At 45.5% G+C, this 144,179-nt stretch overlaps 2 protein-coding genes across 3 annotated transcripts; one reads left to right on the plus strand and one right to left on the minus strand.

Annotated features, from left to right (window-relative positions):
* The first annotated feature begins 3,904 nt into the window (after positions 1-3,904).
* On the plus strand, positions 3,905-59,059 carry Scrn1 (secernin 1). 2 transcript variants are annotated; one of them, XM_051202951.1, is made up of 9 exons: positions 3,905-4,108; positions 22,432-22,591; positions 35,448-35,629; positions 42,017-42,219; positions 44,820-45,014; positions 47,689-47,854; positions 55,614-55,794; positions 56,921-57,080; positions 58,861-59,059. In XM_051202951.1, the coding sequence occupies exons 2-8, from the start codon at positions 22,433-22,435 to the stop codon at positions 57,077-57,079; spliced, it is 1,245 nt and encodes a 414-aa protein (XP_051058908.1). In that variant the 5' UTR covers positions 3,905-4,108; position 22,432; the 3' UTR covers position 57,080; positions 58,861-59,059. The 2 variants fall into 2 exon arrangements, with proteins under 2 accessions (XP_051058908.1, XP_051058907.1); XM_051202950.1 differs by lacking the exon at positions 58,861-59,059 and having other exon boundaries at positions 56,921-57,175.
* A 5,528-nt stretch (positions 59,060-64,587) lies between these two features.
* Positions 64,588-113,288, minus strand: Wipf3 (WAS/WASL interacting protein family member 3). Its single transcript, XM_051203064.1, has 8 exons — positions 113,147-113,288; positions 81,257-81,389; positions 79,629-79,763; positions 77,813-78,574; positions 76,602-76,724; positions 75,561-75,662; positions 67,596-67,672; positions 64,588-64,620 (listed from the first exon to the last, which is right to left on the minus strand). Exons 1-8 carry the CDS (start codon positions 113,237-113,239, stop codon positions 64,597-64,599), a joined length of 1,449 nt encoding a protein of 482 aa, XP_051059021.1. The 5' UTR covers positions 113,240-113,288; the 3' UTR covers positions 64,588-64,596.
* Positions 113,289-144,179: the final 30,891 nt, after the last annotated feature.

A 144,179-nucleotide genomic window follows, 5' to 3' on the forward strand; every position in this document is an offset into this window, starting at 1 on the left:
GATCTTGCTGTGTAGACCAAGCTGGTCTCAAACTGACAGAGATCTACCTGCCTCAGCTTTTCCAGTCCCGGGATTAAATCTTGACTTTACAGTGAAAGTGACATGCACTAATCAGACCACTCACTTCAAAGCTGAAGTCAGTTTTCCAAGCTATGATCCTCAGTATCAGCTCCTGGAAGACATCCTTCCAGGCTAGGCCGCCCACTGTAGGCCAGGTATAGTCAGATGTATTTCCTACTGTGACGTTTTGGGCATATAACAGCATGTTAAGTGGGAGAGCAGCTGTATACAAGAGTCAGTCCCTGGTCTGCAGAGGTGGCTCTGTTGATAGAATGCTTGTCTTAACAATGCAATGCGAGATCCTGCATCCAGATCTTCAGGACCCACATAGAAAGTTGTGTGTGTCAGTAGATACTTGTAATCTCAGCAACAGAGAGATAGGATGTAGATCCAGACAGATCCCTGATAGATCAAAGGCCAACCTAGTCTACATGGCCAGGTGGTAGGCCAAGGAGAGACCCTATCTCCAGAAAAAGACAGACAGAGAGAGAGAGAGAGAGAGAGAGAGAGAGAGAACCTGGGGACTGTCACCCAAGGTTGTTCTCTGACCTCCACATATATGCCATGCATGTATCCATCCTCACCCACACAACACACACATGAAAGACATTGATTGCTTTTATACATTAGTGACAATTAGTAAAGCAGAAAATTAGTAGTTATAATAATATCTACAGACATGGAATTCTTACTAAACAAAGTCTGTTGGGAAAATTTAAAGACAATTAAACGAATGGAGAAATATGCTCATGTATTAGGAACCTCAGCTTAAGAAGGTAATTTTCTCCAAACCCATCTGTATATTAAAGGTAAAGATTTTAATAATAGAAACTGATGAAAAGATTCTAAAATTTACTGGGAAGTACAAAGTGCCTAGTACACCCAAAACAGTTTTGAAAGAAACCACAGTTGGAAGACTTAAGCTCCCTGCCTCACTATAAAGCTAGAGTAACCAAGAGAATGCAGTATTGACATAAAAAGAAACACATGGAACAACATAGCCAAAATAGACTTGCATTTATACAACCAATTGATTTTTTTCTTACAACAGCAAAGACACTCAGTGGGAATAATCAAATGGTACTGAGCAACTGAATAGTCACATCTATAAAGTAAATAATCTTTTCTTCCCTTTCTCAGAAATGAAAGGGGAATGTATCAAGATCCTGGGCACAAATTTAATGTTGTCAATCTCTGCATGCAAAGACAGGAGAAAATTCTTGGAAGATCTATGCCTTCTTATCCTCAATGCAGCTGGAGAATGAATGCCAGCTCCAAAACCCTGTTCCTGTCTTAAATACCTCTCATGAGTCCTGGGATTAAAGGCGTGTGATACCAAGTTCTGAGATCACCTTTGTGTGAACTGTTTCTCTTTAGGACTGGATATATTTTAAGTAGCTCAGTGTGGCCTTGAACTAAGAGAGATCCAAATACCACTTAATCATGAGTCCTGCATTTAAGGTGTGTACCACCACTGCCTAGCTCTATGGCTGCTGAGATAAAAGATGTGTATCACCACTGCCTGATCTCTATAGTTTGAAGCTGGCTTTGCTTTCTGAATCTTCAGACAAGCTTTAATAAATCACAAATGATATATCACCACAGAACTCAGGTCATTAGGCTTTGCAGCAAGTGCCTTACCATTTAAGGCTACTCACTGGCCCCATACATAGAATGTTCTTAACAGTAATTTAAGTGGGGAGAGAGGTTGTATGCAGGGACAGTTACAAATAATCTTATTTCAATCTCCCCCTGCTTATAAATAACACTAGAAGCACACCAACAGGGGTTTCTGTAAAGGGATTTTAGGGGTGTCCCTTGTGACAATGCATGAAGAAAAAAATGTCACCACTGTACCCCTCCTACCTTTATGATTGTGAAGAAGAAAAAAAGCTTCGCTTACTTCGTGGATGAAAGCAGACTCCAATGCACTGTTATTTACTAGCTCTGGGCCTCTGACCTCTGAGCATGCTGGATAGACTATCATTGACTGTGTAACAATTGAATGTTATTTCAGAGATTTTTCCTTTGGAGGCTAGCTCACAGAGGGCTTGTAATTTACCCACAGCTAGACTTCACATGATTGGTAGAGGCCAATGATTAAATCCGTAACTGATATTTCTGGATGTTTTCTGTATCTGCTGGACTGTTCTGTTCCCTTATTTCTATTTGTGTGACTTAAATGGCAGCAGAGTCTGTCTCTCCCATACAAAGCCAAGGGGGGAAAAAAGGTCTTATTGCACTGTGGCACAGTGTCTCTGCAGACTCTGGAGATAAGGGAGACACTTCAAACAGCAGCTGTCCAAGTTTAATTCACAAGGAAAAATGCAAAGTTTGACAGACTGCAAGTTCCCTGGCCTCAGCTCTGGAGACCAACTTGGGTAGGTATGGGCGGGGTCCCAGGTTCAGCTCTTTAGGAGATTCTAATGTCGATTAACCACGTGCATTAGGCTACAGTTCCTTGTTTGGAGTACGGGACAATAAGGCGCCTTTGTGTTCCAAGTCTGTGAACCAATGGTTTATTCTACACTATCTACTTTGATTCCCTCCTCTTTTTCCCATGGTCTGTTCCCTGACCTGACAAGCTACAAGCACACACATTTAAGAGACATGGTAAAACATCTCCTTTCCTAGCAGCCAGTCACACAACTCTCCTCCAATGTGGAATCTCCTGTTAAAATTTCTCATGAATCCTTCCAAAGGTAGTGTATGCATTTGCAGAAGAAGTGCAAGCATATGTATTCTTTTCTGTGCACATGCGGGCACACACACATTCACACACTGTTCTATACCTAACTTTTCTCCATTTTAGCTTTTTATTTGGTTTAGGTTGAAAATCTTGTATCAGCACACAGACACTGACCTCATCTTTAAAATACGATGGATGGCATTCCCATATGTATAGGCTGAATTTGATTCAATTTTTAAATTTAGTTTTTGAGACTGGCGTTATTATGTAGCTCAGGCTAGCCTCCAGCTATCCCTGCTACCTCAGTCTCTCTAAAGATAGGCCCACAGGAGTGTGCCACCACACTGAGGTTTTTTTCTAGCCATTGCTGGTAACGGGTAATATGGCCACAGAGGACCTCCTGCTCATTTTACACCTGCGTCCTTCCCTCTGTAGAATAAATTCCTAAAGTGGAATCAGGTGAAAGTATACATGTTCTTATTTTGAGAGATATTTCCAAGTCCCCCCATACAGGCTATAAAACTTCGATTTATGTTCATCTGATAATCAGAAAATGCTTCTTCAACCAGCGGGTTTACTGCCTTTATTTCCCTGTGGACTTGTGTCTTATGGTTTGATATGGCCTTTATCGAGTCTCAACCCCAGATGTACTGTCAATAACCCTAAGGTGGGCATCACCTTACCACCACCCAAAAAAAGTTTATTAACCCTGGGGAGGACTTGGCTTTGCTACTTGTGTGACCCTTGGACCACAAAGTGTGAATATGCTGCACAGTCTGCTTATGAACACCATCGGTTAACATCAGGGGACGACACAGGAGTCAACCAGATGCAGAGGGAAGATCTCTGCAGCGAATTCTCCCCTAGGCGCCAAAGGCCCAGACAAACGACTAGACACCAGGGGCAGTAAAACGTTGGCAGGAGGAAGTTGGACCTGGCTCCATAAAGCTCCAGTTCATCCCTTGGAGAGAGCTGCAACCAAGAAATAAAAACCTAGAAAGGAGGAAGCCACTTTCTGATTGAGTCCCGCCCTCTCCGCTGCTCTCCGGGCTCCTGGTGCCCTCCCCTCCCCTCCCTGATGGGGCGGGTTCTGAGGCCTTGACAGTCAAACACTGTCCGGTCCTGGGGCCCTGAGCTCGGAGAAGCAGAGGGTGGGCCTGCGATCACGTGACCCAGCCAGCTGTTTGCAGGGGACTGGAGAGCCCGGAGTTGGGAGAGCTGGAAGCGCTGGCGGTCGCCCGCTCTCCTGCTGCTGCAGCCCCTGATGCAGACACAGTAACCCGACCTCCGCAGCTCTCTCCAACTCGGCAGTCTCAGCATCAGCACCACAGGACCCGGCCGGAGCCCGCTGCTTAGCAGGTGAGCCACAGGCCAGGCGGGGAGCGCCGGGCGCGGGCAACTGATCTTCCCCTGGACAGTCACCCCTATGGCCGCTCTAATGTCCGGGGTCTCCCCTCCCGATTGCGGGCCGGGGGAGGGGAGAGCCGATGAAAGATGCCCTGGATCGGGCGTGACTCAAGACCAGGACTGCGGGGACGAAGCTACTGCAGTCTACTCTCCACCGCGCATCCTTCCTGCACCTCCCTTTTATTCTTACAACCCCGCCGCTGATTTTCCTGGGTGCCGAGTTGTAAAGCCAGGTGAAGTGTCTCCGTGCTTCCCGGGGCGGCTCCCAGGAATTCGGGTTCGCGGGCTCGGCTAATCCAGAGAGCCTGGCCCCTTCCTTGAGAAATGCACCTGAGGAGCCTGATGGGGCTGCTGCCCTGGGCCGCCCCTGCAGAGTCCCGAGGTCTGCGGATGCCCCCAAAGGCCAATGCGCTTGGCGGGACATGTCCCTGCTTCGCCCAGGTCTCACCCCTGGATTGGAATTGGAGTAGGGTCATGGCAGGTGTCTAGACCCTTGCTAGCAGTCCACCTCAGTTTACCTCCTAGTTTTATCTCTGTCCCGGCATAATTATTTAACAACCACTGTGAGGTCTACTCTACAGTGCAAGGGATGCTTGAATTTAGAAAATCGGTTAGAATTTAGGAATAAAAACATCTATCACACCCATTTGTATTTAAGGCAACTTACTATTTTCTGTCTCCCAAGCTGACCTAGTAGGGTTCCGTTAAATAGTATGGTTTTCCTGTGTAATTGTAGCTTAACTGTTTCTTCCTGGGGCGGTGGTGGTGATGGTGTGTGTGTGTGTGTGTGTGTTCTGTGCTTCACGCCTGCCTGAAAGATGCATCTCTTGCTGAGGAAACCTATGCTAATTCAAAATGGCAGCATGAAAAATCAGGCCAGGCAGAACCCTAGCAGACCACAGCCAAGTGCAGCTGCCCCCTGATGTGAGCTGCTGAGAATCAGCAGGAGGAGAGGCTCTTCTGGGTATAGGCCGAGGTGTTCTTAGAGCTGGTTAAATTTGAGCGAGCTGCAGTGCCTAGGGGAGCAAGTGGGAAGTTTGGGGAGCTGCAGCTGTTTTCCCTAACTTGTCAAAAGCTGGGACAAAACCTAAGGGAAACTCTAATTTGATCTGATTTTCTTTAGGCTTAAAGTCTACAACTGTGCACAGCTTACATGCTTTGTACCTACAAGTGGCACTTACAAAGGACGGGTGTACAGTGTAAATACCATCAGAGAGCAGTGCACATAACAAATACAGTGCGTTTCACTGGGGGCGGGGGGGGGGGGGGGGGGTTGGTGACTTAGCATGGCAGTACTCAGGCACTAGGATTGCAAATTCTTGAAAGGTGACTCACTTCAGGTTTTTTTTTTTTTTTTTTCCTTCCATGAAGCAGCTTCTCTTTCCCTTTTCACTGCAGGGCTGCCAGCCATCTTGTCTTTTAGGAAAGAGGAAGTGCGTGAGGAAGCAGGTGCCTTGGGGATAAAGAACAGAGAGGGTTAGTGGTGGCAGAGCTGGAGGGAACAGAGCAAGCTTGCCATAGGCAGCAGGACAGTCTAAAATGCAGGATGAATGGACAACTGTGCTGGTGCCTGTGGCTGCAGCTGACTGGAGGACTCAGAACCAGGTCTTGCAGCTTTCCTGTGAAGGAGAGAGCACATTTGTCCTGACATCTGAGCAAAGGGAAGCAAACTGTACCACAGTTTAAAACTCCTACGGTCTCTTACCAGACCCATTTAACTTCGTGGAGGTGTTCACCTTCTGCTCAGCCCACCTTTTCTAGCCAAGACACTCGCTCTATATAAGAACCACAACTTTAGCTGTAACCGAATCTTTGAGGTAGGACAGACATCGTTTGAAAAACGGATAGGTAGCTTGTCTTGTGTTGGTAGACAACTATTAGATTTATTTTTGCAAAGAAACAGAAGTGGGCTAGGCGGCTACTTTTATTTCAAATTAATGACAAGCCTGTTTTGAAATAACCTTAGAGCTGCTCTGAAGCCGGGTGACCCCAGGTCCACGAGAGCAGAACTGGGGCCTGTGCATGGTTAGTGTCCTGTAGGGTGGTGAGGGGAGGGGAGTTCTGTTTTCACAGCCAGTTAGCAGAGACAGGAGGGTAGCAGGGGATGGGGATGGTGCAAGGACTTGTAGCAGTGGGTAGAACCAGGTCTGGAGAGAGCCACCACAGGGAAGACAGATGCAGCTGTGACAAGTGACACCTACAACGTTGCTTGCCTTAGAACATGAATGTGGAGACATGTTGAAGAAACTGAAAAAAAGAAAGTTTTATAAATGTGTAGCCTTAAGCCAGGTAAGGTTTTAATTCTAACATTCAGGAATCAGGTGGATTTCTGTGAGTTTGAGGCCAGCCTGGTCTACATCTTAAGTTTCAGGCTAGCCAAAGCGACCATGTTGAGATTAGGTCTCAAAACAAACAAACAAATAAACACTAACCTAAAAACAAGAGCAAAAGCACAACTTGGGAATGTAGTCCTGTAGCAGAGCCCTTTCTTGGACAGGCATGCATGAGGTTTGCATTTGTTGGGGAATCATGTGAGCAAATGATTTTTTTAAAAAACTCATGGAACTTCCACTCTGTCTAGTATGATGGACATTGGCCTGCGCCTTTTAAGCATTTAAAACATAACCAATGCAGAAGGAGATGCCTTGTGAGTGTAAAGTTTGCACCAGATCTAAAAAGTTTGATGTGAAAAATTAATTTTATTATGGATAGGATATTGACATAATGTGTTATATATGTATCAGATTAAGTAAAATATGCTGCTAAAATGCTCACCAGCTTCTCTTTACCTTTTAAAATGTGGTTACTGGACAATAATGTGCATATGGCTCAGATCTGTCTTGTATTACGTTGTTGGGCAGTGTTGGTCTGGGTCATTATCAGGAGTGGAGATTGACAAGGGGCTCCTGATACTGCTTGTAACATTGGGAGTAAAGAGACAGGAGGAGGATCAGGTAGGTGCAGACTAATGAGAGTGAGTGGTAGGTGACACTGAATGTGAGGGAAACATGTGGTGGGCATGAACAACTCAATTAGGAGATTCCTGTCTCTCTTTGTTTTTGTTTTGTTTTCCCTGGTGCTGGGGATCAAACCCAGAGCCTTGTGCCCGCTGGCTAGTTTCATTTATGTTTGATAAAAATACCCCAATGAAAAGCAACTTCAGGGAGAAATGGCATAGAGAGGTCAAAGCAGCGCAGCCTGGAAACAACTGGTCGTATCTCACCTGTGCTCCAAAGCAGAGAGAAATGGGTGTGTGCTCACCTGCTTGATTGCTCGTGCTCAGCCTGATTTTGTCATTCTTGGGAACCTTGTCTAGGGAAAGATGCCACCCACACTAGACCAGGTCTTCTCACATCGATTAACTTAATTAAGGCACTCTCCTACAGATCTGCCCATAGGCCAACCCAGGTCCTCACTGAGATGCTTTTCCAGGGTGATTTATATCAAGTTGACAAGTCAGCAACCCACCATAAACTTATCACTGAGCTATGCCCCAGCCCTATGAGGCCTTTTGAAATAGAATAAGCATAATATGCAGTGGCCCTTAACTTGGAGCCCCTGGAGTGGGTGCTGGCAGATGTTATATGCTAATGCTTCTGCGTGGTACTCAGTCCGACCTGCCAATCCCCACATGGCTGTGTTTACATGTCCATATGAAGGGAATGCAGCCCACTGCAGGAAGGTGCCTGGACTGAGGGTTGGGGTTCCTGGGTCCTAGTGCTGGCTCTGTTCTAATCAGGTGCATGTCCTTGAAGGAATGAGTCACAATTTTCCCCCCCTTTGGGGAAAAAGAATGAGAAATCTATCAATCTCACATGGACAGCTCTTACTGTTTGCATGGATGTCGACTATTTCATTCTTGTTCTTGCTGCATTCAATGGATCTCTGGGTAGAAGTCAGCAGTCTGACACACAGACTGAACATAAGGCCTAAGCATTTTAATTGTGAAGACCATTTCTCGCAATCTGCCATCTTGCCATTGCTCTGTACCTGGTGTCTTCTTGATTCCTTTCTGTTCTGGTGTCCCTCGTTGTACAAGCAGAAGGTAATGGCACAGTAAACAAGCTCACAGACATGAAGCTGCAAGCATAGCACTGAACGCTGGGCCTACTTTACTCCAGTAGACTGGATAGCAGTGGGAGTCAATAAAACTATAGTTAAATGAACAAAGTAATTTACAATGTAGTTCAGATTGGTGGGTATGTCCAAGGTGTGACTTTCAGTTTTAAATTTACAATTAAGCAAATTAGATTTTACCAAACCATTCAATAACTTCCCCACTCCCTAGTCAAGACTGAATATTATCAAATTTTAAAATTTTTGTTACCTTTTATATTGTATTTTAGTTTATAGTTCTTCAGTTATGGGTACAACTGAATATTTTTTAGAACATATTTTGACTCTTTGTATTTGTTGATCAGGTATCTAAACTTCGCATATTTTTGTTTTTTTTTGTTTTTTTTTTTTTTTTTAGAACTTGGTTTTTCTTTTTGATTGATAAGAATTCTTTACCTGTTAGGAAAATTAACTTCTTTCTTGGTGGATGTTCCAAATGTGTTTCCCTGTACTATATTTTTAAAGTTTTGTCATATGAATTTTAAGTTATGTTATAAATAAGTCTATAATATTTTCCTATTTCCTATTGACTTATTTATTTTTGCTTGCTTCCTGTGATGGTGATTTAATAGTCAACTTGACAAAACCTAGACTCACCTGGAAAGAGAGCCTCAATGAAGAATTGTCTGGATTAGGTTTGTTTGTAGGCAATTCTCTGGAAGATGGTCTTGATATCTTATTTAATTGGTGTGGGAAGACCCAGCCCATTGTGGGCAGCACCATTCCCTGAGCTTGGGTTAAAAGTAGAAAAATTAAGTTGAGTACTAAGCATTTATGCAGTCTACCGGTGACCACCTGCTTCAAGTTCCTGCCTTCTCTTCCCAGTCACGGTGAACTATAATCTAGAACTATAGGTAGAATGTAAATCCTTTCTCCTTAAAGTTGCTTTTGTCAAGAGTATTTTTTTTTAAAATAACTGCAACCGAGATGAAAATGAAACACTTAGTAGGCTTTTCTTCCTTTAATGTTATTTTAGAAATGCATCCAGACATTGTGTAATTTTATGATTAAAAGAATAAAAAACAGCTTATATGTAACTGGAGGTTTCTCTCCTGCTCCACAGTTCCCAAATAACCACTCTGAGGTTTCATATTTATTACAAAACTGTTTGGCTCAAGCATGTTATTAAATAGGTCTTTCAACTTAAATCAACCCATTTTTATTATTCTATATTTTACCACAAGGCTTGTGGTTACCTCACATCTTCCTACCCCGTGGCTGCTGGCTTCTCCCCAACGCTGCCTTCTCTCTCCCTCAATCTCTGTTTGGATTTCCTGCCTGGCTCTATTCTGCCTGACTATCGACCAAATCAGCTTCTTTATTAACCAATGATAATAAAACATATTCACAGCATACAGAGGGGCATCTCACATCACTTAAAAACTTGAACTTTCACAACTTACTTTAGATAGAAGTGAGTCTTTGTTTTCCAAGCCCACAGAATCAATGATGTCAGAATATCTAAAACATGTTTTTCCTCAGTTTCCAACAGATTTCATCACCAAGTACAGCTACATTTCAGGACCCTTCAGCCCCTTCTACTCTGTCATTGTCAAACCACCTTAATACCGAAACTTTGTAATATGCTTTAACATCACATAGGGCTAGACCTACTTTATCAGTTTTCACTTCTGAAACCTCTGCAACAGTCTCCCTTTCTTTTGTAGATTTTGGGGGGTGCTCTGAGAACTGGAACAAGGCTCTGAGCACTGAGCCTCAATCCTTCATTTTGGACACACTTTCTCTTAAAGCCCTATTTATATGTTGATTGCTGCTGTGTTGAATCCACAGATTCATTTAGGGAGGATTAACAGCCCTGAGTAACACTGGATGTCTACAGCAAAGAATTGGAACATTCCCTGCCCTTTAGATCCTCTCTGTCCACATAAAATCTTACAATGTTGTTCATCTCTGAGGTGGATCAGCCATGGCCTAGTACTTCATGCCTCTCTCAGAGTGCTGGGTATACTCCTCTTCCATCCTATACATCTCTTCCTCTCCAGCTCCCATTCCTATCCTCCAACTGAGCCGTATATGGGGCTTTCCTCTCAGCAGCTCTTAGACAAGGTCATGGCGTTCCTGTTGGTGGCATCACCAAGGCCGCATGCTCTCATTCCCTTTATAGCAGGTGAGATGCCTGAAGCCCAAGAAGGCAAGAATCCATAGGTGTGTGTTAATCATATCTGCCTGTCTCCACTCCCCAGCATCACTCCCCTGCATCACTCAGGTTGTTGGAATTTTTAGTCTTCCAGCCAGGATGACAAGATGATAGCTGAGCCCCATCCAAACCTGGGAGGAGTTTGCGGTAATTCTACTGTTCTGACTGATTGTGTGCTTTACCTGAGTCTCCCTGTCCCTCTGCTCCTGTGAGAGAGGACATGTTAGGAGAGCTCCCCAGGGAATTGATCATTGTTGAAATCAGGCTACTACGCTCCACTCTGGTTGTAAAGGCACATCCTCTGCTCTGGTCACACAAGTACCCTTCTTCTGAAGACGAAGACCTTGAGAACACCTCGGCTTCATTTTCTCTGAGCTGAACGTATGCCTGTGAGTGGTATGTGCTCAGAATACATGTTGGTAAGTTATCTGGCTGAAAATTCCTAATTAAAATGTAGCAATCAGGAGATGAACATGTTCTTGAGGCCCTTGTGTGTTTTTTGATTATATTCAGTAGTGACCCAGTGACCTGAAATATTTAGTGGAATGTGTTAAAGTGTCCTTCTTACTCACTGAAGTAATCAGATTAAAAAAAAAAAAAAAAAAAAGAAGTGCCAATAAAGGAATATGACCTCACTTAAAAAAGAAAAGTTAAGGCTGCATAATCAGATAAAGTAAAATTTAAAATTTCTGCTTCTGTATTACACATTTAAGCTCAACTCTGAGGTCCCTTTCTGCCTATGTATATATCTACCATCATATATACTTGTGCTTATATGCATATTTTTATATTTTTATGTATGTGTACACATGTATATTTGTGTGCATATATAATACTAATATATACACATGTAATATATAGGTTGCTTTTTGTTAATAAAATTGGAAAAAAATTGCTAATGGTAAAACCTAATAAATAACCTTAGCACTAATGGATATTTCCAAGAAGTTTGTTGGTTGTAAAATAATCTCATTTCACAACAGCAAGATTTGTATTTATTTATACAGTAATCCACATTTTTTTTATTTCTTCTGTAGAAAGGGGATATTTAAGCCACTTGCTTTATAGCAAGAGGTAAATTCTAAGCTCCCATTTTAAGAACAATGGGGAGGATTGTTTTTAAAACCCCAGTTTCAGAGTTACAGGTACGTTTCAAATCACACTAATGGAAAAGATTAGAATAGACAGCGCATTGTTTAGATGGCATGGAAGACAGATGGTGGGATGAGAAGGTCATGATTCAAAGCAACCTGCCAAATTAGTGGGCACAGTGGCAACAGTGTTGCAAATGAGATCAGAAGGGGATGAAAGGCCCTGGAGGTGGCTTTCATGCTTGCATGAGGTGTTTCCCACAGAGCATGGTCTAGGCAATGACCGAGAGCCTCTGCCCTCTCAAACACACTTTCCTCCTTTAGCTGCAGGACTGTGTTCTTAGGGATGTCTCTTTCTTAATGGACTTCTATTCCAAATGATCAGCATGCAACTGTACATGGTTGACCTCACGTTACCTATGAGGAACTTAGTGTGTGCAAGAACAGAATCCAGAAAGTGGGTCTGTCTGACTTTCTGAAGCAGCCTTCATATAACTATAAAAACAATTATCCTGACGCTGTATTTCTAACCCACGTCATTAATGCCTTGCATTCTTTCCTTCTCTTCTCTCCCTCCCCCATCCCATTTGAAAGACGGGAGATTACTTTCCAACCTGCCATGTATAAAAGAACATCTTCCTCACAATGAACTTGATTCGACCATATTTATATAATCTCCCTGGCCTGGGTTCCACTCCTTCCAGAGTTTAAAAAAAAAAAATGCATCAGTTTATATCTCCTCTTTATTTCAGAATCTTTTAAAGATAATTATTTATTTTTGTGTATGAGTGTTTGCCTACATGTCACAGGGTGCATGTGGGGCCAGCAGAGGCCAGAAAAGGGCATCGGGTCCCCTGGAGCTGGAGATACAGACAATGGTGAGCATGTGTGGGTGCCGGACACTACAGCTCAGTACTCTGGAAGAGCAGCCAGTGCCCTCTGTTGCCCACCAGTTACCATCAGAGTCTCTATTTTGTCACAGGGCCATAGTTATTAGCTGCAGGAAATTGAATGATACTGATTGGAGAAAATATCCATAGAGTGCTGTCTAGAACTGGGGACCACTGCACACCACTCTTCCCACTTCCCTTACATTTGCTTATGATTTTTCAGCATCTTCATGATTTAAATGATGTCATATTCACATTTGAACTCTTTATTTCAGTAACTTTCACACACACACATACACACACAGCCAATTTCATATTATAAAAGCGTTACTCAATTCTTACACAGGTGGCTGTATTTGAGGAAGAATAAGGCATGGGTACAGTGTTCCACTAAACTATCAGGAGTTATAGCTAGATCAAGTAGTTCCAGATCTCCTGGGGCCTTGAGTTTTTTGTTTTTTGTTTTTTTTTTTTGTTTTTTTGTTTTTGTTTTTGTTTTTTGTTTTTTTTAACTAGATGCTCTTTGCATTATCATATATAAGTATATCAATTCTTTTTTCATCATGTAGTCTGATTCCAGTGTTAAAGCCCCGAAGAGATGTGAAATTCCAGCTTCCTGCTGCCATATCTTACCAGAAGAGGGAGAGACCCCCCCCCCACCTCTTCCTGTCATCAGCCTGCATATCTCAGGCAGAGAATATTGCTACTAATGATGCTCCTGAATGCAGATAAAAATCAAACCATTTCTAAAGGATAATGATGATGACCCTTGAGTCTGTTTGCTGCTCCAAGGTGGAAAGGTTGTTGTAGTCTCTTTTGTTGTGCTGAAAATTTCCAAAGCAGAGAAAAATAAAGAAAAGAAACAGACAAAACAGGTAAAAGAGAAAAGAATACTGTGTTTTGAGACAAAAAGGGTTAAATAACCCCTACTTACTGCAGTTACACACCAGTTTGAACTGGCTGCATCAGCTTTATCTGGCTTGTGAAGATGGTTCTCCCTGTGGGTCAGAATCTCCCAGGACAGGTGTCCATCCATCCAGACCTTTCTGATTTCCTGCATCTTGCTCTCTGTGCATAGTAGGAAAGGAGTTGATGTGGGTTGTTGCCCTCATGGACTCACTATCTAGTGAGCAGAGGCAGATGTTTAAGACTTGAGTGAGGGAAAGAGGCTGGGAATGCAGCTTCAGAGGTAGGACACTAACTTAGAATGTGTGCTCTGACTTCCATCCCCAGTAACACACACACACACACACACACACACACACACACACACACACACACACACACAGAGTGGGGTATAGGAAAAGTAGAAGGACTTGGATCTCTACTCTCTCATAAAGCGTGACCATTCCAAACCAAATGAAAGTCCCTTCCCTGGCCTTCCTGTCACAAGATCCCTTCTTCAAGAAGGTATCCGAGACACCACCCAAGTTGTAAGCAGACACTGCAGGCAAGCATCCCTTCCAGTGGGTCAGCCCAGTGCTAGCCTCTAACCTTGTAAGAATTCTACACATGTGCTTTGCTTTTATGTTTTTATATTTTGGACTTTGGAGACAGGATCTCACTATGTAACTGCCAACCTGTGGTCTTCCTGTCTCAGCCTCCTGAGTGCTGGGATTATAGGCATGCACCACTGGCCTTACTTTTGAAAGGTTGCTTATTATGGGACAATTCTAGCATCCATAAATGGAAAGAGGGCAGGAGAACAGACCTCATATTCCTGCCCATCACCTAGCTCAGCTTTTATTTCAGCCATTCTAGTTTCCTCTGAGCACTCTCTCTGCATTCTGAATTATTCCCTCTACAGCATTTTGCATAGTATGTGTTTCTCTAAGACATGTGCTTTTTATATGAGGATTTTTTTCTCTCTCTCTTCTTTCTTGGAGTCTTATATTATCCAGTATGATCTCAAATTCCTGGGCCCAAATGAGTTATTCAGATCAACCTTCTTAGTAACTGCAGCTACTGGTATTGGCCAATATATCTATATAAGATATGGGCTTTTCAAGATCATTTGTTTCTAAATGGAGGTCATCACAGTATTGTGATGCTATATAGGACATTAGCAATCATCCCTTGATATCATCAAATATCTATTCATTGTTCGTGTTAGCCCAATTACCTTAGAAGATCTTTGTATGATTTATTTAAATTGGGATCCAAGTAAGTGCTAGTCATTGTAATTGCTGGGTGTGTATCTTAAGGAATTTTGTCCCTCCATTTGTAGGGTTTTTGTTTGTTTGTTTTGGGTATTTTGCATCTTTAAAAAAATTTTTTTTGATTATTGTTGCTGTTGAAGAAGCCAACTTTGTTCCACAGATTTGTTTCTAGAATGCTGATTTTGCTCACAGCATCCCATGATGCGCTTTTATTTCTTGTCAGTAGATCGTCACTATGCTTAAGTTGCATTTTGGAATAGGAGTATATCTGATGATCTAGGTGCCAACCACTGGTGAGAAAGGTGCCATGGGATCTGTACATCACCAGTGAATAGTGAGAGACAAGAAGTAAGCATTGAATGAATGTCCACTGTAAGCATCCACAGTGCTAGGTACATTCTATGACCTCTCTTATAAACCTGTGTGCTGTGCTGTGTATAGGGTTTATCTTCTAAATGACACTGTTTTAGAATTCATCGGTGGAGTCAGCATAGGAAACAAGCTCTATGTGTCTCTACAGCATGTCTGTCTCACGCCCTGGTACACATGTGGCCTCAGGGTTAGGCAGACCTTAGAAAAGAATACAGTTGCACAAACCACATCCAGCTGACCTGGATTGGGGATAGAGGAATGCAGGAAGAGTTTGGAGAACCCCAGCCTGTCTCTCCCACCCAGTCCAGTCTTGGAGCCATTCAGGATGTAAATAGGTTTTGCCAGACCTTTGAGTTGTTGGAAGAAGCCAAACAACTGAATGTCTGTCTTAAAATGTTAACTGCAAATTCAGGATTCTAAAGGGCAACACTTCAGCTCAAACCAGACATTGCCCTCTTGGGGTCCAAGCATGTGGGTCCAAGACCCAGCAGTTAACTGTCAGAGATAGATGTTCTCACAGGCCCTCTTTAAGCCCTGGCAAGTACCCTCTAGCTCTCACAAAAAGTCATGAGCCCTCATTATCTCCTAGAGAAGGGACAAACTGCCTATAACCTGCTGATGCTGATGCACTGAGTCGTTAGTGTCTGGTGTGTTTACTCCAGTACCCCGTGTTAAATGAAGGCCTGGTTCCCAGCCTGTGGTACTGCCAAGAGATGATGGAATTGTATGGGTGGGGTTACTGGGAAGTCATGGGTCACTGGGCAGGATGGGGGTGTCCTCCATGCAACAGCAGGCCCAGCCTCTTCTCTCTTCTTCATATCCAACCAGGAAGTGAGCAGCACTGCTCGCTGTAAGCCCAAGCAGGGCTCAGAAGCAGGGGGATCTGTAGACCATGAACTAGGGCCTCCCAAACTGGGAAACCATGAGCATAGCTCCTCTATTGTAAGTCGATTAGAGTTGTTTTGTTTTGCTTTTTCTGTTAGTGTAGGAGAGCTGGCTGCACACTTAGTTGCCCTCTGAGGTCTTTTTTTGGTAGTCCCTCCATCAAAGCCATGGCTACTAGTGAAGTTCTAATGCTCTAGCCTGCTGGACTCCAAAGGTACATGTAAAACCTGTCTTCTCTTAGGCAGAACTGGCTGAGTCTGAGGTAACTCACAGCCCAATTTTTAGGTAACTCCTTCACAAACACTTCATTAATCCTTCTTATTTCAAACAGCAAAGCTGTAACAGAAGACTCGGTTTATAAATGAGTATCACTTTTCTCATTTTTAGTTCAGCAGGAGTGTCCATAATTGTAAAGATGAATTTGTTCATCAATAAAATCATTTGTTTGCTTCTCTGAAAAGTGCTATTTCACAGACTTTGAATTCTGAGTTCCTCGGAAGGTGGGGAGTAGGGAAATCCGATAACCACTGGCTTTCATTCCTGTGTAAGGAAAGGCAGTTTGCACAGTTATTTGCATGACAGCTAACAAAGCATAGCTCATATAGACAGTCATTTTCTTCCTCTCCAGTAACTCAAGGCTTTCTTACTATTCTCTGAGGTGACTGATGAGGGTTACTCTAGCTTGATGGAGATAAAAGGCCAGGGCAGTTTGGCAGCCATACAAAGAGCCCCTGGCCAGGCTTAGGGCATTCACGTTTTCCATAATTCCTCCCTGAACTTGAGGACAAAGCCCCTTTCTCCCATGCAGCTTCCTCCCTCCTTGTCTAGACATTCTGCAGTGGTTTCCTAGTTACAGGAGTACAAGCCCAGTCACACAGACTGCAGGCCAGCCTCCTGCCACCAGGCACAGGGTGAGTATGGAGAGGCAGCCCTACTGAATGGGTCTTATCCCTAAGAGGAAGTCATGAATCCAGAGGAGGTCCCCTGGGGGGGTTAAGGGCTGTGCCCAGGGACTCTCTGCTTAGCAATGGCAACAGATACGAAGCTGTCCTGGGGATGGAAAAGCACCACATGCAGATATTTAACTTTAAAAACTTAATTGTAAAATATACACACAAGGTATTGATGTCATTTCTAATTGTGTAGATTGGCAACATTAAGTTCATCCAGTCTTGGGTAACTACTATCCAGGACTTTTTCCATCTTGCGGGTGTAAATTTTTTCTTTTCTTTCTTTCTTTCTTTCTTTTTTTTTTTTTTTTCTAGACAGGGTTTCTCTGTGTAACGACCCTGGCTGTCCTGGAACTCTCTGTAGACCCGGCTGGCCCCTAACTCAGAGATCTGCCTGCTTCTGTCTCCCAAATGATGGTATTAAAGGCATGTGCCACCACCACCTAGCATCAAATTAATTTAAAAATATAGTTCCTTAGTTTCACTAAACATATTCAAGCACTCATTAGCCACAACTGGCTAGCTAGTACTAATGTCCAAGAAAGAAACTTCCAGCTGCTCAGAAAAAGCTAATTGGAAGCAAAGCTGCTGGCTCTCACTGATAACTGACTGGGGTCTGGGAGTGGGAGAAAACATACGGGATATTTTTTCACACTGTGACAGCTAAGAAATAATCAGACTTCCTTTCTCTACCTGCCACAAGGCATTTGTGTGTTTCTGAATGGGGTACTTATCCCAGCTGCCTATCTTATTTCCATGTCCCCTCTCCTCCAGTGCATAGCCATTAAATAACTAATTATAGAATCTACTTAGAGAACCTAGAGAGCACAAATGCACTTTAAAACATTCCTGATGTGGACTTGGGAGATGCCTGTTAGCATCACCATTGATGGGAGTTAAATTGGAGTGTTTCATTAATTAGCACTGAATTGCCAACCTGGCAAGGATCCTAATTAGCTTTTGCCACAAAGCAGCCATAATCAGTAGGCCTACCCCTCAGCCAGCTGCTTTTAAGGCTTTTTTCCTTGAGACCTACAGTAATGTGGAATGCTGTGCCAATCCAGTGTCTACACATATGTGTCTGTGCAGAGATATACAGCCCATCTTTGAACTGCCTACGACCTTGCCTACGACCTTGCCTATGACCTACGTGAGATGCACGTATTCCATTTTACACCCACAGAATTCAACAGCATAGGTTCTGGGAAGTGCTGGTTTGGTGGCACAGAGATGCCACTCTTACCACCATTGAGTCTCCTCCTACACATCACACACACACACACACACACACACACACACACACACAGAGAGAGAGAGAGAGAGAGAGCGAGAGAGCTTTTTTCTTTTAAAGATTGTAATGACAGCATCTCTCCCTTACCCCACCCCCAATATCTCCCATATAGTCTTTTCTGCTCTCCTTCAAATATATGACCTGTCTTCACTAATTCTTATTGCATTCATATGTGTATTTGTATTTACATATATATTCCTAAATATAAACTGATGAGTCCCTATAATGTTACTTGTGTGTCTGTTTAGGGCTGACCATTTGGCATTAGATAACCAGTTGGTATGCTCTTCCCTGGAGGGCTACCTCTCCTGCTCCAAGCTTTGCTCAGTTGCTATAGTTCTTTGTGTAAGGTTGAGGCCTCGTGGGCTTTTCCCTGCACACTAAGCATTCTTTTGTGGGCTAGGAAGTCATGCCTGCTTAAAACAAATGGGAGGAATTTGAAGGGGGAGGGGGAGAAACAAAGGCATCAAAAATCACTTATATACCAAGGAGAGGAAGTAAACAAAATATTGCAGGTTAAAATGAGGTCGTCTTCCTGGTGGATTCTGCCTTAGCTCCATGATAATCATATCACAATTAAAAGAATTTCCATTCAGAATGTCTAATGCATTCCACAGAGCCACTATAACCAGATAGTGACTGCTTCCTGATGTTTTCTCCAGTCTCTAGAAGGATCCCATTCTTTTTTCCAAATTTTAGGGGGTTTTGTTGTTGTTTGTTTTGTTTTGGATTAGGGTCTCACTATGTAATCTGGGCTGGAATTTGTTATATAGACCACGCTCACCTTCGACTCACAGACTTCCTCTTTCCTTCAGAATGCTAGAATTAAAGGTCTGCTACCATGCCCTACAACTGGTGATAATTCAGTTTTGGTGGCTGATCACCGAATATTTAGTCAATGGGCAAAATGGGAGTGTTTCCAAAGTACTTAGGGATTAGCAGAAACATTGATGTGGAAGTCTTCATTTCTGGGTTTCTTTTGGAAACAGGATGGCCGATCAACCTAGTAGAGTTCTTAGATGTCACATGTGACAGCTGAAATATAAATTTCTAAGTATTTTTTTCTAAAGCTGACAGTTCAGTTCTGTAGCCAAACTGAATGTACTCCAGTAACTGCATAAAGCTAGTGGTCACCATGCTAGAGTGAGGACATATGACATTTTCATCATCAGCTGTCCAGGAGTCTTGCTAAGTCATCTCATCTCTAAGGCTAGTAGATGGGACACAGGCAAATTAAATTTTTGACAGTTTTCTCAGCTGATGTTTGTGAGGTAATTTGCTGTTTTTATAGCAACACACACACACACACACACACACACACACACACACACACGGATTTGGGAGAGAGACTGAGATTGGTTGATTGATTCTTCTAGCATTCCTGGTTACCCACAAAACCCAATGAAAAAGCCAGCCTCCCTGATCCCTACCTTCTTCAGCTTCTGTTGTTGGTGTCGTCATGATCACTTGACCCAATGACTCTGCTGACTTGCTGAGCAAGCAGAGTAGGTAATTATGGGAAAACCTCTTCGGTTTTGTGTATTCTGTAAATACCTCTTATAAATGAAAGACCTGGGCTTGGCATGGCCTGGGCATAGAACTAGGAAGGTAGCTTCTAAACATTGCTGACTCTGAGACTTGATAGCTGCTCTCGGCGTAAATGAAGCTAGTCAGTTTTGATTGGCTTCCTTGGGGGAAATTTGGTGGGCTGTCCTATTTTAAAAGTCAACCCCCATGGTATCTTAGACATACACAGCCTTTAACATTTACAAAGTATGTCTTATGGGTCATTTAACTTGATATTTGTAATAAGCATGTTAGGTGAGACGAAAAACCTTTGCAGAAAAGGAACCAAGGCTCAGAGAGGTAGAGTGTCTTGGTCATGGTCACACAGCTGCAGCTGGCAGAGTTAAGCTTCAAGTCTCAGTCTAGAACAGTGGTTCCCAGTCTGCCTAACGCTGTGACCCCTAAATACAATTCCTCATGTTATAGTGCTCTGAACCATAAAAGTATTTTTACTGCTACATCATAGCTGTAATTTTGTTACTGTTATGAATAGAATAGTAATGTAAATATCTGTTGACTCTCAAAGGGTTGAGACCCACAGGTTCAGAACTGCTGTTTAGAGCCTTTGAGAGGCTGTGGCTTTACTTCTGTTGAATCTGAACACATGAATGGAGGGTGGAGGGGTGTTTAGTTAGGCAACTGATGACACAGTCTGAAAGTGGGCACAGCGAGTGTCTTTAATGCTGGACTTGGAGAAGGGGTCACTGTATTGGGTGGCATGGGCCCTGCCCTTAGGGGCTTTTTAAAAAAGCAAATGAATAAATATATTCACTGAATGTATTAGTGCTCATGAATGCTGAGTAACTGGCCAAGCTCTTTCTAGAACTCTCCCGGAGGCAACTTTGAATCACATCCTGATCTGTGAAAAGACTAAGGGAACGGCCCTCAGACCAGGTGCAGAGGTTTGATGGCAAAGCAGACACTTGTAGACAGGTGTCAGTTTGCAGAATGCTAGAAAACAAGAAAGGGGCACTTGTTTATTGAAAACCTACTCCACACAAGACATCTGGGGATCTGGGTTTGTAGCAATGTGTTAAGAGACTTGGGTCTCACTTTCATTTTGTGTGTGGTCTTTGAAGGGAGACACTATCAATTGTTGATAATGAGATGGTTACAGAGTAGTTCAGATTGTGGTTGTTACTTCAAAAGTAAAGGGCAGCCTTTGATGAGAGGTGTAACGTGATCACGTGGGCTAGAATACTGTTTGAACTTGGATGGAAGCTGTGAGAATTACTCCGCTGCATAGGGACCATGGAATGAACAGGGTTGGAGGTGGTTCTGGACAGTAGCCCTGGGATGTTGGAGAACTGGAAAGAGGCCTGTGAGCTACAGAGGGTGGAGGGGTGAGTAGGGTGAGGTGAAACCGAGGCAGGGAACACAGGCCAATCAGAGCTTATTCACCAGGCTTCTGTTTTAAGCGCTGGCATCGGCTTTCAAAGTATTTAAGGCAGAGATTACATGATTGAAGGCATTCTTTAAAAAAAAAAAAAGTTTCTTTGGCAGCAGTGTGGAGAATGTTTTAAAGTGGGAAACAGGTTTTTCAGAAATTCCTGAGGGACTCCTATGTGATCCTGGCTAGAGGTGATGGTGCAGGGTTGTGGGAGCTGGGTGAAAGGGAATGGCAAATTCCTAGAGGGCTGTAGGAGATGGTAAAGCAGATGCAGATGGTAAGGATGGCTTCTGAGTGCCTGGTGCTCTAGTGGGATGCATGATGGAGTTGGCCCCAAGATCTGGGAGAAGGGACCCAGTTTGAGAAAGGTCAGCCTTTGACATCAGAGAGGTAGCTGGGTAGAGGGATTGGAAACTCAAGTTGAAAACTGCGCAGGGCTTGGCTGGCGAAGTTGTTGGTGCAAAGAATCTCTGTGCATGTTTACATCCTACCCTCACACAGGAGAAATGAGAACAAGCCAGCCCAGGAGCCAATAGAGAGGTGGAGGAAAACCCAAAGTACTTGTATGTTATGCCATTGAGGCAGAGTAAAAGTTATTTCAAAAGAGTGGTCATATCTTTCATATTTCCAAATCATTTTCCTCATAATGCCCAAATCTGTTAAGTGATGGCCACCATGCATCTCTGGTCCAAGGCACAAATACAAGGGAAAGTTGGCTCTCTGCATCCTTGCCAATTCTATATGTGTGTGTGTTCAGACACCTGAGGGTCAGAAATACAGCATGGGGGAATTGCATCTGAACTAAACATGCACAGTTTACTTCGTCTTATTATTCTCCAAGCAATCTAGTATTTGAATTATTTATGTAGCCCTTACATTGTTTTAGGTATTCTAAACAATCTAGAGATGACTTAAAGTTTTCAGGAAGTGTGCATAGATTGTAAGCAAATACTGCACCATTTTAAATGAGAGACCTGGGCATCTCTGCAGGGACCTGACATCAGTCTCCTGTGAATACCAAAAGACAAGTGTATATCATTTATTCTGTAACGGATTGCTCTGTGTGTGTGTGTGTGTGTGTGTGTGTGTGTGTGTGTGCGCGCGCACGCGTGTGTGTGTGTGCATGCATGCGTGCATGCATGTGTGATGCTGGAAACAATAACCTCTTTTCCTTTCTCCTACATCACTGCTCTTTTTTGGCTGCCATTATGGCCTATGGTGTTGCCCCATGAAGGACGAAGCACCTGTGGTTTCTGCAGCTTTGCAATTCTACTTCCGATTCCGGATTAGTGCTAGCCGGAATCCTGATCTGAGTTAGCCCACATTAGCTGCGGATATATGAGTCAAGCATGGGCAGTTGGAGTGTCCCCTGTCCAGCCGTATTCCTCACTGCTCTTGTCATTGCAGGATGTCTGGCGCTCCTCCGAGTTACTGTTTTGTGGCTTTGCCGCCTCGAGCCAAGGATGGTTTGGTGGTGTTTGGGAAGAACTCAGCCCGGCCTAGAGATGAAGTGCAGGAGGTTGTGTATTTCCCGGCCGTTGATCACGAAGCAGAGAGCAAAGTTGAGGTAAGCGAGAAGGTGCAGCCCCTCTGCTCCTCCAAATGTCTTCTGGCTTTGCCTCTGACTACCCACTTCTGCCCTGGAAGCCTGCTTACGCAGACAGTCATGTCAGCGACCCCTGCCTTCACTGTGGGTCTTGTTTTATGGTTAAGGAAAATGTGTAATTCCAAAGACAAATTGATAAAATAAGATAGATTCCTTGAAGTGGAGTTTGCCTCCCTACTCGGTTCTCTCCCCTTCCATAGGTAACCTCATTTGGAAGTGCTTTTGTTCTTTTGTTTTGGTTTCTTTAGCCCTTCTGCAGTGGTCTAAGGAGAAATGTCCCCCAGTGGTTCATATATGAACAGCTGGTCACCAGCTGTTTTGGGATTTATGGAACCTTTACAAGGAGCAGCTTGCTGGAGGAAGTGCGTCACTGGGGGCGGGATTTTAGTGTTTATAGCCTCGCTTCACTTCTCCTTCACTCCTTCACTTCCCGTGTGAGACTGAGGTGTGGTCTCTAGCTTCCTGCTCTAGTCATCTGCTGCCATGCATCCCCTGCCATTATGGACATCTATTCCTCTGGAACTGTCACTCAACATAAAGTCTGGAAGTTGTCATGTGTGTAATGTCACACACAGGGCATGCTTATTCACGTTCCTTTCCTATTAGAGGAACAGTAGCTTACTGTGCATAGCCTGTCTCTCTCTCCTTTTCTTTTCTCCCCCCTTTTAAGGCAGAGCCTTGCTGCATAGCCACACTGGCCTTGAACTCACAGTTGTCTTGTCTCGTGCCCTGAGTACTGGGGTTGTATGTGTACACCACTACAGTTGGTCTACTTCTCTCTACTTTGCTTTTTCTTCCCCTCAACAAAATATATATTGTGGTGTATTTATTATTTTTCTGTTGCTGCGATAAAACACCATGATCAAACCAACTATAGAAGGAAGGGAATATGATTCCAGAAGGGTAAGAGTTCATCACCATTACAGTGGGAAAGCCTGGCAGCAGGCAGCAGGCAGCTGCAGCATCTGAGAGCTCATGTGTTGAGCTGAAAGCAGGAAGCAAAGAGCACACTGGGAATTGCACATGGCTTTTAAAACCTCAAAGGGACAAAACCCACCCTCAGTAACATATTTCCCCTAGTGAGGCCATACCTTCTAAACTTACCCAAACAGTGCCACTGACTAGGGACCTAGTTCCCAAACATCTGAGTCTGTGGGGACATTCTCACTGAAACCATTTGACTCGGAGATGAGAAAATATAGTATCCACTACATACACTCAGCGTTCTCCATTGTGTAGTGTTGCATTCAATGACTATGCCAACTGACTAGTTTAATCAGCTCCACATTGCTGCTAGATACTGGGTGTTACAAGAGTTTTCCCACCAGCCTGGACCTACAGCCACATCAGCACCAAATAACACACAGAGAAGATGTATTAGATATAAAGCTGTTGGCCTGTTACTAGCATTTCTTATTGGCTAGCTCTGTCTTAAATATTAACCCATTTCTATCAATCTAAGTGTTTCCATGTGGCCTTATTTTACTGGTGAGAGGGTCTGGACCTCTTACTCCTCTTGATCCTACATTTCAAACTCTCTTCTCCTACATCTCCCAGAATCCTCCTTGTCTCCTAGTCCTGCCTATCTTGCCTTCCTATTTGCCAACAGTGCTTTATTCATTAACCAATAAGAGAAACATATTTACAGAATGACATCTCCCATCATACTGGGAGTGTTTTCTACTTCTTTGCTGCTACCAGCAGTTCTAGATGAGTAGTAGTCTTTTTATGTGCTACATTGTCTTGCCTTTTGTATGTCTATCATGCTAAAGATTGCTCATCACTTCCTATTTTGAATGCTTTAAAAGTTCATTTTGTTTATTTGGGATACTTGACTAGGAATGAGATTCTGGGTCACAAAGTAAGTAAACATATAATTTTGGTAAGTATAATCATACTTCTTCTCATAGGTGGTTTACTATTTTGCATGCCCACCAGTCACGCGTGACAATGTATGTCTCTCTGTATTCCTAGAGTGTGTTATTGGACTTTCATGATAGTTATCTTATGTTAACTTTAAATTTTGCTATTTCACCAGATTCCTTTTCAGTTGTATCAGCTTTTGCAGTGAATTCTTTTAGAATTTCCAAGTATTCTATGATAGCCTCCAAGTAAATGATTCTTCTTATGTCTGATTATTTTCTTGTCTGATTGTGTTGGCTTCTATCTTGAATGTGATGGAGACAGTGGTGTCCCCATTGGGCCTGATTAAGTGGGGATGCTGGTAGACATCCTCATCAGGATGCTGGTGCCAGAACTGAGACTTGTGTAGCTTTATTATAATAATCCTACTTTAAAAATACCTCATAGGCATTGCTAAATTCTGTTGAATATTTCTTTTAACAAGTTACGGGGAAGATTGCTATATACCTTCCTTTCTATTTCTTTGTCAAATTGAACCATGTTTGTATTCATGGGTTATGGTTCTTAGTTATGGTATATTTATTTATATGTTTAAATGGTAGATGTTAAATGACTACGGATTTGTAGAGAGAAGCTAGGCTAGTGAAGAACAAGCCCTCTCTACAGCTATAGCCTTTAGTGTGTTATGGTAGAAAAAAATAAAAGACTTTCCTCATGTCCTTCTTGGTTTTAAAGGCACAGTTACCAAAATGTCTAATGTTTTCTTCTCTGAACTCTGTTTCTACTTCACTCTTTTTCTGTTGTTGTTGTTGCTTGTTTTTTTTTTGTTGTTGTTGTTTTGTTTTGTTTTGTTTTTTTGAGACAGGGTTTTTCTGTGTAGCTTTGTACACCAGGCTGGCCTCCAATTCACGGAAATCCACCTGCCTTTGCCTCCTGAGTACTGAGATTAAAGGCATGTGCCACCACCACCCAGCTCTGCTTCATACTTCTAATGTAGCACCAAAAGGCAAGAGACCCCAATGAGGACTTGCTGTTTTGTGGAAGGCTGAGTTGGATGTGCCTTGGTGTAGCTGTCTGTGTATAGGATGGTGGGAGACTGTGTCCTATGGGGCTTTCACAGGACCACTTGGGATGCTTATGTAGGTGAAGAGAAGTGTGAGTTTCACTAGTGAGCACGTCAGATTTCAGTGTCTATTCCTCGGTGAGTGAATATCTGTGTCATTTGGGTGTGAAACTTGTCCAGGAACAGGGCAGGCTACACAGATGAAGTTTGCTGGCTTGAGTTGTTGTTGACCTCTCCTGTCTGCTTTCATAGATATTTAACTCCCTAAACTGACTGCAGAGACATATGAACTGAAATGGTTTCTATAGGATGCAGTCAACCCCCCAAAGACAGGGTGCCACTTTCCATCCCATGTGTACTTCTTATTCTTCTGGGACAGAGAGATGGTTGGGTCTGCATCATTCACTCTGACCATTAGCATGAATGAGCTTTCCTGAAAGCTGGAGATTGCTCTGACCAGTGGTTCATGCAGAAGTGATATGGAGTGAAGTCTAGCAGATCAGACTCGGGTCTTCAGGCTTGGCTACAAGTCCTTTCCCACATTGAGCCATCTTGCTGGCCCACAATCTGAATCTTAAATGACCTCCAAAGTCTCATGTGTTGGAGGCTTTGTCCACAGCTGGTGCTGATGTTGGAGGAAGTAGGACTCTGCCCAGTTCCCTCTTTTTCTCTGCTTCCTGGTCACCATGATGTGAGCATATGTACTCGATCATCAAATGCTCCCTGCCCTGATGCTCTGCTACCCCACAGGCTAGGAGACAAGCAGAGTGACCACTCACGGAATCCACAGAAACCAGGAGCCAAAGCAAACATATCCTCCTCTAAGTTGATTTCCTCGGGCATTTTATCAAGGTCACTGGCACAAGGTCTTAGTGCCAGAGTTGTCGTTGGCATTGTCTTGGCCTGTTTTTCAGCCTTGCTCTTACCCCCTTTAACTCCCTATAGTTACCTCAGTCTCCATTTTGTCCTTGTCACAAATACAGAGCGACAACTTCTTTTATATATTTGCCCCATGAACCACACTCACTATCATGAGACGTCCTTAGAAACACTCTTCACTATACAGACTTACAACAAAACAAAACAAAAAGATTTCTGAGAGCATCTCATAAAAAAAAAAAAAAATCAGGGCTGGAGAGATGGCCCAAGGGTTAAGAGCACTGTTGCTCTTGCAGAAGACTGGAGTTCAGTTCCCAGCACTCATGTAGTGCTTCCCAATTACCCATAACTTCTGTTCCAGGGCATCTGAGCCTTCCTCTGACCTCAGGCACCAGGCCCACATGAAGGCAAAACACTCATGCACATAAAATATAGGGAATGAATCTAAAACAATACCCATCTGGTTCTATTTCAAACACACAGAACCCAAGGTTTACTTATAGAACATACACAAGCACGTAAACATGGCTTCCTCACAGGTAGTTTGTCTTTCCATGCGGGGTTCCTTCCACTCTGTCTGCCCACCCTTCATCTTCCTATTAGGGTTCCCACCTACCTGTCATGTTGCTGAGATGCTAAGAACAATAAGCGAGGCTCCCCAGCACAAGATTCTCAGTTCTAAAATTATACCAAATGCTTTTGTTCCTTTTGCACAGCTGGAGGATTGAAACATCTGGGTTTGATATTCTTTAGTTTTTCCATGTGATTCCCAGTTTAAGATATCTCTTCAGATTGAAGAATGGTGTGGGTAAGACCTTTTTTCTTTTTGCTATCATGTGCCAGGACCATGCTCATCTCCATGTGATTCTAATTTTAGTGTATGTGCCTCTGAAGCAAGCACCTGTATTTATCTCTGAAAGCTCCTCTGTGCTGCCTGGGGATGCTGTGTTGCTGAGCATCCCATGATTTGTCTCAGTCTTAGGACAAGTCTGTGCAACTCTTCTGGATGTGGAGAGAAGGCAGATGAACAACTTCCTGGATAATGTCCTGTTTGTGTGTCTGTATGCAACTATGTCTATGGACATATGTTTGTTCATGTAAGGCTGGATCTTTACAAGGGTGTGTGTGTGTGTGTGTGTGTGTGTATATGTGTGTGTGTGTGTGTAGAAGTCTGAATTTTAACTCTGCAGGTCATTTCTCACAACGGGTAAACACAAATCACTGTGGCATCAGGACAACTGAGCAGAGTTTCATGGCCACTGGGCTGACTAGATGCTATCCCTTACATCAGTCTGCTTCCTTCTCTGAATCTCTAAGGCCACGGTCTGTCCTGAGTGAGAAATGCAATGTTCATGGCTTTGGGAGTGTGGCTTAGCAGAGGGCTTCCTTCTGGAATGCAGCCCTTCCTAAACCCACTCCTCAAGCCAGGCCTCCATCTTGACCATCCCCAGAGGTCTGGCAGTCTCAGGGAAATGCCAGGCAGTTCTGAGAAGCATTTGAGGGTGGAGTCTCTGCCCTCAGCACCCTCTCTAGAATTCACTGGTAAGTCAAATAGCAGGTGTGACCCTGGCTAAACCAAGCCCTGTGCTAAGTCCCAGATCAGGACATTGCTGCTTTAACTGCTTTAGAGATGCAAGCTTCTTACAGTTCTTTCCAAACAGCCCTGCCTCCCAGCCTTTTCTCTTCTGCCCCTGAAGTCTGCCTGACTCATCAGCTGTCTCCCCCCAACATCCTCACTGATGGTGTCAGGGCCGTGGTCCCCATCTGAGTACAGTAGGGATGACACAATGGCTGTATTTCACAAACTGAAATGCCTATTGTGTGAGTCTCTGTTCGCCTCTCACTGGGTGAAGCCCAGAAATAGTGTGCTCTGGAATGTGAGTGATGTGGGAACCCCGGAAGCTGAGCTCCCACAAGACAGCAAAGGACTTGGTCTGCACAGTGGTTCTGTCTGTCACTGTATATGGCCCTTTGAAGGCCCATCTTCCCTGTCCCTTCCTCCAGGTACCCCCTGAAGCCACCTGAAAGAGTGAGCACTCAGGATAGGAAGGGCTGAGATGCAAAGTGCCCCTCCTGCTCAGGCAGCCTTCTGCTGTGGTGGCTTTGGTGCCCCAAGTCACACTTACTGACAGACTGTTCCATGGAAGGGGCTGTGGATCTGTGGCACAAATTGTTCATCCTTTTCCTTAGCTCCCAACCACATCTGTCAAGACCCTTTTAAGTGGTGAAGACTTTTCTTTTGTGTGTGCATGTGTTTGTGTATGTTCATGGTGTGTGCGTGTGTGTGTGTGTGCATGCATGTGTGAGTGTATGAACATACATGGACATGTGGAGACCTAGTGTTGGAGTCAGGTGTTTTCTACAATTGTTTCCACTTGGGTTTCTGAGAAACTTCCTCACTGGACATGTAGCCCCTGGTTTGGGAAGACTAGCAGGCATCCCCCTGTCTCTGTCTCACAGGTGTCAGTGTTACAGTATGCTCCGTTGCAGCGAGTTTTTCTCGGGTGCTGAAAACGCACTCCAGACCTCATGCTTAGGTGGCAGGCACTTACCATTTTGAGGCGTTGCCCTGCTCTCCTAGAGGAATTTTGTCATGAGAGATTCCCAGTGCTTTCTGGACCTCAATTCCTGCTTCTCCTCCTCCTTTCCCTTGTTAATTAGAGAGCAATTGCCAAAGTCCATTATTTAAAAAAATGACTTCCTTCAGAGCCATGTTCTACATGGTTGGGTCTACAAAGTCTAGCTAACCAATCTGGCGTAAATGGCCCTTGTTTTGTGAATAGCCGATCTGTGTGAGTGTGCTGTGCTTACTCCTCCCCAGCCCAGTCCGACCCTCAGAGGTGGCTGTGATTAGCTGGGTTTAACTGCCAATGGAGCAGAGACAGCTTAAGAGCTGTCACAGAAGGGCCCTTGGTAGGCCAGGGTTCCTAAGGCCTGTGACAAAGAGGCCTCTGGGGGTGATGCTACAGGCTCCCCTATGGGGTAGATTTGGAGCACTGACTCTCAGGCTCTGAAGGGGCTGACTTGGCTCATCTGGCTACTTGGGGATCCCCTTCCTTCCTCATCATCCAAATCTAGCCTGAAAAGTGTCGGGTTGGCTGCATGGATTTTAACTCCCACATCACCATCTGGTCTTTCTGATTCAGTGTGGGACAGCTTTATCATTCAGCCCTTTCTGAGCCATTGTGATTCTGTGCTGCAGTGTGGTGCAGTAGCTAGCTCCCCTCGGTGCCATTGAGGGGACTTGCTTGAACTGCAAACGCGCAGTGGACCCTTAGTTCTGCATGGGATCTGTCTTTAGACCATTTTAAGATCTTTCAAGCATCCCCTACTTGACAGTATCTGGCCAACCAGATGTATTCTCTCTTACACTCTTTGAGACCTTGGTAATTTATCCATTCATCTCTCCACTGTTCATCCATCCATCCATACATCCATCCAAGTTCATTGACAGGTCTGGAGAGATGGTTCAGATGGTTAAGCACCTACTGCTTTAGTAGAGGCCTGGGTTCAGTTCCCAGCACCCACATGGTGGTTTACAACTATCTATAACTCCACCTCTAGGGAATCCTATACCTTCTGCTGGCTGTAATAGGCACTGAATATACATGATACATATACATGCAGACAAAATAGTCATATGCACTAAATAAAAACAAATCTTTTAAAAAGCCTATTGGTGCTTACTAAGTTCAATCTTGGGATATGTTTATAAACTATGCAACAAAAGAAAACTTTACTCATGGAACTGACATTCTAGCTGAAGGAGACAACAGATATGTAAACATATAATCAAAACACCAATTATATGGAATAGAATAGGAAGCATGCTGAGGTTGACAGCAGGAGGTCACAAGATGCCATGTGTATGACGAAATGGCCAGGCCCCTGTGACATACCCCAAGTCATCCTGATGATAGTCACCATTTGTGCATGCTCCTTCTGCTTCCCGGGCAAAAAGCAGGGACTGGCCTCCATGATGTCTGCCAACAGCACATGGGATAAATGCTCTTTAGGCATGGCAGATATGAAAAACTAAAGGGGCCTGGGAAAAGAGTCTGATTGAAGCCTCTTGCCAGGTGAAAAGTCAGAAATTCCAACATAATTTACAGCATTATGCTGAGAAGGTGGCCAACATGGTGACAATATGTGGAATTATACATTGGTTTAGCCTCTGACCATGCCTGGGAGGGAGTATCCAGGTTGGGTTAGCCTCTGACCATGCCTGGGAGGGAGTATCCAGGTTGGGTTAGCCTCTGACCATGCCTGGGAGAGAGTATATTAATTAGGTAAGTAGACAGCACTCCCTGGACTCTGGTCCTGAACTGCATGAAAATGAGAGAGGGAGCTGGTGCCAGCATCCCTGGTTCTCTGATTTCCAACTGTGGATACAGTGTGAGCAGTTGCCTCCAGCTCCTGCCTCCAGGACTTTCCAGTCACGACTGTCATGACAGACTGTAGCTTATCACTATGCACCCAAATAAACCCTCTGCCTCCAAAGTTGCTTTTGTTGTCAGGATATTTTGTCACAGCGATGAAAAATAACCGAGGCAAAGCCCAAGCATATCAGGCCTTTGAGCAAAGCCTTTCTGCTTCCTCCAGCTGTGATCTCCAGCAGCTTTCAAGGACCTTGGTACAGATGTGTGTAGACCTCCTTGTGCTGCTCTTGTGATGCAGGGTTTAGCTTCCCAGACTGAAGTCCTAACCAAGACACTCCAAGAGCCACTTTATTAAAGGGAAAAGAGGAAACAGGATGAAAGAAAATGCTCCTTAGCAACCTTTTGAGATGCAACTTGGCAGCAACCAAGACATTGCTTCTAAGACACTAACGTATGAGTCTCTTGAGAATCTAAACCTCATCCTTGAGTATGTCTTATGTTTTCCTTGAGTACCTCTCTAAGCCCTGTGCTTAAGACTCTGCTGAAATCTCTAAGTAAACTCCAGCCCTGCTTCAACCTGACTTGTCCTGAAATTCTTATTTTTGTGACAAACATCACAAATCCCATCTTCCCTGGAGTAGAGATCACTGGAAAGAACCACTTGGGTCTCTGGCCCATGCCCCAACTGCTGCTGGCTCTGTCTGAGTTTAGTGGATGTTCTGTACATAATTGATAAAGTAGATGTAAGTGCATAAAAATGAACTTGAGGACATATTAATAAGACCATTTCCAATTTTAACATTTTCCTGTCTCAAAAAAAATAATGTAATGACGAATCTCCATATTCAAGAGGCCACAATTCCTTCCCTACTCACTCATTCTTTTCAAGATAAAATTTGTCACTTGTGCTCTTTGGGGACAGAGTTTTGGAAAGTCTCCAGTGCCTGTGTTAGTTGCCATCTTGGATACTCCAGCCAGCTAAGCAACGCAGGGAAGTTTGGCTTACAGTTGGGGCTTCCGGCTGGGATTGTTTATCCCTATTGCCTTGGGTCTGTGGGGAAGGCACATCAAGGCAGGAGCATGTGGGTGAGAGCTGCTTAAAGTAAGACTCAAGCCATCAAGGTAGGTAGAGGCCAGAGTTCTGTAGTCCCTTTGAGAACACCTGTGAGGACCCAAGGCTGTCACTTGGCTGTACCTCCAAATGGCTCCTTGACAGGCACTTTGAGGCAGCTGCTACAAAGCATCAGTTCCTCATTTGGGCCCATAGGTAACTGAACACAGGAAGAAAGCCTTTACTTTTCTTTTTCTTTTTCCTTTGTGTCAGACTCCTGCTTACCCCTGCAGTAGGCATGTCAATCTCTTAAGGTGTGTCTGTCATGTCGGGTGGGAGTGGGGGGGGGGTGGTTCAAGAAAACCATCCTAACACAGCCACCATCAGCCGGAGAAATTCCCTTCTCCTTAGGGACTTAGGCTCAGGTAAAGCTGGACCCTTGACTTGGCCACAGAAAGTCATTTTGGGATGAGCCAGAGTGGAGTGAAGTTAGTGAGTTTAATAGGCATTTAGGCAGGGATTCTTACAGGAAACCAGCAGTGAGTAACCTCAGAACAAAGATGTTGGTGTGTCTAGGGAGTAGGGATTTATGTGGCTGTATGTTTGATCTAAGGTTTTTTCAAGTTACATCATACAAAGGATGTAATTTTCAAGATGTAAAGATTAAGCAATGCTTAAAATGAAAGATTTTAAATTAATAGGAAAATGTGAGATAATATAGTTATTTTTTGTATCAATAATTTCTCTTTGCAAATGTAATTGTGAGGTATTTTTAAAGGTGCAGTGCTAGGATTTAGGGATAGATAAGAGAAGAGTATAATACAGTGGAACTCAAGGGCACAGACATTCTGGGCTTCAGTAAGTGTCATTCTCTTTTAATTATTTGATTTTTATTTTATGTGTATAGGAGTTGTGTTTTGTCTGCATATATGTCTGTGTGCTGTGTGCATGACTGGTGACCATGGATAGCAGAAGGCATCAGATCCTCTGGAACTGGAGTTACAGACAGTTGTGGGTTGGTTGTGAGCTACTATGTGGAAGGTGGGGGTGGGAATTGAACCCGGGTCTTCTGAAAGAGCAGCCAGATCTCTTAACCACCGAGCCGTCCTCATTTGTTGTTTTAAATATTCTTGTTTGAGATGCCTAAAGGCATTTTGACTTCACAAGTCCTGTTGAAGTTTCTGGGCTCTCGATAGGCAAGCTAGATCTTAGAGTGAGGACCTTTCTTCCTTTCTCGTGTCCATTTAACTTTTCCTGTCTTTCTATTTGCCTTGTGTTATTAGCCTATCTTACTCCCTTCAAGGATGAAAAGGCACAGAGACTCTTTATCGTCTTAAACCTGCAATCACTTTGAATTGCAGGAACAGCAGCGCCTCACGGGGCAGACCACCTCGCGGATGAAGGCTAGGCTGAAGCCTTGAACAAAAGTGATTGTTTCCTGAGATCTAGCTTGTCTCCATAAGCCATATGTCTTTCTTAGGCCACCCTGCAGAATCAGCCGAGACAGTGATCAACAGACTGTACCTCAACTTTGTGCATACCCTGTGCCCTTGTACCCCGATTCTCTCTCTGTTAAAACCTAGAGCTCATCACCAGTTCCCCGAAGGTGAAGTTGAAGAACCCCAGGTCTCTTCCTGGCATTCACTAGCTCTCTTTCCTCTGTCTTTTAGCGTCGCTGCTCTTTTTAATTGGCGCCTTGCAACTGCCCCTGAATGTGGGCAACGGCCCATCATCTAACAGTAGTACTACCCTGGGGACAAAGCCTTTAGCGCATGGGCATCAGGGGACATTCCTCATGAAGCCATGGTGATGTGGAGCTCTTGCTTTGTACAAGCAGTGGATATGTTTGGAAGATGAAAACTTCCATTCCATTTAGAAAAGCGTGAGGAATATAGTTGTGAGCACCTGCTGGGCTAGCTTTTTTTTGTTGTCCTGCAAGAGTTATTTTTTACAATTAACTATTTTCAGCAAGTAAATCAGGGAAAACATTTCATGAGTGTGCTTTAGTGACAATTACACACACACACACACACACACACACACACACCTACCTCAAGGGTTTCTTGGCAACCTCTGGGATTAATTAACTTTCAGTTTCTAAAAATGTATTGGGAGAAATAATGTAACTCCAGTGCTGAGAAACACTGCCCTGAGCTGTGCAGAGGCTGAAGCCAGGAAGCCTGTGTACGGCCTGTGTTTCCACTCTGAACAGAGCTAGCGATGGATTACAGGGAACCGATGCGGAGCGACTGCCTGGGCTGCAGTCAGCTCACAGACAGCAGTCTTGAACTGAGAAAAGGAAAGCTATCCCAGGCTGCCTGGGACCCAGTGCTTTTAGCCTCCCATTTTGAAATGTAGCCTCCAGCTACCACACAAAGAGCAGTCACAGGTTTACAAAAGGCAGTCATGAGGCCCCACGGATAACTGCGTGTCCCAGCATAGTCCCCTGGGTGGAGGTCGGGGATAGAGTGAGGCATGATGCGTGAGGAGGGAAGGAAGCAGAGTAGGCAATGATCTGAGTGGCTTTTCCACCCAGTGGCTGTCTCCACCATGCCCTGTCTTGTTTTTGCTGGGCCAGCTTTGTTGTTCTTTTCCTGCTCTGCATCAATTTGTGTGAAGGGAAGGCACGTGGTTTTTGTTGCTGATTTACTTACTGAAACAAGATCTCAAATAGACCTTGCTGGCTTTGAAGTTATTATGTTGCCAAGACTGGCTTTGAACTTCTGATCCTTCACCTCCCGAGTGTCGTGAGTACAGATATTTGCCACCGTGCCTGATTTAGGGGATCACACTCAGGGCTTCCTGGATGATAGGAAAGCCCTGTCTACTGAGCCTCATCCCCAGCCCCTGGCAGAAGGATCTAAGCTTTGATCTAAATAAGCGTGGATTCTTCAGGGTTAGGCTCAGGTTCTTGGAGTAGTGCCTTCTGTGGCTCTGTTAGAGTTGAGAACTATACCTCTGCAAAGTTGTTGGTGGCTCCACTAACTTAGCATGAGAATCCAGTAGTTAGGCAGGGGAGTGAGTGTGTGTGAGGACTGCTTGTCATGTGAAAGTACAATGGTAGCATTGTGTTTGGGTCCTCTGTTCTGCACTGCTGAGATGATAGGTTGTCAAATATTCTACAGACTCCAGGGATCGCCTCGAGGGGCTCAGAAGTCCTGAGTCTGTTTGCTTTAGACGATGCATCTTCTTATCTACTATCTGGGAAAAGTTTCATTTGAAGCTAGAGATCCATGACTTCTAGTGAGGCTGGGGGCCACTGATACAGCTGGAGTTAGTTTTGCCGGTGAGGATGAAGGACTTGGAGCAGACAAGCATGGTGGTACAGTGGTCAGCTCCACACTGCTGAGGGTGATGGAGTGAGAGGAAACACTGGGAACAGACTGGCTTGAACTAAGCAGAATGGCGCTCACCACAGCCCCCCCCCGCCCCCCGAGGCTGCCCCAGGTGTCTGTCTGGAGCCTGAGGATTTTGGGTCTTTTTCGTCTCAGCTCTGTAACTCATGTGATGGTATAGCCTAGGTACCAGAGTGGAAAGGTTTCTGACGGATGATGGAAGCTTCTTACTTGTCTTCCTTTTCAGTGCACTTACATCTCAATCGACCAAGTTCCCAGGACCCACGCCATCGTGATAAGCAGACCTGCCTGGCTCTGGGGGGCAGAAATGGGAGCCAATGAACATGGAGTATGCATAGCTAATGAAGCCATCAATGCCAGAGAACCAGCTGCTGAGACAGAAGCCTTACTGGGGATGGACCTGGTCAGGTATGGAATAATGATTCTTTGAAATGACTGTCAATAGGAGTGGGAATTACTTTCTCCTGTACTTACTGTACCGTAAGAAGTTCTATTCAATAGAAATCCTAAGATGATGGGAAAAAATGGAATAGATGATAATGAATATTACTAATCAATAAAAATAATTAAGTATTGCTATGTGTTATGAATGGGATTTTGAGAACATGATATACACTAAGTGAAAGGCATCAGATACAAATGTCACATACTTGAGTCACAGAAGTGACCACATGGATGAGTACGTAAACCATAAATAATACCGAAAGTGTAAAATAATGTGAAGTTTCACAGCTTACATTTTGAATGTCAATTTTAACTGAACAGCACAATTCCAAGGGTGACTGAAGGTGACAGAGAGGGGAACGGGGAATTCTGAGATGTGATGTTACCCAAGTGGTACAAAATACCAGGGCTATCCCTTCACAGACATTTCCGGTATGAATTCCAGGGTTAGCCCTCCATAGACTAGGGTGTTTGGAGACTCTGTGTCTGGTACCTTTGGGATGTTAATGGTGGATGGGCTCCATGTGGATCTGTAGGACTGAAGGATGGAGATATAGGAGCTATATTTGGTGGATAATTGGTGCTGTGAGAGTTATCAAGGTCTGGGGTAATAAAAAATGTAGGAGTTGATTGATAGCTGAGCAATAGCCATTTAAATTGACGTCTCCCCCTGGCCAGCACATATGTGTTACAATAAGAACAGTGTGACCAATACTCTGAGCCTGGTGGCAGCTGCTTGGAGGGAGTGCACAGTCTGTATCTGGAGTAGATTTCTAAATTCAGGGTCTGGTCCCAGCTTTAAACCGGCGAAGCCAAGTCTTTCATACTAAGCAAGTCCCGTGAGTGACTCCTGAGCCCAGAGTCCTCCAGGGAAGCTGTAGAGATGTAGATGCTGCAGACAGTGGTTCTCAGCCTTCCTAATGCTGTGACTCTTTAGCACAGTTCCTCATGTCGTGGTGACCCCAGCTATAAAATTATTGCCATTGCTCCTTCATAACTGTATTTGCTACTGTTATGAATGTAATGTAAATATCTGTGTTTTCTGATGGTCTTAGGCAACCCCTGTGAAAAGGTCCTTGATCCCTTCCCCAGTGGTGTCATGACTCACAGGGTGAGGCCACTGATGTAGGTCACAACCACAGCACTGTGAGGGGCAAAATTCTAGGGCAGCTGTTCTAAAAGCACGGCCTGCTAGGAGACACATTCACAACACCCCCCCCCATGCCCACGTGACTGCACTGGGGTTGGCCCACAGTCTACCTCAGCAGGCAGATGGAGCATAAGGTAAAGAATATACTGTTGCACAGCTGGAGATTGCCTTCCAGCTGGGCTGTCAGCACCATCTTTTCTTGCACTGTCCTTGTTTGTCCTCTGTGCTACGCTGCCAGCTTCTTGGGCAGCTCCCGGAAGCGCAGACAGACTATTTATATTTCACACCCTACTTAAGTGTCTGTGAGACGGTCTGAGTATTCAAAGACTATAGCTGCTCCCACCCGCATACTCCGGTCCTTTGTGCCTTCCATCCCTATGTTAAGGCTAAGCTCAGCTCTAAGAGATGTAACTGAGTGACAGCCTCCATTTAATAGGCACTGTCTTCAGGGTAAAGGTATAATTTGTATGTGTTTCTTAAAGGCATGTAGGAATGCAAGCATTAAGCAACACGTTATAATTCATTATTAGTGCTAAAGCCAAGCTGTGTCTGTCTGGTTTCACTGGTCCCCCCCCCCACCTTCCCTTCTTTTGTCCCTGACTCACCCCTTCCTCTCTCCCTCCCTCCCCCCCATTTCTTCCTTCCTTCTCCCTCCCTGTCTGGATCTTCATCCCTCCCTCCATCTTTCTTATTTATGGATGTCTGGCTAGCCCTCCCGCAGCAACAGCACCTCACCTCCTGCACATATGAACACATATACTTGCTTTGCTTGTTTATTGGCTGGGGGTCCAGCTTGTTGAAGCTAACATAAGATAGGAAGTTAGCAGCTGGCAGGAGCTAACTTTAAGATAGGGGATTAGCAGCTGGTGGCAGCTAACATTAAGATGGGGGGTATTTTCTGGGAGTCAAGGTGTCTCTTACACCCGAGGTCCATAACATCTGAGGTCTGCCTTTCCCCATGATGCCTCCTGGCCTCAATCCAGATAAGGATCAGGAGGCATTTGGATCCCATTAGACAGTGGTATTCTGGGAAATACCTAATAATCAGCTAGAAGTGAGTGGCAGCCTTAAACTGTGGCCTTTCCAACACCTGTGGTGTAAAAACTCCAACCATGATAGATTTGAGGATGATGAAGGATTAGCAACTAGCTCAGAAATCCCTCAAATTTAACCCTCTGTTCTCCAAGCAGGCAGGTTCTGGCCAGCTGCACAGAACACTGCATTCTGTCCATCCCCTGTGTCTGTCCCTTACACAACAGCTTCATCCTTTTATTTTTCTACAGAGCAATCCTCCCTTCATTCCCGCCCCCCTCTCTGTGTATGTGTGTGGTGTGTGTGTGTGTATGTGTGTGGTGTGTATGCATATGGAGGTCCAAGGTTGATGTTTGGAACCTTCCCATAACCCTCTGCTACCTCATACCATTAGGGCAGGTCTCTCAGTAAGACCCAGAGCTTTCCAGCATGGCTAGCCTCACAGCCAGCTTGCTCTGGGTATTCCTCTGTCTTTGAATTCCTGGGGGGTAGTGGTGGTGCTGAAATTACAGGTGATCAGCCAGTACTACATGATATCTGAACTCCGGTCCTCTGAGCCATCCCCATGTAGACTGATTTGTCCTGCTTCTGACTGGGTTTAATGTTGGCACTAAACCCGGTCACTCTCAGTGTTTCAGAGCATCAAGTGCTCCCCATAGCAGAAAAAAATTGGAAAAGCTTTTGGTTTTATAGCAGGTTGTAAGTGAATATAGGAGCCCACAGGTGACGGAAAGGAGGCTCAGTCAATACCTGCACGAAAGCACCTGTGTAATTAAAGCTACAGTTTCCTGAACTCTCTTGGGAAACTGGCTTTATATATGTGTTATCTCATTTAAAAATCACAGCGCTCCAATTAGATCTTCCAATTCCTTATGGTAGATGAGGAAACTGGAAATTAGGGAAGTTAAGTTGCTTGCCCAGTGTCCCGGGGCTAAAAGGGGCTGAGCTAGGAATACCAGGGTACCGCTTCTCTCTAATTAGATCATGCTTTACCTCTCCCAGTGAGGCAGAACACTGAAATGGAAAGGAGTCAAAAGGTCTCCAACACCCCCTCCCCTGTCAGAAGATGAGATGGCAACAGATTTAGTTTTAGACCGAGTTGGCGTTTGTTCGTGATGCATGAATCAGGGCAGCCTTCATTCTGGAAAGCAGAATAAGCTTCCAGCAGGCCAGAGTGGAACATTAGCTTTTACAGAGTGGAAAAGGGGAAACACAGCAACATGGGGAAGAAAAAGGAACCCACTAACATTAGGTGGCTTCAGGTTACTTTCCTGTAAGAGTCGCAGTTACAGGGACTTTCTTATGCTGACTCACACAGAATAGAATCTATTGTTCGTTAAAGAGAGGCAAGAGTGGGTATCTCTGCCTTCAAAAGCTCCAGTTCTGGGCCATCTAGCACAGGAAGCTCCAGTTTGGGCTGGTCAGCTGAGGCCTGTTGCAGCAGCTCAATCCAAAACAACTCCATACATTTTAAAGGTCAAGCTCACACAGCACATAGCATCCACTTAACACATTTCTTAGTCTGTTCAGAGCGTCATAACAAATTCATAACAGACTGGGAGATTTAAATGACAGATATTTATATCTTAGTTTTGGAGGCTGGAAAGTTCAAGAACACAATGCCACCAGGTCCCATTCGAGGTACAACTGACCACAGCAGAGAGAGGACAGCCTTTTCTGTCTCTTTGCCATGGGTCCTGATATCACCACAAAGACTCCATCCTCATGGCCACTTCCAACAAGCTTCAATCGCCACCACACAGGGCAAGTGGCTTTAGCATTTGAAAATGGGCACAAACTTTCTATTCATAGCATCATTCTATGCCCATCCCTTTCTGAGAATCTTCTTAATGTCCAAAAGGCCACAAACTAGAGGGATGAGGATGCCTTGGAAGGAAGTGGAGAGGCTAACTTGTTACAGAGCCCTCTAAGAACAGTGTTCTTTAGGAACAGGACCCTCTAGCATGTGCTATCAATTCTTTTCATTATTTGAAAAGCAGTGGTTTACCAAACTCAATCCAGTTTTTAACTAGTTTCTCTTACTTGGAGCACAGAGAGGAGCCCTTTGAGGGAGGAAGGGAGGTCTCAGACAACAGTTTGAAACCTGGCTGCCCTATTTATGAAACCCAAGGTTCAGCATTCTCTTTTATTATTCTCACAAGGCCCTAGGGTTCAACTCTGTAAATTATGGCTCTGTAATCAAGTCTTCCTGAATAAACTTAAAAGGAGACCTGTCAAGCAAATTGGTATATGATGCTCTGACTATGGAATAATCCCATTACAGGGTTCAGTCCACAGCTGGAAGTTGCATTATCCTTTCTTCTCCATGACAGCACAGTGGGGCATCCCTTAGGAAGGATTCAATTGGGAGAATTTAAACAGTCATCACTTCTCAAGTCATGAATTTGTCAAGGCTTATGTCACCACCTAAGTAGCTCTGTTGCCTTCTTCTAAGATGTGAGCTCCTACAAGCAGAGCAATAGTCCAACTGAATGGACGAATAAATGAATTAGATGCCTCTCATGTGCTCTTTTCTGTCATCTCAGAGGGAGGTATTAGTGTGAGCACATTGCCAGCATGAACCTAAGAAGCTGGAAAGGTCACACGACTAAGGCATATTGCCATCTGGGTCCTTGCTCTCTGAGTGTGCCACAGCCTTCTACCTGCTGGAGTTGTTTACTAGTTTGGCTCCAGCCACTAGTGCTATATGTTTTCATCTTTATTATCTTATAACACCTTGACAACCTTGACACTTTTCATAGATGGCACAAGACTGAAGTTCAAATCTATTATGTAAGCTGCCCAAAGTCACGCAAAAGGCAGTGTCTGTATTCTCCTTAACAGAATTACTCATTGATAGGGTTGGGGAAGGAAGATAGATGGCTCATGTTAGAAGGAGTCTATGTTCTTTTGATAGTTGATGCTGTAAGCAGCATCAGGTAATATAGGAGCAAAGTATGTAGAAAAAGAATCTGTTTCTAATGAGATCTCTGAGCAAATTATATCTACAGAGGATAATGGATGGCAAACAAACCTTAGAACTAGTTTTACCCATCCACTATAGAATGCTATAACAAAAAAAAAAAAAAAAAAAAAAAAAAAAAACTTAAACAGGGTAGTTATAAACAATAGCAGTGAATTGCTCATAGTTTTTGAAACAAGGAGATCAAGATCAAGTTGCCAGTATTTAATGTCTAGTGTTGATGCATTCTGATTCATACACAGTACCCACTTACGGTGTCCTCCAATGGTGGAATGAAGTCAAACAGCAATCTGAGCAGTCCCCCCCCCCCTTTTTTGTAAAGGATACTAGTGGCACTCATGAGGATACCACCCCCATGACTTCATCATCTCCCAGAAGACCCACTTCCTAATACCATCTCATGGGTGTTAGAATTTCAACATGAATGTTAAGGAAACAAACAGGCTAAAGCAGTATCTAAAGCACTCACTGTAGGATAAAAGTTGACCCAAGCTGTGGAGATCTCCTTTTCCTTAGGCAGTAGTCAGGAGGAAATCCAGGCTGGAGCTGAGCTTGGCAGGTGATATGGTCAGCCAAGAGTAAGGGGGGGCTGACTTTCCAGTCCAGGGAGTGCAGCCACTGGCCCCTCATATGTCTATTCTTATGGAGGGGGGTTGAATAAAGACAACACATTCCTATAGTTTGTATTGGATATGGGAGATAGGCATTCTGAGTTAAAGTACTATTAATTAGTTCATATATTGATCTGAATATTTAAAATGTTTCTTGACATGATCTTGTCCCAACCTTTGGTTGCTATGGTAATGATCATCTTGTTACGTGCAGTTTTTCCACCAACCTGGTCCCACAGCTGCATTAGCGCCAAATAACATGCAGAGACACTGTATTAGATATAAAGCTATTGGCCTGTTACTAGTGTTTCTTAATGGCTAGCTCTGTCTTAAATATTAACCCATTTCTATTAATCTAAGTATTCCCATGTGGTCTGCTCCCTCAAGTCTCTACATCATGAAACTCCTACTACATCTTCCAGAATCCTCTTTGTCTCCTAGTCCTACCTATCTTGTTTTCCTATTTGCCAACAGTGCTTTATTCATTAACCAATAAGAGAAACATATTTACTGAATGACATCTCCTATCATCACCTGGTCTGAAATGACAGAGGTATACTTCTGATCTTCTTCAGGCTTGGTTTAGAACGAGGGACAACAGCTAAAGAAGCCTTAAATGTCATTGTCTCCTTGTTGGATGAGCATGGACAAGGTGGGAATTATTATGAAGATGCCCACTCCTGCCACAGCTTCCAAAGTGCATACCTGCTGGTGGACCGTGACGAAGCCTGGGTGCTGGAGACTGTAGGGAAGTATTGGGCCGCCGAGAGGATTACAGGTGAGGGGGTTGCAGGATAGAGTTTTAACACTACGACAGGCTGAGGTGATGCTGGTTGGACATGCTGAGCTGGCTCAGATGAGCTAGGATGCTGTGGTACATTCTCTGATCTTCAGGCTTAGGCATGCCTCTCACGTCCAGGCATCTGTTTCCAGAGATGTATCTGGGGTCTACTGAATCCTGTGAAGGAATATCAAGACTCAGGAAGTACACACCTAACTTTTTGTAGCCCCTGTTTGCTTTTTGGATATATCTAGCTTTGACTACAAACCATGACTATGAGTTAGGCAAGGGAATGGGGAGTCTTCATTCATAACAGGTCAACAAATCCCTTGTCACTCTCAGCTCCATAGCTACTTAAGACTGTCCCTCTGAAACGGGAACTTGGCTCTGTGAGGACTATTGAGATTCCATCCCTAGAAGAGCATGGACTTGGCCATCTACATGAAAAGTGCCACTCTAGCTTATGTAGCTTCTTGCTTCCCGGGCAGGGCTGAGACTCCAGCACCCTCCCTCAGAATCCCAATGGCATAGGGTGCTAGAATTGGTTAAAGGATGTCTAAAGAAATACTCCAAAGAAAGCTGGTCAATGGCAGTTTCCTTTCAAGCCTTGGGACAGGTTGAAAACTGCACACCATGTGCACTGCCCAGGTCGCCCCAGCTAGAATACAATCCCACTAGTATCTTGTTGAACCTCTACATGGCTGCATGTTTTTTTCAGCATACTTTTTACCATGAAGTCTTTAGCAGTTAATTATGGAAGATATTAGATATGCAACCTGTTTGCTACCCTAGTTTTTAGGTAATCAGAACCAAATCCGACCTGAGCCAGTCTCCTACGATCACTGGGAGTCAAGCCTGATTTTGTGTACAGGTTCCAGTGACCAAAGCTCCCTCAAGACCAGTGTGTGCTCCCTGTCTAAAGTTGCCCTGCTGAGACCAAGAAATCTAGACCAGATTCCTGTGTGTGTGAAGACTGTCTGCTCATTCTAACAGGAAGTGGAATGGGCTAGCAAAGCCACCAGCAGCACAGGGAGCTCTTCTATGTCCTTGTGCCCAGCACAAGTCTCTCAGGCCTGTGCATGCTCCCTTTCCAGGCCTTAGAGTGTTTGCAAATCAAAAGCCCCTCCTCCAGACCTCAGCTCTCCTTCCCTGCAGGAACTTAAAACTCCTTTACAGAAGCTCTCCTAATATACACTGATGTTATCAGATGGCTCTCCCAGGAAGGCCTGTGGACTGTGCTTCAAAGCAGTCCAATTGCTTTTAAGTAGAATCGAAGACTTTTTGATCTGTAGTTACATTTCAGAAGCTGAACTCCCTTCAAAGCATCACTTATAAAAGTCCATCTCTACAAAACGAGTGTTGTTTTTCACTAACAATTTTTTTTCAGCAGCCATTTTTTTTTACTCATTGATTTCCTGCTCTCTGATCCCAGCAGCACTGTGATTGATGTTGATAGGAGTTAACACACTGTCCTCAAAGTTCTGATTCTTAAAAACAGATGTCTACTGTAAATCAGCCCTCTAGGAAAATAACATCTGTGGAATACACAAGAACTCTCCTTTGAATAGCTTAGCATGAATGGCATCAAATTCACTTGTTTGCACCATAACTGTTTTCTGTTGCTTAATTAAATTTGGTATTAGTGATACCCTCTGAAAAAAATGGATGGCCAATGGCCAGTGCCTCTCAGTCAGGGACGCATATTTTGGAGGTGTAAGTGGTCAAAGCAAGGCATCCTGGGAAAACTCAGTCCAGCTGATTTTGCTTCTAGGGACCCAGAGTCGGACAGCAAGGGCTCTACTGTAGTGGGTTTCAGGCAGTAAGAGGTCCGGTGTACCTTCTTCTTTCATTCTCTAAGAATTTGGAAGCTCATTGTGCTCCCCAGGAGCAGCCTCTGTGAACAGCCCTTTTGAGCTAGCAGTGCTAACCTGGCCTCGATAATCTAGACAGCCCCTTGAAGCTTAGGGACCAAGTCGCCCTTCATCTGTGTGGGTGTGTAATGGTGGGGTGACATGAGTGCTCCTCGAGGAGGAGCCTGCGGATGTAGTGGAGTAGCCCTGTATAGCAGCAGTTCTCAACCTTCCTAATGCTGTGATCCTTCAGTACAGTTCCTCAGTTGTAGAACCCCCCGAACCATAAAATTATTTTCATTGCTACTTCATAACTGTAATTTTACTAATGTTCTGAATCGTAATGCAAGCATATGCTATTCGGGGTACCTAATATGCAACCCTCAATGGGACTACGGCCCACAGGTGGAGAACCATTGCTGTAGCAGGGTCACATATGGATTCCCCAAGTGTCCTGAGCACAGCAAGACACTCAAAGAACCACACAATTCTCCTGTAAACATGAACGCTTAGGGCTTATTTGGTTCAAAAAGGGCCTTGAGGGTTTTATTTTGTTTGTGAATTTAAGCCTAGCAAGGCTGATGTCCATCTAAGCTGTGATAATGTCTGATGGAGACAGGGTAAACCTTTTAGGATGCCTCCTGAAGAAAGGACCAAGGATTTCACGTGTCTCTCTTCAGAGATAGAACTGATTCTCCCTGTAGTCTTGGGGTTCCTCCCGCTAACCACACATCAAACTCTTTGCAGAGGGAGTGAGGTGCATCTGTAATCAGCTTTCACTCACCACTAAGATGGATGAGGAACACCCAGAACTCAGGACTTACGCTCAGAGTCAAGGCTGGTGGACGGGAGAGGATGAATTCAACTTTGCCCAGGTTTTTTCTCCAGCCGATGACCATTTGGACTGCTGCGCAGGCAAAGACAGCTTAGAAAAGCAAGAGGGTAAGTTGACCTGTCCCTTATGCTCTTTGGTTCTCTATCAAACTTTAGAGGGTCAACAAAGGGGAGGAGTAGAGAGTAAGCTTTGCATGTTAAAGACCGGCTTATGCGTTCTGTCCTTGGTGTGCAGCAAGGAGACAGCATGTATGTCTCCTACAGGAGACACCTGTAGGAACCTGGGGGGGGGGTTTATGCCCATTGATGTGAGCACTGCTGTCATGTGAGCCTTTGTGGGACTCACTGCAGCCTTCCTTATAGCTCCAGAAACTTAGGAGTGCCCCTCTTCCCCAGGCCACTTAGCCTGCAGGAGAAGCCTTCTGCTGATTTTGAGGCCCTCCCATGGTGTGTGGGTACTGCTTCTATGCATGACCTTCTGCAGTGGACTGCAAACTGGATTCTCTTTATAGCCCATTTAGTAATGCCGTACATCACTAAATTCTTATTAAAAAGCCATATTTAGGTAAATGTGTTGAACAAATAGCTCCTTGTTTATATGTGTGAATAGAAACTGCCCCCAGGCCTATAATGGTCTCATTTTGTATTTGCTAATTCTCATGCATATGTGTCAACCAACAAATCATTTAGAACTAATGGCTGCAAAGTATATCTTCAAGCAGCCATTTCTTTTGTGAATAAAGTCTTATTGGAAAACGTCCATATTATGCTAGTAGGTTTTCTTATCATTGTAGCAAAATTACAGAGATTAAAAAAAAAAAAAAAAAAAAAAAAAAAGACTTACCAGGAGAAAAGCTTTACTTTGAGTTGTAGATTCAGATATTTTGGTGCATGATCAGTTGCTCTGTTGCTTTTGGGTCTGAGGTGGGAGCATGTGTCATGGCAGCAGAATCATGTTGAATGAGATGCTTACCTCATGATGGCCAGGAAGCAACTAAAGTGTGTGGGGGGTGGGGCAGGCAGAGTCCTAATATCTCTCTTCAAGACCACACCCACAACAAACCCATCTTTCTTATATTAGGTCCTCTAATGTCACAATAGCATCATAGCCTGAGGACCAGGCCTTCAGCACTTGGGCCTTTGGGGGACATTCCAAGTCAAACTGCAACACAAACTCACTTTGTTATGTATTGTCTATGACCACCTTCGTCCTTTACCACTGGAGTTGAATTGCTACGGGGACAGTGTGATGGAGTACAAATGGTCCAGAGGCTTAAAATATTTTCTGTCTGGCTCTTTAAAAAAATGTTTTCTGATCCTTGATGTAGAATATTGCTTTGGCATTTTGCTGTAGAAATTATTACATGTAAAGGCAGAGAAGTATTCATTTGTAAGTGGGAATTCTTGAAAAAGTTCTAAAGATTTTAAGCTAAAACAAAACTAGTGATGATATTATTTATCCTGGTCAAACATCAGCCCTGAATTGGCCCTAGTTAACCAGAAGCAGAGGGAGAAGGAGCATGTTATAACTCCAGGGGGCACCACCTGCCCAGCCCAGAAACCATGGAGAAACATGGCAGGGACTAAGCAAAGCGAAGAAATAAAAGGCAGAAAATGTCAAAGATGTACCAACCTATCAGAGACAGATTCAATTAATACAACAGTTATTTGTGAGGCAGGAAATCCAGACATCAAGTAGGTAATGAAATCAAAGCCATTGCTGATATTTTGTGTAAAATGTAAATGGAGATTTACAAAGAGTGCCTGCATCATACAGGGAACCCATCTTTGTGCGCACAGGTGAAAAGTGGGGTTGCTGGTTTACATGCTTGTTTTTGGTTCTTTGGGGAGGGTTTTGAGGAAGACTGAATTTATCACAGGTTCTGACCTGGAGCCCCAGGCTGGTCAGCTGCTTCCCCGCACAGCCACCAAGTTTTGGTTTGGGTATCTTTTGGTTTTGTCTTTTAAGAAAGGTTTCCCTGTTTAGCCCAGGCTGTCCTGGAACTAACTATGTAGGCCAGGCTGGTCTCAAATGAGTGCTCCTCCTGCTTCAGCCATGAATGCTGAGGTTACAGGCATGAGCCACCACATCCAGCCGAAAGGCTGCTTTATAGCCACAGGAGGACATGATGGAAGGGGGTCATGCGTGGCCAGGGACTTAATCCACTCACCTGAATTGCAGCCAGTTGTCCTGAAGACTGAGAGCGCTACAAGCTCCTCTGTGTGTTTCACACTGCCGAGTGGCCATCCTTCAAATAGTATCCGTACCCAGAACAGCAAACAGGCATGAGATGAGGGTGTGAGGTGCCACACAGTTTCCTGTGTGTGTTCAATCTTTGCACTGGTTGAGGTAGAGGTAAGGCTACAACACAGAGATCTGAATTGTTATGGAATTGTTAAAGGAAATGGAAGCTATTTCTTTCCCACATTAGCATCAATGTGGATAGAGACAATCCGGGACCGGGGAATTTTCTGTTCAACTCTGGGCTGCAGCGTGTGAACTGCTCGTTGACCTCTCGCACTGGCAGGAAAGCTGAAGGAAAAAGCGAAGGGCAAAACATGGGTGTGACCGGAGATGTGGTGCGCAAACATCACTTCTGCTCCTCTCCCCTTGGCCAGAGCATGTCAGGGCAAGTGGGCTTACGTTCAGTAGTTGAAGAGAGAAGAAGGAGAGTCAGTTTTGGTTGCCAGCCATCCTTCACAGTTATTCTCCCTCTCTCTCTCCCTCTCCCTCACCCTCTTCCTCTCCCTTGTCCTCCCCCTCTCCCTCTCCCTCTCTCAGAAAGCATCACTGTGCAGACGATGATTAACATCTTACGAGACAAAGCCAGTGGAGTCTGCATAGACTCCGAGTCTTTCCTCACTACCGCCAGTATCGTGTCTGTCCTGCCTCAGAACAGAAGTTCACCGTGCATCCACTACTTCACTGGGACCCCGGATCCATCCAGGTTAGTCTAAGGCACATCAGAAGGCGTGAGCTCCTGGCCACGTCCTTCCCTTGGGTGGTGGGGTGCTTGACTGCAGCCGCAGTGTTCACTCTAGTCACTGGACCTGGTTATTGTTGTAGAGTACAGATCATGGGCCAAGCATTGTGTTACAGATGAAGATGCAAAGGTGCGCGTAACACAGCAAGGCCCAGATGCAGGGATGCCCGAGGTTTACAACGACAACTAGTTCTTGTGAGATACTGGACAAAATGGTCCAGGGATGATACATAGGGAAGTACCTGCCATTTTTTTTTTTTTTTTGACATGTTTAGAGAGCTGCTTTCTGCCACTTACTTCAGCAGAGAGTCAGTACTGCAGGGTGCTGAAGCACATCCTCTAGGAGGAAGAGTCAGGGTTTTGGGTTCCCTCTACCTCAGTAACCTTCAGCTTTTGTAATTATGGTGGGATAGTCCTAGCCCCTACCTTTGTGTTTCTGACAGGACTAAACAAGACAAACGGATAATTCATAGTAGATTGATCAATTATTTATAAAGACCATCTTTGTTTTACCAGGCAGACGGTAGCCCTGGTAGCATTCAGTTGTGCAGTCCCAGATCGTGTGACCAGTAGCTTAGACCCAATCAGCCAGAGGCTTCTAACCCTGGGGCACATGAGGACAGTCTGAAACGTACAGATGCCTTGACCCAAACCTACCTCACCAGAATGTGAGCAGTAGGCCCTAGAACCTGTCAGCTAGCTGATCCCCAGCAGGGAAACTTCCAGGAGATGCTGATGCTCTCAGGTGTCACGCGGGTGGGCACCCTGAGCATTGTTTAAATGTCAGTTGTTAAGCTGCCGAAGAACCCACTGCTGCTACAATCCAGTCCTTTTGCAATGGAAATATTTTCAATGCCGGTCTTCTGCCTTTCAGATGGCATGAGTACCTCTTGACCGTTTAGCTTTATTCTTATCAACACCGGAAGATACTTCTGGCAATACACAGCTCTTTCATATCCCGTTACCAATCGTCAGGTGCTTGCTACATACCAAATATTGTACTTGGGGATGGAGTGCGTATAAGGGAAGAGGTAGTAAGGATGTGGTGATGAAGGGCAGAACCTTGTAGAGGAAAGAATTTTAAGCCCTAGACAAGATGGGATTCAGTAGACACAAGAAGCAGAATAACATTCTGCATAGGCATGGCCTCCCCTCCCCTCCCCTATCCCCCCTCTACTTCCCTTCTCTCCTTTCCTCCCACTCCCCTCTCTTCCCTTCCATTTCATTCCCTTTTCTCTTCTCCATTTCTCTCCTCTTTATTTCCCTTCCCCTCCTCTCCTTTTCTCTGTCCCTTCCTCTCCCTTCCCTCTTCTCTCCTTTCCTAACCCCTCTTCCCTCTCCTCCCCACCAGTCTCCCACATCTAGCATCACAGGTCTGCACCATCAGAACTGGCTGGGTGTGCACCTTCTTGTTTACGAGGCTGGTGATTAGGTTAGTCCCTTCCCTACCTTCTGCTCACCAGGCTCAGCCGTGTTCATGGTTCTGCTGCTGGACCATTCCTGCCCTCTGTCTGGGTCATCCCCCATCCCTGACTCCGCCTGCTCAATCTTGATCTTATCCCCACCTTCCTCTATGTTTTGGCCCAGCAGATCCTGTTTTCACATCTCTTTGTGTCCAGGTCCCTCCTAATAGGCTAAAACTTGTCTCCCAAGGACTCTGTGGGCCTATGGGGTCCTTCAGGGACAGTGAGAATTTTGTTTCTAAGTCTGGAGTATTCTGCCAAGGTGTTCAAGGTGTACTCCTCTTTAGGAAGCAGGAGTCTTTCAAGTAGTGGGGCTGGCTGGACCATGCTCCAGGGCCTTGCTATGTAGAGGCCCTGCTCTGACTTTGCATAGGATGTGAGACTTTTCATCTCCAGCGCACTCAGAGAAAGGAAGTCTATTGCCCAGGCTGAAGCAGGCTGCTTAATCCAATTATAGAAATGGGTTGTGAAATCACCTTCTGGTCCTAAATGGAAACCTTAAAGTAGATTTAAAAGAAAATTATTCATGGCTAAATTAATTGGAAAGACCTTGCAGAAGATTGCAGTCCTTTGAGAAGACAGCTCAGCGTTGTCTTCCATGGTGAAATGAGCCGTGGCACCCACTGTGACTCCTCAGGACTGCTGTTAGTTCTCATCCTGTTTGGCGTCTCCATGCTTCTTTGTAATTGCGGATGCTGAACACTTGTCTTTTGTCATCCGGTACTGTAGTTAAGGCAATCGCAGCTGACTTCTGCTAGAATTAACATGTAGAGATGTTTTGAGAAAATGAATTGCTCCTCCCAGTTGATATCAGGACCAGTGGAAAGGCTCTGCCTGGGCTCCGTCTGCTTGTTTCTTTTCTGTCATGTCCACACATTAATCCACAGTTCATAGCTGGTTTTCACAAATGACTTTTCCCTTCATCCCTCCATCTCCCATGCCATTTCCTCTCATGTGCTAGGCTCGGTGTAAATTTGAGAGTGAATCAGAACCAGCATTTGAGTGCTTGAGGGAGAGGCAACGACCCGATAATCAAGTTTACCAAGGAGACTAATTCTAGCATGTTACTTCTCTGCTGAGTCAGGAGTCTCTTCACCTACTGACAGAGCGATGCTGGCTGGCTTTGGGGGAACCAGCTCTGACCCATAAGAGCCATTTCCTGAGAAACCAGTACTTGTTGACACTCCACTAATGTGACAGGTTGGGAGGAAAAGAATATTTAAAAAGGTACCTTGGCTCTGTAAGACTGTCAAGTGTAGACTTTTGAGGTATGTGGCAGCCAGAGAGAGTACTTGTGCTTGTCAATGACATCCCATGCACTGTGACGTCTTTGGTGGCTCTAAATGGGCCACAGAGAGAACATTTACACCTCGGAAGTCAGCAAACACCACAAATCTGAGTTTATTTCTTTTGAGAGATGTAGTTGTTAGACTGGGACGGCACTGAGAGGCCATGGATGTAGGCAAGCCCAGACAGCCTCAAGGATGGGGAAACCAAAGGGGAGAAGATACAGTCACCTCAACAGCAGAGACGATGCTGAGAGATGGAAGGAACAGCACCCCCCCCAAAGGACTGGCCCAAATTGTACCATTGGGGTAATTGTCAGCCTTAGGTGGTACCTGTTTGTTCCTAGAGGAAGTACAGAAGGCCTTGGAGTCCACAGGGCACAACCAGCACAATATATATGGAGTGGAGGGCCCTGGACCAAATGGCACCCACATCCTGTTCAGTCCCGTTCTGAATCCCTCCGATACTATCCCTCTCCTCTTTACCTATTCTACTTCTGACCTTCCAAAATGCCTCCAAGCTCTGGCTCTAGCCCACTGTCCACAGGGCTGTCCTGTGCTCCCCAAATTCAGCTCTCCTTCTCAGTGCTCCTATGCAATGCTCCTTCCCAGTGCTCCTGAACAAATCTCCTCCACAGTACTCCCAGGCAATGTCCCTTCCCAGTGTTCCTGTACAATGTCCCCAGTGACCCTGCACAATGTCCCTTCCCAGTGCTCCTACACAATGACCCTTCCCAGTGTCCCTGTACAATGTCCCAGTGCCCCTACACAATGTCCCTTCCCAGTGCCCCTACACAATGTCCCTTCCCAGTGTCCCTGTACAATGTCCCAGTGCCCCTACACAATGTCCCTTCCCAGTGCCCCTACACAATGTCCCTTCCCAGTGTTCCTGTACCATGTCCCCAGTGCTCCTACACAATGTCCCTTCCCAGTGTCCCTGTACAATGTCCCCAGTGCTCCTACACAATGTCCTTTTTCAGTGTTCCCATGCTCCTTCTTAGTGCTCCTGTACAATGTTCCCAATGCTCCTGCACAGTGCAAGCTCCTTTACTGAGTGGTTCTGATCTCAGCCGACAGTAAGATTAGAGTCATATGCCCGCAGATGAGCCATTTAGAAAGATGGCTACCCTTTTGAGAGAAACTGGTCAGTCTAGGCAGGTTTTCCTCACAGTGGGGTCAGGGTTGAATAGATTCATTTGAGCTAGGGCCTGTGCATTGTCCCTTTCTGTGTCTCCTGTCCCTCAGGGACTTTGGTCACAAGATGAGTCCAGCATAGCCACTTGGGGAGTGTCTCTTTCTTCAGCAAGAACAAAGATGTGTCTGAGGTCAGACCGTTTTCTGGCCAGAGCTATTGCTTTTTTGTAGTAGTGCCTGTGTTTCAAGCCAAATGGAGGATTAAGAGTGAGAAATGATGGGAAAAGCTTACTTCACATATAGGAGACCTGAATTTAGCCAGTTTTGAACAAAGCACTGAACCCTGTGAGCCCCAGTCATCTCATGTGTAAAATGGAGCAGTGTGGCCTGGTCTGGTGTCTGGAAGGTACAGCCATGACTCAGAGAGGCAGATTCAGCTTTGATGCCACCTTATTGGTTGTGTGAACTTGGTCAAGTCGTATCATCTCTGTGGGCATTAAATAGCACTCATTCAAGTGCACTGAAGCAGTTGCCTCCTGGTTCAAGTGCGGAAAGATGCCTGGCTGTGCCCTTATCTATTTAGAATCGTAAGTGTGCTTTGCATTAAAGATTGGCAAAACATTAGAGTGTTTGCAGGCTGCTGAGTGCACCACACTTTCTTTGTAGAATGTGGGCCAGAGGTACAGATGATCAAACACGAATGACAGCTATTCCTTCAGTCAGTTATTAGCAATTCTTGCCATTTTTATAACTAGAAGTATATAGTTTTGTTATTTACATAATTTATCCATACTCAAGTGTACCATCAACCACAAAGTCATGCCTGCTACATTTAGCAGTTGAGGATGCTGACTTTTTTTTTTTTTTACAGACTGAAAAAGATCTGGGGAAGCCTTGGCAGTTCCAAATATTATGGGTACCTGCTCATATTTAGTGTTTAGTTTTCAAATAGAAAGCATAGTTGAGGAGGCTAAACATATGGTACCCTTTGCCTTAGAAAAGCTACCTGGCACTTGGCATCATCGTTAAGTAAATTAACTTGACAGGTGGTGAGGGAGACTGACATTCTACTGAGTTCCTACGTTTCACTCCATTTTTTCCCCTATATATTGGATGCAGAAGATAAACTGTGGGTGGCATGAACTTACTGAAGTTGGAATGACAAGTGTGCATGCCTCACACAAATGGGCATGGAAAAGCACAGAGCCAGCAGAGCAGTTTCAGGCACTGGAAGAAACCATAGCCACCACTTCAGTGCACTTGAGAAGCAGAGAAAACCACTGGCATTACATCTGGCCAGATGCAGAGAGGCTACTCACTCCCATACCCGGCCTCTGTCCAGTTGTCTGCCCCCCCCCACTCAGTTTAGAGCTGTTGGGCTGCCGTGCCTGGTCCTTGGCAGGGTTTCCCCTGAGATCAGCGTGTCAGAGAACAGTAAGCAGGGCAGGGCTCTCTGGAGGAGCTCGCTTGCAGTTTGGGTGGTAGAGGGCAGAGGTGGGTGGCCTGAGGAAACAGCATGTCACAGATGGATATCCCATGCCCTGGGGGCAGTGAGGATGGGACAGCTCCTTCCAAGGAGCCTCCACTCAGTGCCTGGCACTGGCTCCTTTTGGTACAGCCCTGAGCTGAGGTTAGGACTGTGTGGGCAGAAGGGTCCCTGTGCCGGCTGTAGTACATGAACTGACTACACATCTAAGAGCTGCTTGCCCTATGGATAAGGAGGGCGCTTGCTGCGATGACAACTGTATGGTCAGAGATGGAACAAGATGGCAGCAGTCTGCACGCCTGTGGGTGCTGGGCACACGCTTCTTTCTTCCTCTCCCTCTCCTCTCCCTTGTGAGGTAATCACAATCGGTTCAGGCAGTTTGAAACTTTGCACTAACTCCCCCATCACACCCAGCAGTTGGGAGAAGAGAAAGCAAAGGTCTATTTCCAAGAGGCTGCAGGAAGTGGAAGTGTATTCCTCTGTCCATGGGCAGCATCCCTCTATTCTGGGATTTCATTTAGTAATGACTGAGTAACAGGGGCTCTGGGACAACCTAGCCCGGCATGTTGTGCTGTCTGGAAGATATGGCTGAGGGGTGGGTCAGGCATATATATATATATACATATATATATATATGTATATATATATATGTTCTTTTAGAATTTGTCCCCTTCCCCACTAAAAAATATTATTTTAAAAATGTGTATGAGCATATATCTCTATGCACCACATGCATGCAGTTCCTGCAGAGGCCAGAAGAGGGCATCTGATCCCTGGAACCGGACTTTGAGAAGGGGGTGAACTGCATGTGGGCTCTGGGAATTAAATCCAGGTCCTCTGCAAGCTACAATCGCTTTGGTGATCCTCTACTGAGCCATCTCTCCAGCCCACCTGTTCCCTCATTGTTCATTAACTCTTGGGGAATTTCAGGTGGACTCATTTTTAATGAATACGAGCATCACCTGAGAAGACAGGAGAGTCCCCGATACCTGATACCTGTCCTTAACCTGCACCACTCTCTCCCAGTTCAGGTGCAGAGGTCTAACTGCCTTTGGCTTTCAGGTGAAATGAACCTGGGCCTTACTTTTGTGCACGTGTTGATAAGTCTCTGCCTCTTGAGCCTTCTTTAGCACTACTGCCTGGGGAAAAGAAATCTAGAGGTCACTGATCAGCATGTTGCCCGTGGCAGTGTCCCTGAATCTTAGATAATATGAATCCCCTCAGGCTTTGCTAGATGCAGATTCTGATTCAGCAGAACAGGGCTGGAGGTCCAGGCCTCTGAGGGATGTTGATGCTGCAAGTCTAGGGACATATCTAGGACGGATTTGTGGTCCTTTCCAGGTCATCGTGTCCATGACAATAGCAAGGGAGCTCTGGCTGCCTCAAGCCTCAAGCATGCCAGAGCTGAGAAAGTCAACATCCCAGCTCACTTTTAACCTCTTCATGCCTGCCGGAAGTGGGCCCACATGTACCATTGAGAGGAGAAGAAAGTGTAAACCACACAAATCCATCACAGCCCACAGAGTGTGGAAGGTTCATTTGCTCATTTTCTCCTGTTATTATTACAAGTGGTCCCAGGGTATCTGCCAGAATCGTACCTCTGTCCCAGCAGTGTTTTATCTGGGGGGGGGGGACGAATAAGGCTTTCTTCCAGCTGTTAGTTAGCTGTGGTGTCTCGCATCCTGCACAGCTCTTTCTATGTGTGACTGCTTTGGGGTGTGTATATGTATTTGTGTGACATGTACCCAGGTATGTACAAGCACATGTGCACATGGACCCGGACTCAGCCATTTCCTCTAAGGCCTCATCCTGCCAGGAGAATAAGAGTCAGACGGAGCAGGGTGGGGGGCACAACCACTTTTCCTGCTCAGCCTCTCTCTCAGACAACCAGCCTTCTGTTTACCTGGTCATGTGTCTCCATCCCCGCCCCACCAGGGGGGGCAGTTGGCTTAGCTGACATCACCTTAATCTGAACTCCTCTAGTCTGTGAGATACTTCAAAGATTTTTCAAGAAAGTAGACCCTTAAGATCAAAACTGAAGCCCACTGCCTTCCCAGAGGAGAAAGGGGCAGCCCTCTGTTCCATTCAGATGCATGGCTTATTTTGGCCCGTCCTGGAGCACCATGTCTACTTGCTGTTCTTTTCCAACAAAAAGGGTCTTTCCAATCACTTTCCCAGGGCAGCAAAAGTCTCAACATCAGCCATTGTAAATGGCTCTTAGTTTCCTAGAAATAATGACTAAAACGTACAGCAGTGTGTCTCTTGGCCTGCGGCTGCCTGTCTCAGTTGGCTCACGACTGCATACTCCAGGTACCACACTCAGTCTGGCTGAAGCAGCTCTCCTTTCTCTCCAGGTCCATATTCAAGCCATTCATCTTTGTTGATGATGTAAAACTTGTCCCCAAAGCACAGTCACCCTGTTTTGGTGACGATGACCCAGCCAAAAAGGAACCCCGGTTCCAGGAGAAGCCAGATCGCCGGCATGAGCTGTACAAGGCTCATGAGTGGGCACGTGCTGTCATCGAGAGTGACCAGGTGAGCCTGGAGGAGGTCGAGGGACAATGGCAGAGGTCAATGGGAAAGGAGGCAGAGAGGTAGCTTGCACACACATCCCTATCCTCTCCCTCTCCTTGCTAGCCCGATGGGTGTCTCTCAGAAAGAGAAGGCAGGTGTTAACTTTCCTACCAACTCTCCTGAAACCAAAGAAAAGGAAGCCTCTGCTTTTGTTTTTACTCTGGATCCAGCAGGCTGAGGATCCCTTCCTCAGGTGCCATTAACCCCAGAGTAGCTTGTCACAGGCTCAGGCCAGCTCCATCCTGCATCTGCTGGGGTCCTTCGTGGTCCTACGTTTGGCTTAGTGCCTCTGATTTGCTGGGGTCTCCACTGCAATTGAGGTTCCACCTTCACCCAGTGCCAGCCTCAGCTCTCCATGGACCCTGCAGTTTCCATGCTGCCCAAGCCAGTATCACATGGGAGGTCTTACATATTACCAAGTTAGACTGCCAGCTTGAGATGCAGCTTGGCTCCCTGGAAACCACCATCATAGAAAAAAAATGACATAGGGTTATACATAGCATGTTTATTAATTGAGTCATTTATCCCTTCAATAGACAATCTTTTTTGAGAACACCTATTGCGCTCCAGTCATTGGAAGGCAGATACAAGCCTAGCTCTCCCTCTCCAGGAGGTCAGGGTATAATGGGAGACATAGCCATGCAGGCCAGTCATCCCAACACAGATGATGGTGATCATGTAGGGAGAAGGTATTGAATTCTGGAGGAAGGGCCTTCCATAGCAGTCTGAAGATGGGCTCAGACTGACCTAGTGTTGAGGGCGGGGAGGGCCTCCATATGAGCAATGGGGAGAGATTATCATGGGTGTAGCAATGCACGTGGCTGAAGGGGATGGATATACAAGGCAAGCGGCCACAGTGTCCTGACTACTGCTCAGAGGTCAGAACTTTAAACCAGACATCTGTGGATGTGTTCTGAGCGGGCTGCTGATGTAACTGCATTCTAGAGCAGCCCCGGTGGTGGTTTGGGTACAGAGGAGGGAGTAGATAGATGGTCCTGTAGCCAGGAAGCCATGACAGCCAGACCCTGGGCTGTCAGTGTCCACTGCCATGACGCATGCTGTCCCGCATGGCTGTATCCCTCCTCAGGAGCAAGGCCGTACACTGAGGAAGACCATGCTGGAGTTGGAGAAGCAAGGCTTGGAAGCCATGGAAGAGATCCTAAGCAGCCCCGAGCCCCCGGACCCTGCCGAGGTGGGGGACCTTTTCTACGACTGTGTGGACACCGAGATGAAGTTTTTTAAGTGATGTAAGCATCCTCGCCCTTACTTAAAGCTTCCCACCCAACTAAATTACCAGCAGAGAAACACTCTTCTGTCTGAGTAAAATGAGATTTACCATGTGGCCGCCTTGTGTCTAAATGTTCCCTCTGTTCAGCTTAGCAACCCCCCTTTCGCTATGTAACTCGATCCCACATGCCTCTTGCTCCATTGTGTGATAAGCTGTGGGCCTGAAGATGTTCTTGTGTTTCAGTGACAATGGGCACCTTAGGAGAACTAGAGTTCCTTCAGCCTTGGACAGGGCTGCAGGGCCAGGCTGGTGGGAAAGACAAGAGCTGTGAAGGCCCTGGTCCCTCTCTAGATAGTGATTTCTTCACGGCTAACAAAAGGGTTTTGTTCATACTGAAGGCTCTTGTGTGTGCGTAGATGGGGGAGAATCCCTCAGCTTTCCTGTACAAAGCACAGGCTTATGGGTAGCCCACAGTCCCCACAGGTATGCCTTGGGAAACAAAGCTAATGGGAAGGAACAGAGGATCCCTGGAGACAGTCCTAGCTCTGTCCCAATGATGGTGACTCTGAAAGACCCGTTCTCTGTGAGCGGTGCCCATGCACAGTAGAGCAGACCTGCTTCCACAGGCAGGAGAGCTGGGCATCCATGTTCGCTGGACCTCCCCATCCAGCACCTCCTCCACCCGAGGACGCAGCTCTGTGTAGAAATGACTTGCAGTTTGATTGTCAGCAACATGTATAAGATTCATGAAATGGCCTTGGCGGAGTTCACAACTGCAGATCTCAGGCAACGAGGGAAAGAAAAGGGACTCGACTGCTGAAAGCACCTGGGATCCAGGCTCATTTGTCTCCAACACCATTGTGTTGCAAAAAGGACTGGACTCCTCTGGAGGGTGTGAGGAAGACAGGGCAGGCTGAGGACAGATGGCTGTGCCCACTGGTTAACTAGATTCCCACAAGTCAGTGCGCTGAGCACCTGACCTCCAGGGTCTCCCCACATAGTGCTCATGCCCCAGTGCCCAGCAGCTGCCTTCGGACTGGTGTCAAGAATGAGAGAGAGGATGTGGGAGCTTATCCATCGCCACTCTCCAGAACTCCCGAAAGAGTAAAGGGATAGAGATGACTGGCAGAAGTGTAGGTTAGAGGAACAGCTAGTGTGTGTGTGTGTGTGTGGGGGGGTGAACAAACAGGAACTGTCCATCAGTGATCTCGGGCGTGGCTTAGGGGCCTCAGATCCTTCCTAGTGGTACCAAGGGCTGTGAGAGCTGGCAGGGACCTGAGCCCTCATTTCACAATGTGATACAGGCCAGAGGTTTTATGGGGACAAATCTTGCTTTTCTTTCAGCCCTCCTTTAAGAGGGTGTGTGTGCTGTGAGCCCCTTCCCAGCTGTTTCGTGAGTGCCATGTATAAACAAATGGCAAACCGTGAGAGGTGGGACAAGTTCACGACAACCAAATGGTGGCTTGCGGTTGCTAGGAGCTTTGGGCAGGCTGGCCGTGGCATCAAACGCAGATGAACAGAGGGTACAGGTAGAGCGAAGCTGAAAGTGTCCGCAGGTGCAAAGGGAAGAAGGGTGATGTTTGAGGAGAAAGTTGCCTGTCCAACCCCACCTGCTGCATTAAGTCAGGCGATGCAGAAGGCCATCCTGCGATTTCCCTGTATGGTCTCTCGTCCACCTCACCTGTGAGGCCAACTCATCAGATCTGACTTGTCTGAGACAGCCCAGGCCATTCAGGGTTTGATCAAAAGTCTAGTGAAAATAAAGGTCACAACATCCTTCTCTCTTTACTTTGGCCAAGGTTGCATAAGGCTGTGCTGACTTGATGTCATCACTCAGGTGCCTGGAAAACACAGTGGCTACTTCTATTATTGGATATTAGCCTTAGTCCAGCATCACAGAGAAAGGCTTGGAGCATTGTACATCTCAACCATGTTGTCCTCTTACCACTAGAGGGCGCAGGAGCCCCTGTGGGCAACCTGGCCTATGTTAAGGGGCCTGATTTTTCCCTTTTTTAGGCAATGGTTAAGAACTGGGAACAGAAGCTTTTCTCACTGGGATGGGTGGGAACAGATACGAGGACAGTAAGGAATCTGGCTAGGTGCCTGCATGTACTTTAGTGACTTTATCTGACAACAGAAACGATGCTGAATTTTGAGTAGGCAGATGTAGAAGAACATTTGTTTTAAAATCCTCCTAATGGATTTCCCTGTGAAGAAATGCTTCATTCATGGGTAATTTCTTCATCAGGGGTTGGTTTTCTGAACAGCATTGAGAAAATGGATATTCAGGATGAAATGCATATGGAATGTTTAAGATCACCCTGAAAATAACTTCCCAGAAGACCACCATGTATCTATTAACCCTCCAGGGTGGGAGAGCCTGGGCATACTTTGTGTTGAAATAAGTCATGACCATTAAGGACAGACTGGCTGCCCCCACCTGCCCATAGAACCTTATGTAAGCTAGCTAGTCTTTTGTGGATGAGATTTCCACTAGGTGAAAACAGGCATCATAGCTGCGCGCAGACACTCGCGTGGACGTTGCGTTAGTAAATAGGACATAGTCTTTTTATTATTCTTGGAGGTGTCTGGAAGCTGTGGTAGAAAACGGACCCGGTAAAAGCTGTGGAGACTAGCCCAACACAAGATCAGTGTTTGTAGGCGTCAGCCTCACAAGCTCCTGCAGCGGGTATCTGCCCACTAGAACTCAGTGGTGACACCCTCTTACTATCAGGTGAACCAGCAGCAATAAAAATAATTGTCAGCCACAAAAAATAATGTCATCCCACATCGGTAAAGGTGACGCCACTTCTGGCAGGTCCACAGGACAGCCAGGTGTGCATGCCTGAAAGTCACTGGCTACGTTCTTTTATTGCAAAGAGAAAACACAAGGAAGCTAGGTGAAGGCCCACGGAGCGGGAGCAGGGCAGGTGCAGGGCAAGCATCCCAACTCTTCTATGCCTCCCTTAGCTGTGGGCTTTCAGTCCACATGGCTCTGTGTCCTGGCTCCTGTTCTGTGGTGTGTGTCAAAATGTGTTTTATCTGACTGAAGCCAACCATCCTGAAATATATCACACAGAATTCTTGCAGGAATCAATAAGTACATGTCTTTAATCATGTGAGAACTGAAATGCCATAGAACCTTTGTTTCCTGTTGGGGTGGAACTGACTGTGTGGTCTTAACAGCCTTTTGTACAAATGCCTACAAGTCAAATAATGTCCCTACCCAGTGCTTGCCCTCGAGAGTGTCTCTAACTGCACCGAATGTACAATAAAAGCATCAAAGTCAATGTCCAGGAGCATCCTCTTGTTTGTGTTTCACGAACACAGCCGGCACCAGTCACAAGACAAATGTGTGGAAGAACTGAGCTTTTCTGACTGGAACCCTTAGAAAACTCAGCCACTTGAGCAGGGCCTCACATGGTGTGCCACCGTGAAGACAAATTCACTATTTAAAGATAAACCCAAAACTATAACCATATACCACTCAGCTGGGTCAGACCAGCAGCAGCAAGAATTGATTACCCTGCAGACCCAATTTGCAGGATATCGTGCTTTAATAAGGATCAGGAGAAACAAATAGGGCGAATAGATGTTTATTCAGGGAGAACTAACTTAAACAGCATAGACAGATGAACACCAGCAGGTTCCTGGTCCCAAGGATGTCTCTGGATGCTCTCCTGTCCCCATGCTGCAAGAGAGCACTCAGGGCCCTTCCTCAGACCTAGTTCCCCCTGTCTCCACCCCACAATGGGCGTGGTCAGTGCCTCAGATTCAGACAAAGTGAATATCTCACTACAGCAGGATCTCCACAACACAGGGCAACAGAGGATATCCAGGAGGAGTCTCAATGAGGGCCCAGCATGGATAGTGGAACAGAAACCAGGGGCCTCGCACCAGACCAGTGACTCTGCAATGAACACTTGGCAGTAAAGATTATGGACAAAAGGGTTTACTGCGTGACTCACTGTGTTACATTGCAGTTTCCATGATGAGATTCCCCCACCCCGTTTTTTTTTTTCTTAAATTTTATTTGGGGGGGGGGTGCAAGGGAAGAGGGACAGGAAATGAATGGGATGGAGAAACACGATGTGAAAGACACAGAGAATAAATTTAAAAATTATTCAAAAAAGAGTCAACTACCATGTGGGGAGCTGGAAACATCATGCATGGCTGGCAGAAACGAAAATGGTTGCCCACCGTAGACTATGGAGATTTGTCAGCAAATTCCATTTGACCCAGCAATTCTACTTCCTAGTGTGTACCAAAGGAATGAAAGCAAGGCTGGGAAAGATGCTTGTTCGGCCACCTTCCTAGCCTATTAAATTACCTGTAGGTGAGTGGATGGATGGTTACACAATGTGGTATGTCTGTGCAATGGAGTACTGTTCAGCCTTAAGGGGAGAAGGCAATTCTGATACATGCCACATTATGTATGGACATTCTGGACATTATGTTGGGCAAAACAAATTAGTCACAAGGGGACATATGTAACTCTGTTTACGTGATATACCTAGAGGAGTCAAATACACAGACTGCTTGTTTTCCAGAACATGGGGTGTGCCCTTACTTAGCTCTGGGACCCAAGTGTTCAGGGCTTGACAGTGTGTCTTCATCCCTGTATGTCCACATACACATTTACACCCCGATTTGGATGGTGAGGAAACTGAACCTAAGTAGTTTAATCCCCAGACTTAAGAGACTTATATCCTTGCTTGCCTTTCACTCATGAGATGAGCAACCTCATCTCTCCTGTTCCAGGCTCCCATGTCCCAGAACCACGCCTGTGGACAGGAGAGGACTCTGCTCATCAGGAAAGGCTCCTTTGAAGTTGAAGGCCTGGCTGAGTTAAGGGCAGAGCCTAAGTGCTTTGGGTTGAAGGTTTCCTTAGTGTTGCATGCATAAGGTCCTGGATTTGATCCCTAGTAAGGAAAACCCTTCCCATTTAAACACATTGGCAGAATTTACAAGCAACACACTTGGCCCATACTGTAGTAATAACACTGCTAAGTATATTGTTATCTGTTTTTAAAATGCATATGGTAAAATCCCCACCCCACCCCTCACAACAAACAAGATTTCCCTAGGGGGCTAGAGGGATGGCGCAGAGGTTAGGTGACAGTTGCTTAAAGCTTTGGGGAAAAGTTTGGCATCATCCACAGGGATGGGAGAGAGAAAGGAAGGCTGTCTCCTAGACCGAGGCCAGTGTCGGGTACTGGTGATGAGCCAACTGAGGCAGGCAAGAGCAGGCCAAGAGCCACACAGCTATGTCTTTTTAGTCACTATTTCAGTAAAACTAACAAAGGTTGATGCTGAAGCAGACTTTTGATGTTCTGGCAAGGTGGCTGGAAAGGACCCTTTTCATTGGCAAAGAGAGGCAAGTAGACACAGTGCTCTGGGGCAGGACAGAATAGGACCCAGAGGACTCAAATTCAATTCCCAGCAAGCACACAACCAACTGCCACTCTAGTTCCAGGGGATCTAACACATTTTCTAGCCTCTTTGGGTACCTATACACATGACATGCACATCTAGACACATACACATAAATAAAAATAAATACATTTTCAAAGGCGCTATTTCTGGTGTTCCAGAAATCACTGGCCTTTGTTTAAGCCCTACGGACCCTTAAAGATGTGTCTTAGTACTGAAGTCTGACTGCTACACATTGCATTTCTGCACCACAGTGTCGTATCATATTCCAGAAACATGGGTAATCATCACATGTCAATCAAAGAGGCTTAGATCAGTACTGGTGATCACAGATGGGCTTTGCAGGGAAACAACCACCGACATTGTTGCTTATTAAAGTTTATTGGGTACAAAGGAATGCATCTGCAGTGGGAGACACCGATAAATATAAAATACAGGTGACACACGGGGAGGGCACAGTCTGCAATGTGAGGGTAGGTAAGGCTGGCAGGGACGCCTTCGCATATGAGTTCATGGTCAAGGGCACAACCTGTACACTGCTGGTGGGAACTGGACGCACCCACTTGAACTGGGAGGGTTGTAGTTGCAGTGATAGGTCTGGAGGCGAGCTGCTAGGCCAGATTCCTGAGATTGCTCCCTGCTTGCTGTTTTTGGTTTCTGCTTGTTCTTTCCCTCTGTCTTTAAATGGTTTAAAAAATTATCTGTATTGTATGTACCTGTGCGTGCGTGCGTACGTGTGTGTGTGTGTGTGTGAGTGTGTGTGTGTGTGTGTGCGTGCACATGCGCACATGTGAACAAAGGCACATCTGTGCACATGCATTTGGAGGCCAAAGGCCAACAACAGGTGTCTTTTTCCATCTCTCTCTCTCTCTAGCGTTTCTTACTAAACCTGCAGCTCCATAATTTGGTGAGGTTGGGTGGTACTGACCTTCCTGGGGTCAGCTGACTCGACTTAACTCCCAGGACCTGGGTTACAGACATGCACTCCCATGCCTGGCTTTTATGTAGGTCCTGGGGATGTGAACACAGGTCCTCGTGCTTGGCCAGCAGGCAGTCTACTGAAACTCAGATCCTTAGGCTTTCGAGGCAAGCATCTAATCAATGGAGTTATTGCCCCAGGCTTGTTTTGTTCTTCTTTTAATGTATGTTGTATTTTCCGTGTAAATCTTACACTCGGGGTGGGACTTGGGGGAGGGAGACCTCTGAGGTTAAAAATAAGCTTATCATAATAACCATGTGCTATGTACATTTGTAATCAGCAGGGGTGGCAAGATATCAAAATCTCATAAAGCTGACTTTACCCTGGCTACCAGGATGGAGCTGGGAACTTGGAGGGGTAGAAGGAAATGGACACCGGGCACTAGGGATGCTGTAAACAGTAAAAGCATTGGCTACTTGTAAAAGAATCCAGTTACAAAAGGGGCCCCTGTGGAAGGCATGTGAGGGGCCAAGCCCACTCCAATCTTTGCATTGGGATATATTTACATTAGGCAGCAAAATGACATCCCTGTACTGATAAAAGGAAGCGAGACATGGCATCCCACTCACTGGAGGCTGTGTGGCACTGAAGGGACCTGGGGACACGCTGCTTTCTTTGAGCTGCATTGTTTATAAGGCATTATCTGGTTTGATTTTGAAGTTGATGTGATGAGAGTCATGCCAATAAGAAGCTGTTGTGGATATTTATGACTTTGGGACTACTTGAAAACTAAGGATGCTCTAAAAAATGTGGATGTGGATATTTATGACTTTGGGACTACTTGAAAACTAAGGATGCTCTAAAAAATGTTTCAGAATCTAGGAAGGACCAGCCTACAAGCATATTTTATAGTCACAGTGGACACTACAGGGTGGGGTAGGGCTCCATCTGTACAAACAAAGAAAGGCTAAGATGCATATTTAAAAATATTAAAATATTACTCAAATGGAAGTTGACTAAAGTGGTGTTTTAAAGTTCGTGCAAATCATTATTTACAATAAATGATGCTCCATTCAGAGCCTGCCTGTCAAATGAATAGATCTGGAGCATGGGTAGAGTCTTGATGAGCTTTCCTGGCATCCATCCAATCAAGAACCCAAGGGCCTTGGCTTCGCCGTTCATCTTACCGGAGTGCCTTCAGAGATAACTGCAGAAACATGACAGAACATTACTGAAAAGGGGTCCAAAGACTCGTTGCCCACAAAAGACCTGCCTTGCCTGGGTCACAACTTTTCTTGTAGGCAAAGTGGCCCCATCGTGTACAAGGAGATTTTGTTTTGTTTTATGCCCCTCCCCCAGGGGTTGAGAATGGGAAGTGGTACATGGAGGCCCGATACTGTCTATGAACAATGATAGAAGAAAGCGCACACAATTCACTTGGCAGGAAGCTCAGGAAAAGCAAAGAGCATGATGAAGCAACCATATGCAGGCAACAGAAAGGAGGGGAAGGGCCAGAGGCCTCGGACTTTCAGCCCAGGACCACTGGACCCATACCAGCACCGTCTCCAGACCAGTGGTTTTCCTGTGCACTGCTCTGTGTCCTCATGACGTGAAAATTAATTAGGATGATGTCCAATGACACATAAAATAATCTCAACTTTGGGATGCCTAAAGACAACTGTATAACCTCTCCTTGACAGAATGAGGGTCTTCTTTACAGGCATCATGGCCGAACCATAACTGGTAGCCCTCAGCTAGGAGCCTAAATATATAGGTCCAGAAAGATGCAAACCATCATCATGGTTGCATCATGGGATGCAACCCCATGGGTTGATTTAGGTGTGTGCTTGTCCTGGGGCTGGAGACTAGGTCCTGTCCAGCGGGCCACGCAGCCTTGCTGAATTGATGAATTCTCAAGATTCTTGCCTGGGAACATCAGGCAGAGGTCAGATAGTCACCCTGGGTAACTCCTTGACCTTCTGCAACAAGTTTCCCTTTGTGGAGATAGATGAGCATCTCTCTCCAGCTTGACCACAGGCTATTATGGAGAGTCAAATGAGAGAACACAGACAAGCTAACTGAAAAATGGAAAAAGTTTTGTAAATGTAGGGACTGGGGGGGGTATGTTGATTATTTTGTTTTTCTGATTACAAAAATTACCTCTGCAGTTTAGAAAATAGAGGACTGGAGAGATGGCGTATCAGGTAAGAGCCCCGACTGCTCTTCCAGAGAACCCAGGTTCTATTCCCAGCACCCACATGACAGCTGTCTGCTTCCCACTATAGGTGCAAGATGCCCGGTTACCTCAAGTGCCTGCGTCCACCATGTGTAAAGCCTCCCTCACTACATTTTCTCTTGTAAGGTATTTTATCGGTGTAACAGAAAAGGTGACTAATGTAGACCTAGCCTTTGGTGTCTGAATGCCCAAAGAGGAAAGAGAAAATTGGAAGGGAAGAAGGGAATCTCCCAGAGAGCATTTCAACCTGAAGGGGGAGGCTTGCAACAACTTGGCGGGGGTTGGGGGTGGGGAATTGGGGGTTGGGGGTGAGAAAACAATGGACGCCAACATCAGTATCTGAACCTCTGTGATCTGGAGTAGTGAGGAGGGACTGGAGCATGGATCCCCAGTTGTCTGGAGGAGTGGGTAGTTTTCTTCTCCAGGTGTGTATAGGTTGTGCCATAAGGCCTTTCACCTGGGTACGGGTGGGAGGGAAATGGCTAGCTGCTGATGTCTTATGAGTTGAAACTGAGCAAAATCTAGACATTGTAAGTCTTCAGTTGATGCCAGAATTCCAAGACGACTGCAACAGAAACAGTGCCAGAGACATCACAGTCCAGGCAGAGTGGCAGACTCTGGTGCTTCCTACCTTACCGTCTTCCTCGAATCCATTTTTACACCTGTCGATAATCTCGCACCAATCTGTCCTCCCTTCCCTGCTTTATGAACTTCTTATCATTGCACACTCACTTTTGAACCTGTGATTATCTGAGAGTGGTTACTATGAGTCTTGAATTACCTGTGTTTAGGAAACAGGGTGTGGCCTGAATGGGAGGAAGTACCCTCTGCAGTGGGGTAGGGGAGGATCACAGCTTTCAGGATTCTAGTACATTCCCAGCCAGGCTACTTCTTAATAGTGTGACATAGTTGCTGAATAACCCAGTTCATCAACAGCCAGCCTGCTGTCTGATACACAGAACTTGAAAACAGGTGTAGCCAAGGCAGAATAAATTCACATGTTTGGATAAACAAAGGATTTTATCTTTTTGTTTGTTTTTCGGGACAAGGTTTCTCTGTGTAGCAGCCCTGGCTGTCCTGGAACTCACTTTATGGATCAGGCTGGCCTTGAACTCTCAGAGATCTGCCTGCCTCTACCTCCTTAGTGCTGGGATTAAAGGCATACACCACCACACCCAGCAACAAAGAATTTTAAAAGAGGAGACCATATCACATGCAGTGAGAGATGTTGCCTCTGTCCCGGTTAGAAAACTGTATAAGTTATTTTGGCTGAGAACAAGGGCATTTATGTGGTTTTTTTTTTTGTTTTTTCTCCCAGCTTTGACAATTACATGGAGCTAAGGGCACTTAAATTGTGATTAAATTTTGGTCAGAATCAAATTAATATTGATGCAAGAAAAAGCCCCCCAAAAAACTATCTAGTCTATAGGTGAGTGAGAATCCTGAATCATATGTTACAGATCTTATGGGTTTTTCTCCTGGGGTTAGGGAAGGTCAGACTCAGGAGGAGTGAAATTTCGGGGTTCTGAGTGAGTCAATCACTTCTGTATGGGGTGGTAACTTAAGGAAAGTCCCTTCCACCTGGTTGACTTTGCAACTGTAGGTCATTCATTCTGGCCTTTAATAAAGGTGAAACACATGGCATTCTCAAGGAAGAGGAAGTCAGAAGAGGAAGATTTCTTCTCTAAGAAATCCCTGTAGAGCAGTGGTTTTCAACTTTCCTAATGCTTTGGCCCTAAATACAGTTCCTCATATTGTGATGACCTCCAGCCACAAAACTATATTGTTGCTACTTCATGACAGTAATTTTGCTGCTGTTATGAATTTTGATGTAAATATCCGACACGCAGGGTATCTGATATGCTATCCCAAAGGGCTTGCGACCCCTGAGGTTGAGAACCACTACTGTAAGAGGGGCTTCCGGGCTTTACATTGGGAGGTGTTACCTGAGAATTTCTGCTTTTGATGTCATCCGAGCTCTGCCCAGCCGTCTCAGCTTGGAGCCAGGAACCAGGTGTGCGGCCTGAGAGAAACAAGAGTAGCCTCACCCACCATCTTTTGCCCAGGGCCTCTGTACCCTGTGGAGACACTCCTGCTAAACCAGCACCTAACATTCCTGCAGAGGGTCCCCAGGCAACATGTGCTCAATCCAAAACCTTCTGCCTTCTGGCCCCTGACTATGTGTTTCCACCCATCTTCTGTGTCACAGACTACGGGCTCAGGGAGTCTGCTGTATGAGGAAGCCTCCCTGACTGGCATGTACCCAGCCTCTGGGCACCTTCTCCACCTACCATTGTGACATGCCAAGTACTGTGCAGGTACTATTGGCTGACACAATTCAGGCCTCCATTTAGTGAAGCTCCAGCAATGTATCTTTATCTCCAAGATGTACTGGGCTTCAGTATTACACAAGTTGCACAGGATATAATGCCATAGTTAAAAATTGGAAGAATGTAGAAGATAATGGGGGGGGGACCCCAATGCCTCTTAGCCTGCATGTCCCACACCCAAGTCCAATTTCTTTTGCTAGTGTCACCACAGCAAAAGTCTCCATTCTTTTAAAAGATGATTTACTCAAGTTTTAAATCCACATCTCTAGGTTGTTGTTGTTTTGTTTTTTGTTTTTGTTTTTCAAGATAGGGTTTCTCTGTGGCTTTGGAGGCTGTCCTGGAACTAGCTCTTGTAGACCAGGTCTTGAACTCAGGGGAGGTGAAATTGTACAGAAGGAAAAATCTAGGTTTTTCAAATCCATCAAAAAAAAAAAAAAAAAACCCAAAACCCAAAAACCAAAAACCAAAAACCAAAACAAAACAAAAACACAATAACCAATTTTCCCTCTTCGGTGGTAGAATTACTTTTGAAACACTCTCTGTCACTTTAGAAGTTTTCTACAGTGTGCACATTTGGCTCTGTAACAGTCCTACAGGATAAGGCATAGCTTTCAATGAACCATCACATCAGAGCTCAAAGGGCTCTGAAACACACACACACACACACACACACACACACACACACACACACACACGAAAAAACACTAATCAAGGTTTAAACTGGGAACAGTACTTGTTCGAAGTACTTGAACTAAGATGTTTTGGTTGGAGCAAATAACAGAGAGAATGTTAGCTTTTCAGCTAGTTTGAGTAAAAAGTACCAAGACACTGACAGCCATGAGGTACTTCCAGACTGGGGTCCTTAGTTTTACAAACGGCCAGTCTGCAATAGAAGACCCTCTCACTGGACGGACATTTCCCAGTCCAGCCTTTACAAACATTGGGTAGCTTTGTCTCCCTTGTGACTCTGTCCTTGCACTGTGGGACACTTACCACACCTTTCTGTACTTACCCAGTACCTGTGGCAGCCTTACCCAAACCCAGGCCTACTGGTAAGCACCACACGGGACTCTAGGTATCACCCATTGCCTCCAGGCACATTTGCCCCCATCTGAAAACCACTGACTAGTAACATAGGTGTCATGGGTAGACAGTTCCCATCAGCGCCCACAAGCTGACCAGAGTGGGGAGGCTGGAGCAAAATCAGCTTCTCCATGAAAATGGAGGGCAAACTTCCCATTTGGCTGCAAGAAAAACTTCACTGCTAACTGGGACTTCTTCGGGGGGAGTCAGGATGCTCTGAATTGACAGAGCACCTTAAAGGGATTTTCCCTTGTGAGGTACCACCAGCCTCTCTGTAAACAGTACTTCCCACCTGATGTTTCTGCGCGATGCGCGTTTCAGATCCAGTGGAATGGTCATGTTCTCATTTTTGCTTCTGTAATATGTAGCGCAAAATGTATTTCTCCCCTCTTCCCCAGCTCATGTCCCTGCTATACTGAGAGCCAATATACAGCCATCTCCTGATTCACTCACCAACACTGCTGTGGATACAAAGGCTTAAAGGTTATCTGTGCCTGGACTAAGAGCCTCTGATGGCGTCTAGCCTTTCTATCGCGTGCAAACCAAGTTCGAATTGTTGTCCTTTTCTAAGCACAGCCATACTTTCATATTAAGAGTAAAATCCATTTACAGGCAGCAGGAATATGGCTAGGTGGGACTTGGGCAGGGAGCAGAAAGAGTTTAAAACTTGGATGGCCATGAAGGCAGAGTCCCTTAGATGTGTCAGCACCAGCCAGGGAGAACAATTCCCGTGAAGTGTTTTGGGAAAGGCGGGTCTAACAAAGGCCAGACCTGTCAGTCAAGGCCAACACTGGCTAAGCCTTACGGGAAAGTCTAGGTGGCACCATGAGGGGCAAAGAGCACTGGATGTGGCGCACAGAACCTGGGCACTGGCCTATCTTTGTCACCATGGGGACATGGACCAGCTATTTGATTCACTACTGCCTTAAACTCTTAGCTTTATGTGGAGAAATTGAGCCGGGTGGCCTTAAGCAGTCTTCCTAAGTGGAAGATTCTAGACTTGCAACATTGCACTCCTGGCTTTCCCCGCCTTCCCCAGTTGCCACTGGCACAGCATCAGCTGGTATAAAAGGGACCAGATCCCCCAAATAGAGGCCAGCCCGCTTGGCCCCTTACTGGGTTAGTCTAAATTCACTGGTGCCCATTTCCTCCTGTACATGTACATGGACCAGAAATGGGCCAATCCTTTCCTCTCTTCTTATCATTCCCAACTTAAAATTAGTTTTCAAGGTCAGACAGCAATAAGCAATTTATTTATAAAAATCTGGACAGAATAGTGTGTTTCTCATCTCGAGTCCTCATAACACATAAATCAATACATTCTTATAAAATATTTTCTGTTCTTTTTGTACAGTCTTGCTTGGGCTGTTTTTACTGACATGGTGGCATCACCATTCCGGTGTCACCAAATATCCAATACTGTTTTAATGGTTATAAGAGTTACGGCGTGTAACTGTTGTTAATTTAATCCCATTGACGGAACTTGGTGCTACTTCCAAATTTTTCACTCGATAGGCCGTTCAGCAATGTATATGTGATGGGCTACCTTTTATTTTTCAATCCAACCATTATTTCTTGAGTGTGTGGTTGCCCCCATTCTGAGAGTAGAAGAGACAGAAGACAGGAGATAACTGGCGCCTTTGATGGGACCACAGAACATGGAGGAGCAGCCTGGGTACAGGGAAAGGGTGCTGGTAAAAGGAGGGGGTGTGGGCTACTCTTAGCACTACTATGAGATGCGGTCCATGAAGGAGTTTCTGCCATGACTGAGGGCTCAGGAAGCCCATGAGGAGAGAACAGGAGAGGAACTCAGATGGAGTTGGGGGAACAAAGGGGCTGGAGGCAGGCTAGACAATTGCAAAGGCAGAGCAGCATCTTTGTGGTCTCACAGAAGTAAGGCGCACCCAGAAGAGAGCATCATGGGAAAGCAGGGGACAGCTAGAAGTCAGATGAGTGAGAGTGTGGTCGGCAGCATTATCAAGAGTGGTAAAGGGTCCTACCCCATTGTCACCACAAAGGTGGAACTAGATATGACCAGAGGCCTTGTGCTTTTTCTACTGAGTATCAAACTCTTGGGGCATTCAATCCTTTGATTTTTGTAAAATGAACCCATGGGGATGTTAAAGTTATGGCAATCTGGCGAGGAAATTCTGTATCTTGTGGGAATAATTGGTTAGTATATCATGAGTAGCCTCTAAAATAAGTGTTGGACAACAGTGAGCCATCATACTGTACTCACTGGAGTGGGTATGAAAAACCAGAAAAATTCAATTTAAAACTGATGACAGTATTGGCAAGGATGTGGAAAACTTGAAACCACTGTGTCCAGATGATAGAGATGGGAAATAATTTAGCTGCTATGGACAATATGGTGGTTCCTTAAACAATTCAAAGCAGAATTTCCATATGACCTGAAATTCTTCTTTGGGATATATATATATGGAAAGCAATCGAAAGCAGAGTCTTGAAGAGACCTCTGAAGACTCATGGGCATTGTAGCATCAATTGTTAAAATGTGGAAGCAATTCAAATATCTATAACAATGGACAAATGGATAAATGAAATGTGGTATATAACATATGCATACATGTATATAATATATGCCTACACATATATGTCTATCTGCAAAACTATTGAAGGACATTCTGACTAACGTGGGTGAACCTTAGGACATTCTGCTAAGTGAAACAAGCCAGCATCAAAAATCAAATAGCATATACTTCTATCTATATCAGCTATTTACAGTTCAACATCACAGAGATAATAAATTGAAGGGTGGTTGCCAGGAGCATGTAAGAAGCAGCCCAGAGTTGTTGAATGTCTGTGGAGTTTTGGTTCTGCAAGGTGAGAATCATTCTGAAGTTTGGTTGCATAGCAATGTGGTCACACTTAAAGGCCAACACTGAAACTTGGTTTAGACCGGGTCTTTCAGGCTTTATTTTTCTCGCAATTGAAAATTCTTTTAAAAACTACAAGTTGGGATTCAAAACAGTCCCATTTGAAATCGGCCACTTTCCCACCGAACTGACTGTGATGGACATGATTACGGGCGGGGAACGTGGGAAGAAGATGTCACCCTCCCTCATAGGTGGCTCTCATGGGTATGTGGGGTACTCACTGGGTGAGAACCTCAGCAAGTATTTGCTAATGTAAAGGCGACTTTTCTTCCTGCTGTAATGACACTTAGCATTTGTGACCTAAGTATTTTTTTTTCTAAAAAATTAGGTTGTTTTCTCTCACTTGAAAACATGTTACTAAAATAAAACTCAGTGACACTGCCTGTGTGGGGACCTGGCAGTCAATCCTAAGCTGATAACACTCTTTTTGCCTGCCCAGAAATGAACTACTCTGTCCCAGTCATAGAGCGCTTAGACCGGAGTAATTTTTACACAGGTCCCCTGTGATGACTCAAGAGAGTAATATGGAGCCAGGCATCCCTTAAGGGCTGTTGACCTTTTGCTCTGGAATGCCTGGAAGATCCTATTGGCCCGCAGGTGAGATAAGAACAGGATCAAGGGCTGTGAGGTCTTGACAGCTGCCTTTGCTTCTGTAAAAACCTGCTATTGCTATGGATGGATGGAATGGTCTTCTGATTGCTACATAGCAGGAAGGTAAGAAACAACTGAGGGAAATAGAACAATTTTCTTAACCAGCTGTGGATTCCATGGCTAGCTGTAATGCATACCTTTCTGACAACTGCCTTCAAAACCCCACCTTCATGGGGTGGCGTGCTATTTGGCTCTAAGGCTACTGTCCTTCTGCTAGTAGTAAGAATAAATTCATTAATCTAAATCTGAATTGAGTCTAAGTCTTTGGCTTCTCCCAGTAGCCACAACACGTACCTTCATAAATGTAATGAGTGACCATCACCACTGGCTAGCTGCAAACTATTTTCATCACCCTAAAAGGAAACCCTAGACCAATCAGCTATCCCTCCTCATTTCCCACACTCTGCTCACTGGCAGCCACTGTTCTAACCATGTCTGTGGTCTTGCTCATTCCTGACAATTCATAGAAGTGGAATGTGGTCTTGGGACGATTCACTGAGCACACGTTTTCAAGTGCATCGGGTTATGTCTCTGCACTAACTCCTTTTTATAGTTGAACTGTATCCTGTTGTGTGGCTTATACCAAATTCTGTTGATCAGTTCACTCACTGTTTACAACTCTTGATTATTATCAGTTATTTGGCTATAGATGTTTACATTCATGTTTTTATTTGAACATTAGCTTAAAATCCTTTGGAGTCTAACTGATGAGAGGAATTGACGGGTCATGCTGTAGTTTGGATTTGAAATGTCTCCAAAGGTCCATATGTTAATGGCTTTGGGGTTCTATTGGGAGGTGGGGAGACTTTAACAGGTAAGTCTTAAGTCCCTGGAAGACTTGCCTTTGAAAGACTGACACCTGAGCCCTAACCTGTGTTTCTCTAAGAATAAGAACTTATGTCTTCATCCATCTGGTACCTATGCACACTTCCCAAGATTGCTGTGCAGGACAAACTCACAGCCGCCATTTACTGGCATCCACCAGCTTGAGTTCTGTGCCACCTGAGCCAGATACATTGAGCCCTGACACGCCATGGGATGCTAATGATTGTGAAACACACCTAGACTGTCCTACTCTCTCCTGGTCTGTGCTGTCCCTAGCATGGATACTCTCCTGCCCGCATGGAAACATGATTTTCTCTCTATTGGACTTTGGATCTCTATCTTCTGCCACTATATGCCTGCCTGTGCCCTACATGGCTCTCTCACCGGCAAAATCCCAGACCTCATGCCAGTTAACAGAGGTGTTCTATAAACAGCCACCAGCACTCTTACGCATTAAGAACATTTTCGCTCATCTGTCCTGTCTACTTTTATGTCAACTTGATACCAGCTAGAGTCCTCTGAGGTGAGGGAACCTTGATTGAGAAAATGCCTCCATAAGATTGAGATGTAGGCAAGCCTGTAAGGCATTTTCTTCATTATTAATTGGTGAGGGAGGGCCCAGCCCTGCATGTGGTCCTATCCCTAGATTGGTGGTCCTGTTATAACAAAGCAGGCTGAGCAAAGTGTGAGAACAAGCTAGTAAGCAGCTTCCTCTGTGACTGAATCAGAGCCTGCCTCCCGGTTCCTGCCCTGACTTCTTCAATGATGGACAGCTTTCTGGAAGTGTAGGTGAAATTAACCCTTTCTTCCCAGGTTGATTTTGGCCATGGGCTTCCATCACAGCAATACAATCCTTAACTAAGACACCCATCCACTTCAGAGTGTTGGGTGGGCCTGGGCACCTGGCTCTCACCGCGGCCTCTGATGCTCACAGTGCGCCCGCTGCCACTTGCCAGTCCTTGTACATGCCGTCTGAGAAGAAACGCTAGGCAGGCACGACACTCACTTTCACCCACAGCTGGTTTTCACTGCCCATCAGAACCTTGAGAAGGCTTTGCTTGAGGTGGGGGGCGCTTTACATTCCTCTTTAATTACTCTTATTCAGAGAGCACACCAGGCCCCTCTGTCTAGAGCGAGGCCCCTCAGCCAGCAGAGAGAGTTGTTACCATGCGGATGCTGAGATGCCAACAGCTTCTCTGTATTGAGCAGAGTAGATTTTCCCGCTCAGCTCCCAAGGAGCTGAGCCCCATAGATGGGGCTTTGCTAGGCCCTCTGAAGGTACAGGTCCACTGAGTCTGCCGTTCCTGGACTCTGGTTTGGGGCCAGCCTCAAACATGTGATTTTCCTTTTGACTGCACAGACAAGTGACTCTGACCCACTTTGGTGATGGGATAAGGACGCATCCAACTTCATGTTGCTGCTTCTGCCCTCTTCTCCCTTCTACCATACTGGATGACCTAGCACTTCCAAGAATGGCACTAAGTAGCTGCAGAATTCCTATGCGTCACCTCTCTAATCCTCATCACCCGCACTGCCCCATCTTCCTGCTGTTTTGGCCCTCAGAGGCTTCCATCCAGCCTCCCTTTGGGACCTGACTATACAATGAAATTAGGATAGAGAGTCCCTGGGCTTTGTATGAGGTTCTGCACTGGTGATGGCTGGCAGCTCGCAGAAAACCTGACATCTGGGTGTCACTCTTGAGTATGTGCAACCAGGCCTCCAGGGGTTTAAAAAGCTGCTGGTCATGTGTCAGCAAGGTTGGGAACCATTGGCCTTTGGACATTTTCCATTTCATGGTTTGCCAGAATCTGATGGGGTTCTTCTCCAGTTGTTAATGCAAAGAGCCTATGTCCCATTTCTCTGTTGTTTGGCTATCAAGTCTCCCAGCCAAAGGCCCTGGGGAGGGAAGGATGTTTCCCTCATTCTAGCAACTCCAAAGGGATGCCAGTTAACTCTGGTGCTCTATAGAAACCTCTAAGTGAACCATTATGTAGCAGGACCAGTATGTCCCCTTAAGCTTGTAGAAGCCTGTACAGCACAGTATCCTTGCTAAGGGACAGTAAAGTCACAGGGCTCTCTGCAGGTGCTTTGTTATTGTGGAGGGTCTTGTTAAAGTGGTACTTACTTCTGGGGACCTTGCTGGGGTATATCTTCTGACATGGTTTGAATTCATCTGGAGGGGGAAAGTCTTCCATGGAGTGGAACGTGAATTTAGACTCGAAGTCATCTGTACATGTGAGAAATACGGGAATTGGAGTTTACTCAGATTGCTACTGTGACCCAAGTGTGATTGCTTCCAGAGGCACACAGGTTGCACTGACAGAATACCCTGCTTGCTGCTTGTCTGCTCTGTGCAAGGGTTTCAGTGGCAGGGTTATGTCTCCAAGAGTCCACCTGCTTTCCCAGTATTCCTGGCTGGACAAGAGGATGCACCAGGGCTAAAGTATAGTCATTGCCCATCACCATGCCTGAGATCCTCTGCCCACCTAAAGGAGCCGCCGAAGGAACAGAAAAAGGCTCCAGCCCGGAGGGAAGACCTAGCAAAGGACCTGGTATTGCGTTCCAACAAGAGTACCTGCTGAATTCCCTAAGGAAGGCTTTGAGGAGGAGGAGACATGTCAGCTCGGCTGTGTCCAGTGTCAGGCCTGGCTTCCCAAGCAAATGGGTTCTGTCCCAGAGCTCTGATGAGGAGGGAAGGGACCCTGGCCCCTCTCTGACCTGACAGTAGCTGAGCACACAGAAGGAACAGAGTTTTTGAGGACCCCAATCTCTCTTGTTTTAGTTTTCCTCCTGCCTGGCAAGATGTCCACTTATTCCCTCCCTTTATCAAGCCACTCTGGTCTTTTAGGCTTATGCTCCTACTCTCCATGGAGATGTGCACATATCTGCATGTACGGGTTTAGTGTCGGATGTCTTCCCTTCCTCTAATCTGAGTCACATGGCTGGAGAGTGGGTCCTACACCCGTCCAGAAGACGTAGAGGAAAAGTCACTATTTCACGGATCCTGGAGGCTATTCTGTGTTCCTCTGTTCATTGCTCACTGAGAAGCAGATATCACAATGACAGCATGGGAAGCTGGTCAATGCTCTGCCCCCTTGCGTGGTCAGGGGAACTTTTGTCCTGTCTTAGAGGGCCGGGAAGCCTGCCCTGCAAGTGGAGTTCTTACCAATCACGGGCTGGCTTCCATTCCGCAGCTGGCCTCCAGGCTGCTGGCTCTTGCTGGAAAGCTCTGTGGTGGGCGATCTTGCAGGTGGGGCTGGAGGTGGGTTTAGCTTCCCCCCACTGGTTCCTTAACAGAGAAGAGTGTAGCCATTCACACACAGAAGTGAGATGCTAGATTTTTAGTTCTGGGAGAGGTTAGGTGGTTAACCCTCCAATGCTATGTGATAAGGGAGAGGGCAACAATCAGGGCCAACCTGGTTGGGAATAAATCAGTTTGCTTAACTGGCACAAGTCACCTACCCTCTTTGTACCTTTACTCATCTGTACAATGGGAGTAATACCAATCGCGTATCTTTGTAGCTCAGCTTCTCCCATCCATACAATTGGAATAATGCCAGCAAACGTTTTTTTTATGGAGTGGTTGAAAGGATTAAACAAGTTAAAAATGTGTGATTAATTAAGTTGCCCCAGCCTTAGCTGTCACTATACGATCAATGATGGGATAAGCCCGATGACAGGCAGGGACCCACTGCGGAGCAATAGGAGCTGGAAGGCAACAGGAGCTGGAAAGGGAGTCCCTCAGGCGAGGGCCCAGTGTGATGAGAAGGATTTTCAGAGGGCCTGCCTGCCCTGGGCCCTGCCTCCACCAGTTCTCTCTCAGCTACAAACCTGTGAAGGAGTTATTTTTACTTTGGCTCAATACACAAGCCTTGAGTCTGCTGGAGAATCTAGTAGAATACAGACTGTGTTCCAGTGGGACGGGCTGTCACTGCAGCTGGAAGCCAGACATGGGTCACTCAGGCAGCTGAACTAGATACCTGGTTCTGGAAACTGGCTGCACCCAACCCAGGGAGGCTGTCAAGAGCCAGGCTGACTGAAGAAGAAACACTACTCCAGCCCTCATTGTTGCTAGATCCACACCAGTGTCAAGTACCCTACATACCGTGAGAGAGGGAAGAAACGTCTGTGTGCCACTACTTTCCAGACAAGAAAGCACAGAGAGGCTAAGTGGTTGGCTCAGGACCGACAACTAGTAACCATGAGGATCAAGGCCAGAATCTCTCTGGTACCTCCCTCATCAGTGGCTTCCATCGCTAAACAAACAGTACAGTCCCGCAGAGGGGCCAAGTTTGAGTGTTCTGATGGAAACTGCCTGAGCCCTGCCAAGGAGCCCATGTGGGGAGTCCCCTCCCCCTCCCCCCAAGGCTGTTTTACCTGGGCCTCGCCGCTTCTTCTGCAGCATGGCCTGAGGGCCAGGCACACCCGGAGGAGTGGGCAAGGGCTTTTGCACCTGGAAGCTTGGGGACTTGGGCGGCAGTGGAGGAGGAGTCTCATGGCCGCTGTTGTTGGAGCCTGGCAAGAGGGGTGGGGGCACCGCGGCCCTGGGGGAGCAGGAGGCATAGATCGGGAGTGGTGGTGGCGGCGGCGGCGGCGGCGGCGGCGGCGGCGGTGGAGGGGCTGGAGGCTCCCGAAGCTCCTGTGCAGGGCTGCTGGGCTCTGTGTTCAGCCCTGGGTACCCGTAGGGTGGGAGGAGAGGGAGTGGGGGCGGGATGGGCGGCAGGTGCAGTGGAGCTAGTTGGGGCCTCACAGCTTTGTCACTAAGTACTGCAGCTGGGGGTAGCGGGGGTGGGGGCGGGATCGGGGGCGGAGGGGGAGGGGGAGGGGGTGTGCCAGGTACAGGGGGTGGCACCACAGGGGGATTCCCCTTGGTTGGAGGGACAGGTGGGGATACCAATGGGACTTTGTTGGGGGAGGCTGGGGGCAAGGGTGGAGGGGGCGGGGGCGGGGGCGGGGGCGGGGTAGGAGGTGGTGGGGCAGGCACACTGGGGCGAGGAGGGACCGGTCTGGAAGTGCTGTGCACCTCTGGGGCATTGCCCAGCCTGGGAGATGCAGGGGCAGGAAGGGGGCTGCTGATGGCTTTGGTGGGGAGTCGGGGAGAAGGCGCTCGGGAGCCAGGGCCCTGCCCTGTCTTGCCACCTGGAAGTGAAACACATTCTAGGTTAGACCAGCAAGATGGAAAGGGAATTCCAGGTAAGTGGACAGCACGCAGGCTGCACAGGCTGCATGCCCCTGCAGGTGTGTAGAATTATGCATGTCCCTAGTGAGGCTGCATGCAACAGCCACAAGGTGCTTCTCGGGAGCTGGCCTCCAAGGCCAAACACCCTTTCTACCCCTTACAGCAACAGTGTATCTGCCCAATATTTAATTCAATGATATTAAAATACTGAATGTCCACCGAAGCATAAATTATTGCTCTAGGCTATGGCCTCCAATGGCCTCAGTGACTGGATCAGGCCCTCCTATGCCATTTTAGAGTCACTGTGCAGGTGTTCTGTCAAGAGGTGAAGTCTACTTCCTGTCCCAGCTGGACTTGTCCCTTGCCGTGACCTAGAGGACTGAGTAGGAAGTAACACTTGGGAGACTTCTCAGTTAGGACAGTCTCAAGAGACCATGCAGGTCTTGCTTCTCTCTTGAGATCCAGCAAGGTGACAGGCTGTTGACAGCCTGCTGCGGATTTCAGATGACGTGGCTGTGAGGACAGTCTGTCCAGCTGTACCAGCTGAGGCCCCAGAGATAGGGGAGTAAGCCGCCTCTCCAACTTGCAGCTGTTTACAGATGCTAGGGAGTCTAGCTAAGGCTGCCGTACATTACTAATGGGCAGAATTATGGGCGAAATAAGCAGTTTTTACATTTGAGTAGCCAGCAGTGTTAACCGATACAGTGATGGAGAGTCCTTTACACCTCCACACAAAGCTAGTGTGGGCCCACAGCGCTGGCCTGTCTGTTGTGAATGGCATTCTGTCTAACGTGACACCTTCGCAAAACAAGTCGTTCTTGAGTTATGATGAAGTCATTTAAATGGATGAGATTTTAAAAGATTCCCAGAGTACAGTTCTGGGTTTTGGGAACTTCCAGAATTAAGTTCTCAAATACACAAATTTATACTATATAGCCATTTATGAGCCATGTGTCCTACCTGTTGAGAGCATAAAGGAAGACCACCAGGCCACCATGCTGGACCCTTCCTTACCTGCCACATCCCTCTGGCCTGCTGGTCTTAACACAGGAAAGCCACCAGCAAAGAGATCTCCCAGAGCAGGCGGTGTGTTTCCTCCCCGGGCATTGCTGCCAGCACTCCCTCCATCTTTGTTGGTTCCCTTTGAATCTGAAGAGAAGAGGCAGGAAGATGAGAGCCCAGCGGGCCACTCTCACTGTAGGTCAGTGTCACCTCACTCGGCTTGTTCCCCCTGCCCAAGCCTGGCAGCTGCCCTCTCTAGTCCTACCAAAGTGCTGACCATTTGTGGCTCAAATTAGAAAACTCACCGTGGCATTGAGAGGTCTAGGCTCCCTTCACCTCCCAAGAGCCCAGGCTTAATCCACTCAGACATTTTAACTTCTTAGCCAAAGAATTGGCCAGGGCCTCAAACAGGAAGTAAAGGCTTGCAATGGTTTCCTCTTTGGAACTTTCCTTTGTGGCTGCTCAGCTTTCAGGCCCCAAGCAGCTCATGCTTCCCTGCACAGATCTTTCTTCCTGCGTATTTTTTTATTTATGGATCAGAATGTCCCGTGTGGATGTCCATGTCACTAACTCTTGCCTTCCAGATGTGGTGGCTGCCAACCATAGACACTCAGAGGACACCGGACCTAGATGCTGCCCATAGTCTCGGTATCTGAACACTTTGTCCCCAAGTGGTGGCATGGTTTGGAGGGGTTTATGAGGGGTGGCCCTGTTGGAGGAAGTAGGGACACTAGAGATGGACTCTGAGAGTTTAAAAATTCCAGCCATTTCCAGTTTGCTCTCTTGTTTCCTCTTTATTATAACCAGTGTTGGAAAGGTTTCTTTTAAAATGTGTCTATCTTTGGGACTCGAGAGAGATGGCTCAGCTGTTAAAAGTGTGCACTGCTCTTTTAGAAGACGTGAATTTAGTTTCCAGCACCCACACCGAGCGTCTCACAGCCTGCTGTAAGTCCAGCCACAGAGGATCTGGTGCCTCTGGCCTCTGCAGGCACCTGTACTCATATGGGCATATCCACAGGCATGTGCACACACACATACACACGATTAAAAACAATTCTTTATGCATTAACACTTCACTGAGGTTCAATAATTGTTACAGGGCTATTTTTGAGAATTGCCATCATTTTGAAATATATGATATCATAATAATGCCTAACATTACAAATAATTCTTCATGTAACATGTTAACTTCTTACCATCTCGACCAAAGGAAAAAGAGAGATGATTGCAACAGCATTGTGAATGCTGACATTCTGATGACACGCAATGAGACATCTAAAAATGGTGAAATTCATTATATGTATTTTATCAGTTTAGAAATACTACTTATTATGAAGGGTTTTGGTTTTTGGTTTTTTTGTTTGTTTGTTTGTTTTTTGTTTTTTTTTTTTGGTTATTTTGCTGTTGTTTTGTTATTGAAAAGTACTGAAAGACACTCCAGCCTCTATCAACTGTGGACTTTTGGAAAGGAAGGTCTGACTTTCTTGCCCAGTGGCACGGCTTGTCCCTTAAGCATGTCTGAGGTGGTTTGAGAATGCATGGGTCACAAATGCAGAGCAGCCAGTGTTGTGTTCGGCTGTGCTCTCTCCATCCTCCTCCCTTCCCGGGCTCCCAGAGGCTCCATTGAGCTGCTCCCTTACTCTCGATTTGCGGGGCACTGCGGTCATTGATCTGGGTGACTTTTCGCAGGCGTGTTCCTTGCTGGATATCAGCCAACAGTGCACTCCGACCTTTCAGATCTGTCTTCCTTAAGCTGGGTGTGTCTGTACTGATCTGCAAGAGAATTGGGATTTGACTGTAATCAGACACAGCATTTGCAGAGAAACAAAATGCTCCATCAGCCGCATGTCTCTCCTACAGGAGTTCTGCCTTTTCAGCTCCAATCCCAAGGCCAAGCACACCATTATTTACAACCTCAGGTCATGCCCACATCTCTCTCCCTGGGATATCAAATGGACTCTCTTTTAGATGGTCTATACCACTGCCCATCTTGAGCATAAGGTCCTGGTGACCCACATCAGATCCCTTCACACACCTGGGCTTTCATTTTTTGCATCCCTGACCAGTTCACCAATTCTGAATGGGGCCTATTGGGGGCCAGCAGAAGCAGATTCAGGCTCTGAGAGCTGGGTTTGTGGGAGGTATGGTGACCTTTATACGATCTTGCAGCACAGAGGAGAACTAAGAAGCTCAAAAGAAATGGAGCTCCCAAGGGTCGGAGAATTGGGAAGGTAAGGAGTCGGGCTCCCAGCATATCTTAGTGACTATAACTCTACTCACTGGGCAGGTGAATGATTGAGTGACTGACTGACTAAATTTATCCAGTAAGTTTAAGACACTGTGTGAACTTCAGTGAGCATGCATACATCTGTGCTAGGGACACACACAAACACTGCAAGGAGTTAATTCCCTACATCTCAGTGCATGGCCTAGAATCCACTGACCACCACAGAGAGGAGGAGCACAGAGTGTCCAGAGAGGACCATGTGGACCAAATGAAGCTTCACACAGATCCTGATCGGGGAATGGGCTTTGGAAATCCTCGCTCTGGTCAGAAAAGTGAGTCAACATAACATTATGAAACTGTCTCTTACATTCTAGGAGTCGGGAGCTTTTGCTGGACCTCACACCTGAGTTAATAGCACATCCCGAGATCACTGCTATCCTTCTGGGTACTCAGCCTGTTTGTTTAATCCTCCCATAAGAGAACAACCTAACAAGCAACCTCACCTGCCTTAAGTTTTCCCATGTAATCAATGTTGACAGCTTAAATTCAGGCATAGCTTTAATCTTAAGTTAACATGTATGCAAACATATATTACTCCCGACCTGTGAGTAATGCATGAATGTATTATGTATATATGTTATGGTAATAAATGCTGAAAACAACAAATAGGATGAAAGGAACTTTTTACACTAAACATCTGCTGTAAGCAGTGGGCACAACATGTGGACATTTCTTGATGGCCTTTGCTTGTTAGCTGTGTCAGCTGCTGGAGTAAGTAAAGTTTCATCCTTGTAAAACCCTGTTAATGATTTCCACAGGGTATCTCCAATTCTTTCCTGTGTGATAACGCATCTGATCTGACACAGAAAAGGAGAGATTAGATCCCCTGATAGAAACTCCTGGGCTGTGTCAGAGGCTAAAACAAAGGCCACTGTGTTCTGGGCTAAACCTAAGGAGTCCACTAGAGGGCTCTCCTGCACCTGCCATTCATAAGGTAGGTGCCAACCTTCTCTCTGTGAGGAATTGCTAACTTCTGAAAAAAAAAGCCACATATATATATAGCTTAGTGGGTTTTAGACAAAAAGGCATATTCACATGTCAAAGATCATATATTAATTTCTACTCACTCTACAATATTTGTCAACCTTCCAACTATAGTGGTTTATAACAAACAAACAAAAAAATTCTACAGCCCTAAGTATCCTTGTTACCATGGTTACAGGATAATAAAGCAGGAGGAAAGATTCCTAAATATCCCCTGGGCATTTAACTCAGTGCCAATCCATGCTATTGGTAACTTTACTAAAATCATAAATAAGTATGGGAGAGGAAGCAACTCTGGACACTTTCCCAGCTCCCACATTGCCTGGGACCCCTACAATGACATCCCTGCAAAGACTGCTCTTGTTCCTTCCTATTCACAACGTGATTGAGAGCAAAACTCTGTCAGAGCCCACACAGAGCCTTGGTCCACTCGCTTTGCTGCTGTTAGGGTCAAAAGAAGCAGTCTAGGAACCTAGGAGACGTGAAATCATAGGAAAGACAGACAGACGCATGAGCCTGACTCTTTAGATAAAGAGGCTGAAAGCCAGAGACTGACCAATAAGAAGATTAGAAATACAAAAATCAAATAACAGCAACACAGAGTCAAGATGAAGAGAGTAAGATTGGAAAGGTGGTTGCTCTGGTTTGGATATATTATGAAGACCTTCTGTGTCCCCTTATTATTCCAATAAATGAACCAGCAGAGCCTCAGCTGTTATTTGGGGAAGGGAGCAACAGCCCATATCAAACCTTTAAGCATGTGTCCTCTGCTGCACTTCCTTTGCCATCTGGGAGCAAGGTGACACAAATGCTGCTGGTTCTCTCATCAGAGAAGCCGCTTTTCAAAAAACGAATTTATGTTTTTATGTGTATGCCTGCAAGTCTGTGCACCAAGTCTATGCCCGAGGGAGCCAGAAGAGGGTGTCAGATCCTCTGGACCTGGAGTTGCAGAGGGATGTGAGTGGTTATGTAGGTGCTGGGAATTGAATCCAGATCTTCTGGGGAACTAGCCAGTATTCTTAACCATTGAGCCATCTATCTGTTCAGCCTCGAGAGCTTTTAGCAGTGGAGGGAGGTTACCAGAAGGGACAAGAGATTGAAGTAGAGAGAATCAACATCAGCAGAGTCCTCCTTCCTAAACGGGGCGTCCATATCACATACTTTCCTCCCAAGGCTCAGGGAATGTCTCCCTGAGTGGAAAGACCAGAAGAGCCAGAGCTCCCGGGGGACTGCCACCAGACCATCTTTCAGGCATGATGGAAAGTTGTACTCATGAGCTCTCAACAGCTGTGGGTGCTACCCAAGACTCTCAAGATCAATCTGGTCAATATCCTGGCATGCCTGGGGGGCAGGGCAGTGCTCACAAGGTCCCACTCCTTGTTGAGATGCTACAGGTCAGTGGCTACCTGAGGAAAGAAGTCAGGTTGCTCAGCAGTGGGGGTAGGTCCCAAGCTATAATAGACAGCCCCACACTCACTTGCATTTGGGGTACACAAATTAGACTTGATAGATCCGCCCATCATCCATCCATCCATCCATCCATCCAATCATCCATGCATCTGTTTATATCTATCCATCTGTCATCTATCCATTTATACCTATCTATCATCATTTATATCTATCTATCATCTGTTTATATCTATCTATTCATCCATCTGTTTATATCTATCTATCCATCTCTCCATCCATCCATCCATCATCACTTATCTATTTATGGGGGGGGGTGGAGGGACATAAACTGGGAGGAAGATGGGGTAGAACAAACCTGGGAAAAGCTGCAGGTGGGGAGTGAGGAATGAATTTGATATAAATAAAATGTATTCATGTATGAAGGAGAAAAATAATCAGTTTGACCCAGATCAAGCAAAGTATTTCTTTCAAAGGCTATGTAAACCCAACCATTTTATAATTTTAAGCTAGCATATAAAGTAATAGGTTTAATTGTGGCATGCTCATACATATTTTGTTCTTATTCAGCCCCCTCTGTTTCTCTTCCCTGCCCTCTTGATCCTCTCTTTCTGGTTCCCCCATACCCATAGCCTTCTTTCTGCCTTCAGGCCATGGGTATTTCATTAACATCTTCCTTTTTCCTCTTCCCCCTCCCTTAAAGTCTCTACCTACTTCTAATGAAGTCCTCTGTAGTTTCATGACCCATACTCACACACACATGCAGACTTAAGGCTAGGTTCTGCTCTAAAAGAAAGCATGCAGTAATTGTGTTTCTGAGTCTGCTCCCCTCCCCTTAACTCAATGATTCCAATTCCATTCATTTCCTGCAGACCTTTTCCTTACAGCTGTTAAACTGAAAGGAGTGCACAGGTTCCCAAGCATCCTCAGCTTCCCCAGCATCCTCAGACTTGTGGGCAGACAGATCTCAGCAGCCTCAGTAGGTCATTGCCAAGGTTGGATCACTAGGACAGCTAGAATAGCACTGCCTCGCACCTGCTGCCATCCTTTTTGTGTTGAAGAACATAGGGAACTTTGTATCCAGGAGAGAGACTGAAATATCCTTGGGGGGGGAGCCTACTCTCCCCCACCAGGCCTGACACAATGTTCTCTGCACTCCAAATGGTACATAAGTCACGCTGTTCAAGAACGAGGCATTTTGCCATCACACAGTTTTATGTTTCATTTTTAGAATTCCAAATTGCAATTCAAATTCATGAGCAGAATCAATGGACTGTCTAACCCCATATAAGCCTGATGTCCACACCAAGCATGGGCACATGCGCACCAGCGTACTTGCGTGCTTCTCACTCCGAGATACAGGCTGAGCAGCCCCTTTGCTGGTGCTGAGGGATACAGGTTATCTCATGCAATGGTACAACTCTGCTGACTAGATGGGGATTCTTTCCCTGCCCCATTCCAGGCAACCACTCCTTCACAAAGCTCCTGCTTTGTCCTCTTCAGGCTGTGTCATAAAGCAAGCTCTCATGCTTGCCACCCTGCCCTCCTCCACATAGCAGCCAGAGTGACCTTTCCCAGGGAAATGCAGTTCACCATGCTGCTCTCCTCCATAAACCTGTTTTCCTGGGGATTCTGCTCAAATCCGCTGTAGCACAAGGCCCTCGGGGACCAGCCCAAAAGTCCCATCCCACCAAGGAGCTCACCTCCAGACCCTGACTTGAGCTGTCCTTTTGATCTTTTTATACTTGCCTTTTGGCACTCTTCCAAGGATCCCCGGAATCCTGGAAGGCAGAAGCAGAGCTCTGTGTCTTAACAGGGCACCTGCCTCCAGATCATGTCACTCCACTCACACCTTTGCATGGCTTTCCATATCACGCAGAATAAAACATTCATGCCCCTGCCTGGGCTCCCATGTTTACCCCTAAGCAGCAGCAGCAGCATTCCTAGATGAGGTCATAAGACACAATAGTTTACACATTACATTAGTAACCGAGGGGTTTTCTCTTACCCTCAAGTCCTGTGAACTATTAGTGAGTTCATTCATTAGTGAAAATAGCCCTATATATGTTTTTGTCTGAAATCCAATCTCTTTACATGTCTAGTATCCCTTTGAACTTGTGTTTCTGGAGTATTTGGACTGCTGGCACTGTCTGTACAATTTTTTTCTCTCTCCATAGTTACTTATTACTACTCTTTCTATCCCCAACATGTGTCTTCCTCCTTTTTCAAATAATTTCCTACTGAAGGCATTTAGAATTCTTTTTGGAATTAAGAGTCTCAAGACCTTTCATTACTAAGTTCAGAAACTATGTCCCTCTCTCCTGCTACCAGAGAATGCAGGCGTGTGTGTGTGTGTGTGTGTGTGTGTGTGTGTGTGTGTGTGTGATTAGCTGTAGGCATTTTGTAGTGATCTCTGCATAACCCAGCCCCTGATCCTGATTCCACAGATCCCTACCTGCCTGTTTACAGAGAGCATGCAGGTGTGGGAGAAAGCTGCTGGCCTCCACGATTATCTCAAACCCCCTGATTCCCCACAGAGTCCTCTCACATACACTCTGTGGTCATTTGACTAATGGCCCTGGTAGGCATGAATCTGAATGCTCAGTCACCAGGGAGCGGCACTATTTGAAAGGGCTGGAAGAATGAAAAGGTGTAACCTTGTTGGAAGAAGTGTGTCACTTGGGGCGGGCTTTGAGGTTTCAAAAGCCCATGCCCCCCTGGCTTTCTCTGCCTCCGGATCAGGATGTAGCTCTGAGCAACTGCTCCAGTGCCTGCCTGCATGAATGCCATCACACTCCCCACCACGACGATAACCTCTGCAACTGTAAGCAAGCCCCAATTAAATGCTTTCTTTCATAAGAGTTGCCTTGGTCATGGTTTCTCTTCCCAGAATCGAACAGTGGCTAAGACATATCTCTACACTGTTCAGCTCCTAGAAGTGTAAATTCAACTTGAAATAACTGTCTTTTTCAATGATACCAATATTTATTCCTGAGATTTAAGAGTAAATTTTAAATTATGTAAAAATTTGATTTAAAAACCAATGTTGGATCTGAATGAATAATTTAATGAGTATTAAGAGAACTACGTTTCCCTGGGCTAAGATTTGAAAGCAAGTGAGGAGTAGCTAATGAACAATCTGTGCTTTGAATAGCACCTCTAAAGTGGGCAATGTTTCTTATCTCATCTTCTTTTAAGACAAAAAGTATGCCAGTGCAAAACCAGCTCTTGCCTCAAAGAGAGTAACAGTTTATTCTGGAGCCAAATATGAGTGGCCATGGAACTAGAACACAGACCAGGTCACCTCGAATACCACATCCCAAAGTGGCAACAGTTCCATGATGTTCTTAAAACAGCAGAACAAAGAAAACTATAAGTCAGGGCATCTTTCAAAAAGCATGGATAGTGACATCAATGGGTTACGGCAGAGCGGGGAGTCTCAGCTGTAGGCTTCCGGTGCTGATGCTGTCTGATGACAGTCGAAGCCTTTGAGTTGGTGGAAACTAGGGATCTGCTGTCCATACCCCAAAGGCTCTTGCCTGACAGCCACAAGAATGCTAGGCCAAACAGAAAGGTGGAGAACAAATGGCCTTCGGGAGACTAAAGGTGGCCCTAGATGATTTGCTTTCCCTTCTAGAAGTGACACCGCAGCTCTGCACAATCATAGCTATCTCAACCCCACATCAGCCTGGCGGAATGCATAGGTGTGGATTCGTTTTCTTGGAAACTTCATGTCACAAGTACTGCTGAAGAGAAGCACGCCCTGCTCCCAGCTGATTTGCAAACTGTATGGTCCTCCACCCTGGCTCACCACTCCAGAGTTTCTCCGTCTGGTAGGGGTGTTACCCACTCATCCTAACTGAAGTGCAAGACTATTTGTGGCTCCTTCTCTTTCATGTGAAATAGTCAAGCTTCTACAGAGACCTGGTTCCCCCTCTCTGTTCATGTGCTCCAGGCATCATCTCAAAGGGCTCTGTGTGTCTCAATTCATTTCAGGGGTCTTTGAGCAACTTGTGATGGTAATATAGTATGTGATTGTGGGTGCAAAGCTCAGTTTATGGGTGTGCCCAGACATGAAATAGGCTCTGCTTCCTAGAAGCACAGAACCAAGAGAGATATAAGCCCAGGGAAGCCTGCTTCCCGTAATACCAAGCTACTCAGCCCTTTCATAATGGCATCACCCAAGAAATGCAAAGCAGACCTGTAGCTGGGACAATTGCCCTCTGGCCTGGGACCAGGGGATGCTGTTTCACAAGCAATCTGAGAACCAGAGCAGGAAGGAGCAGGCAGGTACGAGGCATCCGAAAGAACGGGGAAGGCCTAGGGAGGGTGAGTAAAGCTTTAGATAAGGCTGGGGCTATAGGGACTAAGTGCTAGGGTTCTGCCAGTGTCAGATATGACAGTCAATGCTTTGTGACTGGCTCTGAGAGTGTGTCAAATGCCTCAGCCGGGAGGGGTGTGAGCACTGGATGGAAAGTGCATAGTAACCCTAGGCTGTGCAGCTGGCTGATGGCTGATATGCTGTGCTGTAAGTTACCTGCACCTGACACTCCCTTGTCAGGTGACCCACGGTTCTCAAGTGCCAGCCTTGCTGGCCTGCGTCTTTCCAGTTCTCCTCTCATGCCTCCTTACTGGCTGCAGGCAAGCTGCAGCATTTACATGGCTTCTAGACTAGGAAGGGATGAGGTTCATGAATATCACTCACACGGCAAGAGTCAAAAGGGGAACAAAATAACTAAGGGTTGGGGATGACAAAATTTCTAAGAAGTTCAAGAAGTATTATGATAACATAGGTAGATTTAGACCCCACCTACTACAATCATGCCTTCTCTGCATGGACACCCAAAAGAAGCTTCTAGAGCCGGGCATGGTCTGGATCCTTGAGAAACAATGACTCCCAGATATGCCAAACAGAGACCATAAGCTTCTCCCCCATTTCCAGAACCTTCTCCAGGCCCCTTTGGCGATCACAAGGCTCCATAACTTGGCTGACACCTTTACTTGGCTCTCACTCCAGTCCCGTGGCCCTGCCAATGAAGCATGCAGGCCCTCCTTCCTGACTTGGCACCCAAAGCAACCTCTTTTGGTTTTAATTAACCACCAACCTGCCCTTTTCCCTACAACCTTTTCCTACATTCTGGTCTTTTTGTTTTGTTTTGTAACCACTGAGTTACAGTTCTAGCATCTCGAGTGGGATCCAGATCTATGGTGTATTAGTGGTATGACTTCGGCAACTTATCTAATGGCTTCAAGTCTCCATTTTCTTACCTGAAAACTTGGGAAGAGAATAATAACAACCACCACATGCACCGTGGAGAGGATGTAACACGGTAATCCAGGCAATGATTTTAAAACAGTGCATGACACTTGGTAGTTACTCAATAGATGTTGGCTATTAATAGCAGCACCCTCTAATAGTTTCCAACAGACTCCCACCTTTTCCTCTTTCAAAGCTTGTGATTCCTGGAAGAAAGCCAGAGATCAAAACACAAGGTCCCAGATGACAGCTGGGTTAGTTTCTGGAACAACCAATTCAAGCCAGAAAAGAATGGGTTCCCATCCTGAGCAAGGGAGCATGTGCCCAGCAACAAGACAAAGAAAGAGTTTATCTGCTCTTTTCTCTTCCTCTGGGAAAACAAACAAACAAACAAACAAACAACACAAACAAACAAAGAGAACCTCACACCCCCAAAAGACAGAGAAACTGTCTGGGACAGGCACTAACTTTGAGCAATTTAATAGAGAAAGGAAGGAGATACTTGGTAAGTTATAGGTGAATCAGATGTTGGTCTTAAACCGAGACAAATGCAGTCATATAATCCCACCTGACTCCCTAAGAATCCTGTTTATAGCTCATAATCCTGAAAATAATGGTTTTCACAAATTCTCAGAGACAGTTTTAGAGTCAAAGCAGGAAACACTCAAATATGACCACATGACAGAAGGCAGGTATTTTTGAAATCTTTAAGTCTGAAGAAGCTGATAGAGCCCAGCAGTGTGTGTGTGTGTGTGTGTGTGTGTGTGTGTGTGTGTGTGTGTGTGTGTGTATTGCCAATTAATCAAATAAACCCATTATATTAACAGTGTAAAGATGAAGAAAAAAAATCACATCAATTGATTTTTAAGGAAGACAACAAAATTCAACATTCTTTCCTAATAAGTGCTCTGCAAACAGAATGGAAGGGAGCTTCATTCCTGCTGGTTAACAACAGGCTCAGTGGGGAAGTAGCTTCCTGCTGTCAGGAACCAAGTAAGACTCTTCTCTCTCATCCATTTCATATCACACTGATAACCCTAGCACTTGAAATAAGGCAAGAGAGAGCAATGAGCAAATGACAGGGGAGGAAAGAGATGAAAGTCCCTGTTCCCAGGCTGCATGGCTGTCTGCAGAAAACACCTAGAGCTAGGTGAGCAGGCAGGCAAGATCATCGTTTACCAGGTCAGCACACAGACACTAAGCACAACTGTAAACTGGGGACAACAACTGGAAACCAAATATTTAAATCACTTTAAAGAATACCTCTAAGTAATAAAGAAATGCACAGGGTACGGGTTCTAAAAACCAGAGAGTTCTGATAAAAGGAAGAAGATCTAAATCAATAAAGATGTACACGGTGTCCACAGGAAGACACAATGTAGCAAAGAGAACAGGTCAATGTATGGATTCAGTGCAATTCCAGTCAAAAGTCCAGGAAAATTTAAAAATAGACACTGACATGGTGGGTCTTAAATTTCTATAAAGGAGCAAAGGTACTAGAGCAGCAGAAATAGCTGGAAACTGCCTGAACACCCTTCCGCAGGGCTGGGTTAACCATTGTGGGACAACGCCCAGTGACTGGGTAAGAATGGGCAAGTAAACAGGAGGGTCAGGGCTGCCAGCAACTTTGGTGAAAGGGATAGTAAGGGGGAGCTCTGGAAGGGTTAGAACTGCTGTGGCCTGAGGGTGCTGATGGCACAAATCAGTATGTATGTGTGCTGTCATCACAGAGTTGTCACCAGCTCCTGCCAATCATATATATATCTTAATATATATATGTATATATGTATATATATATATGAAATACTCTATTTCATAAATATGCATATGAAATAAAAATGTGGCGGAGGAATGGCAAATAAAAGATAAGAGAGAGAAGGCTCCAGCGACTGCTCTCTGTACAGTAGAGTCAAGGCATATTGCCACATTCTGATAGGGGACAGCACAGGCGTGTCATTACGGAAAGCTGGGTCCCCGATGCTAACAACATTCCCTGGCAAGAAGTTTGGGGCATGACTGGGGCATGAGGGCTCTGATCTTATGAATCGGTTAATCCGTTGATGGATTCTATATTTGATAGTGTCTTTGGGAAGTGATTGGAAATGTTGGGAGTTCAGTCCTGATTGGAGGAAGTAGGGCATTGGGAGATTTTCTTTTGAAGAGTGCTTTGTCTCTGGCCCCTTCCTGTCTCTGCCTCTGCTTCCTGGCCATCATGGTGTGAGTGGCTTTGCTTTGCCAAACTCTCTTTCGACCACGATGCTCTTCCTCACCTCAGGCTCCAGCTGTGGAGCGAGCCAACCACAATGGGAGCCTCTGAAACTGTTGTTTAGGTCAGGGATTGTGTCAGAGCAACAGGTGACTAACACAGTACAGCACTTACATCAGAGCTCCGCAGAGGAAGTGAGGAGCAGAGCAGGGGGGGGCAGGGGGGGAGACATCACACGAGGAAGAAGATAGAAGGGAGGGGAGAGAGGATGGTATGAGAGAGTGAGATTCTCAAAGCGGCAGGTTGATAGATGACAGGGCTGGCAAGATGGCTCAGCAGGTAGGCAGATGCCTGATGGTGAGTTTGAGCCCTGATATCTACATGGTAGAAGGAGAAAACCAGTTCCGGCGGGTTGTTCTCTGGCCTCCACGTGTACACACACATGCATACATGCACACACGCATTCGCACACATGCAAACACACACTAAATCGGTGTAGAAAGAATTTTAAAAGTAACAGTGTTGACACATTATTTAGATTGCAAGTCCACATATCTCAATAGATTTACCATCTCTTTTTTTCCCAAAAAGTGGCAAACACCACGATCATATCAAACCACACTCATACACGCCATTGCTCTGTTTTACCTGCCAACTCTCTGCTCTATTTCATTTTCAGCAATTGGCACATATTTGAGATGCGCACTGCTGGCCCTATGTCCTCAGACAGCCAGGCTCTTCCTGGTCCCACTGGTACTTTGGTGTGACACCCCTGGGTCCCCTGACTCATGGTCACTTCACAGCCACAGAGCACCTATCCTACAAGAAAGTTTGAACATTCAGAGCAATCACACCTGGCCTTTTCCTAAAGAGAAAGGTGTGGCATTCCTGCCTGCCTCATCTTCAATGGCAGTCTGGTTGTCATAGCGGTGGAGTTTGTCCACGTGTGGTGTCAGAAGTTGAGATGACATATCCTGGTGAGAGAAAGCCTACTGGACGTTTGTAAGCCTCAGGCACCCATGTGTGCCATGGAGTGCTGGAATGACAACACTCTCCCTCTCAGCAGCCATGCCAGACCCTTCCAGTCACTTCCCACATGTGTACACAGGAGTGCACACCCAATCTCTGTACACCTTTTAGTTCACTTGTAATACGTAGCTCAGGAGCATCCTCAAGTCAACCAGCCTCAAAACAAAACCCTCTCTCTCCGCAGTTGGTTTTACTTCCCATCAACTCTCCCTCCCAAAGATACAAATTCCTACCTTCCTTCTAATTCTGCCACACTTTTCTTGCGTTCACAGTCTTTTTATTTCTTACTCTGACCTCTTAGACCAGGGCTCTGATCTTAGCAACAGGAGCAAAGTGCGGGTAAAAAGTGGGTGTCTGGAAGCCATCGGTTTGAATGGTTTCCCAAAGGTACTCTTGCTTTCAGAAACTGTCCTCTCCAGTTGGATGTTCATGCCATTTTTCCTATAATCTTCTCATGCACATAGGGTTGGGGCAGTCTTCACTGGCATGGTGCTTAACGTCTCCCCGAATGTGACCACGGTGCATGCGACCATCAACCTTCACTGTGACAGCCAGATGCTCTTGCCAAGTTCCTTATTCCTGGCACCATGGCCATCCCAGTTCTCACACATTCCCCTCTGCTGGATGCGGATGCCATCCCCTGTTCCCACTCTTCCTACTGAAACCCGGTCCTCTCCCCAGGCCCAGCTGGCAGGCTTTCTCCAGGAACCTACTCAAGAGCCAGAATTAACAGTTCTTCCCGGTGACTGTTTCCTATACAACAGCCATATAAAAGAGTTTGGTCCAGCGAGGCAGGAGTGGCTGGGTGTTCCTGAACCTGAGGTGAGAAGAGACTTGGCCTGCCGCCTCCTGAAGATTTCTGCAGGGGGTCTCATGTCTTCACTGCTTCTGTGATACTTCTGCTGCTGCCCTAACTGAGACAACACCACACACACACACACACACACACACACACACACACACACACACACACAAACCCTCCATTCATGAGCACAGCAGCTTTGCAGAGAAACGATGGAGATTTTGAAAGACTCTACTTGTCATCATCAACTTCACACAGGCTTGTCTGGCCTCAGTTGGCCTCTGACCATTCCAACACCAGGCAAGGATTTCTGGCACAACCTGAAGCCAGTGTTTGGATACTGTTACCCATCTAGACATGCCTCTGTCCCCTCAAGTAGTCCCTTGAGGTAGAAATGATGTCTGAAGCCACCTTTTCAGTACTTATTACAAAACCTCATACGCGTTAACTCTAAAATTTCAATTCAAACCAAAATTGTTCTTCAATGTGGTAGACACAGTATGAGTTAAAAATGAAAATAAATATTCTTCATGATAATGGCAGAAGAGGCCTGTAGGCACCTCAGAGGTATGCCTCACATGCAACATGCTCTCATTCATGCTGATCCTTGAATGTTATTTTTAACAAGATAGGGCCATTGCTAACCCTTCTGAAAATACAGTTGCACCAGTTTAACTGGATTCAGAGGACAGAAGGGGAAAGAAGATGACAAGAGCTGCAGTGGCTCCACACAGACCTCAGGTCCCTCTGTTCCACATTAGGTCATCATGCCAGCCATGACAAGACCTCACTGGCTTAAACAGAACACGTTCAGACTGTCAGAGGATGTGAATGGCAAGGAACAGAGGGAATTATTTTTAGTTCACTCCTCTCAACTGTATTTCCATCTTGCACCTCCTAAAATTAGGTCTGCTGACTGGGGCTCTATGCAATTGGCGTGGCGTGGGCTGATGCTGCCTTCACCTCTGTAACCTCATATCCCCTGCTGTGTTGTCCTTTGTTAGGCAGATGGATCTCTGCCCCTTTGTGAGCCCAGTGAGCTTCACACTGAAGGAAGCAGATGCAGACCTGCTTTGGAAAATTCGAAGACCAAGAAGCATCCTGGCCAGGCACTGGTGGCCCATGCCTTTAATCCCAGCACTTGGGAGGCAGAGGCAAGTGGATCTCTGTGAGTTTGAGACCAGCCTGGTCTACAGATGGAGTTCCAGGACAGACTCTAAAGCCACAGAGAAACCCTGTCTCAGAAAAAGAAAGAAAGGAGGGAGGGAGAGAGGGAGGGAGGGAAGGAGAGAGGAAAAGAAAGAAGCATCCTGCTGCCCTAGATGTATTAAGGACTAGAACATGAATTCAGTTAGGTATCCACTGCCCTTGAGCTGCCAGCCACTCCTCTGACCTATAGAATAGTTAATTTCATTGTAAAACCACACCGTACTGGCAGAAAAATCAGACCATGTCATAATATGAATGTAAGGCACTCACTGTAGAAAACCACCATGTAAACAGCTTTAAGAATCATAATCTTTGGTAATTTTTCTCTTCATTTTGAGTAATGACTCCATCAAAAGGGTAGTTTGAAAAGTGAAGAATCTTTAAGCATTGGTGGAAAATCTGTTTTTTATGGTGAGGGATATGTTTGGGGAGGGCAGGGAGTATGTGGGAACACTATTTTCTGTTCAGTTTTGCTAAGAATAAAGGCTATTGGGAATGAAATCACATGCACCGTATAGTGACTTCTGTACCGGGAAGGCAAAGGTAAAAATCTCTGAAAGTTATAAACCAGCCCACTCTACATAGATAGCTTCAGACCAGACAGGGCTACATAGTCTCAAAATAAGCAAGAACAAAACAAAAACAAACAAACAAGCAAAATTCAAATAAAAAAACTCAGACTGCCTGAACATGGGTCTCAGTTAGAAGGCCTGGGCAATCTAAAGGACCTGTGACAGAGGAACCAGGATGTAACCCTGGTGCACGAAAGGACTTTGGGAACACATTCCCCATGGAGGGATACTCCCTTAACCTAGAGGCAGTGGGGAGGGCCCAAACCCTACCCCAAATGACTTGACAGATTTTGATGATCCCTCCTGGATTGCATCACACTGCCTGTGGAGTGGGGGGGGGGAATGGGATGGGGGGAACCAGGGGGCATGGGAGTGAGGGAGGGGGAGGGAATTGGGATTGATATGTAAAATAAGAAATATATTTATATACATACAAACAAACAAACCAGCAAACAAAACCCACAAAAGCCAGGTATAAGAAGGGTTTAGGGAAGCTCTGTGGAAGCAGGCTTTGTTATTACTTTATTTTATGTGTCTAACACAAGTGTTTTGCCTGCCTGTGTGCACGTAACATGAGTATGTCTGGTGCCTGAGAAGGTCAGAGCAGGGATGGAATTATAGAGACTTGGAGCTGGAGCTGTAGATGGTTTTGAGCCACTGTGTGGGTGCTGGGAACCAAACCTGATCAAGTGTGACCAGTAGTCCTAAAGTAAGATAATCACAACAGAGAAGGAGATGCATAACCTTAAATAATGAGAACAGGAGCAACATTATTACCTCCCCAGAGCACACAAAAGACCAGATGAGGCCTGAGTTTGTTGCGGAGCAAAGCAAGCAAGTCTATAAAGGAGATATTTTATAGACAGACATGAATCTGTCTACAAACATACATATCCAAGAAACATAAAGGCCGGAGACTGTCGGATAAAACAGGACACTCAAGTTTGAATTATTTTACATATAAGTATAGTCACATCTGCTTCATACTTGTTCTAAAACAGTTACTTGTTATTTGGATTTTTTAATCTTATTTTTTCAGGGAGTGTCTTCCTATATAGCTCTGATCCTGAACACTGGGCTTAAAGGTGTGTGCCACCACACCCAGCTGTTTTGCTTTTTATCTGAATTTAACCGTGGGTTTTATATTTTTATTTCCTAACTCTGGCAGTGCAAGTGAAGTCATACAAGGAGTCTAAGCAGAGTGAGAAAATAAGAAGGGCAACAATCAAAATAAAAGGAGGAGTAAGATAATCTGTAAGAAAATAAAGAGGCAGGTCCTCATCTTGGCTTCACGACTTGTGTGGGCCATGTGTACTTTGCCCACCCCAGTTCTACACTAGGACCCAGCTTGTGCCACAGGTTGTTCAGTCTAGGGGCTCCAGGCACAGCAGCATTTCAGCAAGCATCTCCAGGAACCAGGAGACCTGGGAGAGGAAGTCAGCAGCTACTGTACAGGTGAGCAGGCCAGAGTGCACTTGTCCAGAGGTCATCTATAATGGATGCTGAGATGATGCACGGCCGCCAGGAATTGATCAGACTCTCCACATAAGCTTCCAGAAATAGCAGGGATCTGTCCATTGATTCTGAAATACATTACCACTAAAGCACCTTCAGCAGTCATTGGAATCAGAGGCCTAAGCTCTTGGGGTTAAGCACCCCTTAGATATAGGGAGTCTGTGTGTTTTTCTAGGGAGCCAACAAAGGAAGGCAGCAAAGCCATGTACGTACTCAGGGACGCGGGCACATAGCAGCCAGGTACAACAGCCAAGACACAGGTCCTGCCTGGGGACAGCTCAATCTGTTTCTAGAAATACAGATGTCTGGGTAGGCTTTTCCTACTGAGGGCTGTGGGAACAGCTGTGGGTGCAGAAGCAAGTTCCCCTTAACTGACCCAGTGGTGAGTGACCTCTGCACAGTGGCTGCTGCTCTTCAGGACTGAGTTTGCATGCCTGGATCCCAAACACTGTATATTAGATGGACTGGCTTAGGAAGGAATTTTTTCTCACCATCTCCAAGTTAGGAGTCCAAGATCAAGGAGTCACCAGTTAGCAAATCCAGGGGCCTTCTTTCTAAGCTTGCAGATAGCCCTCACTGATACCCCAAGACTCATTAGGTTCCTTCTGGGTCTCACTGGGGTCCCCCCAGGACTCACTAGGGTCCTCCCTTTTATGCAAGTTCGTGAATGAGTTCCTTTTCTTGCAGAGGTCTTAGTAGATTAAAACCTGCCCCAATGACCCTGCCTCCAAATGTAGTCAGTCGGAGGTACTGGGGTTTCAAGGTGTGATTTTGGCAGTGGGGTGGGGCACAGTTTCAGCACATAAAAATCCCATACTTGTGATGTGGGGCTGAGGCTGAGGCTGAGGCTACCGGGTGTCATCATTTGCCAAAAAGAACTTGACAGCTGTAAATAAGCAACCAGGCTCAGGTCAGCACTATAGCTGTCTACGTACCACAGTGACCTTCACTCCTCACCTGTGACACAGGACCCTTCAGCTTGTCATTTACTCCTTTTAAAGAGCATGTCAAGGTCAAACAGATGTTAAGAATCAGCCTGCCTTTTACCAAAGGGTGTCATGCATAAATAAAATCTGATCACCGGGAGATGTCAACTGTGCATATGTTTTAGTTTCCAATTTCATCTCAGTTGGGATTAAAGAACTGAGTCACAGTTGAAAATCCTTCCCATGGGGACCTTAGAATAGCATTCTATAATGACACAGAAAGTTCTGAGAGGAGTGCATCTTTGATACAAACTGTAAAATTTTTTTATGACACCACCTCTAGCATTAGGTCCAAAGACTGGACATCCCATTGACTCAGTGATGCCGATGCCACACAGGGCAAAGGATGCACATCTCCTTCCTATCACAGAGTGTACCACCACGGGGGGGGGGCAGACAGGCTGTCAACAAATCAGCCCCAGTGTAATGTTTGAATAGGTAAGATGACTATTAGCCATGATGCTATGATGTAATGTGAGCTTTTGTTTTACAACATGGTCTATTTATATCAAAGCCAGGAAGCTACTACTAAAGGGAAAAAGAACACATGCACACACACCAGCATGGCCAGTGATGCTTGTGACTCCTACTCTCTGCAAAGTACTTTTATATGTATTCATTCATTTCATCCTAATGTCTGCTGTAATGAAACAGAGGATTTTCAAAGCTGAGGTATGGAAAGCCTAGGGAATTTAGCCAACCAAGGCAACATAACCTCCAGAATGGGAACATAATGGCTTGGTTGGGAATGCCGATGCTTATTAGTCATGATGCTATGAGGAAATGTTTAAACAAAGGGGGCATCAGCCATGGAAAAGCCCCATGTGACAAGCATTATTATAAGGGGCCACTGTGGCAAGCCCTGTGCCCAATTCTCCCAGGGTTGTCTGTTCTGGAAGGCAACGAGGTGTTAGGGACAGAATGCAAGGAAAAGAGTCCAGAAATGTATCAGCTGTGTAACTCAACGGGTCCTCACCCTTGCTATCTACCTCGGCGATAAGCATAACTGTGGCAGGAGCTGCGGGTCCCCAGGTATGGATGCTTAGCCTAATCTCAAAGCTGGTTTCCAAAAAGACTGTTTTACTGGGTTAAGTGACTACGGTCTCTAGAGTGCAACAGAACTCCTAGGTAGGAAGATGGACAGGTAAAATTGCCAGCAAGAGCAAGATTTGGTGACACAATGCAAGCCAGTCTCTGTACAATGCAAGGCAGGCTCTACACGATTCAAGATGACTCTGTACAACACAAGGCAGGCTGTGTACAGCATGAGGCAACTACACAGGGGTTCCCAGCATGGTAAAGAACCTTCAGCAGACTCCAAATTAATCACAATGACCTATTTGTCTCACCTTTTCTCTGCCTTGGGTGCCAAGAGAGATAATGGGACTCTGTCCAACTGTTCAGTAAGCTACTGGAGACTCCCTATTCTCAGTGACAATATGAAGGTGCTATTGTAATTGCCCTGGAAAAATCTCCTTGAAAAAAAAAAAAAAAAAAAAAAAAAGACGTTGAACATATCTCCTTTTCCATATGTGCATTCCAAATCAGAAACCTAGCATGCTACAGTGTCTATGTCAGATCCCTGATCAGGGCATTTGTATCTGGCAGCAGAGAGAATGAGGCCCCTGGAGAAAAGCACTGATTCTACAGCAAAAAGGAAGAAGGCAACATATAGTAAAACAGTATATCCTAACAGAGATGCCTTTCTAAAGAAGTCATTTCCAACACAGAACAAGAACATGTTTGATTCTGTATGAGTTTTAGAGTTTACAGAAAATCTCACTGATTCCTATGAGTACTGGGAAGGATATGGCGTGGTCCTATCCCCATCATCCAGACTCCTCCCATTTTATATTAAAACCCATTCTTTGATAGACACATTTAAGGTCTAGGGATGTAGCTCAGTTGCTAGAGTACTTACCTAGCATGCACAAAGCCCTAGATTCAATTCCCAGAACTGCATCAACTTAGAAGTTCAAGGTTATCCTTTGCTACGTAGTGAGTTCAAAGCCAACCTGAGCTACATGAGACCTTGCCTCAAAAATCAAAATAAAATATTTAAAGTTTTAGAGTAGTCTTTTCTTCAGACACTACTTAGCAAACAGAGGGAGGGAGAAAGAGAGGGAGGGAAAGAATGAGAATGGGATTGTTCTACAGAGGGGCAGAGGAGCATGAGGTCACGCAGAAGGAACCGGCAAGACACAAAAAGCACTGAGGAGGCCACGAGAGGAAGCTCAGTTCTTGCATCTTGTCCGGACCACCACCACATGGGACCTCCTTGCTGGAAAAAAACAAGACTGAACTTCACAGACTGCACACATACACACACATTCCATGGCTTGGCTGCTGCTCTTACCCAAGCCAACCTCCATGCCCAACACCATCATCCAAGGAACATTTAAGCCTTGGACGTAAACCTCTGTGTTTCCTCTAAGCATGGGAGTGGGGACAGAGAGATGTTCAGTCCTGTTGAGATGCAGCAATGGTTTTGACTTAGGTGAAGGACAGGAATGGATGATTCAGCAGGAAACGTTTGCACGTGTTTGAGAAGTCAGTGCCAGCAAATGCTGTGAGGGAGGATGTCAGAGGAATGGGTCAAGTATTTTCTGATGTTCTTAGCTCTTTCCATGATTTTTAAACATGGTCTTAGATTCAGTTGTCTAGAAAACCCTGTCACCATATGCATATTGTTGTAGAATATACAACAGTCTACACAAAGTTCTTTTACCAGCACACTCAGGGACCTTTCTCATCTTTTGTAATTGTCTCCCTTTCCTCTTCAATAATTGTATGTAAAATACATACAACTATCCATATGTTACATGCTCATGTCCCATACAATTATATGTATTTTAATTCCTACCATAGACCTTGCCTGCTATGCCCATGTGACTATACCCAAAGGTATTCCTAACACACACCTTGTCAGCTGTGTCCACATGACTATACTCAGAGGTTCCATCTCAGAGAAGGCATTCCCTCAGCAGGATGTACTCAGACACAGAAAATAGTGAAGGTGAAAAGTCATCCATATTTAGTGACCTTGGCCATGCAAAGAGTTGTAGAGTGGAGAATTTTGTTGTAATAATTACTGCAATGCTCTCTGAGGAAAAAGCACCAACCAGATGCCTTGGGCCAGAGCAGAGAACAGCAAGTGCAACAGTATCTCACAGCACACTGCTTATCTGCTGTCCTCTTGTTCCAGGGTCACTTGAGTAGAAAGCAGCTGGGGAGATGTCAATGCGGAGCCCACTGCTTTTTGGGCATTCCACTCACTTTCTTAGGAAAAGAACCTCAAAGCATGACACTGATTGGCCCAGTGATTAAAGGGATGGCAAAGCAACTAAAACCCACATAATATCAAATCCTAAAGAACCAGAGCCCAGTTGTATGGGATAAGCTTGAAATAGAACGAGACAACATATAGCTTTCAAGCAGGTTATTGCATATCTTATTTTGCCAAACAAAACAAAACAACAACAACAACAACAACAAAAGGCATCAATATCTGGTCCCCTGAATGCCTCTCTGAATTAGTGAAAGGAGGCTGTACAGTCTCCTGGACCTGCCAAGTCACAAGAGTTATTTAAGGTATATGGAGCTTTCTTTGTAGCTACAGAAAAGTATTCCTACTTGCAAATGGTCAGAAGTACAATTACCCCTAGGAGCCATCATCTAGCTTCAACAGTTATCAGTTCATAGTCAATCTCATCTCCTTTTCTTTTCTTTTTTGCTTTTGTTTTTGTTTTTCCAGACAGGGTTTCTCTGTCCCGGAACTCACTTTGTAGATGGTTGCAGAGTTTTCTTGTGTCCTATCTAGATCCTGCTGCCACTTCAGGCTCAAATGAGCACACAAAGACTTATATTAACTATAAAACTGTTGGCTAGTGGCTAGGGCTTCTTATTGGCTAGCTCTGACTTAATTATTAATCCATTTCTATTAATCTATGTATTTCCATGCGGTCTTATCTTACCAGAGAAGGGTCCAGATCTGTTACTCCTTTATCGATCTACATGGCAGATTCACTCTGCCAACCTTTCTCAGAATTCTCTTTGTCTGTTAGACCTGCCTACCTTCCTTCCTTATTGGCTAAACAGTGTTTTATTTGTTAACCAATAAGAGAAACACATATACAGAAGGACAACCCCCATCAGTAGACCAGGCTATTCTGGCACTCACTGAGGTCCACCTGCTTCTGTCTCCCAAGTTCTGGGCTTAAAGGTGTGTGCCACCACTGCCTGGCCTCATCTTCCCTTCACCAAGCTATTTACCTCCAAATATTTAAATATATATAAGACTGTTAAAAAATATAAAAATGTTATTAAGTAAAATAAGCCAGAATTAATTGTAACATTAACTCTCATTCTTTAAATAACAACTAATACAATGAAAATATTCTACCTGTGTTCCAATTTCCTGTCAGTAGAATGTAAGCAAACGTTTGGCTCAGACAGAGAAAGGTCAGGTCACAGTAATTGACCTCAGCTTCCTGCAGGTGCTATAGAACCAAAGGAGAGGGCTTAGAGCCAGGCCATCTTGAATTCCCATATTGGTATGGCTGTGAAACCAGCCAGACACAGGTGGCCTTCCCTTCAGCTGGTGTGTTGGTCTGCTACTACTGTTGTCCAACAGCAAACCAAAGCCTTCTTCAATGTGTAAAGTATTTAAATTGTGCTGCCATTTCCCTGGAGTGGGTGAGACACGCCCCCACAAGACACCATAGTGGAGATGAGCCTCAGCAAAGGCCATGTGGTTCAAATCTGTCGTCCCAGGGTCTTCCTGCCGTAGCGTGGACGCAGGTCCACTCAACTCAGCATGAACACAAGGGAATGCTACTCCTGGGAGGACGGACCCACAGAACACATGGGCAGGGTAACCTGGCAGCGTGAGTTCGGAGCCACAGACAACCTCAAGAATCGCTCGTTCTTTCCTGTTTTTGGACTTCTTTCCGACTGTCAACTTGGAGTCCCAACCTCATCCTTAACTTCTGCTTCTATCCTGACAACTTTGCATTAACACAAACCTTTGACTAGATGTATTTTTGCCCTCTGAAGCAATTGTTGCTGCTATTTATAAGAGACACTTGGCAAACAAATATTGTCATCCTCTGATTGGATCCCGACTGTTAGCCTAGGAGTCATTCATGCCATACATATTTACAGGTGTCATCATGTGCCAGGCAATCCCCAAAATGTTAAGAATACATTGTGATGGAAAAAAACAAACAAAAAATACCCAATTCCTCCCTTCTTGAAGTTTCTGTGTTAGGGGTAATGGACCCCAAGAAGTGGCCATTGTTATTCCCATGAATACATGGGGAAACTGAGGCTCAGTGTCATTTGATTCACCTACCACACAGCTTGGAAATGGCTCCTATATTCGGTTTTCAATCTGCCTAACTCTAAAACTCACTTTTTTTGTTTTTTTGATTTTTGTTTGTTTTTGTGTTTTTGCCTTTTTACACAGCAAGCTGTGGCATTACAGGATCCCTGCTGAAGCCCACAGCTTCCCACAATGCATTTCAAACAGAGGGCCAAAGGATCAAAGAACACAAACACATTTTCACACCTTTGTGTTCCAATACTCTACATGGTGCAGGTGGAGGCCTGCTGTCAGCATCTTGGAACATAGTCAGACTCCTCTGCTGTGCACGGATCTTATTAAAATGAAAATCCATTGCTACCATCCACAAAACAGCTGCACCCCATGCTTTCTGTGAGCCTTAAAATATCTCTATGGGGAGCAAAGGTGCAGGGTCTATTCTCTGAGAAAATAACAACAAATTAGAACGGGGAAGGTTGTGCTCAAGGATGTGTTCTGGCTTTTCAGTAATTCCCCAAGTGTTAATTGTTGCTACTTCTACGTTTTTTTTGTCTTTGATATAATTGCACTGGCTTTCCATAACATTCTGAGCAGAATCTAGAGGTATTGTGTTGTTCTTACACAACATGGCAGAGAACCTGCTCTAGGCTCTCAGGGCAAAGGCAGGTGGAAGGTATGAGGCAGTGGCTAACCAGCTCACAGCAGCCTTGCCTGTGACTTCAGTGCTAACTCAGAGAGTAAATCTAGGACCCTGGTGTCTACTGGATGCCTGGCTTTGGCCCGAGTCACTCATTAGCAAGATCACTAGCCCCAAGACCCTCCCTCATCCTTCACTCCACTCTTGACTGTTCAGGAATGCTCAAATGATGGGAGCAACAAGCTTGGGAAGAGGAGGGTGAGCCCTTAGGTGGCAAAAGGGCTTCAAGGAACCCAGAGGTAGGAAACAACGAAGAAGCAATATACTGCTCAAACTTCTGACCTGGGAATAGGAAGGGATTATGCTCAGTACTACCAGGGCAGCCTTGATCTGGGACTAGGAGATAGATCTCTACTCTCCATTTCTCTGTCTGAGAAGGGATATGCTTTGCTCTGGATTCAGGAATCTACAGTTTTCTGGGGCAGAGGCCCAGCAGCTCTGTCAGCCTGAGCTCAGTACCTCACATGATGGCTGGGTCACAGGTAGGGACTGAACATGCTGCCGCTGAACTTAGCTGGCACTGAACTGTCCCCACTGTGTGTCCATCATCACTGGTAACAGAGACTCTGTGTGAGCGCATCCCAAGTAGGCTGCCAGCTAAAGACAAAGCCCAGGTCCTCTGCCTTGGACCCACGTCCTCCTTGTGGTGATGCATTATTTATGATTTAATAAAGATTGCCTGAAGTGTTAGAATGCAAAGCCAGCCACACTAGTTAGCTATAAAAGCTAGGCGGTGGTGGCACACACCTTTATCCCAGGACTCAGGAGACAGATGAATTTCTGTGAGTTCAAGGCCACCCAGGGCTACGTTAGAGTGAATCAGTTTAAAGGAGAATTAGAGCTCCCACCTTTAATCCTAGCCCTAGAGAGGTCTATAAAAGACAGGAGCCCCGTGTCTCAGGCTGCATTCTGAGATCTCCAGCCACGGTAAGGAAAGGCAGCAGTCTGAGGCTTGATGGAGAGCTCGTGCAGACAGGATCAACCCTTTTAGACTGAGGTAGAGGTAAAAGCAAGTGGGCAGCTGCTGTGCTTTTCTGATCTGCAGCTTGAAATCCGATATCAGTCTCTGGGTTTTTATTTTCTGTGTTACACTTCCTCAGTGGGATTCTCTGCTGCTATATCAGTTTTATTTGGAGGCTCAAGTGCTACCCTTTTTTTTCTCCAATTTTGAGGAAGAAACTAATAAATAGAAAAACAATGGAGACACAAAGAATGGAAGAGAAAGAGTAACAGCAGGAGCTGCCTGCGATATAGGAAGGAGTCTTCGATGCTATGTCCAAGGTTTGCGGAATGTGATCCATTAATTTTCTAACTTGCAGATAGCAAAAGGCACCAGCAGCCACTGAGGATCTCCTAGCCGTGGAGCATTCTGATCTCTAGCAAATGGCAGCTGGCTTCATGCTGGAGATTAGGCCTGGTGCCTTCAGGCAAGAGTTCAGGCCTCAGCCTTATCAGATTAGTAGCTGTACACCCCTGGGTAAGTTCTTAGCCCCTCTGTGCTTCTAAACACTTAGAGTAATATCACCTGGAGCTGAAGAGGTGGCTTTGTGGTTATAGGCATTTGTTCTGTTTGAAGAGGATTTAGGTTTGATTCCTAGCACCTGCTTCGTGGCTAACAGTCTGTATCCTGAGGTCCAGGGCATCCAACACCATCTTCTGGCCTCCTACATTGCACATACACTGCAAGTAAAACACTCAACTATATAAGATAAAAATTAATCTTTAGAAAGCAATGATTTTACCTGCTACAAAGGCGCTCTCACAAAGAACAACCCAGTGGGTATGTAACAGAGCATCTCTCACAGCTTGCTGGCAGTGGTCCTAGGACTAGTTGGTATCTCGACTGCCCAAGGCAGAATGCACCAGTACACATCCAAGAGCTACAGAGACACCCATCTCCAACACTCAGTGGGCCCTTGGCACTGGGCCTGTGACCCTGGGCTGTCAGGGCCTCTCTGAACCTCAGCTCCCTGACCTGGCTGGCCTACTAGTGCTGGCCCTACGCAATTCTAACTGTAACTGCAAGTCTCCCCTGCTGCGTATGCTTGGCGTGGTTCCCAGGTCTGGCAGCTGTCCAGGAGGTGCCTGCCACGACTGTCTTCACACAGTCCTACTCAGCCCACCCGCAAGTCATTGCTCATCCTTTTCTTTTCGGTTTTAAAGGTATGTTTCTTGAATTGTAAACATAAGAACAATGGGGGAGGAGATGCAGGTCAATGAAGAGGGCTGGCCAAGCGCAACTGGAGCCAAGAAATTAAAGAAACAAAAGCTCATGTGGATAGGTGAAAAGGTGGAGGAATTACTATTTAAAAACAAGTAAAAATTCTCTGCCTGAAAAGCCAGCAGTGACTGGTGGCACTGGAGCCTGTCCTCGCTATCTTCATCTGAATGTGCATGAGCCATATGCTTTCATTTGTACACAGGGCTCACTCCGCCATACATGGCCTTTTAGTAAAGACTTTAGGAGTCCCTAGGACTGTTGGCCACTGAGTGTGGAGCTGAGATCCTGCCTCTGGCTTTCACATCTGGTCAGGCTGGGTGTCTAACTGGCCGTTCACCACATGAGTTTGGAAGGTTCTGATATTTATGGCAAGAAAGGTTAAAAATATGAGCATCTGGGCAAGGGATGTAAGGCCCCGTAAGACACCCAAGGGCTCTGGGATGCACCTTCTCATCACAACCATGCTCAGACGAAGAAAGACCAGGGAGGAAGAAATGGCTGCCGTGTGGTTTTTCTGGGAATGGCTAGTGATGGTGGGATTTCAAGTTCCCTTAGGCCAGAACCCAGTAGTTTGGGGTGTGAATAATGCTCTGGCAAGGAATCTCAGCTCCAGTAACTGGCTATATCCAAGGGCTCTCTTGGCACTGCAATTTTTCCTTCCCTTCCTTTTAGGTGCTGCACAGAGTAGCTCCTGCTCAGCTGAGATCCACGTGATAAAATCCTTTCCAGCTTGCTGGCTGAGTGCTGGTGCTGTGGGCCCCTGCCTGCTTCTGGGCATCATCAGTGTACAACTACATACCATGCAGGCTTCTCCTTTCTGTGCCTGTGGCCTGCCCACCTCACAGCTGCGACAGAACACACACGTTTGAAAGTCATCCTGAATGGCCCTTTGTGAGCATGAGTGACAGGTCCTGACACACCTCTCTTGCAGACAGGAAATCTGCTGCAAAAATCCAGCTTGGTTTTCACAGACCTGTTGTTACTGCTCTCTATGCAAATCCACAAAGAAAAAAACAAAGCAGGTTTTTAAAATCACTAGAAGACAAAGGTGTCGTTTTGTAGACTGGCAAACAAAAGAAAAGGCCAGCTTAATACAATCCGCACATATCGGATGCACTGCAAAAGCCTTCCCCTCCTTCCAGGATGACTTGGTCCCGGGAAACACTCCCTGTTAGAGGCCCCAATCTAAACACTAGCATTGCAAGAGAACACACTTGAGTGACAGTATTTAAGACATTGTGAGCCTTTCATTATTGCAAATGCACTAGCGAACATGCAGATTACCCTTTTGAGAGCATAAATAATATGCGGTTCTACCAAGTTTCCGTTCACCCAGCTCTCCCATCCCTTCTTCCCCAACAGCATCAAACATAGGACTCCAGAGTACCACAGAGGACTTCAGAGAACAGTGCACTTTTGTCCTGCTTTTCTTATCAGAAGCCCTCGCACACCAGAGTTGGCAGGAAAATCCTTAAGGGTAAGTCGTGGCTGATATTATCAGCACTGTGTGTTGTTGCCTCTCATGGTCAAGCAATGGCAGCCAAGGCAGTTCATCCTTGATGCTGAAATAACAATGTATGGCCAGCTCTGGGACAACTGTTTCTCTCTGAGGATGTTTTATTTGATGAATAAACACACATGCTACAACCATGAATATTACTGGCAGGCTCTCTCCGGGCTACCAATCTCTAAAATTTTGACAAAGTTCTTTGATGTCTACATTTTGCTCTGTAGGGGGGACCATGGCAGGCCGATGAAATTCACATGCCCTTCTGGAGTTTACTCTCTCACTACATCTATTATGCTTGGAAACAAGGGTACAAGAGGACTTGAAAATAAGTTTAGACCAATTCTGCAGCATTTCAAATTCAAATCCATTGTAGGCTTTAAAAATGGATAGTTAAAAAGCACACTTCTATAAACAAAGCAACACTAATGATTTAGTTATAAGTGAATCAGCACACCCCACGGGCAATTTACTCGGGTTACTGGATTTCAAAGGTACAAGAAAAAGGAGAACAGACGAGGCTGGGGGGCGTGGGGCAGGGTATGGGGTTTCCAGAAAAGGGAGGAGACATGAGGGCAGAATCCCCAAACTCCTGCAGCCCTCTCCATCTTCTGCCATGTCAGAGATGCGGGTGTCTGGAGTTGGGGGGGGTGGTGAAAGGAGAGAGGGGAAAATCTTCACAACCAATCAAAACTTGGTCAGGCATCAGGAACTTCTAGGCCCTTCTGTGCACGTGTAAAATAATCCAGTTTTGTAAAAAGAACCTTGTTAAATATGTTTACCAAGGACCCTTACTCTAGCTATCTGATTGTCCTGGTTCTCATCAGGGTTATAAACTCTACCATGCCTATTGTGTTCGCTCAGCTGGAGATGCTGCTAACTAGTAATGTGTTTGCCAAGTGCACATAAGGTTCCCAGATACCATGACAAACATAAACAAGCAACAGTAGATAGGTTTATCCAGAGTCTCTTCGACCCACCAACCTCCATGTTTCCTCTCAGTAATTCTTCATCCACTGCCCATCTTTTCAGGTTCTTAACTACACACTCCCATTGCCCAGGCTGTGTTCGGGGTTGAGTTTAGTCTCACTTCCCACGGTTCCTGGGGTCTTGAGTAATGTCTTGTTTATTGGACTTTAACAAGTGCTTAAAGCCCTGACCACTAGTTATGAAAACTTTAGCTCTGCCTCTCAATTATGTTTATTCAGATACTCCTTAATTTCTTGATGTGGCATGGCCCTCTTCATGCTGTGAATATGTTTTATTGCCATTGTTTAATAAAGAAGCTGTTTTGGCCTATGGCAGGGCAGAATATCCTTATGCGGGAAAGCCAAACTTAATACAGGAAAAAGGAGGCAGGGTCCGAGAGATGCCAGCAGTTGCTGGAGATGCAAGATGTGAGGTAACAAGCCTCATGGTAAAATACAGAATAGTAGATATGGGTTATTTTAAGTTGTAAGAGCTAGTTAATAATAAGCCTGAGCTAATAGGCCAGTTTGTAATTAACATAAGCCTTTGAGTGATAATTCAGGAACCGGTGGGTAGGAGAGAAGCCTCCTGTCTGGTTCATTCATTCTTCTTCCTCCTACTCTCCTTCCTTTCTTCTCTCCTCTTATCTTCACCTCCATCTCTTTCTGCCTTTCTCCCTTTTCTCCCTTCTTAAACTGAATGCCTATTTCAAGCCAGACACACACACACACACACACACACACACACACACACATATAGGATTAAATAAATGCAAACACTAACACACTAACACAATAAAAACATAGTTAAAAACAGTTACTGCTCCAAAGGAAGGCTTTGAAAGTAAGTACTGAAGCCCGTGGGGTCAGTGGATTGGCCCTCTCCTCTGATTTTACTAGAACGTTCCTACCAGACAGAAGGAACAGCTATATGAATGCGGGGAGTACCCTGGGAGAGGGGGAGCTGGAGAGGGAGGCAGACCCCAGGATGCCCCTGAGAGTAAAAGCGGAGGAGGAAGACAACACATGGTGTAAGTACCCTGACTTCACTGCTGGCTGTAGAGACATGGGCCGAACAAGGCCAGCTGGCTATAGAGCAGGGATTGGTGACTTGTCCCTGGGAGGGGCCAGACAGTAAACATTCCAGGGCTTGTAGGCCAAGGGGCCAAATGAAAGTTAGTCTATATGGCTGTCTGTAGCAAAAGAGAAATGACTTCCATTAAATATTTATTGCACAAATTAGAATATAGCAATAAGAATTAATTCAATTATTAAAACACAGGTCCACGAGTGAGAAGGGAGGTTTTTTTTGTTTGTTTGTTTGGTCAAATCACATTTTCCTTGGTTGCAATGCTGATGATATAGGGGAAACACAGCCATTGATGGCATGCAAATGAATGGGTGTGTTTGTGCCCCCAGTGAACTTTATTTATAGGCTACAATCTGAATATCATGTCATTCTATGTATCATGAAATGTTTTTCTTTCAGTGCGTCACCCCGGCTGTTTGTCTGGAAAGCACCTTGGTCACAGCTTGCCAAGCTGTGTGCAGCGCTTCCCATACTCTAGATGTGTGTAGGTGTTTGCTTAGGCAATTCAGGGCGGCACTTCTCCAAGTGTGACAGCAGGTGGCTTGTGATAGAAGGTCATCCTAGCGGAGATGCATCTTAGAGCCATAGTCTCCTGTGTAATCTGTAGGTAGGAGAGGGCTGTGCCGGGGTCCTGCTCCATAGCACAGGCACAGTTCACTGTGAGTGGGCCATGGGTTGATCCCCAACATGGAAGAAAAGAGATGGAATTTCTGTGAGATTCTTAGAATCTCAACAGCATCCTTTTCCCTATCAAGTAAAAATATCATTTATCACTATCGGTGTGTGTGTGTGTGTGTGTGTGTGTATAAGAGAACAGCTTTGGGGATCCTCTCATTCTGCCTTTTTGTGGGTTGTAAGGACCACACCGAGGCTTGCCCAACAAAAGCCTTTACCCCCTGGGTCATCTTGCTGTCCCCACAACAACTCTGAACTTGGTGCCTGCACCTTTCCTTGAATAATCTTCTTGAATCAATTGTACATTGGAAATTATATACTAATTGGAGTATGATTTTTTTAATGAAGATCTAGCATGCTGTTCTGTGAACTGGAAAACAATTTTTGACTCTCCTATAGTTAAATAATATTAATTTATTTGTTGGTTACCATTACAAGTAATCTATTAATGTCATGTAGCTATGCATTCTTTTTTCAGAATACCAGAAATGCTTATTATTTTCACAATTTTAGTATATATTTTATTTTTAATTGAAAATAGATTTTTTTCATACAATATATTCTGATTATATTTGCCCCTCCTCCAACTCCTTCCAGATCCTGTCCACTCTCCCAGCCACCCAAACCCACACCCTTTCTCTTTTGATCATTAGAATAAAAGTAGACATCTAAAAAATAATAATCACAAAATTAAAAAAAGCAGAATAGGAAAAAACAAAAAACAGGAAAAAAAAAGCCAAAGGAAAAATATTGCGGTAAATAAGGATCAGGATAAACAAGTAGGCCGAAAAGATGTTTATTCAGGGAGAAATAACTTACAACCTAGACAGATGAACACCAGGAAATTCAACCCGATCCTCTCCTGTCCGAGTCATGCCAGAAAGAGAGAGCCTTTCCTGGCCCCCTCCGACCTCCTTCCACAGGTCACTTCCGCCCATGGCTCCACCCCCCAATGGGCGTGGTCAGTGCTACAGAAGGACTACCTCACTACAGAAAAATGCAAGAAACACATACAAATGCTGAGACATACACATTTGCACACACAGAAAACCTATAAAAACTAAGTTAGAAGCCATGATACATGAGCAAAAGAGCTGTAAGGTTTAAAAAAATGTCCGGACAAACAACTGTGCAACAAAAGCATTCCCAATACACCACTGCGTTTGTGATGTTGTCATCTACTGCTGGGCACAGGGCCTGCCCTGGGTGTGGTTTGTGTACCCAGTGAGACTCCATTGGAGAAAGCTAAGTTTTCTTCTGTCAGTTGGACACAGCTAGCTGGTTAGAAATGCAGGCCTGTGTCTTCTTCCCCTCTCGGTGCTGGGACCCCATGTGACAGATCTATACATGCTGCCACGGGCTCTGTGGGCCCAAATGTCCATCAGTCCTGTTGTGTCTGGGGGACTTGTTCCCTTGTTGTCCTCCGTCCTCACTAGCTCCCATGATTAATTTCTTCCTTTTTTTTTTTTTTTTTTTAGTTTTTTGAGGCAGGGTTTCTCTGTATTGCTTTGGAGCCTGTCCTGGAACTACCTCTGTAGACCAGGCTGGCCTCAAACTCACAGAGATCCACCTGCCACCTGCCTCTGCTTCCCGAGTGCCGGGATTAAAGGCGTGCACCAATACCACACAACTCCCATGATTAATTTCTTAAAGAAAGATTGTCTGGGATGAAACTGGATCATAGAATGCATTCATTTTTTTAAACTGTTAGATCGATACCACAAAATTGTCTCTTAAGAAATCATAATTTGGAACTCATTAAGAGTTCCAAGACCTGAGCTGGGCTGTGGTGGTACATACCTTTATTACCAGCATTTGGGAGGCAGAGACAGGCAGATCTCTGTGAGTTCAAGGCCAGCCTGGACTATAGAGCAAGCGTTACACAGAGAAACCCTGTCTTGAAAAACCAGGAAAAAAGTTTCAAGACTCGATTCCAACACTCTGGTCAATTCTAAAACTTCCTATATCAAACAAGTATATAGATCATGTTTTCTCACTGTAGGCGGATCATTTCTTATCTAGGATCCACGAATAAATAGCTTTCTACTTGTTTTCTTTACTTACAAACTGTTCATCATCACCATGTAACCTCGAATTTGAGCATGTGGGGTCAAGTTTCAGCAATGAAAGTTGAATAATCATTCCTATTCTGTCTACATTTCCCTCCACCAGGCAGTATCTAACAACATTTTTATTGCCAAACTTGAGTGGTGTTGCAGGCAACTCCCTAACTCAGTTAGTTTGCCCCAATGTCACTGGTGCTGAGGTTGAATTTCTGTTCCAGAATACAAATCAAATGATAGACTCGATTCATTGCTTCAGACACAGGGAACTTCTGTTTTGAGTTTCATTTCCCTGTAGCTTTCAACCCAACATGTAACTTGCTGGTCTTAGAACTGGGGAACTGAAGCCAGGGTGTTATCATCACCTTCTGCATGACACCCACATGCAACTTGACTTCTCAGTGTCTTATGGGCCTGAATTCAGCAGGCTCCTCCCACCAGTGTCCAGTGAGATGGAAAGTCACTTAGGGAGACTGGGAAAGGCTGCAGCATATGGTGGGGGTTGAGGGGGAAATCATGGAGGCTGAAGTAGGTGAAAATGAGAAGTGTGGGGGAGTAGGGGAGAGAAATGTTTAGTTCAGACTGATTAGACCCCAAAGCAGTCAGAGCCAGAATCCTAAGGTATATCTGTCACCTGGGAGCTTGCGTCACCTGCATCCCCACACCAAGCTCCTGCTCATTCAAAGGCAGATGCTCCACAGTGAAACAGAGGGAAAAACAAACAGGTCTTACCGGGGGTCCTGGTGGGGGTGGAGGAGGAGGGGCCCCCAGAGGCGGAGGAGGTGGAGGCGGAGGAGGTGGTGGTGGCGGTGGTGGCACCGGCATATGTCACAGTGTTGGTGTCTCTTGCTTATCAGTGGTCCCAAGAGTGTAGTTTCTGTCTGCAAAAGAGAACGGGGATCGTTTTCAACTCGGCATCTTTTGCACACAGTTAACACAGGTCTTGTTGACACACAGCACACATGTGTAGATAGATAGCTCCATGCTTTCCCTAGATCCTTAGTTCATCTGATTGTTCATTCAGCAGCTGAGCACTTATTGGGAGGCATGCCTGGGCTATGTGCGGCTGAGAAAAGCAGGTAGATTCTAATTTGGTGATAAAAGTGATGGGATTTACTCTTGCATCTCCACAGAAAGTGAATATTTAAACACGCACACACGGGCACGCGCACACACACCTCATCCTAAAGTGATTTTCCGATGACTGACTCCTACACCATTATTAATTACCTGCAGTTTTATCATTTTCACTGTGTTCTGCATAGACAGAATGACACTTGACCTTTCTTCTGTGTCACATTGAGCCTCACAAAGGATGCTGGCCTTAAGCAATACTTATGAAGGGCGTGCACATCTTCCTGCCACTTTCAAATCTCTTTCCTTGCTGTTCCCATGTTGCCATTTTTACATGGCTGTCTGGGTGCAGACATGTCTGATCTCTTGGGACACTCAGAGCTTTTGGCAAGGTTCTACAAATACATTTCTGTTTCAAATGGTTAGTATTATAAGATGTCTGATCTCCAGAAACATGTGTTTATTCACTAAAACCCCCACATAAGTGTGTGTGTGTGTGTGTGTGTGTGTGTACAACTTTAGTACCACAGAGGCAAAAAACAACTATGCAACATGACACTGTGACATTGTAAGCACTGGTATTTTTCTTTAATTACACGGTGCGAATTATGAGACAATCTAGTCACCTTCCCACAACAACCCTTCACCAAGAGCAGGGCTGCTCTTGTTTTTTTTATAGGTACATTCCACAACCTGCATGGCTTAGGACTTGCTCTGACTGGGGTGGCGAGGAACCAAAAAAAAAAAAAAGGACCGACATAGTACAAAATAGCTGGCATTGGGTGGGCCTTTGCTCTGATGGATGCACCACCAGGAACAGGGAAACTCTGGGCACTCACTATATCACTGATTGAGGAAGCAGGCTTCTTGTAGACAGCTGGATGAGGAGGTTGCTTAAGCTAAACTTGGCAGGAGGTCTCTGTACAGGGGCTGTCTCAGGAGGCAGTGATCCATCCAAGAAGAGAAGGCTGTGGTTGATAGTTTCTGCATACACTAGCTTTAGCTAAACCATTCACACTTGGTTCAGAAGGCTCTGCCATTCCCATGGGCCTCAGGCACTGGAGTCCTTGACATTGCCATGCTCATGTCAACTACACAATTCGCTGGGACTTAAATTTGCTCCCACAGTGTGCAAAAGGATATTCAGGGAAATAAAAGCTTTTGCTCCAAGTCAGACACACACTTAGTAACAGGCAGACCCAGGCCCAGCTCTGTGACCCAAATCCAATCTCCTTCCAATGCAACTTTTAGTTATTGTGGAAGAATGCAATGTAAAAATGTTCCATTTGAATTACTGTAAGTATTTGATAATTCTCTGCCTTTAAACAAAATGCACAAAGCTGCGCAAGCATGACTACTAGCCATTCCTGAAACATGTCTATCATACCAAACATAACCCTGTACCCACTGAGCAGTGTCCCCTCACACAACCCGAGGCCTCTGGAAACCTACATGCTCCGTAGTCTATATTCTTTACTTAGGTGGAACCATGCAATAGTCATCTCTCTGGCTCTGGCTCTGACATTTCACTTAGCACAACCTTTCCTATGTTCATTCATGTCTCAGCATGTACCAGAAATGGTTTCCCAGTTACTACTATGTATGTCTGTACCACCTTTTGTTTAGTCAGTCATGTCCCAGTGGACAGCTGGGTTGCTCCTGCTGTAAGGGTGGCTTGTGTAAAATGCTGTTGTAAGCATTACGCCTCTGCAAGGCTGCTTTCAGGGCAGGTGAGACAGCCTAGTGGGTGAAAGTGACCGCCATCAAGTCTGACTTCCATTTCCACGACCAACTCCCACAAGTTGTTCTCTGCCCTTTGCACACGTGTCATTGCATACACTCACTACCACAGACACATGTGCATGAGTGCGCATACGCGTGCACACACACACACACACGACCTTAATGTCAATTCTTTTTAGGCACATATTTAAGCCTGGAATGGCTTGTCATGCGACACTTGCTTTTTTCTCTTCGTCAAGGTTAAGAATCCTCCAGAATCGCAAAGAAAGCATAAATGTTACCAAATCCAAGTATGCCTTTTATAGCTTTCCTTGTGTGTGAGCTGATATGTTCCCTTAAACAATGGGCTTGACAGTTAAGTGTGCCTGCTTCTCTCCTTTATAGCAAAACAACAGCAAAAAGGCTGAGGTCACTCATCAGAGTCCCCACAATAAAGCCACAGTAAAAGTGAGCAGTGGAGGAGGACACCAGACCGCGGGAGAGGCAACTGTTCTACTCAGGGTCTACAGGGTCTAGCACCTGCTACAGTGCAGGATCGGACACAGCTGCGGCCCTGCAGGCTGAGTGCTGTGTTCTATTCGTAGACTAGCACCTGCTACAGTGCAGGGTCAGATACCCCTGGCCATACATCGGATATAGCCTTTATATACATTTTTATATGATGGCAAAAATAGTTTCAATAAAAAATTTTCAGCAGGAAGGGTTGGCAGAAATATTAACAGAACAAGAGAACACTGCATGGTCTCGGCATCTAAGCGCTTTGTCATTAACTAGGGCACACAAGAGGATGAAGGCTTGCTCTCCCAGGTGAAGCACTGAAAAACTTTCTTTGGAAAATAACTAAAGGCATAAACATGTTGTTTACCTAATAGGTTTGCTATTTATCTATAGAAAAAGTGATAGCAACAGTAATTTTAATAAAAACTACAGCAGGGCTATCTATGAAAGCCCCAGCACACGGTTCATTTCCCATCCTCCTTTGCAGCTAGGTATAGCCACGTGACTGAGATGTAGCCAATAGAAAGAAAGCAGACGCAACTTCCAGGACTTTTTGATTGGCTCAGGAGATGGGTTTCTAACTCATCCACTGTAAGGTCGCCTGCTACAGACTTCCTAAGACTTTAGACGTAGAACGCCAAACTTCTATGGTGTTAAGATGTGAGGTTTTAGAATTCATTTATTATACCCACCACCTTGTACAGGAACTAAATGGGATAGAATCAGCTAGTACTGTAGTCGTGTTCTTAAAGTTGCTGTGGACACTGCGTGTGACGGTTAAGATCATGTGACAGTGTGACGGGGCTGAGAGACTCCTAGATAATTATGAGTGTCTACCAGGGTACTTCTGGCAGAAGTAACATTTGAACCTGTAGACTTAGTACAGACCTCCCCTCCGGTGGGGGCATCATGGCTTCCACTGTGGGCAGAATAGAACAACGAAACTCTCACCAGCAGCACTTTAGCAGGGGTTTGAATGAAGCTTGCACAATACACATACTCTCTCCAAGGGCACTTATAGCTTCCTTGAGTTTCAGAACACCCTACAGCACTTACACACTCAGCTTGGGCACTCCTTTATACTCCAAGCAAACAAACAAAAAACTAAAAAGTGAGGCATTAAATAAACTGTGAGAAAGAGGTTTGCTTTGAGCGACAGAGATGGAGCAAGGCAGCAGATGCCTCGTTCATCCTCACCTGGGAATACTTGAGTTGGGTCCTTCAACTATCACCACTTCCCTCATGCTTAGGCATGACCACAAAACACCCAGGAGTACTGGTTTTAGAGCTGAGTCAGTGAGTCTGTAAGTACAACTGTAAGTCTGAGACGGGGTACTGATTGGTCATCTACAGATTCAACATGCTTGTTCTGTCTACCAATGTCCCTCTAACTTTCCTCAAGCCATGTAAGTTCTCAGTCTCCAGTGTGTGCCCAGCACAGTTCTAGGATTGTAAACCATTGCTTTATAAAACCTTCCTACCAATCAGATGGCATCTGCAAACATTGCTGTGCAATAGATAACCCGATTAGACTTCAGCTCATTCAATGTCTACCAATTTTCAGAAGTGTTTGCATTGCTTATGTTCCTTTGATTTGCAAAGAATTAAAAAAGCTTTTCAGCCTAGAAAGGAACAAGGAACGAGAATCCACAGGGTGAGACTAATTCTTCGCTTCCCTCTCCTTCTGTGCCCTTGTTCCTTACCTGGCTTTGTCCCGGGAAACTGGGGAGCAATTAGGCACCTGACTGGGACTCAGCCTTGCTAAAAATCACAGGGCATAATTTCCCAAAGTTTTCGATTAAAGGATATTTTTATGTGTGGTGCTTCATGGCTGTGGAGGCTGTTTCTTGACAGATTAATCATTAAGTGATTTTCTAGAGAAGCGCTTGTTAGAATCTGACAGTTAAGAATACCAAGCTCCAGGAAGTCACAGGCTGTGCCAGTCAGCTCTTTGATGCTTCGTGCTCTCCACACCCATTAAAAGTTTCATTTTGTTCTGAAATTTATTCAAAATGCTTACGATATTAAAAAATAAGCCAGATATCCAAAGGCTTTTATGCTTTCTCCCGACTCATGAAATAACCAAAAAGCAGCATTTACACACACACACACACACACACTCACTAGAAATTTAAACACGAGTGAGAGCTGAGGGGAACAGATGGCTCTGTGCTTCATAGGGGACCCAGATACAGGCAGCCCTGGCTTGAGACTCACACAGCCCTAGGTTCCCAATCTGCGTGACTTCTTCCCCCCCACTACACTTTATCTGGAAAATGAATGCTCTGAGGCTTCATTCTTAGCGTCAACAGAGTCCACAGGACAGATCTTGCATACGAAGAATATCACACAGGTCCCAGAACATACCAGCCACACTCAGCACCACCATCACAAATAGTTAGAATAACCAGCGTCAAAGGAGTTGGATAAATGCTCCAAAGAAGGCTGGGATTGCACGGAAGGCAACTGCATTTCAGTATGTGTGTGTAGGGGAGGGGGACATAATAAAAACCTTTGGTAGAAATGGCTGAGTATTCAAAAGGCAACAGGTGGCTCTGAGATCTGTCCTTGTTAGCAGGAATGGCATGAAAACATGTGACAGAAATGTCTGCCTGTGAGGAGAGAAGGGCAAGGGGCTCAGGACACACAGGCGCTTGCTTGGTGCTCAATACTCAGCAAGTGTCTCTTACGTGGGATGAGGTAGATGTTTGTCTTGTGGCCACCTACTATCTTTAGACACATTCTCTATAAAGTACAAGAAACTCCCCATAGTATGGGCCAGCCAGAAGCCAGGACCCCCTTTTCAGCACTCCTTATAAGTAGAAAGCAGGCTGTGGTCATCAAATATTGTTACACAGGGGCTAATGGGGCGAGGCCTGGGTATGGTGTGGAGGCCCTCCCTCCCTCAGCGTTCAATAACTGGTGTTGCACAGGAACACGGGCTCAGTATTGGCCAGAACTTCTCCCTCTCTACAGAAGAAAAACCATATATTCAGATTTATTTTTTAAATCTTGATTTTGTAATGTGGCTAAGTACAGTTTTCCATTGGTATCTGAAAGGGCTGGTTCCAGGAACTCCTGGGGTGAATACCAAATCCTCAGACATCCAAGTCCTTATATTTATTGTGGCATATGTAATTTATTTGCATGTAGCTTGCACACAGCCTTGGGATAGTTTAGATCTTTTCTAGATTACCCATAACACCTAATGCAATGTAAGTTCTTGCAAACAGTTGTTGCACTGCATTCTTCAGGGGATAATGGCAAAGGAAGGAAAAGGTACAGATGGACAGACGGATAGGCGTGTATGTGTGTGTGCTCGAGCGCAGCACAGATGAAATGTTTTCAAGTGTTGTCAGTCTGTGGCTGGTTTAATCAGCAGAGGCAGAGCACACTGGTGTAGAGGGCTGCCTGCAATCCTAAAAGCACCTGTATGCCCCCAGTGGCCAACAGAGCCGGTGTGTCACACGGCTCTCACAAACTGCCATAGTGTACACTCTTTCCAAGGAGCTCTGGTTGCATGGGGTGTGACCTCCACCTGACACAGGTGGCACACCATCCCTCGGTCACCCATGTCCTCTTCTTTCTTTCTTTGCATGGCCAGCCATCTGTGTCTATTCAGAATGAGAATTTGAGAATATGGTTTTCACACATGTACACACGCACACACACACACACACACACACACACTCTCTCTCTCTCTCTCCTTTGTCTTAACACTTCTCCTTTGAGTTTCTTCAGTTTGTTGGCTCATGAAACCAGATGGAAGATCAGTGATGTGTTTTCTCTGAGCGGATGGGGATGAATGAACCCCAGAGGTAATATACACGTATACTGCTTCAGCCAGCCTGTCCTATCTAAGAACCAGTCACTTAAGCGTATTGATCTCAAAGGTCCTGCAGCCAGGACGGCTCACTCCTAACCTCTGAGCAAACACGGCGAGAATTAAGGATCCTCAAAATACCTGAAATCCCAAACCTGCACATACAAACTAACAAAGGGGTTTATGATTGAAAGCTGGTCTTGGGTGACCTACAGCCTCTTCCTGTTGCCACCTCATCTGAGCAGCCTCCCCTAAGGTTGTCTCCCTACTGGCCTCTTATGCATTCTCTATAATTGCATATGATATATGATTGCTGGAAATATTTGCTTTTTGAGAGGTAACTTGGGGGAAAAGTACATTGACCCGAGTAAGAAAGGGGACAGGGTAGGGGGAAGTAAAACAGCATAGAATTAAAAAAATATGTCAAAAAATATGGTAGACACCCCCCACACCCCCCACACCAAAAAAAAATTCAGCAAAAAGAACACAGTCATATCATTTGCTGAATAACGGGTGGAGCTAATCATATTGACTGAATTAAGCCATCCTGGGGGGGGGATCGTTTTCTCTTTTGTGTCTCCTGGATTTCATATGTAAAACCATGTATGCATGTATGACATGACATGAGGGGTAGAACTGTCATGGGAGACAGAGGGGACTAATGGGGGAGGTATGTGTGAGGGGTAGATGGTATTGGGGGAATATGCTTAACGTATACACTTGGAGGAACACTTTTAAAAAATCCCTGCGCAGTATTGAGGTAAGTGCAGCAGAGGATGCTGTCCCAGCTCACAGCAGGCACTTTCCTAGCATTGTCCATACAGAGGCGCTTCTGCCACTTCATAGAACTCACACAGAGCTCTAGAGGGGCCCATGTCCTTACCCACACTCCAACCTTCTCGGCCTTAAGCTGGCCTTAGTCATCTGTCTGCAGACGACTTTGCAGTTTCTGTGACACACATACCACACGCGCTTATGTGTTTAGCATTTGCTAGAAATCGACTCATGTCTCTAGATAAGTATGTTCATTTTGAAAAAGAAATTTAAAAGTTTGACTGTAAATGGCAAGGTAAGAGAACCCACCATAAATGGAGGTTACCAGTGGGAATAAATAAACACAACCATTATCAAACTGGTGATAGTTACCCACCTGCCCTTGAAACTCAACTCAAATTCCTTTGGGGAGCCTCAGCTGAACCCTTGGGAGGAAAGGCCTAGCAGTGGTCACTCATTCTCAGAGGATGAAAACAGGGTCTTGTTTTTAACAAACTCTCCTTTCCCATTCCCCCAGGACAGGCCAGTGTTGGGGGATGTTATTTTCAGGTGTGTGACTTTTATTTATGCTGCATTTGTTTAACTCTGTGAAGCTGTGTTACTGAGCCTGCCTAAAACCTGGTGGGCCTAATAAAGAGCTGAATGGCCAATAGCAAGGCAGGAGCAAGGATAGGCGGGGCTGGCAGGCAGAGAGGATAAACAGAAGGAGAACCAAGGAAGAAGAAACCAGGACAGGAAGATGTCCGGGGCCAGTCACCCAGCCAGTAAAAAGGAAAGTGAGATATACAGAATTAAGAACGATAAAAGGTAGACAGGTTAATTTAAGATAAGAAAAGCTGGCTAAAAACAAGCCAAGCTAAGGCTAGGCACTCATACCTAAGAAGTCTCTGTGGGTGATTTATTTGGGAGCTTGGTGGTGGGCCCCTCAAAAAGCCGAAAGAGTAAAGAACATAAAAACAATATCAATAGGCCAATACTGCTGCCCTGGGGACCCCATTCCAACTCTGGTGAAGCGTGTGTGAAAGGCAACATCTCTGCCAGACCCACAGCATCAGCATCTTTGGCAGTGTCTTCCCAGTAAGAGATGCGGATGCTGGCGAGGCCTCCTGAGCCTAGGATGCTCAACAATGGGTCACAGTCGCAAGCTGTGTCCTCTGAAGACACTGCGTTTTGCACAGGTCCACTGACTTTCAGCAGGCTGGGTCCATGCCAGTGGCAGACTGTGCTTCGAGCTAAAAATGACTAAGGCAGGGTAAGGATGCCTGTCCCATTTCAGAGGGCCACAGGAAGGAAGGAGTGCAACCCCTGAGAAGCACCGCCCAACATCAGCTCTGGAGCTCTGCCTTGCCCCGATGCTTCAGGCAGTTGCCAGCTAAGCAAACACAGGCTCATCTACATGGATTCTAAAATGATACCTTCCCTAGGCACAATCAGTACAAAAACTCAGTGTCACACCCGAAATGAGCTCATAAATCAGTTTCCTTTTATTAGACTCCTGCTGAAATGCAAATTAGTTACCAGCTCATTCACTGAATCTTTATAATATGTTAACAGCACCTGGTGAAGGGAAAATTGGAGATATTGATAATATTCACCATGACTCAAACGCATAATAACCATTGTGTGTGTGGTTCCCGAGGGCGAGAAATGTTGGTTTCCTGTCTTTTCTTTGGGTTGACTAAAAGAAGAAGTGGGCTCATTAAAAATAAATTAATCACACACTTGTAAGGAAGTTTCACTTTATGTAATAGCTATGCTTCTAAAAAATGCACCTCAACTTTTGAAAAACAGAGCCCACCGGATGCATTTGTTTATATCCATTATATAGTGTATATGTACATATATATATATTATATTCATTATATAATATGCAATGTTTTGTGTTCATTATATAATACACAATATATTATACTCAATATATTATTCATAATATAGTGAGCCACTTTATAAAACTTTAGTTTATAAAGACAGATTTTACTAGAAGGGTGCTTTTAACTTAACAGCCAGATAGTACCTCTTCCCTGGGATATGTGACTTACTCAGAAATGCTATACTTTGGGGTGTCATCATGTGAACTATAGATGTGCATTTTTATTACAGAGAAAAAGGAATGCTTGTTTTATGATAACCAAGTGAGAATGATTCAGCTTTGGAGACATTACCCATGCAACAGAATTCCAGAGGATAATGTAAGACTGTCAACTGTCACTGCCTTAGTAAAGTGTTTTTGTTTGTTTGTTTGCCTTTTTGAGACAGGTTTCTCTGTGGCTTTGGAGCCTGTCCTGGAACTTGCTCTGTAGACCAGACTGGCCTCAAACTCACAGAGATCTGCCTGCCTTTGCCTCCCCAGTGCTGGGATTAAAGGCGTTTGACACCAATGCTCAGCCCAAATAGGAAATTTTGAATCAAACATTTGAACTAATTTAATAGATGTTAGGGAATAAATAAACCCCATGTTTCCATAAGAGCAGAAACATGGTGTGTTCAGAGAAACATGGTAGTTTATGACTTAACGATGCTATGGACTCTGAGCTGAGGTGTTTCAGCTATCTATCTGGGTGTTATGTGGTGGAGTGGCAGGTGAGGTTATATGATATCACACAGCCAATCGCATTACACATTCTATGTATAATTTTGAATTAGTTTTTGGTCATTGCTTGTTTAGGAACATTTTACTGTTACTGCATTTCTACTGCACACTCAGTTACAGGATGCACAGTTTAAAGAGTTATACTCTATTAGACAGGAATCATTTGTGAGTTGATTCCAGCTGGGAATCAATCCTTGTCACCCATTAAATGAGATGGGCGCTAGCAACAAGACACACCACTTGGAAATAGCAACTGGTGGCTTCCTTCCTTCACTAGAAAATATGGACCCCCCAGTTACCACATATAGACATTTTGGGCTATTGTTCTTTAGTATATACACACATTCACAGACACAATTTGCATAGATAATGTGACCGTAACAAAGTCCAACACCATCCCTGAGAACCCACCATAAAAGCCAGAAAGGCTCACACCATGCATCAGCCCACTACACTTTTTTACCTTCTTTCTAGAATTCTGCTAGTAGATTTCTAGACCTGAGAACATATACATTTATGTAAAAATAAGAGCAACAACTGTGCATGAACACAACCATACAAGAGCTGTTGAAATGGAGGGAAGCAAATTTTACATTCAGGATAACGGTTCATCTGTCAGGTTTAGTAGTTATTCTGAGTGACTTAACTTTTCCTCTGTCTCATTGCAAAGCAGAATAATGGAAACAAAACTATCTCATTCAAATATCAAAGAATACTAGAATAAACATCATCTCTAAGTGGCACTAGACATTTAAAACCAATTTCTGTCATTAAGAGCAAATAGAGAGTATATTTCTCACTCTTTTCCTTGCTTTGCTGTGTGTGTTTGTGTGTGTGTGTGTGTGTGTGTGTGTGTGTGTAAATGTCTCCCATTCTGATAGGCCACATTCATTTTTCACCATCACTTTATTCCCTGGTGGTCATGGTCGGTGTCTAATTGATGGACCTCAGGGGCAGAACACTTGATTAGCATGTATGAAGTTCTGGGTTTGGTCTGCAGTATGCCCAAAACAACACTGAAAGGCATGGCTATAAGAATGCTTTGCTAAATAATTCATTAACAAGAGAACATTCCACATGTTCTCATCATAAACAGCAATCTACTTGTTACTTATACAACTCTCTTTCAACCCCCCCCCCAAAGAGAAACCCAACTCTGCATTACATACGTACAATATCAGCCCCATTTCCAAGATGTAGAGAGGCAGGCTCAGATATGTAAATAATCACCATGAGAGGTAATAGCTGCAACATCACAAAGCCACAGGGCACCTAGGTCACTGTGATACCAGGCCTGTCCTCCTCTGCATCCAGCCTTGCCAAATGCATCCATCTCCCCAGAGTCTGCAAAGGATGGCACACACGTACTGTTGCTCACTGGCACATGATAACTGAACATACTTATGGGGCACAGTATAATTTCATACGTGGGTAAAACGTGCATTAATCATGCTGGATCATGCATCACTAAACTCACACGTGGTTGGCACTGTTCCTCTTCTCTCTACTCCTCCTGCTCTCCCTGCCCCTTCTCATCCTAGCCCTCTTTGCAATGATGGGATCAAAGCCAGGCCTTGGGCTCTCTAGAAAAGGGCTCTGGCTACTACTGGGCCACATCTCTACACCAGCATTACTATGATCAACAACAGGTGGACACACGTCTCAGGCCATCAATTCACGATGCAGTACTGCAAGACAATAAAAAGCCATGGAAACTGATTCACGTTGTACTGTGGACTCACCTTAAATAATACTGTGTAATAAAAAGCATCCACTCACAAAAAGTTTGGACCTGTATGAAGCCACTAAAAAAAATGTCCAGAATAGGTCAATCCAGAGCAAAAGGTAGATTAATGGTGGTCAGAGCTTAGAGGAGAAGCCGTGGGGAAGGGTTTCTTTTTCAGGTGATGCTGAGTGATTCTGCATATTCTAATACTCACTGAAATTCAATACTAAAAAGGGTGATTTGTAAGATGTGAAAATGTCTCAGTGAAGCTGTAATTAAAAGATACTGTGACTTTATTCCCAGCAGGCAAGGGCACAGAGCATCAAGAGAAATTCAAGCACTTCGGAAACATGAATGAGAAGGCAAGGAAGGAGCTGCTTCCACAGGTCACAAACACAAAGGGTCAGAAGGAACTAGGGGTGGGCCTCCCCTGACTGCAGGGGTGGAGGGCTGAAGCCAGCTGTGCCTCATGCAGGGTATGGCATGCTGCTCACAGTGACAGGCTACCATGGAGTGGGCTTTATGTTGTAGGTTTTAGATCAAATGCATATGGCAACATCCCAGTGACTTTCGTTAGTCTGTACAGTTGTACAGTCATCAGAAGGGCAGGCAGGCAGGCAGGCAGGCAGGCAGGGAGGGAGGGAGGCAGGCAGGCAGGCAGGGAGGGAGGGAGGCAGGCAGGCAGGCAGGCAGGGAGGGAGGCAGGCAGGCAGGGAGGGAGGGAGGGAGGGAGGGAGGCAGGTAGACAGGCAGGCAGGCATTTGTGGTTCCATTCCTGCGGGCTGCAATGGAATACAGGCTGTAGAGAGGAAACAGTAAACACCAACACTAGCAAAGGAGACTGTTCATTTGAGTTTGATTGACACCAACGGGAAACTCCGGGTGTCTGGAATTCAGAGGAGGACAAGGCCAGATAAAAACTCCAGGACACTTTGCCAGACCACCTTCATGGAAAAGGAAGAGTGGGAGACACAGGGAAGCACAGGCAGAGAGCAGTGTTTGATTCTTTGAAGTGCTGTGGTGAGGAGAAATGTAGCTCTGAGAGCCAGAAAGGGGTGGAGCTGGCTGAGAGGTCTAGGAATCTTCATGTAGACCACACTTCCCTTTCCAGCACTCTGCATGAAGATCTGGAACGTGTGACATTTAAAATGACTGAGTCACCTTCACAATTGCTAATTAAGGCAGGGCCATGACTAATGATGACACTGCTAGTCTCTACCCACTAACCACCCCCTCCTCTAATGGGGGGGGGGTGTTGCCCAGCTGAAAAGATTTGCTTTCTTGAACTCTGAAACACTCTTGTGACATCATTCTGCCTAATGAGACTTGCGTGGAAGTCTGGAGAGGCCGCCATTTTCTAGCAGAAAGGACTAGTAGAAAGACTCCAGTCTTTAGCTATTGTGCCCTTTTCCTCTTTACCTAGACTGCCCATACAACCCAGAGATACAGCAGCCGTTTTGGGGTATGAGGTAACCAGATTTAGGATGAAGTGTTGCAAACTAAGGAGGGAGAAACAGAGATGGAAAGGAGCTGGGCCTGTTACATGAGTCTTTGCAGCAGACCCTGGTGGCCTTCACTGGGAAGTCTAGGTCTCCACAACAAATAACATCCCTCTGCTTAAGACAGATCCAGATGTGCATTCTTCCCATTTGATGTGGCTGCTGAATGCAATCCCATTGAATCAAGTCACATCTGGGCATTATACACACATAGTATACACACATAGGCACACACCACACCACCAACACACACACACCACACCACACCACACACACACACATACACACACCCCACATGATGTGGGCCAAAACAATGTGACTACCAGTATTTTAGTTTAAAATGTTTAAAGCATAACATTACATTTTTTATTTTTATTTTTCCATTAGTGTCTTCCTCCTTTCTAAATTGGAAGCTACAAAAGTTGCTGGTATGGGAAAGAGGGGTGGGATGGCTCAGTGGTTATAGCATTTGCCATGTAGGCATGAGGACCAAAGTTCAGATCCCCAGAACCTAAATACATGCCAGGTGGGATGGCCAGCCTATAATTCAGCCTTGGAGACAGACAGGGATCCCCAGAACAAACTGGCTAATGAGACTAGCCATACTGGTGAGCTTTGGGTTTGACTGAGAGACCCTGCCATGGTTAATAAGAGAAAAGTGCAATCAAGGATGGGTCCTATCAGCCTTGGGCCTCCACGCGCGTGTACCCACCGACATACCAACATACAGGCATACACACCCACGTGAAAACAGAAAATAATTTTCAGCTACAGCAAAGCATTAGCTGGACCAATGTGCCCTGGCCTTTTACACAGGTGCTCTCTTGGGCTGTGCTCTGGCATGCCATCCCCTGAACCCCAGTCAATAAAGTTTCAGGACACATGTACTGTCCTCTTCCACAAAACTCCCATTGTCTATAGGCAAGACCATGGTGAAGACTTGGCTTTTCATGGCAAGAGTGCTGGCCTTAAAGACCTGCCAGGGGAAAGTTATCTTGGCTTTCAGGACCAGGAAGAGCTGGTGACAGATCTGTTTATCTCATGGTTGCTGTAGATTGGGTAAAGACTTGTGTTTCCCTTTTTGCTTTGGCTGCCAGGAAGCTCTGACCAGCTTTTGATTCCCCTCTGAAAACTACATTCACCTTACAAACAGTTCCTGCTATATAGCTTATCTCTGATTTAGTCTCATTTTCTACCCTGTATGTTCCTTTTAGCCCAGTTCATTATGAGTTTTCAATTGCTCACTACCGGCTTTTGGTAAACCCCATTGTTTTATGGAATGGGGAACATGCAGGGCCCATAGTTTATTTTTAAAAAGCACAGGTTACCCTCACAACAAACATATCTTTAATTTGTTGAGAATCACCATGAATGCAACACTGTCCTATTTATGCTAGCTGTAAGGCCTTTTCACTATTCCCATTTTACAGAGAAGAAGCTTAGCCACACAAAATCCAAGGTGTTTGCCTAGGATCATGTAGTAGCAAATCAATGGTGAACTCAAGCCAAGGAATTCTGAAGTAACCACTACAGGTGCAACATTCAGTTTCTATTTGCAAGAAGTGGCAGCCTTCTGACCTCCCAAGATGAATCTAAAAGCCCTCTGCCCACACATCCTATCTCTACCTCCAGGCAACAGACAGGACTGTGGCAGGAAAAACCAAACAACAGATGATGGAAAGGTAATAGGCTCTTGGACCACTGTGAAAGGCATTAGTTCATTCGTTCATTTGTTACCTTTCAGGGAGTATCTGTCGTGTGTCCACATTGTGCCGAGGCCAGGAACAGAGAGAGTGGGTTTAGCATCTGCTCTCTGGGAACTGAGACAAGTTAAAGGAGAGGCAGCTGGGTCAAGGGTTAGTAAGAACGTGCTCATAGGGGTTCAGATTAGAACAGCACACTCATTTTGAGAGCAGTTTAGTCCTTGGCTTCTGAGTTTCCTCAGACAGTGAGGGGCTGGGGAGATGGCTCGTGGTTGGGAAAAGGGTCTCAGTTTGGTTTCCAGCACCCACGTCAGACCTCACAGATGCTTATTATAACTTCAGCTCCAGGGGATCCAATGCCCTCTGCTGGACTGTGAGGGCACTTGCACATTCCCCTCACCCCTCTCCCCCCTCTCCCCGCCACATACAGACTCGCATTATTAATAATAGAATAAATCTTAACAACAGCAAGAAACCAAACAGTGGGAGGAAGAAGGCTAAGCTCCCTGTGAAGGCTCTTGAGATGGTTTTGCATCTCTTAGGCTCTTAGCTCAGCCCTGGCAGGAGTTAGTCATTAGGAGCAGTGGATGGTAGTCTGGGTGTCTTGCTCTGATAGCTGTGTACACTGATCTGAAGACTGCCCAGCTCATCCTAGAGCTGACTCTAACTTTCGTTTCACAGATGGGTGTGGCTGTTTCTTCTGAGTGCTGCCATCTGAAACCCGTCCCGTCCTGTCACTGGAATCCTTTCCCATAAAGGACGGGATGAGCAGCCCTTCCAGATGCTCCTGAACACTTTCCCAACAGTGTCTGGCTCACTCCATGCGCACACAGCGTTTTGACCGCGTTTGCTCTGTTCCACAGTGATGTGTGAACACTTGCCCACAACGCCATCCCCAGCAGCATACCTGGTGCGGGGAAAGTCCCTCTGCAGTGTGCCCCACAAGAAGGAAAGAGCTAGCTCAAGTAGCAGGGGGAGGTTTCAAGTGCATCAGTGGCTGGAGCCAGGGGGGAGCACGAGGCGTGCCTGTCAGTGTGAGCTAAAAGGCTCCTAGGCTCTATGTAGTGGCAAAGAAACTAATTAATCATCTTCTCACCAAGCTGAACTCTGATTGGCTAGTTCCCTCTTCAGGTTTGTTTTGTCATATGCCATCAGCCACGTTAGTCAAATATTACAATTCCTTCCTAAATATTCCAGCCAGATGACAGTAGCACTTCCAGAAGGAGATAACTTTGTGACAGGCTTGCTGCTGAGGGGACCCACCCATAAGTGCCTTCCTTGGTAGCTCTGCTCAGTGGTCTCTACCACTAAACCTCACGGTGTCAAGACAAACCTTCAATACACAGTCAGGAACTTGTGGTAAAACAAAATAGTTTCTATGTCTCTAAGCTTGGGTCTTAGAGCAAACAGAAGGTCACTAAATCACACGTCGGGACAAATTTCTTAGGACTCTGCTCTTTTAAAATGTGACTGTGTCCTGAACAATTATCATATATGCAGGAAAATAAATTTCATTTCTTCTATTGTTATTTTTGTACGTTAGTTTTACATTTTTCCATGTATGTGTGTGTGCCAGGGCATTGAACTCTGGAGTCAGAGGACAGCTTGCAGGAGGGATCAAGTCTCCAGTCTCTCCTTCCAGTACATGAATTCTAGGACTTGAACTCAGGCTTGGCACAGGCGCTGGGCCATCTCTCCTGCCCTTTTGTAGATCTGTAAGCCTTAGCACTAATAGACAGGTGCCTGCCAATCACAGAAGGCAGGAAAAGTTGAGACTTCCTGGTGAAAACTCTGTTTTATGTTATGTTACTCTCATTTGATGTTGCAGAGACTCTATTATCGCTATTATTCTTTTTTTCTTTGTGGGGTGTGTTGGAATGACTGCAAAATCTCAACCTGTACTGTGCAGTTGCTGCTGAACAATATTCGCCCAAAAAGAGCGCTGCCAGTCTGGGCCAGCTGGCTGTCTCCCATTCCTGAAACTGAATGTTCTTAGACACACACACACTCCTCCACCCCTTCTGCTGCTGGCTGGCTTAGTGTAGCACCATGTCACAGTCACAAGTGCCCGAAAGCGGAGGCTCTCCTGGAAGGACAGAAAAGGGTGCACAGCAGCCCTTCGGCTCCAGAAAGGCAGCCTGACTCCTCTGCCCAGATCAGGGTACCAAAAGCTGCATATGTATGGTGCATTTCTAGTTTGCAGTCTATAGGCCCAGGATCTTATCCTCGGCTTCCTTGAGCAGCTCAGTTAACTCCTGTCGGTAGTTTTCATCTGTGAAAAGGCACAGCAATTAACAGAGAACCACTAGACTCTCGAGTTAACCCATGTAGAAGCATTTAGTGAAGCACCCTACTGCACCAGACCATTTCCTGTTACTTCTTCTCCCCCCCCCCCTCCCGCCCTTCTCCCTGTTTTTCCTGATTTGGTTTTTGTGGGTTTAAAAGGCATCTCTAAAGACATTAGCTGGAAAACTACAGCGGTCCGTGCACTGCCATGGCCAGCGCCCTTAAGCATCAAATGTTCACTTAAGTTGTTATTGAAATTAAAAAAAAAATGATACAGGTCACGTGCACAAGTCTAAAGCACATAACTTCCTGAGTATCTATGTATGCCTTGAAGGCCTGCCCAGGGCAGTAAGAAGCTCAAAGACAACCCCTCCTTCTGACCTCTACCACTTCTCTATAGTTTAGAGAAGACAGTTTTTACAAGAAGGCTGGAGCTGGACATTTCAGCAGTGAACAGCCTTGTCTTACAGAGGACAAGGTTCATTTCAGGCACCAACACGGTGGCTCAGATGCATCCATAACTCCAATTTTGGGGGGATCTGATGCCTTCTTCTGACACTAGGCACTAGGCACACATATGGTGCAGAGACATACATGTAGGCAAAAGGCTCACATACGAAAAGTAAAAAGAGTAAAAAGCAAGGCTGGAGTGTCCGTGATGATTATAATACTGACTGATGGCACATCCTTTGTGAGGTGACAAAGGCTTCTAGCAAGGAGGAGAGGGAGGCACACAAACTTTTAACATTGCACAGATCTGTCCAAGAAAGGAGTTCGCTTATATCCCAGGACCCCGGGCACAGACAGTAGTGGAATCCAATATCCAGGCACTAACATTCTTTGGAGTGTCCCCAGAGTGTCACAGACACTTCCAGCTGGTCCTTAGGCCACTGGACAGGCTTCCTGGATTTCCTCACAGAACATCTGCCCAGCTACAGGCCCTACGACCACGTACTCACTCGGCTGGCACTTCAGGACTGCATCAGGCACTGTTCCCGAGGGATGGTGCGAGCAGGTCCACAAGAGTCTAGAGTGCCCTGTCCCAAGTTTGCCTCTTGAGATCCTGGCTAGGTATACAGGGGGATGGCCAGTTACCCAGTCCTCCGCACCTCCAAAGGGCTTTAAAGACCATTTGTAGCCAGATGGAAATGTCTAGAGATAATGGATCACACATACTCTCTGGCTCCTGATAAGGCTTGCAGATAAGCCTTGGGGGGGGAGGGGGAGTCAGGACACCTGAGCTTCTGGCCCAGCTAGGTCGCCAGGAGCTGTGTGACCTTGGATAAGTCATTTCTCAGCTCTGGAATTGGCTTTTTCCCTGGGGGCTGCTCCAATAACTTCAAGTTGCTTCCTAGTATGCTGGTTCCCATATCTCTCCTATTCTATTCTCCAGGGCCCTTTCTAAGGACAGCCACAACCCCACAGAGACCTCCCCTTTTGTTCTCAGGGGGTGATGTGAGGAGAGAAAGCAGAGCCCCTTGGGGCACCAGGCCTGGGAGGCCTCTGTGCCAGAAGCTGCTTATGGGAGAGTGCTGTCCTGGGAGGTCACCCAGCGGCTCTGAGGTGACCGGTAGTCGACATGGTCCCTCTCGATCCAGTACTGGAGGGGAGTGGAGTGGCCGGTGCTAGGGCTGCACAGAGCAGCGCCTGGATCGTAGTCGCAGCTGGGGAATGCAGTCTAGAGGTGTCCCTGGACACTCTCACTCACCCAGCGTCTGTGACACCCCCAGAGGCCACTCCGCCTCCGGACTGGCCCACCACCCCCTCGACAGCATGCATCCGCCACTCCACCCGGGCCCGGACTCAGCGGAGCAGCTACCTGCAGCTGGCCCTGGCCGGGCCGACTGGACTCGCGCTGGCGCTGCCGTCCCCGCCGTCCCCGCTGTCCACTCTCGGCCTGAGGACCGTGCCTGGCGTTGCCGCTGCGAGCCTGGCTGAGCCTGGCTCTGTGCTGCCCGCTCGCTCCGGGCTAGACTCAGGCGCTGCCGGGACGCGGAGGCGGAGCCGCCGCCCCCACCTGCTCGTTGCGGCCGCCCCGGAGCCCCGCCGCCTGGCGCACGGGGACGCGGCCCGGCGGGCGGGGTCGCTTTGGCACACAGGAGGCGGGTCCCGGCCGGCAGCACCTCCCAGGTACAGAGTCCCAAGTGTGAGCAGCGGGAACAGTGTGGCCTAGGGCTGGAGTTCCGCTCAGGCCACCTCGCCGGAGTATTCCAAACATTTCCCAGCCCTCGCTAAGCCCCAAACAGCGCCATAAGCAAGGGGACAAAGGAGAGCAGGAAACCTTGTTGTCCTGATGAGGATGAGCAGGTTCAATGTAGAGCCAAGAGGATATCCAGGATGCACAAATAGAGGGGGTGATCAATTCAGACCTGGGCTTGGGGTGGGCAAAGAAGCTTGCTCCTGGAGAGTGAAGGGTGAGCACAAAGTGTCTTGGTAACACGGGGAGGCAAGTAGCTTCAGGTGGGGCTGAAGAGGAAGGAAGGCAGTTTGAAAATTATAATCAGCCTTCGTGAAGTTGGGTGGCCTGCCTGGGGCTACATGCCCTGTGCTGCTCCCGATGCAGCAACACAGGCCAGCATTCCCTGTCTCTCATGGTTTAAGCATTACGGCCAGCTTAGGATGTCCTGCTGGAATCTTGGCTGGCCCTTCAGGATTTGGGGTTCTTTTGTGAGCTCTTTGGGCTGCAGGTCCTACAGTGTGCTAACTGAAGGAGGCAACCTGTCTACCCTTGAAACCCTGCCCCCAGTGCTCACAGGAGGTGTTCGGGAACACACTTGGATGAGGGAGTCAGTGCCAGCAGCTTGCCACCACACAGGTTTGCAACCTATCTCTCTGTTCACATGGTCAAAGTATGTATTCATCCACCGGAGCCCTCAGCTACTTTCCTAATTGCTCATGTTTATAGCCTGACAGGCTTATGGTTATATCAAGGATTAATAATGCACTCGGGCTGTCTTTCACTTTTGTGTTGACACATATACAGCTTTCTCTTTGGATTTAGGTGAAGAAAAGTTAGGTGCAGATACACGATCCTGGAAGTGAGACCCGAAGGATATATACTTCAACTAAAAGTCATTAACCATTCTGCATGAGTAATTGCTATTAAAAAGGCCAAGGTCTCACCCTAGGACACTCTTTTGAGTTGTTAATCCTCACTCTCATTACTTAGCTACTTGTGTTCTGATTCAAAAAGGAAGGAAAGTTCAATTTGTAGAGAAGATGTATTTTCATGGCCCTGTAGAAGTCCTTCTATGGAGTCCTCTAGGCACAAGCTAGTTGCATGGATATAGTAATTTATTGTATGAGCTGGACAGTTGTTGGAGACAGAGTAATCCAATTTATTTATTTATTTATTTATTCATTCATTTTTTGTTTTTCCAGACAAATTTCTCAGCTCTGGAGCCTGTCTGAGAACTCACTTTGTAGACCAGCTAGCCTCACACTCACAGAGATCCACCTGCCTCTGCCTCCTGAGTGCTGAGATTAAAGGTGTTCACCACCACCACCCCACAGTAATCCAATTTTTAAAATGCTTGATTCCAAGTGATGGGTGTCTGTAGAGTAGGCCTTTTGGAGGCTAAAATCACCATTAGGTTTTTGTGTTCAAGTGTTCAGTGTCTCATGGCATACGTGGTACTCCCTACATCCTTTTTCTCTGGGCATTGCAAGATGCTTAATTCCCTTAAAGGAAGTCCACAGAAGCCATGCTCCAAATAGTTAAACTACTCTCCCCATCTTCTGTATGGACAGAACTCAGAATGATAACTGATCAAAGACTCAGGACTATAGTAACAGTACCCTTCCCGATCACCCAGACTTTCTCAGTGCACTTGCCTAGCTGAGTTCAATCCCCAGGACTACCAAAATAGAACAAAACAAAAACCCTAAAACAACAACAGTAACAATGAAATCTTATCAAAATGTAGACCTTAAGGCAGGTGAGATGGTTGGGCTAGGAAAGGCATTTGTTACTAAGTCTGGCGATCTTGAATTGGAAGAGGGAGGTGTGTGTGTGTGTGTGTGTGTGTGTGTGTGTGTGTGTGTGTGTGTGTGTGTCCTTCCATTCCCTATTCTCTTTATGCTTCAGTACCTAGTGATGCTACAACTAGATTTCAACCAACAAACAATTAATGCAATTTCAACCACCACTATCTACAATGATAGTGTAGAAGATAGAGACAGTGTTGTGTTGTTAGGCACCTAAGCCAAAGTCAATGGCTGTCCACCTCTGAACTATTTATTAGGTAAAATCCAAGTTGCTACTGTTTGTTTACGTCACTGATTTTCTTTTTCTTTTTTCCTTTATTCCCCTTTGGACCCTTCAAGAAAACTAGTATTTATTTATTTACTACCCATTCCTTTTCAAATAAGGATAGTGTAATTTTGAAAGGAACATTTTTAGGGGCCCACATTTACAGTTAAATATATTCCTAATAGAAAATGTAACTTTAAAAAAAAAGCCCTCCTATCTGCTCCCATAACTCACCAAACACCTGCAATAACTCACCTTCCACACCTCTGCTGCAACAAATATACTTGTAGATATATTTATGTCAATTCTGCGACTTTTTGGGGTCTTTAAGAGGAAGGCACCAAAGAAACCTGAGTGGTTTAAAACGTGTTCACTTTGTCAAATATTTATAAACCAGCTATTACATGGCGAAACGGCTCTGGTGCTTAGAGAGCAAAGATAGATTCCCAGCTCTGTCCTCTGGGAAGTAGCAGCTTAGATCACAGGAGGGTGAGGCGAGGGTTGCGATTCTGTGTGATGGATGAGCGTGTCCTGGATGGAGAGCTAATACTGAAGAGAGATACATTGGAGGGGACAGCCTGGGGGAGAGGGAGGCAGCGGCACCTGAGCAGTGCCTCTGTGGATGCACAGACATCTCTAATGCCAGACACTGGAGAACAAAGGCCATTTGGGGGAGGGACGGCCTGAAAGAGCTTGGAATTCTGCATGCCCCATGTCCAAAACTGAATTCAAAAGCTATTTTTAAGAAAGCTTTTACATAAGCAAAATGTGTTCTTTTTAGGATTAATGGATACCGAGAAATGCATATTCTGAGGTACCCACGATCTTGGTCAACGTGTAAACTGTTTCCGTCATCCCAGCAGATTCTCTTTGTCACCACCACTCACTACCTCCAGACCAGGAAAATCACAGATCTCGCACTGTTCTGTCTCTTCTAGAATTTTATATGCTGGAGCCATATATGATGCCTCTAAACGTATCCATCTGTTCTGTATGGTTTGTCCTTTATACTGCTAATTAATGTTTCATTGTATGGCTATGCCAGTACCTGTTAGTGGACTTTTGGGCTGTTTCCAGTTTGGGAATATTACAAATTAAGCTGCTTTGAATATTCATGTAATAATCTTTTGTAGGTAAACACCTTCAGTTTTATAAGTCATTAGCATTTAAAATGAAAATGGCCTTGGAACCATAATGAGACATGAATTCACACCCACAAAGATAGCCATAATGGGAGCAGGAAACATACCTTTAATCCCAGCACTCAGGGTTTGAAGCCAGCCTGGTCTACCGAGTGAGTACTAGGACAGCCAGAGCTGCACAGAGAAACTCTGTCTTGAAAAACAAGCAAACAAAAAAAGCAAACAACAACAACCACAAAAAGATAGCCATAATGAAACACTGGAAAATAGTATTGTCAAGGATGTCAGCATCTTGGAACCCTCGTCTGTTGCTAGGAAGAATATGGAATGGTGAAGTCTCTGATAGTTTATGTGCTGATTATTTATGTCTCAACTTGACATTTGGGAAGAGGAGTCTGGAAGGAGAAAATGCCTTCATCAGATTGCCCCACAGGCAAGTCAGTGGAACATTTTCTTGATTGATGACTGATGTGGGAGGGCCCTGCCCACTGTAGGCTGTGCCACTCTGGGGTTTATAAGAAATCAAGCTATGAAAAACACACCGGCAAGCAGCACTCCTCCATGGCCCCTGCTTTAACTCCTTCCTCCAGGTTCCTGGCTTGGCTTCCCTGGGTGAATGGTATTATTTATCACGGCAATAGAAAGTAAACTGAGACAGCTTGGTATTCCCTTTAAATGGGAATGAGAGTAACCATATAACCCAGAAGTTCTACTCCAGGTCATATAAAAAGAGTTGAATACAGGAGGTCAAATGGAAATCTGTAAAACAGTCCTTCCTGAACCGTGAGGATATTCCAAACCCTCGTGAGAGTCTGGAGCTGCAAGTGTTCTGAGCCTAGGAAGTCCCATGATGAAAATGATCTTACAAAAAAAGGACACAGTAAGATATTGGTGACAATAGAACATAGTTTTAACAATATGTGTGCTATCTCCCAGTCTTGTCCATTAACTACTGAAAAACTCGCCTCCTTTTACACTGTGGCTAGACAGGACTGTCAGCACAGAGGAAGACAGTAAGGTCTCTCCTTGCTTTCCAGGCCTGTCACCTCTTGGGGAGATTCGTTTTCTTCACCTGTTTTTTCTCGGCGTCTCTGTAGCCTATAGTGTCCATCATTCACAAAGAAACCCTATGCTGATTTTTTCCCCGTTCAGTTGTTGTTGAAATGCCCATTGGCGGTACAGAGATCCATGGTTTGTTTATAAGGGCTTCCCCTGAGCAAGCCCAGGGTTCAGTAATGAAAAGAAAGCTGGGAGATTAACAGGCTTTGTAAGTCATGAGGTTCTGAGGAAAAGGGCTATACACAAAATGAATCCTCCAGACTGTGGTCCCACTGCCCCGCCCACAGCCTGCAGACATGTGATGTCTCAGCTCTGTGCTACCCGTGGTCCTTCATCTTGGTAGGTGCCCTATGCTATCACAGTGGAAGCCCCTTTAAGAGAATCCCACCCTCCTGCATTCTTTGCTTCTGCTAAGGACACTAACATTAAGCCATTCTCTCAAGTCCCAAACTGGGACTGCCCTATTGTTTCCCTGACTTCTACCCTGCCATCTGATCTGTCACCTTCTGCCTACCACATCCCTTCTGCTGTGAGCCAACTCCTGCAGCTGTTGTTAGAGTTCATGTCTGATCTCTTGGCATCATCTTCAGCCTGGGTTCACAGGGCTTCAGGGCCCTGCAACCACTCTAATCTTTCTCAAGTGCAACTTTTATCACCCAGCTTTTTTGCGTGGTCATTCCCTTCTGATCTCGGGACAAAGCCTGAGAATGTAGAGTTATCTATAAGCAAGACTTCTAAGGCCAGTGCCTTCTCATCTTTTTTCTCTTAACCGTAAAGCTGCACTATATTTCAGAAAAGTCCTTGGATTTGCTATGCTCTTCTGACCACCTCTACCCAGACCATTTCTTTGTCTCAGAACACCTTCCTGCTCCCTATTTTCTAGAAACATCTTCCTCCTTAAATTCCTTCCTTTGAGAAAGCCTTCTGGGTACTTAGGACAGATCAGGCCTTTAATATGTAAATGTCCCCTGCCCTGTACTACAGGGTAGCTATTTAGTCATCAGTATCCTTGGAGGCAGAAATGCCATCCTAGCACATCAAAAATCACAGAACAAGCCAGCATTCAGTCCTTGAATTTGTTGGTTAACAAAAAAGCTTCTTGCCTCTACTAACATATCCAGGAAAAATTCTGAATAGTGTTAGAGGTGACAAGCCAGCTAATGTAGATGCTTTCTTTCTCTCTCTTAGTGAGACAGGATCCCAACTACATGGCATGCTGTAAAACCATTGCAGGGTGATAGATCATGGACTCTTCCCTTCTATAGCCCATAGTCAAATCTCTACTGTGTAACGTTTTTCTTAATACTGGAGAAAATTTTCAAACAACAGCATAGAAACCAAGTATTCAGACAAAGCAGTAGCCCAAGATTATACAGACACACTCTAGATTGCTCAGCCTGAGAACTCTCTGTACTCACACTCCCTAAACAAACTGTTTGAGGGAGCATCAAGAATTTTGATTGACCTCAGAAGCCCTGCATCGAGGATGAGAATGGCAGCATGTGATAATACAGTGCCATTTATCAATGCCAGTGAAGAGTGACAGGCTCCTTTCACAAAAATGTTGGTCCATTAGGTGCCGCAACCACACCGTGGTTAGTCAGGTATTCAAAAGGGAGACTTTGTCTCCCTTCTCACTTCTCACAGGTGGCAAGTGAAAATATAAAATTAGCCACATGTTTTCCTGCCACGAGGCTAGTGAATATTGGCCAGAGACAGTGGAAGGTTATAGGAAGAGAGGGTACTGACAAAAAGTACAGAATGCCTGTCCAGTAGAGATGCACACCAGTACACCAGTCTGGTAGAGATGCACACCCGTGTTCCACAGTGAAATAAAGAATAACTGTGTCATAGGAACTCCTGCAAAGAGATGAAGATGAGTCAAAGAACGCTTCAGCAGGTGAAGGTGTTCACCCTTATTGGGTGTCAAGTAGAGTAGTCAGAACTACTGAAAAGGGTGACTGAAGAATGAAATGACACAGGGTCTGGGATATGACCTCCAGTGCAACTCTAGACAGCAGAGATTGGCGTGATAATGTAGAGGAGGTAGGAAAGTAGAATGGGAAGTTCCTTTAGGATGATAGACAAGTGCTCACTGTCACAGAAATGAAAGGAAGGGTGGGCAGTGACCTAGCATGGTAATAATGATGGTGAAGACTAACATTTTTCAGTAGTTCTTACCTACAAGTCAAGCTGTGATGCCCTCTTCACTATGTGCTGCTAATGTTCCAAATGTGAGCAATGAAAACGATTGCTGTGCTTGGCTGTTCTTTGTCTTGTAAGTTTCCTGGGCTGAATGCTTGGCCCCATAATGAAGACCCAGGGACAGATTCGGCTGAAGACCAGAAAAGCAAAGCAGCCAGCCAGTAGCTCTTACTCTAACAAGGCTGAAATGGAGATCCATTCTTCACTGTGACTGGAAACTGAGTCTCACATGAGACTCTTTGCTTCTTCCTTATGTATCTCTCTAGAGCTGGGATTAAAAGCATAAATTCTTTTAGACTGATTCATTCTCATGTAGCCTAGGGTGACCTTGAACTCAGAGACCTATTTGCCTCTGTCTCCTGAGTCCTGGGATTAAAGGTGTGTGCCCCCATTGCCTGGCATCTAGGGCTAGCTAGTGTGGCTGGCTTTGCATTCTGATCCCCAGGCACGCTTTATTAAATCATAAACAATATATCACTACACATAGTAGTGAGGTTTAACAGGCAGCAGGTTCTTTAAGGTGCGGGCTTGGTGGAAAGTGACTGGAGCATGATGTCCCCATGAAGGGGTCAATGTTAGGCTCACTGAGGGGTTTGGAATGAGTTTATTTTCACAGAGCAGGCTATTATTAAAGAACAAGAGACACCCTGGCTCTCAACATGTGGTCTCCTTGGTGTGCATCTGCTGCAGAACATCCACCATACTGTAATATAGCTAAGGGGCCTCCACACTTGTCAGCACCATGCTGTGTAGACTCCAGACACCATGAATCCTCTTTATTTATACATTGCCCAATGTATAAATACATTACAGTCACACAAAGCAGACTAAGAGCTGTTGGTGGCAACTCCATCACCATCCCATTTTCTGTCCCTCCTCCTGCCCCCCAGGAAGGCAGCCACCATAACTCCTTTGGCATTAAATAGAAAAATTGTATTTAAGGTATATTTTGCTTTCAGTAATGAATCACTACATGGTCCTTTGCTCCTTCAGAAAGAACTGGAAAATAAAGAAAATTACAAGTCATTCCGAACTATTTTGTAACACAGCCATCAACAGTATTTTGGTGCTTTTTCTGAAACACACCTTCAACTATATAACATGTGTGCACACACATGCTCTGGGCTGGCCACTTCACACTACATCATGAGCAGATTTCCTTGTCATTAGTCAGTGGTAGCAAAGTGGAACTCCGGAATCTAAAGTGTTTTGCAGTTCACTCCTGGAAGTGACATTGCTGTTGAAGACACTTATCTTAAAATCCATTGTTAATTTGGAGTGAGGCTGGGGGCTAGCACTCACCAGTAAGTGAAAAGTCTGTATTTGTGAAATAAAATGGTAGCCCTCCTGACAGTAGTAAGGATGTTCTGAGACGGAGGTCTGTGCCCCTCCTTTGGCTATCAGACCACTGAATCAATGGTACCCAGGGAATTGCAATCTCCCCAGGGGTCTCATGCTAGAAGGGAAAGGCTGAGGCCTGGTGCCAGCCAGAGGAGGAACTTGTCTTCTGGAGAGATTTCACACAGTCCTGACAACTTGTCAGACCACCTTGAAGGATAGAGTAGTGCCAAGACAAGTCAGCTTTGGGGACCATACCTTGATCAGGACTGCTTAGTGATATGCATCCCTCTTACCATCTGTTTTCCCCAAATGGTGGTAGTGGTGTGTATGTGTGTGGTGTGTGTCTGTGTGTGTATGTATATATATGTGTGGTATGTGTATGTGTGTGTATGTGTAGTGTTTGTGATTGTGTGTGTGTATGTGTGTGTATATGTGTGTATGTTATCCGTGTCTGTCTGTCTGTCTGTCTGTCTGTCTCTCTCTCTCTCTCTCTCTCTCTCTCTCTCTCTCTCTCTGTCTCTGTGTGTGTGTGTGTGTGTATGTGTGTAAGCATACATGTGCATCTGGAGGTCATAGGACAACTTGCAGGAGTCAGTTCTTCATGTTGGTCTCAGGGATTGAACTCAGGTCCTCAGGCCTGGTGGCAAGTGTCTTTCTCTGGTAAGCCATCTCACTGGTCTCCTTTCTATCTGTTTAAACCCTAACCCTTGTGTCATGGGTCCTGAAGATGGACTTGAGGGGACAGGGTCACTAAGCCTCTTTCCCCCTCTTGCCAGTGTGCTCACATTGACTAAAGCACTTCCCTCTGCTTTTCTCTATTATGCGTCTGTTTGATTGGCTAATTGAGGACAGGTGGTTGGGCCCTACATTGTTAGGGCTGCCAGGACTCTGGCTTTGACCCTATCAACTCAGGTAACAGCTCTAGATGTCAAGTCACAAGCTGGCAAAACCAGAGAGGATGTGAGGCTCAGTGGTAGCAGGATGAACCCTCTCTGTCCCTTCTCCTGATTGAGGTCATCACAGGACCCCAGGTTAGCCAGTGAAATGGGGGAGAAGGGCTCTTAGGTGGCTCAACTTCACACACTCACAGGCCCCAGTGTCTCTTGGGGTTTTCAATCAACTGCTCTTCAGGAGAGAGCTGGCACAAAATAAAATACCTCGGGTCTTAGACACTTGTGAAAGAACGCAGACCACAGCCAAGAAACAGACTCCTTTGAAGAAGCTTGTTCTTGTGACAACCTGAATGGTGAGTTTCCAAATACTGGCTGTCTCAGGCAAGATGTTGGGTTAGCTGTCTCCTCCCTCCCTCAACATGACAGATTCTTTCTCTCTACGCTTCTTTCATTAGTGTGATTGGGCTTTTGTTCTCATCACCAGTTAAACTAGGTTTTGAAGGACCAGGAATTTAGAGGTATGTGTTCAGTGAAGTAGATCTTAGATTCTAAAGCCTTCAAACTGAATCAGTGACAGAAATGCCATCTGTGGCGTGTGTGTGTGTGTGTGTGTGTGTGTGTGTGTGTGTGTGTGTGTGTGTGTGTGAGAGAGAGAGAGAGAGAGAGAGAGAGAGAGAGAGGAGGCAGACACAGAGACAGAGATAGACACACACAGATCTACTTTCCTAAGATAATTAAAAAATTAAAACAGGTGCTGAGCTTGAGATGGGTGAACCCTGATTTCAAGAGTCTGTAGGATGACATCACAGGTGCATAACTTCTGTGTACCTATTGGTGTCTTTCATTTACTATCTCATTCCTTCAATCCTAGATGAGGGTGGCATTAGGGCAGTGTCCCACAACCTCTCTGGTTTTGCCAGCTTGTGACTTGACCTCTAGAGCTGTTACCTGAGTTGATAGGGTCCAAGCCAGAGTCCTGGCAGCCCTAACAATGTAGGGCCCAACCACCTGTCCTCAATTAGCCAATCAAACAGACGCATAATAGAGAAAAGCAGAGGGAAGTGCTTTAGTCAATGTGAGCACACTGGCAAGAGGGGGAAAGAGGCTTAGTGACCCTGTCCCCTCAAGTCCATCTTCAGGACCCATGACACAAGGGTTAGGGTTTAAACAGATAGAAAGGAGACCAGTGAGATGGCTTACCAGAGAAAGACACTTGCCACCAGGCCTGAGGACCTGAGTTCAATCCCTGAGACCAACATGAAGAACTGACTCCTGCAAGTTGTCCTATGACCTCCAGATGCACATGTATGCTTACACACACACACACACACACACACACACACACACACACACCACATACACATATCACACACACACAACACACACACACACACAGGCACAGGCACATAGATACGGATAAAACACACACAGAGACATGGACACACCACGCATAAAATTTGGTTTGGTTAATTAAATTACCGTCAGTTTTTCATCATGGTGAGGAGGGCTGTGCTTCTGTAGTTGCTATTTTGTGTATTTGCTTAGTTTGCTTTGACTTTATTGCTAAATTACTTTACCTTCTTGTGGTTTTTCTCAGATTTGATTGTGATATTCCAATGCATTTTGTCCTCCAGACTGGGGGCAGGGCTAGGGAGAAGCTACCTTTTTGGAGATGGCCTCTCTTCCCTGCATTCTCTTTTCTTTCTTGGCTGCCTCCTCGGCACACTCTCCCAGAGCTGATCATTTCTCCAGACCTGGAACTCTTGAGTGAAGTCCTGTTCCTTGTTGGAGCTGTTCTGGATTTTCTCCCCACCCCATTGCTGCTCAGGAGTTCATAACTGTTCTTAACTCTCACCCTCTGCTCAGGAGTTCATGACTGTTCTTAACCCTCACCCTCTTCTCTTGAGTTAACCCTGGTTCTCCACTCATCCTTGTTAGTCTGGGATCCTGGGACTCAGCTGAAGATCACTTTCTGTTTCTTGGTATTATGATTGTTATCTGGCATTCTTTCCATCAGGAGACATTTTTTTTTTTCTATTCTGAATATCTGTGAGGTGTCTCCTTCTTCCCATTTAATGTTTACCTCTTGCTGACATCTCATTAGCAGAAGGTTGGCCTCTGTAATAGCCTGATAATCGACCACTTAAATATTTACACCTTGCCTTCCTTCATAGAAGGAAAATGCTTCTTGGTTGATGGTCATCAAATATACAGGTAACAAAGCAAATTTCCAAGACCCTGGCCCCCTTGACTCACATTAACAGCGTCTCTGACTTTCTCTCTCTTAGTGACACAGGGCTCCAACTACACTTTCTTGATTATTGAAAAATAAAGAGAAAGAAATTGAGTCAGGTGGGTTGGAGGGAAGTTGCCTTCTCTTCCACCATATAATGGGCCTTTGCAATTTGCTTGCCGTTTTTTGTGGGTGAAGAGAGAATGACAGAGTAGCCAGTCTAGTTTCACATGAGGAACAATGTCACTTTGGTGTTGTGATCAGCTCATCATTATAACTGCTGTTTCCTGTGGGGACTCTCAGTTCATGGAGGTGTCACCTGGGATAAATATCTATGAAGATGGTAGCATTAGTTAAAAATGGTGTGCTGTCGACGTTATATCGTTATTTTTATTACCTCGTGAGTGACAATAATATTACAAAGCATACATTATATACGATAACTATCCCCTTTGTCCAATGAGGAAAAAGTGAGCTACAAAGGCATTAGTGAGTAACTTTGCCCCAGTCACCCTTGAACAATGAGGACTTGGGATTTCAAAATAGTCTCTGAATCTATTCACAGCACAAGGATGCTATACTGTGGGGCTTTTTTGTTTGTTTTTGTTTTTTGCATTTGTATTTTCTTTTTAATCTTGTTGAGCAAGGTATTTAAAATTTGGAGTATATTTTTCTATATTATTTTCCTTCTACATGCTAATATCTATGTATTGTGAAAGTAGGGTATAGTTTTCTCTCAATTATGTTTTAAAACAGCTACCCAGAAGTTAATCAATTCCCTGATTATTGGTAATTCATCCTCCATGTACAGAGAAGTTGGAGGGTCTCTGGGTAGAATAAACCTCACCATATCCCCTCTTAGTTTTTATAAATTCAATAGTTTCAAGACATGTAACAAGGGGACTCTGTTAAGAAATGAGACGA

This window comes from Phodopus roborovskii, unplaced genomic scaffold (assembly GCF_943737965.1).
Source record: "Phodopus roborovskii unplaced genomic scaffold, PHOROB, whole genome shotgun sequence".
Lineage (NCBI taxonomy): Eukaryota > Metazoa > Chordata > Mammalia > Rodentia > Cricetidae > Phodopus > Phodopus roborovskii.

What these genes read in the sequence shown, in the direction of transcription:
- Scrn1 (XM_051202951.1), top strand. Translation starts at nt 22,433, where the DNA reads ATGTCTGGCGCTCCTCCGAGTTACTGTTTTGTGGCTTTGCCGCCTCGA. An exon ending in CTGGGGATGGACCTGGTCAG is followed by an intron (nt 35,630 to 42,016) that starts GTATGGAATAAT and finishes GATCTTCTTCAG; the next exon opens with GCTTGGTTTAGAACGAGGGA. An exon ending in GGGACCCCGGATCCATCCAG is followed by an intron (nt 47,855 to 55,613) that starts GTTAGTCTAAGG and finishes CTTTCTCTCCAG; the next exon opens with GTCCATATTCAAGCCATTCA.
- Wipf3 (XM_051203064.1), bottom strand. Translation starts at nt 113,239, where the DNA reads ATGCCGGTGCCACCACCGCCACCACCACCTCCTCCGCCTCCACCTCCT. An exon ending in TGGAAGCCAGCCCGTGATTG is followed by an intron (nt 75,663 to 76,601) that starts GTAAGAACTCCA and finishes TCACATGTACAG; the next exon opens with ATGACTTCGAGTCTAAATTC. An exon ending in TCAAAAGCAGAAATTCTCAG is followed by an intron (nt 64,621 to 67,595) that starts GTAACACCTCCC and finishes ATGTTTCTGCAG; the next exon opens with TTATCTCTGAAGGCACTCCG.